The sequence below is a fragment of the Mercenaria mercenaria genome, chromosome 7 (genome assembly GCF_021730395.1).
Source record: "Mercenaria mercenaria strain notata chromosome 7, MADL_Memer_1, whole genome shotgun sequence".
NCBI classification, from domain to species: Eukaryota; Metazoa; Mollusca; class Bivalvia; order Venerida; family Veneridae; genus Mercenaria; species Mercenaria mercenaria.
The window spans coordinates 3,693,927-3,817,498 of NC_069367.1; the positions used below are offsets into that span (position 1 = coordinate 3,693,927).

Genomic DNA, 123,572 nt, shown 5'->3' on the forward strand with positions numbered 1-123,572 from the left:
TGTTCTACCGTACCGTGTTACTATTATGTGAACATGGGACCGATATTCTTCACTTTAAAATGTTTAAATAAAAGATTTTGAAAGAGGCAAATGTAGGTAAGGAAGATCATTTAATATATAATGTATTCATCCACTGATATATTCAGATTTATATTGAACTTAGCATATATTAATATCCACTGCTTTTTATACCGCTTTTTCTCAATATATCGTAATGTTACCATTTATCATTTGAAAATTACCATTTGACAGCTGATTTGTTTATATAAGCATTTTGGAATTAGTATTCGGCATGGCGTTTTCGTATTATGTAATTGGCAATCAGCCTGGTGCACTGGCCTTCTAAACAAAAGCATGCTTGTACTGCTGCTTGACGTTCTAAAAGAAATTTTTGGCAAATGCAAGGTTATTATCAGCAAAAAGCAGGTTAACTGATGAAGAGACGAAAAGCGACACAGTGAATATCAAACACTAACAATCACAGATTCACATATGTTTCGTCAATTATTCATATGTTAAGAACGGACGTAATCATTAAAGAAAGAAACATGAGTAAATTTTGAAAGTTGATATTTTAGTCAGGATAGAAATGTCAAGAGCTTGCCTTTTCATTACGTACGCAGAAAGCAACATCGTGTATGCATCGAATAATAACTACGTACTACGTTAACCAACGCAGTTTCTTCAAGTCATATGTTTGTCTCGCCATTGTTTAAACAAGCAAACCTTGCATATCCGATGAGAAAAGTCGTAAATAAGTTAAATTTTGCGTATGGCTTAAAAAACACTTAAAATATACGTACGATCTATTGCCTCGTACAATGCACTTGTGAAATAAATACACAATAACGACTGTTTTTATTGTGATCTGGTGCGAAATAGAGAACGATAACGAAAACATTATCGGAAAAGTCGATTATGTCTTTATTGGTAATTCAGGGTTTTCTTTATAATCAATACGATTCAAAAGTAGTACAACCATTTTGTCACGGATAATGGTTTCTCTACCCGATTCCCCTTTTCTCAGTTGTAACATTTAACATGTTATTGTTACAAATAACGTGCGAGAATAGTACACACGGGGTAAAGTTGAATAAGACAAGGAAATAACACAATATTTTAAAGTTTTAAAACTCGAAAAATACAATTATAATAATCGAAAGGGTTGCAGGGGTTAGGGTAACAAAATACAAGTTTTATGAATTTTCAAAACTTTCATATTGCACAGACCGCATAGATATGGCGCGAGAATTTTTGAAAAAAAAGATGGCCATGTTATGTGATTATTATATAGAACTATATCAGATGCTTATTCTGTAAGTCGAGCTGTAAATTTTGTTCGAGGAAACAAATGTTGCTCACTTAGTTACATTCAAGATACAAGTTATATTGGGCTGTTTAAAGTGTGTGTAGCCAGAAACCACAACTTCTTTTTATTATTTACAGTTTAGTTTAATGAAAATTATATCCCAAAAATATGATTTTATCGTTTAATAGAACTATTTTTGAGTACTTTGTCTATTTTGTGAATGAGTATGTATGGTAAAATCATTATCAAGACGCCTCATTCAGACATTCTCAGATCATACATATTTCCATGAAAATTATATTCACTGACTTATAAAGACTTTCAGAGACGTGTTTGTTGTAATGTGGCGGGGTTGGTAATCTCCCACAAAAAAATTACTCATTGGATCCCAAATCACCAATACTCACTAAGCAGTGTGAACCTTTTACATAAAGCAAACTCAGTTTTGCTAAATAATTGTGTCTAGAATTAATTTAAAATGCAGAATTTGTCTTGGAAAATTCCTCGGAGAAATAACCCGTAACCCCAACGCTGTCCCTACCAAGGTTTGATATGAGCCGTGCCATGAGAAAACCAACATAGTGGGTTTGCGACCAGCATGGATCCAGACCAGCCTGCGCATCCGCGCAGTCTGGTCAGGATCCATGCTGTTCGCTTTTAAAGCCTATTGGAACTGGAGAAACTGTTAGCGAACAGCATGGATCCTGGCCAGACTGCGCGGATGCGCAGGCTGGTCTGGATCCATGCTGGTCGCAAACCCACTATGTTGGTTTTCTCATGGCACGGCTCAGATTATGTAATATTCAACCTGATTTGCTCAGACTTTTTAATTCGAAATAGTTTAAAATACATCTGTTTCAAATTTTCTCAGGGAGGTCACACAAATCCAAATCTATTCCTGCATGTACTTATCCAGGACCCCCATCCTTACGTGTACTTCATTATCCAGTCTAGTAGTGTGTACTTTTTAACCTGATTGCACAGATACTTCGTCTAACATGGTATAAAATGCAGCAATTTGTATTGTAGAAGTTGAAAAATTCAACTTCACATATGCCACAATTCTCATGCATCTGGATCTGGGCTGGAGCCATTACCTATGTATCTTTATTATAAATGACAATTACCATCGTCAATATTTGAGATTGTGGGCCCTTATTGCCCCGTGCGCCCTCTCCATCCCTTAAACCTGCCCTAAAAATTCTAACTCAGTGTTTATCAGGCTGTGTCTAAGACCCCAAAGACCCACCTAATTCAGCTGTTGTGAGCATTGTTTTCAAAAAGAAATTCGAAGGAGGATCCCCTAACCCCATCCCATTTTCAATAGATGAGGCAACCCCCTCCATTTACCTCGTATCATGAAATACGCACAGCTACGCCAATGTATATTAATACGTTTCCGTACGAAACCAAATTGTCAGAAGATATATTTCCTGAAACATAGCCAAATTCCATCAAACGAGCTGGGGAGAAATTGTTTATAACCGGTTACCAGGCAACGATATTCTCTGATAAGCAGGATAACTAGTTGTTCAGGTACATGTGTTCAGGTTCGTGTATGGTTTATGACTGTAATGCTGACAAATAAAAAAATTGCAAATAAATCTGAATACCGGTACGTCAGACTAAATTAAAAACTTAAGACAGCGTAATATCAATATTTTCTATGAACTGGAGAAACTGTAAATAATGTATTTAACTCAAAAATTTGAAAGTATGCAATGCATCACGCTTTTGTACAAGAAACATGCCATAAGTAAAAGTTGTCGGTGGGTACTTGTCACACCGCCCACCGACAACTGACTTGTTGTCCGTTGGCTCTGATAAAAATGGATCTATTGCTTTAAAGGTTGATAAGGTTTATCTTCTGTTCATGACTTTAGTTGTTTTACTGAATGCAGTTAGGTGCTAACAACGCTTGGTTTCTTGATAAAGGTCGTCTTGAATGTCAATCAAAAACATTAATTCATTCTTTTTATCAGGAACAGTGTATCGACATTTGAAGTCGTATTTTCTCTTCCATTTTGGGAAAATCTCTAAAACCATTAAAAACTGCATTTGTAATTTAAAAAAAAAAAGAAGAAATCTTTAATAAAGCAATTTGACACATGTGAAAATCTCAAGTGTTCTCAAGAACAGCTTATTTAAAAAAGAATTTAGGGGCGTGTGTGTGTGTGTGTGTGTGTGCGCGTGTGTGTGCGCGTGTGTGTGTGTGCGTGTGTGTGTGGCGGTGGGGGCGACTAAAGGGGAAGGTGGGAATTTTGTGTGGTCACGGGGTACTAAGGAAAATAGCTGAATTTATGCAATTTATAAAGAAGAATTAGTAGTTGATATATGATGTAAAACATCATAATCTTTATTCTTCATTAGCATATGCATGTAAATTATTTTTGTTATATGAAATATATTACAAAATTATATATTAAAGTGTTATGTTATTTCTTATTGACATGTTTAATGCTAAATGATGCTTTTGGGCTTGTTTCAAAACTTTTTTTGGAACTTCTTTCCACATACTTCAAATAATACAAAAGCAATCTTTGAGGTATAAAATGCAGGCTCAGTAATCTCAGATCCCCTGTCTAATTCCAGTTTGTTTAGTTCTGCCCATTGTTTTCTCCTTTAGGGCAACCCCACTATTTTAACTGTGGACCATACTCTTTTATGCTTTTCAGGGAATACACGCTAGTTTGTAATTGAAGGATTATATTTGCATCGTCGTATTCACACATCTGTGGATGTCTCTAAATTGCTTTTTTGTACTTGTAGCGTGTGTAAATGTTGAGGTCTGCTCAACCCGGGGCTAGATGCACAACCCGGAGCTAGAGGGCGCGGACGATAGGATCCATTTCCACTACGGTCCATGAACAGGCTCAATCAAACCGAGTCTGCACCAATTTCGTTTTCGTAGTGTTGAGCGGCCTCTGGAGTTTTCTATTTTTTCCATTTTACAAAAAAAAAAAAAAAGAAAAAAGAAATAAAAATAGTGTATGCAACCTGTATTTCACACTTCCTCACGTCATACTATTTCAGATCCCCGGAGATAACTGTTAGTTCAAAATGTCATATGACAAGACTGATTCTACATGAAAGTTACTATATCTCCATTAACCAAATAATAACAACAAGCTAGACTATTCAAATCGTGGGAACCCAATCCACGGGACAAGAGTCAATCAAAATATTTACATGAAGATGGAGATCCCCAAATAGCAGTTTGAATTAAATATAACATTCTAATAAAACCAGGGTTATTCTCAGATGAGTAATTTGGTAGCAGGGTACACTTAGATGCGCTTCCCTTATGAGCAGAATCAGGGCGGCCATTTTATAAATTGCGTGCATGTTTTGTGCTTTTAATTAATGGCAAGATCAGGATTCTCATACAAGAATAAAGAAAGTTATCAAAACGAAAGGTTTACACCATCCATGAAAAATAGCATGCCAAATCATCAATTTTGCACTTTTTGAACAGCCTGCAATGATCCCGCTGCAAGAACAATGCCCAGTTTTATTGCATTTCTCAATTTAATAGCCCTTACTGAACGTCAGGATATAAACGGAATGGGGGCCCATCTTGTTCGTTTTTACACAAAATAGCGAAAATTTTCCTGAGTATCACTCAGTAAGCACAGAACCCTTCCGTGATTTGAATTTGTCCGCGAAAAGGTGGGCACCGTGTAAAATATGGAGTGGAGTGGTGGAGTGGAGTCTGGAGTCGATTTTGGAGTCAAATTTGGAGTCGCTTTTGGAGTCATTTTTGGAGTCAAATTTGGAGTGGAGTCAATTTTGGAGTCTAATTTAAAGTCAAAATTTAATAAAATCTAAACATTCATTAAAAGATCCTACGTTTATATGTCACCTCCAAATAATTATCTACATACAATATTTCACACTTACATTTACTAGTAAACTGTTGAATCATGGGCTCAATATCACACTCCTCTAGAAATAACAATAACAGTTACTGATGTTTCTCAAATGACCCTTATCAGATTGGTAAGAATAACTTGTCATTACATTGGATAGTTAATTACAACAAATCACTCTCTACTTTATGACAGATTTCTACAATTCCGCTGATGAAGGTACTGGTACAGCACCTCAGCATGATATTTCATTCTTATCAGGACTTGACCCCTAGTTCCTTCATGGTTTGTTATTTATGATGTTGGGCCAGATGTTGCCTGAAGATTACTCAGAGAGAATTGATAAACATTTCAAACTTGAAATGTTAAATAATGAGAAAGTATTGTTTTAAAATTTTAAAATGAATCAGGAAAATGAAAACAAGAAAAAAACTTAGGTAATTAAATATTGAGTCAATATTGGGTTCTCGCCAGGCTATTATCGCCTGTCGCGTGCGACATGCCTTCAGACTTTGAGTTGTATAGTCGACATCCCTTATTTCCCCCGTCATCCCTTAACTGCCGAAGCGACATGTCATAAAATCATCCCAATAAACACCCCGATTAATTCGATAGTGTATTCGAAAAGCTTCCACGTGCTACCCGATAGTTTAGGTAAAGCGATGCCAGTTAAGATAACCGATAAACCAATGACAGCTTCCTATATGTGGAACGTGTGACGTAAATTTCATCGTAGCTCCGCCTTTAAATCCTTTGACAGGCGGGCATCTTGTGATGTGTACATGAAAGTGACTGTTTTCGCAAGTTTTAAGATTATACATGTTATTAGATATAATGACAGATGATTCAACAATTATCCGTCCGAATGTTTTTCGCAATCAAGGAAAGACATTGTAAGGAATTAAGACAAAAATTGTGCAACACGGTAAAATGCTTTTGAACAATTATCGCCGTAATATTAATGTTTTTCACATGTATGAAATGTGTTTTCTCGGGCGGAATATCGAAAAGACAATGCAAGAATTAATGTTTTCTGTCGTCACTTTCAAAATAGAACTTGTAGAGAAAAGTTTGAAATACCCTCCGTGCATTATTTCAACACGAACGGACACTTTGGTAGAACCACCGACCTTCCGTAAGCCAGCTGGATGGCTTCCTCACATGAAGAACCTCGCATGAAGAATTCAACGCCCCGAGTGAGGCTCAAACCCACATCGATGAGGGGCAAGTGATTTGAAGCCATCGACCTTAACCACTCGGCCACGGAGGCCCCGGTCACAATTTCAGAATCCCTCCCAGCCACGCCAAATGGCCATTGATCCAAAATGGAAACCAGCGTTTCCCTGGATGACAGTCTCAGATTGTGTTGTTTTACATGTATGTACAACAAACAGTTGACATTTTCAAAAACTTAAAATGGAAAAGTTTTCAGCAAATAAACTCCGCAGAAATAGAAGACATAAACTTTAAAATACAAATAGATCTGTGTGCAGTGCTAAAATTGTGTTGTTTTATGTACAATAAATAGTAAATGAACATTTTTAGCAACTTAAAATTGATGGACTTTTAATTGTCATTCAGCAAATAACTCCATAGGATTTTTATGACCTGATATCTTTTCTTGTTGTACATGTAAATGATGCTTATTAATCACTGAAAATACCACTATGTTTTTCACTCTGAAATGCACCAGAGTGCACCAAAATGAGTTGTAGTAACACAAAATTTTCTGGGGTGACCCCCATACCCCGCATGCGGGAGGGGACACCCCTCCCGCATCCACCCCTTTGCTCGTCAAAAAATATCCTTCTGCAACATGCCTTCAGAAAATCCTGGCTAGAACCCTGATCAGTCAATGACTATCTACTACAGACGGCATAATACTAGTATAATAAGACACATAATAAGACATGATAATACTTGATGAAATTAATGAAGGATAGAATACTGTGTGTTATGCATATGTTTATAATAGACAATATATTACTATAATACAATTCACAAAAAAAGTACATTTGCACTGGTCTGGTTCTTGAATCATCTTTTCATTCCATACAAAATTTGCTTTCAAACCATATTCGAGTAAGACAAATTGTTAAAGAACTATATGAATGCTGATCAACTTCATGCCTGTGCAGGCCATTCTCGCATACAAGAGCTCTACCACGGTTCTAGGGTACCATGTTGAACATCAGATGAATGAGAATAGTGCAGGCTGATCTAGTTCTATGCAAATGCAGTAAACTATGTAGGTTTTCTTATGGTGTGGCTCAACTATGAATAAAGACAAAACATCTGCATTTTTTAAGATTTGCATTTTGTAAAGTTTAAGTTCAGACTGTTAAATAGTAAACAGGTAAATAGGTCTGCCATGACCAGTCATGGTCTTTGCTGGTCAATATTCCAAATTTGTAAATGATACCTATATTAAACAGGACCTTATTCATAGTACGCAGGGGTCATGTTGGGGGTACGGGGGTATCCTCCCCAAGAATTTTTTTTTTAATGAGAACAGCAAATGGTGCATTTTGGGTATATTTGAAGTAAATACAGCGAACGTAAACCTTGTTCTTTTTTTTTGTTTTGCTTTTAATAAATTTCATACAAAATGTATTATTTTAGTAGACATACAGGCAGGTGAAACAATATGCAGCAGGTCTGCAAGTAGACTAAAGAGACATTTTTATTACAGATATTTTTCAGTACATTCAATAGGATCAAGCCAAAGTTCACCCTAAAACAGAGCAAATCACATAATCCCTTTTCTATACAAACTGACCGATCATTTGAACAAAGTAAATGGTCAAATCTCTAAAAACATTGGTTTAAAAACGCAGGCTTTTGTTGTAACTTTAAAATAAATCAACAAAGACATATTGAGGGGCGATATCGAAAAATGTTCTAAGTGTTTATATAGAATTATTGCTATTACGTTCCCTTTCACGTTAAGCCTGCAATAACCCTCGGTTGTTTTCAGTAGTTTGGAAACTTCTATCCATTATTTAATGGTTTGATCAAATTTCTACAGACATTCTTATGAAAACAATGCTAAAGACCGAACAAGATTTGTAGAGAGGCTGATATCTTTGAATTCTTTCTTCGTGAAATAAATGCTACTTGAAATTATAATATCCGAAGTGTTTCTGTGACTTTAATACCCTTGGTAAACCGTGATATTACCAATAATGACATGACCATTGTCTTAAAACACAGACTCTAACAGAAATTTTATAACTAGAAAAACCGTGATGAAAACAGTTATAACCAGTGTTGTTGTGTTTTTCTTCGACCATAAAATTAAGGAATTCCATTCCTAAATTCACCACAAAAATGACAATGATAATTAATATAGACAATAATAATTAATATAGACCAAACACTTCAGTAACATTAAGTATCAATGAGACTCCATTCACAAAATCCTTTAACATTAAAAAAAATCCTGCTTGAGAGGCCGCATAAAATTAGAGACCATTTGTCTTAAGGCCCATTTTATCAATCAAGACTGTTTCATTATGAGATAATTACATATATTTAGTGACTACAGGCCTGAGAGAAATTACACCATGACTCCAATCAAAAATAGCTCCAAAAAAGACTGTACTCAAAATTGACTCCCAAAAAATGAGACTCCACTCCAAATTTGACTCCAAAATCAACTCCAAATATGACTCTAAAATCAACTCCAAAACTGACTCCAAAAAAGACTCCACTCCAAAAAAGACTCCAAATTTGACTCCAAAAAAGACTCCACTCCAAATTTGACTCCAGAATTGACTCCAAAATCGACTCCAGACTCCACTCCACAACTCCACTCCACGACTCCACTCCATATTTTACACGGTGCCGAAAAGGTGTCATACAAAGCTACCAGCAGTTAGTTTTCCAATTGACATCAGAATTCACGCCATAAGTTCAGTACAGATGTGATATAAGAAAAAAAAATGAATTTTGCAATTCAACCTACTTAGTAACAATAAGATATATCAAGTGTGCTTGAAGCGAATAAGAGTAGTTCACGGAACCTCATACAAAAGTCTTTAGCAACAATTAAATTGTTCAAGTGTGCTTACTTGAAGTGGATAAGAACAGTTCATAGTCGTATATAGTCTCTTTTCTGCAAAAGCTATACTCATATTTATTAAAGAGATTCTCCTTCGAAGAACGGTTTTGATAGTAAATAAAATGTATAAGAAAATACTTGTCAAACATAGAATGCAAGCAAGCAAAAACCAGAGAGGTAATGGAACTTGCAACATCCCTCAGATCGTCCCCAACATTGACATTTATAGCAGATATTAGCAGAATAGTTTGCTGTTCTTAAACTGTTGGAAACAAACAGAATTTAAGAAAAGCCTCATTTACAAATGATTTACATGCGACCCTAGCAAAGTTTCAAACACAGTGCTCTTTAGGACAGTCATTTGGCGATAAAATGGGATAGTTTTCAATATGTGGGCCACTGGAGCTATTTTCAAACTTTAGTTCAAACTTCGACCAATTTTCACCATATAAACGATTTAATTTGCAGACTGAAAATGTCACACGATAAAAACTATGTATATGTAATACATTCGCTCACTTTTTTCCTGATATTTCTCAAAATTATATTCTCAATCTTTTATCGCACTATTATTAATGTGAAATGTAAAATTTAACTATCACCTGCCCCCAAAAGCTACGACTTCTACGCTCCTGAGAAGTGTAAGGAAAAATATAAATGTTGAAGTGCGCAGTTTCATCATGTGATCAACGTTACGATATTTAAACTGTGAATGCTTAAGAAACTGACTATGGTGGGCATTGTTTTCCAAATTTCAATAACTGTAGTGATATTGATAATTGTTGGTTCTCTACCATTTATAATGATATAGTTTATCTAGATAAGATCATACAAGTGTTTTCAACTCTTAGAAATACCACTTCAAACTGCATACAGTAATTATACGTGTTTTAGTTCCGCTTGCCCAGTAGAAAGAACACAAGAATTTGAAAAGACAGGCCGCAAGTTTGACCTCCGTTTGCGGTGTGTGCTCTATATGACGACTTGACAACAGACAAATTGTCAAAAGTAAATTATCTTTTACATCTAATTCATTTTAGGAAGCTGTTTGCGAGTTGATACCGGTGCAGAATCCAGAAAAACTAGTTAGGAGTGTCCTTCGGTGCATTACTTAAAACCTTTGGGAAAAAGATAGTTAACCTAATTATCACATACTGCTTTTAATAACTATTTTACCCTATAAACGCTATATTACAACTATCCAATTCTAAGCCTATGACATTGTATTTATACATAATTGAGGATACACACATATATCAAGACAAATTAAAATATGAGTGACTCAATGCAGACCTGGAGCGCCTGTATAGATTACAGACTGCGGTATATACCGGTTTCAAGCAATGTGAATGAAAAGTTTCTTACCTTTAAGCCTAAGATCAGTCTGCAAGTCCGTGTAGGCTGATCATGGTCTGCACTATTCGCCATTTAGTCAGTAATTTTTCAGTAAACTCACCTTCGAATAAATGGTATTGCCTAAATTGAATAATGGACCAGTCCATTTTAGAAATTCAGCAGGGTAAGGGTTAAATATATATATTTCGTAATTATGGTGATATTAAACCTAACCTTTAGTCAATATGTATAATACATATTTTACACTAAATGCGTGCGGACATGCAAAAATTTGCGTATATTTTGCCGTGCGCTCCAATTGATAATCACTTCCGGACATGCGCAGAAGACCGCTCCTGCTCTGTAATGAGTAACATCGTTAAAGAAAATATACATGTTTCCATAACGCGGTACTAATATCATGCTGAAACCCTATAACACGCATACGCCAAATGACTTCAAGTTAACGCGTAGTGATGTCATTTTTTTCTTGCCACCAAAAAATAGCGATACAAAGATATTATCTTCTGTTTTAGATTAGGGGCATATTAGAATCAAAATAAGGTACAGCAATACTGCGTTTTTCATATTAATACACAAACATCGGTAATACGTCTGCACCCTCGTGAAATTATTCAATGGACGTATAACCTCTTTTTTCGTGTAGATCTACCAGTAATGTTAAAACACGATTTTCTCTACATAATTCTTAAACAGCGCTGCACAAAACATTGTCATTGTAACAATCTGTTCCTCTTTAATAAATATTAAAGATAAGAACCAATTTCAAATGTAGATTTCAACGAAAGATCATGTTTGTATTAAGTGATACAGAATATACTACCAGAAAAAAAGCTATCGAAGATTTTTGTTCGTTTTTCTTGAATACTGGATATATCTTACGGTGAAGTAAGGCCGTTTCTAAGTTTTCACGGTTTTAGTTCGTTAGTTAATTAAAACCAAGCACAGAAATAAACAAAAACAATATATCGGTCACATCTTTGGTGATATTATGTTTAATTCTTCGACCAAACACAATCATACAATTATTTTTATTTGTACTATACATAAGTGGTCGTAGGATTCCGATGCGGACAGAGTCGCTTGATTAATTATTACAAGGTTGTCGGTAAGACCAAGGAAATACATTTTACTCTTTGCTTGAGTGCATTTCATACCTTCAACTGATGTTGAACATTGCCCTTTTATGTTTGTGTATGCAAGGCAATTTTCTAGCCGTGGAAAGCCAAAATCTAAGTGTTAGAAATATTTCACCAAATAAAAATCAAATATAACAGCTTAAACGACATGACTGATTTGATTTTTGTCCTTATTCATATCCAGTATGCAATAAAATCTGTAAAAAAATCCTTTGGAAGCAAAAAATACAACCAAAAAGAATAATAGCAGTCTCGGTTTGATTGAGTCTGTTAATGAGAGGTAAGAATAGTTTGTCGCTGTTTCCTGATTATTTTCCACTGCATTAGACCGATTGTATGATCAGCATAAATTTAGTATATAATTCAAAGGCGAGAGTTTCGTAAAACACGATCGCCAGTTTCTCTCATTGATTAAATGGCACTTTCTTTCATCCGTACATTAAGCTGCTAAGTGTTATATAATACATAACATCGCGCAGTTGAAGTCACTCTCACGATAAGATTCTGAACACTCGGCACAAGCTTTTAGCAGTCATGGATGTTAAACAAATCAGATCAGTGTTATTATGCGTTACTTGCATATTCCTCATGCCAGGAAATGCAATTGAATTTAGTACTGACGTTTTATATGAAATATTTTCTAGAAGAATGGATGATGTTATGCTTGAACATAAACTACTTAGGCTCGAGTTTGACGAGGCAGTGCGCAATATGGGAAATCAGGCTGACAGGATAACGAATATAGAAGATGCCACCAACAAGATTGAAAAGCAGGCTGACAAAATGGCCAATTTCGAAGAAGCTATCGCCAAGATTGAAGAACAAGCTATCAAAATATCCAGTGTAGAAGAAACCGCCAAACGAATGGAAAAGCAGGCTGACAAAACGGCCAGTTTCGAAGAAGCCATCAACAAGATTGAAGAACAAGCTGTCAAAATATCCAGTTTAGAAGAAACCACAAAGACGTTGGAAATGAAGGCTGACAAAATATCCAATTTAGAGGCAGCCCTCAACAAGTTTGAGGAACAAGGTGACAAAATAGCAAACTTAGAAGAATCAACCGAACGGATAGAAAAGCAGACTGAAAGGATAACGAGTTTGGAAGAAGCCATCAACAAGATTAAAGAACAAGCTGACAAAATTGTGCATTTAGAAGAAGTCACAAAAAAGATGGAAAAGCAGGTTGACAGAATTACGAAATTAGAGGACTGCGTTAAGAAGATCGAAAACAAGAATAAGGAAGTAACGTATATTGAAAATGCGGTGCAACATCTTAACAACAAAATAGAAGAACTAAAAAATAATACTTTGAACAATGAAAAAGCTATTTCTAATGTGACACGTCTAGTAACGGAAAATGACATGAAAGCCATTAAGGCATCGGAATCGTCTATAAATGCGATAAAAGACAACGTTACGAAGCAGTCTGTTGCGGTTCGGAAGTTTGTATCCGCAGAGAAAATGTTTTTACGTGAAATAAAAAAGTCGCTTCACAAGAAATTTTCAAATTTTACAAACGAGGTGACATTGCGACTGTCAACATTGAATGCGTCAGTAGAATCGCAAGTTTCCTCATTCAAAACAATTTTAAACGTTTCTGAAAAAACTGTAAGTGTTGCTCTGAATGACTACTCTATTTATATGAATGATACTTTTTCAAACTTTAATCAAGAAATTTTAACGTTTGTCAACGAAACTGAGCGCAAACTTGAAACGCTTCAAGATGAAATTGACAAAAAATCCACCCATCACAATAAAACATTGAACAAAGCTGATAGAGAAATTCAGCAGCTGAAAACAAGAACTGAGAACGTGGAAACAGGACAAGGTAAACATATTTAAGAGGTTTTCATTTTATATATCAAATACCGCACAAAATATAGTTTGTCTAACAGTATGAATTGGCAAGGCTTGAACGCGGGTCAGTTATTTTATAGGGTTTCGGCCTATGCATATTGTAAATATATTCAATATACTAAAGTAAAAAATATCCGTCCGCATGTTAATACTTAAACATTAGTGTCTTTCATTCCAGACGGTGTATGTCTTATTCTTAAGTTATGAATAATCATTTTGAAATAAATTTCATTTTCTAGAAACGCTTAAAGAGACAACGGCCATTCACACGAAGACTTTGAATACAAATAATGGTACCATTCAGCAGCTGAAAGCAAGAATTGGGAACGTTCAATCAAGACAAGGTAAAGGCGTATTAATATTTCATTTTTAAGTAAAATACCACATGACAAACGTATTTTTATTTAACAGCATGAATAGTGGGTCGTTTGATTACTACTTCGAATATGGTTAAAGATTTCGGCCTTTCCACATGGTAAGCTTAGCCAATATACGAAAGTTAAATTATCCGTCCGTTTGTTATTGCACAAACATCACTGTCTTTCATTTCAAACGGTTAGCCTTACTTAATGTAATTCTTTTTGAAGTATTAATTAACTACTGTGAAATTTTTTTGTTTGTTTTGTTTTAGAAACGCTTCAAGAGAAAGTAGATGAAATATCGATCCATCACACGAACACTTTGAAAACAACTAATGGTGAAATTCAGCAACTAGAAACAAGAATGATGAACGTTGAAACAAGGCAAGGTAAAGACGTTTTAGAATCTATCATATTTACAAAAAATACCGCCGCACAAAAATGCTTTATTCAACAGTATGAATTGGCAAGTATTGAACCTTATAAGCTTTTGGCCTCTGCATATTCTAAATATTTCAAATATACTACAGTAAAAAAAAAATTCAAGAGGAAGTAGATAAAATATCGGACCATCATACAAAACGTTTGAAAACAACTAATGGTGAAATACAGCAACTAGAAATTGTGAATGTTGGAACAAGGCAAGGTATAGTCGTACTTGTGTCTTTCATTTTACATAAAATACCGCCGCACAAAAATGCTTTATTTAACAGTATGAATTGGAAAGGTTTGAACGCGGGCCTGTTACTTTATAAGGTCTCTGCCTCTACATATTCTGAATATATCTAATATACTAAAATGAAAAATACCCGTCCACTTCTCAATATTTAAAAAATTATAGTCTTTCATTCCAAAAGGTTTAATTCTTCTTTATGCATGATATAATTTTCATATGCATATGTTGTTTATTTTTATTAAATATTGACATAATTGTTTAAGATTTAAATGAATTATTAGTTATCACAAAATTATACAGCTTGTCATTTCAAATGGCTAGCCTTACTTAAAAAGGTTCTTGTTTAAACGGTTTAATAATGAACTATTAATCTCTATTGTAATATCAGAAGGACTACCATAATGTCCATCCCTTATTTAATTACAGAAGGACTAACCTGTTGCTATACTCCTATTTTAATTACAGCAGGACTACCTTTAAGTTAATGATATACTCCTTAGTTAATTGCAGAAGGACAAACTTAATGCTCTACCCCTATTTTAATTACAGAAGGACTAAATTATTGCTCTACCCCTATTTAAATTATACCAGGACTACCGTAATAGCCTATCTCTATTGTAATTACAGAAGGACAACCGTAATGCTCTACCTCTTATTTAATTACAGAAGAGCTAACTTAATGCTCTACCCCTATTTCAATTACAGAAGGATTGCCTTGATAGCCTATCTCTATTGTAATTACAGAAGGTCTACCTTAATGCTCTACCCCTATTTTAATTACAGAAGGACTACCTTAATAGCCTAATTCTATTGTAATTACAGAAGGACTAACTTAATGCTCTACCCCTATTTTAATTACAGAAAGACTACTTAATAGTCTATCTTTATTGTAATTACAGAAGGTCTACCTTAAATCTCTACCCCTATTTTAATTACAGAAGGACTATCTTAATGCTCCGCCCATATTTTAATTACAGAAGGACTTCTTTAATGCTCTACCGCTATTTTAATTACAGAAGGACTAAATTATTGCTCTACCCCTATTTAAATTACACCAGGACTACCGTAATAGCCTATCTCTATTGTAATTACAAAAGGACAACCGTAATGCTCTACCCCTATTTCAATTACAGAAGGACTGCCTTGATAGCCTATCTCTATTGTAACGACAGAAAATCTACCTTAATGCTCTACCCCTATTTTAATTACAGAGGGACTACCTTAATAGCCTAATTCTATTGTAATTACGGAAGGACTAACTTAATGCTCTACCCCTATTTCAATTACAGAAGGACTGCCTTGATAGCCTATCTCTATTGTAATTACAGAAGGTCTACCTTAATGCTCTACCCCTATTTCAATTACAGGGGGACTGCCTTGATAGCCTATCTCTATTGTAATTACAGAAGGTCTACCTTAATGCTCTACCCCTATTTCAATTACAGGGGGACTGCCTTGATAGCATATCTCTATTGTAATTACAGAAGGTCTACCTTAATGCTCTACCCCTATTTCAATTACAGGGGGACTGCCTTGATAGCCTATCTCTATTGTAATTACAGAAGGTCTACCTTAATGCTCTACCCCTATTTCAATTACAGGGGGACTGCCTTGACAGCCTAATTCTATTTTAATTACAGAAGGTCTACCTTAATGCTCTACCCCTATTTCAATTACAGGGGGACTGCCTTGATAGCCTATCTCTATTGTAATTACAGAAGGTCTACCTTAATGCTCTACCCCTATTGTTATTACAGAAGGACTACCTTAATGCTCTACCCCTATTTTAATTACAGAAGGACTTCCTTAATGCTCTACCCCTATTTTAATTACAGAAGGACTTACTTAATGCTCTACTGCTATTTTAATTACAGAAGGACTAAATTATTGCTCTACCCCGATTTAAATTACACCAGGACTACCGTAATAGCCTATCTCTATTGAAATTTGTAATTACAGAAGGACAGCTGTAATGTTCTACTTCTTAATTAATTACAGAAGGGCTAAATTAATGCTCTAGCCCTATTTCAATTACAGAAGGACTGCCTTGATAGCCTATCTCTATTGTAATTACAGAAGGTCTACCTTAATGCTCTACCCCTATTTTAATTACAGAAGGACTACCTTAATAGCCTAATTCTTTTGTAATTACAGAAGGACTAACTTAATGCTCTACCCCTATTTTAATTACAGAAAGACTACCTTTATGCTCTACCCCTATTTTAATTACAGAAGGATTGCCTTGATAGCCTATCTCTATTGTAATTACAGAAGGTCTACCTTAATGCTCTACCCCTATTTCAATTACAGAAGGACTGCCTTGATAGCCTATCTCTATTGTAATTACAGAAGGTCTACCTTAATGCTCTACCCCTATTTCAATTACAGAAGGACTGCCTTGATAGCCTAATTCTTTTGTAATTACAGAAGGACTAACTTAATGCTCTACCCCTATTTTAATTACAGAAGGACTACCTTAATGCTCTACCCCTATTTTAATTACAGAAGGACTGCCTTGATAGCCTATCTCTATTGTAATTACAGAAGGTCTACCTTAATGCTCTACCCCTATTTTAATTACAGAAGGACTGCCTTGATAGCCTATCTCTATTGTAATTACAGAAGGTCTACCTTAATGCTCTACCCCTATTTCAATTACAGAAGGACTGCCTTGATAGCCTATCTCTACTGTAATTACAGAAGGTCTACCTTAATGCTCCACCCCTATTTTTAATCACAGAAGGAATACCTTAATGCTCTACCTTTTATTGATCCCCGCAACGAGTGGTGGGGTTATGGGAATGGTCTCCGTCCGTCCTTCCGGCTTCCGTCCTTCCGTCTTTCGTCCTTCAGTAACATTTTCTGTCTGTTCTGTATCTCCTAAACCCCTTGAAGGATTATCATGAAAACTTGGGTCAAATGATCATCTCATCAAGACGATATGCAGAACCCATGATGGCTTAAGGTCAAGGTCACAACTCAAGGTAAAATGTTTGAGCCTTACATTTTGTGTCCGCCCTGTATCTCCTAAACCCCTAGAAAGATAATAATGAAACTTGGGTCAAATATTTACTTCATCAAGACAATGTGAAAAACTTATGAGTCAGCCAAGTCGGCTCAAGGCCAAGGTCACAACTCAAGGTAAAATATTTGAGACTTACATTTTGTGTCCGCCCTGTATCTCCTAAACCCCTTGAAAGATAATAATGAAACTTGGGTCAAATATTTACCTCATCAAGACAATGTGCAGAATTTATGAGTCAGTCATGTCATCTCAAGGTCAAGGTCACAACTTAAGGTAAAAGATTCCAGCCTTCCGTTTCGTGTCCGCTCTGTATCTCCTAAACCCCTTGAAGGATAATAATGAAACTTGGATCAAATGATAGCCTCATCAAGACGTTGTGCCGAACATATGAGTCAGCCGTGTCTGCTTAAGGTCAAGGTCACAACTCAAAGTCAAAGGTTTGAGCCTTCCGTTTCGTGCCCGCTCTGTATCTCCTAAACCACTTGAAGGATAATCATGAAACTTGGATCAAATGATCACCTCAACAAGACAATACGCAGAGTCAACTATGGTGGCTCAAGGAGACAGCCATGGTTGCTCATTGTCAAAGTCACAACTCAATGTCAAATGTTTGAGATACTATTCATAAGAGCGGCGGTAGATGTAGCTGTCTTTTAGACTGCCTTTAATTACAGAATGATTATTTGACGTCCTATCGTCATGACGTCATACTTCATATCATACATTTTTCTACTCACTGCTAAATCAAAACTGAGCTAATTTGCTCTTAGAGGTTAAAAGAGGTTTTGAGACCCTGCACATTAGTCAGTACGACTTTTTATCTTATTTACGTTAAATGCTCAGATGAGTTATTGTGATCGCTCGGTCTGTCAACATATAGCTTGTGTATGCAGTAGAGCCTGTATTTATTCAATTGATCTTCATGAAATTAAGTCAGAGTGATTGTCATGGTAAAATCAAGGTCAAATTTGAATATGGGTAATTCGGGGTCAAATACAAGGTCGATAGGTCAAAATAAAGAAAAGACTCGTGTACGTAATAGGGACTTATTTTACGCTGGATATTCATAAAATTTAATCAAAATGGTTGCCTTGATGAAATGAAGATAACATTAGAATATTGTTAATCAGAGGTCAAAAAGTAGTTCGCTAGATCAAATCAAAGAAAAACCTTATGTATGCAACAGGAACTGCATTTTACGATGGATCTTCATGAAATTTCATCAAAATGTTTGTTTGGATGAAATCTAGGTCAAGATTAAATGTGGGTCATCTGGGTTCAGAACCAGATCACACGGTCAGATATAAAGAAAAACCTTGTGGATGCAATAGTGGCTGCATTTTACTCTTGATATTCATGTTTTTTTATTTTTGATCAGAATGCTTGTCTTGATGAATCATCTGGGGTCAAAAACTTTGTCCCCCAGTAAAATTTAAGAAAATCTTCCCGAATGCAAAAGGGGCTACATTTTAAGCAGGATGTTCATGAAATTTGATCAAAATGTTTGCTTTCATAAAATCTAGGCCAAGCTTAAATATTGGTCATGTTTGTACCAAAACTAGGTCGCCTGGTTAAATAAAAAATAATCTTGTGTATGCAATAGACGCTGCAGTTTTCACTTGATATTTGTAAAATTTGATCAGAATGTTTTTTCCCGAAGAAATCTAGGTCGAGTTCGAATAAAGATCATTTAGGATCAAGAACTAGGTCACCCATATAAATCAAAGAAAATCCTTTTGAATGCAATAGGGGCCACATTTTAGGCTGGATGTTCTTGAAATATGGTGAAAATGTTTGCTTTGATGAAATTTCAGTCAGATTCAAATATGGGTCATGATGGGTCAAAAATTAGGTGACCTGTTCATATCAAAGAATAACCTTGTGTATCTAGTAAGGGCTGCATTTTTCAGTAGATCTTCATGAAATTTGAGCAGAATGTTTGTCCTGATCAAAACTAGGTCGAGTTTAGATACAAGTCATGTAAGGTCAAAAACTAGTTCACCTAGTTAAATCAAAGAAATACCTTGCCTAGTATGCAAAAGGGGTCGCATCTAAAGAAGGATTTTCATTAAATTTGATCAAAATGTTTCTTTTTATGCAATCTAAGGCGTGTTCAAATACGGGTCATCCTGGATAAAAAAACTAGGTCACCCAATCATATAAACGAAATGACTTGTGTATTATTAAGGGCAGCATTTTAGACTGAATATTCATTAATTTTTTTGTATTTGTCTGGGGCAAATATATGTCAGGTTTAAATATAGGTCATTTGGGTAAAAAAAACTAGGTCACTGGGTCAAGACAACGAAATATTCTGTGTAACCGTATGGGGATACACTTAAGACTGGATATTCATGTTAACTGATCCTGCCGATTGTTTTGATGAAATCTAGCTCAGATTAAAATATGGATCATCTTAGGTTCAAAAATAGGTCAACCAGTCAAATCAAAGAAGTACCTCGTTCTAGCTGTTCACAGGTGAGCGACCTAGGACCATTTGGTTCTCTTTTTTTTAAATGTTGTTTACAACCATTTCCAAGAGGTCCTGGAATTATTCGTATGTAATGGAACAGAAGTAGAGTGTTGTGACAATCGTAAGGATAAAAGATATTGGTCAAACATATTTAATCGAAGATGCATAGATAGGTTATTTCCTGTGTCTTTATATAGCAAGTAACGGGAGTCGTGTTAGAAATAATATCATTCTTGCCAAAAGTTATAACTAACGTAAGTGAACAAGATCTATGTTTCATAGTTTTTGAAACGTTATGAGAGAAAACGGATAAAGAATCGAAACATCTTCAAAACATAACAATGTAGCTAATGATGATTGATATGTTAATGAATTATTGTCATAACATTCATCACATGTAAAGAAATTTTATAATTTGTCCACCATTTTCTTAACTATACTTGTTTTAAATTTAACTCATAGTTGATCATGGATGCAGCCTTTTCCGTGCGTTTATGACGTTATTTATACACTGATGGGTGACATAATTTGCAAATATCATTTTAAACAGACTCATTTTTAAGATTTCTTCGCACCTAAGGTTTTCCTCCTGACCACCATCAAAGCTTGAAAGTCGCTATATGACCTTTAATTGTGTCGGTGCGACGTTTAACCCGACAAAATCAATAATTGAAAGATTTCTTCAGTTAAAGCATGATGATTACCTTCGTTCTAATAGGTTATGGTAGAAAATTATCCTACAGAATTACGGACAAATCGCTATTTTGTATTATGTCGACAAGTTTAGATTTAGCTTAAAAATATTTTAATTTTGCACTAGAGTATTAATCTTGTTCAAAGTAATGAGTCTCTAAATGATAGATGAAGTCTTGGAGACTGTGTACTAATGTGGCTCAAAATGCACGCGTTGGATATTAAATGCGTATGGCTGTAAAAGGGTTTCCTTACTTACACTCAATGTTGTTGTATTCTCTGCCATTTGGAGTCCACCCATACTTTAGTTGGCTTGTACATTATCACAACGGTGTGAGTTTGCATTATGAAAGTAGCAGGAGTACCAGTAGTTAACTGTTGGTAGTAGGTGAAATTAAATGCTGTTATTGTTGCTACTTCCGGTAGTTACAGCGGTTATAAATGCTTCTAATGCCAGAAATTAACAGTAGGTAATACAAACTAGACTAGAAGCTATAGCCCTTGATTGCTGTCACGAAAACCTTACATGAAGTCGGTCAAAATGGGAAGAATCATCCTTTTAGAGGCTGTTTCTGGAATGTTTCACATATTCAGCCTAGAACCTACTGTCCCCAAAGCTCCGCCCAAGAACTAGGGTTTGGGGTAGAACCGGCTGGCCGTTGCAGAGGGTTGTTCCACACTAGGCACGGGTTGTGGAAGCTTGTTTTGGAGGAACCCAAATCAAGGGCTGAGGTGGAGGTACTCTTCATGTCTTACAGCCGTAGTTAGGATGGCCTTATGGACCGGAGTTTGAGGTCGGACCGGGAGATCGATGTAAAGGGTAACGGTCTATGAGGGGCCAGTATGGTGTTTATCCCTAAAAACTCCAATATACTTGACACTGTGACGTAAATTTTGTCTGAGGCTGTTTTCGGATTTTTTCACTTTTTCAGTTTGTACCGCCCCCCCCCCCCCCCCCCCCCACACACACACCACCACCTCTAGTTCTACTGCAAGCAAAGTTTTAGGTCGGACCGGATGGTCGTTGAAAACAGGGTAGTCTTCCACAAGGCCCATAAAGACCCTGAGTTTAGGGGCAGACCGGACTGCCGTTGTCAAAAGTTGTGATCTATGAGGAGCCAGCACTGCGGCTGTCCAAGAAAAAAACTATTGTTTACACGTGATGCGCCTCAGAAATGTCTCCCTTGCGATTTATCAAAACATTAGACATTAGTTGACTGGCATTGTGTGTTTGCGTGCAATGCCAGCTTCATCTACTTGTCGTCAATAAAAATTAGCTGTGCGGTTTCCACTAATTCCTGTTTCACTGATTTGCTTATTTCAAAATTAAAAGGTAGATATTCAGTTTAGACATTGATAAAGTAACTTTCATCAAACATCGTATTCTATGATTTCAAAGACATATTATGACTGTTGGAAATTACAGTTTTGGCCAGTAAGCTATTGCCTCACTATTTGCCTACATGATGTTATCTTGTTTAATTTTCAGTTAATTCGGAGACGCCTTTCAATAAAATCATCTAGTAATCATAGTCGTAAACCGCTGTAATTTCCGGCAGTTGAAGTCGTTAACTGCTGTTCTTGCAAAAGTTTCAACTGCTGGCAACTATAGCAGGTAACTGCTGGCAATAGTAGCCTTTAACTGATGTAACTGTTGGCAATAGTACCAACTACCGGCTAAAGTAGCCGTTAACTACTGTTCCTGCTCGCAACAGTAGCAGTTAACAGCAACTCCTAGGAAAAGTAGTCATTAATTGCTGTAATTGCTGGCAGTTATAGTCTTTTACTGCTGTTACATTTGGCAATAATTTCAACTACTGGTCGTTAGCTGTTGTAACTGCAGCTAACTGCTCTTGCTGCTGGCAATAGTAGCAACTGCTGACAATTATAGCAATAAATTGCTGTAACTGCTAGCCCTAGTAGCATCAGTAGAAATAGTAGAGGTAAACTGTTGTAATTACCGGCAATAGTAGCCGTTAACTGTTGTAACAGCTGGGAATAGAAGCATTGGACTGCTATAACCGTTGGCAGTAGTAGCCGTTAACTGTTGTAACAGCTGGGAATAGAAGCATTGGACTGCTATAACCGCTGGCAGTAGTAGCCGTTAACCGCTGTAACAGCTGGGAATAGAAGCATTGGACTGCTATAACCATTGGCAGTAGTAGCCGTTAACTGTTGTAACAGCTGGGAATAGAAGCATTGGACTGCTATAACCGCTGGCAGTAGTAGCCGTTAACTGCTGTAACAGCTGGGAATAGAAGCATTGGACTGCTATAACCGCTGGCAGTAGTAGCCGTTAACTGTTGTAACAGCTGGGAATAGAAGCATTGGACTGCTATAACCGCTGGCAATAGTAGCCGTTAACTGTTGTAACAGCTGGGAATAGAAGCATTGGACTGCTATAACCGCTGGCAGTAGTAGCCGTTAACTGTTGTAACAGCTGGGGATAGAAGCATTGGACTGCTATAACCGCTGGCAGTAGTACCCGTTAACTGTTGTAACAGCTGGGGATAGAAGCATTGGACTGCTATACCGCTGGCAGTAGTAGCCGTTAACCGCTGTAACAGCTGGGGATAGAAGCATTGGACTGCTATAACCGCTGGCAATAGTAGCCGTTAACTGTTGTAACAGCTGGGAATAGAAGCATTGGACTGCTATAACCGCTGGCAATAGTAGCCGTTAACTGTTGTAACAGCTGGGAATAGAAGCATTGGACTGCTATAACCGCTGGCAGTAGTACCCGTTAACTGTTGTAACAGCTGGGAATAGAAGCATTGACTGCTATAACCGCTGGCAGTAGTACCCGTTAACCGTTGTAACAGCTGGGAATAGAAGCATTGGACTGCTATAACCGTTGGCAGTAGTAGCCGTTAACTGTTGTAACAGCTGGGAATAGAAGCATTGGACTGCTATAACCGCTGGCAGTAGTAGCCGTTAACTGCTGTAACAGCTGGGAATAGAAGCATTGGACTGCTATAACCGTTGGCAGTAGTAGCCGTTAACTGTTGTAACAGCTGGGGATAGAAGCATTGGACTGCTATAACCGTTGGCAGTAGTAGCCGTTAACTGCTGTAACAGCTGGGAATAGAAGCATTGGACTGCTATAACCGCTGGCAGTAGTAGCCTTAAATGTTGTAACAGCTGGGATAGAAGCATTGAACTGCTATAACCGCTGGCAAGTAGTAGCCGTTAACGTTGTAACAGCTGGGAATAGAAGCATTTGACTGCTATAACCGCTGGCAATAGTAGCCGTTAACCGTTGTAACACTGGGAATAGAAGCATTGGACTGCTATAACCGCTGGCAATAGTAGCCGTTAACTGTTGTAACAGCTGGGAATAGAAGCATTGGACTGCTATAACCGCTGGCAATAGTAGCCGTTAACTGTTGTAACAGCTGGGAATAGAAGCATTGGACTGCTATAACCGCTGGCAATAGTAGCCGTTAACTGTTGTAACAGCTGGGGATAGAAGCATTGGACTGCTATAACCGCTGGCAGTAGTAGCCGTTAACTGTTGTAACAGCTGGGAATAGAAGCATTGGACTGCTATAACCGTTGGCAGTAGTGGCCGTTAACTGTTGTAACAGCTGGGAATAGAAGCATTGGACTGCTATAACCGCTGGCAGTAGTAGCCGTTAACTGTTGTAACAACTGGGAATAGAAGCATTGGACTGCTATAACCGCTGGCAATAGTAGCCGTTAACTGTTGTAACAGCTGGGAATAGAAGCATTGGACTGCTATAACCGCTGGCAGTAGTAGCCGTTAACTGCTGTAACTGATGGCAATAGTAGCACTTACCTATTATAACTGCTCAATATAGCCGATCAACACAAAGTATGCATGCGCAATTCAAAGTCCATCTGTAATCAATTCATATAATAACCTATTGTCAACAATTATAATCAGTTCTTCTAATGTAATATTTTGAAAGTAAAAACAAATATTTAAAAAGGCGTTGCTATTACAAATTCGAACCTATTACTATGCGTTTGTGCGGCGGGCCGCTTGCTTCTGTCGCTTAGTTAGCACTCATAGTTTCAAAGTGTCATCGCGCGGAAGATCGAAAATTGAAGACAATCCGAGTAACACATCAAATTGAAGCGTAATAATTCTTGTAAAACTGATAGTTTAATGCGAAGAAGGGTTAGTGTTAACTGCGTGATGATTTTAAAGTACTTATATCTTGTATGATAAACAGCAATAAACCTGTTAAACTAGTTAAAGAACAGAACTGTTTAACTTCGCGAAATGTCAATGGACAAAACCAAACAACACAATGAGACAAAATAGTGCACATTTTGATTGTTATTACACCGTAAAAATGCATTTGATGAAGTTTGTATATTATCCCACTAGCACCAAACAAGAAAGAAAATGCCTCTGTACATGTTATACCCTACCCCTAGGTATTCTTTAAGAACCATGCTCATGAACGGGAAAATATACTAGCCCATTTCAATCGCGCATTTCATACCTAAAACACACAGTCCGGTAAATGTCTACTATGAATATTGAACAAGCTTCCATTGTGTAAATGTCACATTTCTTCAATATTTTTATCTGAGAACATTAACGCTTAGTTTATAGCTTTTTCAACGTTACACAAAAAAACTATGTTGAACTTCCCCAGTGAAGTTCCAGTCTAGATTACAAAACCATTCCGATTGGCTGATGTGAAAATGTATGTCAGTCGTTAACATCAAGACGATGTGCATATTTCATGAGCCAGCCATGTCAGTTCAAGGTCAAGGTCACAGCTCAGGGTCAAAGGTTTACCCTTGCACCATCCATATAAACATGTTGGGAGATTTAGCTGTCTTTCAGACAGCCTTATGTTTTGTGATAGCAAGCCTTTATATTTTTTTGTTTGTTTGTTTGCTTGTAACTGCCAACTTCCTTTCATAAATCAGAGGTGGAGGACTAATGATGTCAGACACAATATCGTTTATCAAAAAGTCACGGAGAATATACGCCCCACCCGAAGATCGAACTCACGACCCCGCGATTCGTTGATCAACGCTCTACCTACTGAGCTAAGCGGGCTGGCTTATAAATGATAGATAACTTTATTACTTTCATATAGCTACAAAACCCATGATGACATACAATTTACATAATACAAGATAAAGCAAAACATTTGTGAACATTTTACAATGTATTTTTTAGATTGAAATTTGAAATTCTGTTCCGGAGAAAGTCAGAAATCAGAAATAACTACGAGAAAATTCTGTCCTCTGACATTTTTTTACTACTGATAAAATGCGTGATCAAAAATGTTTTTGTTGTTGTTATTGTTTTCACTAAATACTGAACTTTGTTTGTTTTGTTTTGGTTTTAACGCCGTTTTTCAACAGTATTTCAGTCATGTAACGGCGGGCAGTTAACCTAACCAGTGTTCCTGGATTCTGTACCAGTACAAACCTGTTCTCCGCAAGTAACTGCCAACTTCCCCACAGAGGTGGAGTACTGATGATTTCAGACACAATGTCGTTTATCAAATAGTCACGGAGAACATACGCCCCGCCCGAGGATCGAACTCGCGACCCCGCGATCCGTAGACCAACGCTCTTACCTACTGAGCTAAGCGGGCGGGCTAAATACTGAACTAGTTTCCAACATGTACTGCAAAATAATAATGCATTTAGCCTACGACTGTAAACTATTAAAATTGATTTGACACTCTTGGTTATAAACACTCCTAGATATTTCTGACATTATCAAAATTATTTAGTCTAATATCTTTTGAAAATGATTTTATAATTTATTGTTCCTTTTAAAATATACCGGTATTACAATATTTTTGAAATATCAAAGTAAGATATTTATGTAAGTTTATTTCACAGAAAAAAATGAAATATAATTTCACTGGTACAGAAATGGATAATATTTGATAAGACAGAACATCGAAAACACAAGAATTGAAAAGAAAACTAATTTTTTATACATAGAATCAAAATATATTCACTCGTGAACGCCTAAACATACATTTTCAATATTGTATTTATTTTCACGCGGTGATATATACACTGATCAGTCAAATATTTTCTGTCCATTTTTTTTGCGCTAAAACTATTCTGTTCAAGAGATATTTCCTATTGGTTCTGTCTCAAAAAGATAAATATGCTCTAGATTATTCAACACAATAAGAATTTTATAGTATTATTTTTCACACTTATGTCTGTAATGTACAAACATATTTGAATGAATTTTGAAATGAAAACAAAAAATATAAAAACTGTCATTAAATAGACAAATGCATCTCAGTACATATGATATACATGTAGCATTTTAATGTTTACATACATGTCATCATATTTACATGATATTAATGTCATCTTTTGTTTTTAAATATATAAATATACAATATGTTAGTCTTTACAATTTAATATTTCTATTTATACAGGAAAAAGAGCGGCTTTCACAGTAGATGGTGCCTCTAGACAAAGTAATGGAATATTAAAATTCTCGACAGTGCGCCTGAACGAAGGATCCGTCTATGATACAACAACAGGAAAGTTCACGAGTCCGTATGCAGGAATATATGGTTTTACAGCGAGTATCATTGAACTTGGTATTGGTGATAATCGCATAGATTGTCGCGTTAGGAAGAATGGTTACGGTTACGTCGTTATTTATTCTTGGCGGGGTAAAATAGACGGTAGGCGTGCAACAGCCGGCTTGGGAACAGCTACAGCAGCAGTTACACTACATCTAGTGAAAGGTGACAGTGTAGATGTCTGGTGCTCCAGTCGCACTGGAACTGCCCTTTCCTGGTCGTCATTTACTGGCTTTCTTATCAATCCAGATCCATAAGCTTATCATATTATCATATAAATTTATACATAGAAACACAATAACTGCATGTAGAGGGATTACAATTAGTGTTATTATTATATGGGGTTCATATTTAATAATTCCAGTAAAGTTTCATCTTAAACTTGAATAAGAAAGCACGTAGCTATTTGATTCATATTAATGGTAATTCAAATTATATTTCATTGAAATAATAAGCTCCTTACAAAACATGCAGTCCAACATTTTATATTCTAAACTCTTTGTTTAAAATCATTTTCATGAATTTATATAAGTTTATTAAAAGAAACGGATGTAAAACACGGGAAGTAACTCTTGTTCGAAAAATGGACGTGTAATAACCTGTAGAGTCGCAAAATGAATGTTTTTGAAAATATCTACAAATTTTTCAGGAAAAAATTATATTAAAAACGTTCGGGACTTGCTGCTTAAATGAGACTGGATTTGTTCAACTTGAATTTATTTCTGGTTTCAAATACATATAATCTAAAACATTTCAATCTAAAATTGATATGCCTTCCAAGTGGAAAACTGCAAAATATGTGAATGAATTAAAAAAAAACACTTTCAATGAAAATAAATTCTTCTTTTGTTTGTATATGATCTGAAGTCGCGTTTCGCCTTACATTGTAAAGCACGTTAGGATTTTATAGGCTCTGATATTAAACTTGTGATCGCATTTTTTCCAGATGAGAATATTATTCAGTTTTGTTTTAATTTGTTGTTTAAATTCATATTGTGTGCAAATGTGAATTAACGTGACGTGCATTACGTCAAAACTTTAACTGCAAAAGTGATGTAAATATTGAAATTGAATGACAACAGTAAGGGAAGATATGGCAGCGGACATACTTTTTTGAAAGCGACAAACTACCAAGCGAATAGATAACCCATTTCGTATTTCGTGTTGTATAAAAAGAAATGGTTATTACAGTCGATTGCTATCAAGTAATAATAATCATCATCATCATCATCTTCAATAATACTGATATGTTCCGTAACATTTACTTTGTTTTGCTAGCTATAACATAATTATACAAACATGAGTCATGAATTCATCTGTTGAATATAGAGCACACTTTTTGTTCAACCCTTCTCATTTAAATCATTCGTCGCAAAAAATTCTTCCCTTGTGTATTTAGCAACCTATATGAACCTTACGAAATGTAATGGCTACAAGATCTGTTTTGGTAGTGAACAAGATTGCACCAGTCAACCAAGAGTGATATCCATTGAACCAGTCAGAATATTTGAATTGTTATTGTTCTTTGTTGTTGTTTTTTCCCCGTTTTCTGCTTTTACTTTTTCAATAATGTGGGGTTTATTTTCCTCTCTATTATCTTTTTTTTTTATTATTTTAGAATTGATGTTCAATGTCTGATATGCCTTATTCCAATCAAGACATAAAATCTGTTATTTTATTTAGTTCACTCTGACATTAACGGACAGATTTCTAATTTTGGTAAAACTTGTGGTCCAGCTTTTTTGTATTAACACACTATTGCAAATTTACCTAATATATTTATATATTGATGTACAGTAGTATTATATTATGTCTTGCTGTTTCGCTGTTGTATATATATCTGTATATTCATGTCTTGATGAACTTTTACTGTAAATACGACCTGTTTGATATTAACATTAAATATAATCAAACTAAAAACATACTAGTAAACATTTTTAGGAAACATGCCTTTAGAATTCTTTCAACTAACTTTACCGGAATCCATATTAAGAAAAAACAAAACAAAGATTATTAATGGGCCAAACTTTCATACTTTAACTAACCAGTGTTTACTTTCTAAATGATAAACTGATAAAAACAGAGAAACTCAGAATATTTTATATACTATTATTTCATTTTATATAAAAATGCCATCAAACGTAAATGCTATTCTAACTCTACCATCTGTATTCCTACTCTACCATCTGTATTCTGACTCTATCATCTGTATTCCTACTTTACCATCTCTATTCCTACTCTACCACCTGTACTCTTACTCTACCGTCTGTACTCCTACCCTACCATCTGTATTCAAAACCTACAGTCTGTATTCTTACTCTACCATCTCTTTTCTTACTCTACCGTCTCTATTTCTACCCTACCATCTCTATTCCTGCTCTACCATCTGTATTCCTACCCTACCATCTGTATTTCTACAGTGAAATCTGTATTCCTACGCTACCATCTGCATTCTTACTCTACCATCTGTATTTTTTCTTTACCATCTTTATTCATACTCTACCACCTGTATTCCTACTCTATCATCTGTACTCTTACTCTACCGTCTGTATTCCTACCCTACCATCTGTATTCCAAACCTACAGCCTGTATTCTTACTCTACCATCTCTATTCCTACTCTACCGTCTCTATTTCTACCTACCATCTCTATTCCTGCTCTACTATCTGTATTCCTACCTTACCATCTGTATTTCTACTATGCAGTCTGTATTCCTACTCTACCATCTGCATTCTTACTCTACCATCTGCATTTTTTCTTTACCATCTCTATTTCTACTCTACCGTCTGTATTCCTACTCTATCATCTGTATTCCAACCCTACCTTCTGTATTCTTACTTTACCATCTCTATTCCTGCTCTACCGTCTGTATTCCTACTCCACCGTCAGTATTCCAACCCCTACATCTGTATTCTTACTTTACCATCTCTATTCCTACTCTACCGTCCGTATTCCTACTCTACCATCTGTATTCCTACCCTACCATCTGTATTCCTACCCTTCAATCTGTAAACTTACCCTACCATCTGTATTCCAACTCTGCCGTCTGTATTCTTACTCTACCATCTGTATTCGTACCCTATCGTCTGTATTTCTACTCTACAATCTGTATTCCTATACTACCATCTGTATTCCTACTCTAACATCTGTATTCCTACCCAACCACCTGTATTCTTACTCTACCATCTGTATTCCTACCCTAACATCTGTATACATACTCTACCGTCTGTATTCCTACCCTACCATCTGTATACTTACTCTACCATCTGTATTCCAACTTTACCGTCTGTATTCCTTCTCTACCATCTGTATTCCTACTCTACTATCTGAGCCGCGCCATGAGAAAACCAACAGTGGGTTAGCCACCAGCATGGATCCAGACCAGCCTGCGCATCTGCGCAGTCTGGTCATGATCAATGCTGTTCGCTGACAGTTACTCTAATTGCAATAGACTTTGAAAGCGAACAGCATGGATCCTGATCAGACTGCACAGATGCACAGGCTGGTCTGGATCCATGCTGGTCGCAAAGTCACTATGTCAGTTTTCTCATGTCACGGCTCATCTGTATTCTTACTCTACCATCTGTATTCCTATCCTACCATCTGTATTCCTACCCTACCATCTGTATTCCTACTCTACCGTCTGTATTCCTACCCAACCGTCTGTATTCTTACTTTACCATCTGTATTCCAACCCTACCATCTGTATTCTTACTTTACCATCTCTATTCCTGCTCTATCGTCTGTATTCCTACTCCACCATCAGTATTCTTACTCTAACGTTACCATCTGTATTCTTACTTTACCATCTCTATTCCTACTCTACCGTCCGTATTCCTACCTTACCATCTTTATTCCTACTCTACCATCTGTATTCCTACCCTACAATCTGTATTTCTACTCTTACATCTGTATTCTTACTCTGCCATCTGTATTCTTACTCTACCATCTCTATTCCTACTCTACCGTCTGTATTCTTACCCTACCATGTGTATTCCAACTCTACCATCTGTATCCCTACCCTATCATTTGTATTCTTACTCTACCATCTGTATTGAATTTAAGATGAAAACAGAAGTATTTGCGAGTGTTTTGTATATAATTATGAACAAAATGGAGCTTGGTTCTTTACTCAGTCAGACACTTTAAAGTATTTTAAGAGCCTCCTGTCTCAATAATGTTTGTACAAAGCCATTCAAATCTAGTAAAGCTTATATTTCCTGATAATATATATATGATTATATTGGAAATGTTGATTGCTTTTTGTTGTATTTGAGCAAATATACTGTGTATCGTAAATTGGCTTATTTTACATATATCCTTGTAGTTCAGCAAATTGAGCGCTCAGTACATTTGTACTCTCAACCGAAAACGTTATTTGGGAGAGTTGTACGAAATAGTTATAATATACGTTTTCTCAAGCAATGTTGAGTGTTTAGCTTGGCGATGAATATGTCTATCCCGGCTACATGGTCATACGTCTGGTTGGATGTAGTGAGATGCACTCCACATCAACCCCGAAAACCCTGTGACATTTAAAAAGTATTTTGGTGTCCTGCGGGCAATAGATATAAGCAGTGTTCCTGGATCCAATACCAGTACTACTCTGTTCTCAAAAAGTAGCTGTCAACTTGTTCACATGAATAAGAGGTGAATGACAAATGATTTCAGACTTCATTGAGAAAATGCCTCCTGCGCCAGGGACCGAACTAGTATCGATTTATCATGATGATGACAGCTACATATGAGTATCAATTTAATAACTAGTCAATGACTACAATATGTACCTTCAATCCCTAGTGAGATGAAAATAAGTTATTTTCAAATCCAAAATCTATGAACATGCCCCCCCCCCCCACCCAATAAAAGATAAATCCTTAACGTCCGGTTAATTGTATACTTTTATTACTATTACCATGATTGCTTAGGCCTAAAAGAAAATTCTTTGTTTCCGGTAACATGCTCAAAAAAATTAGGGTAGGTAGGTCGGATTTTTTTTATTAAGGGAGACTTTTTGGAATTTATTTTTCTGTCAAAAAATGAATACAAATAAGGGTGTTACGCTTTTACAGTTAGTTGATTTCTAACATCACTGGCCATGTTTAAAGCATAAAAGTGCAGTTTTGCTACTTGGTCATAAAAATCTATTTAGGGTCGTGCCAAAATTTAGGGTAGGTCGGGATGCCGGAAACAAACAATTTTTTTACGCCTTACTACCGTCTTTATAGAGTTTAATCGGTCGTTATTAAACATACTGTAAACATATGATATGAGCCACATCATGAGAAAACCAACAAAGTGGCTCTGCGACCAGCATGGATCCAGACCAACCTGCGCATCCTCGCAGTCTGGTCAGGATCCATGCTGTTCGCTTTCAAAGCCTATTGCAATTAGAGAAACTGTTAGCGGATGTGCAGGCTGGTCTGGATCCATGCTGGTCCCTATGCCACTATGTTAGTTTTCTCGTGGCGCAGCTCATGTGTTTTATATCTCAAAGCAGGTATTTGGATATAGGTAAGCTGGTAGCATTCCGCCGCATATAACTCCGTGATTATTCCATACAAATATGAAGTGCCATTTTCCCACCTGGTAAAGACTTTTTTCAAAGCAGATATAGGCTTCAATGATTCTTCAAGGAATTATGACTTTATGTTTCCAAGCTGGTGTCAAATGAAAGTGAAAGAGCTATTGTTTCCACCACGTGTCTCGGTCACGTGATTATGCTTTCAAATTGCATTATGCATTGGAATTTAAGACAGACCTTCAAGACAAGGGTAATCTCGCAAAAATTGAAAGGCTGGAAATGCTGATATGATCATGCTATTTATTGAATTTGTTACACAAGAAATAGTTTCCGCATTCTAACCACAATGAAGTTAACCTGTGTAATGCTGGACCATTGAGACCATTGAAGATCATGATCAGCCTGCACATCCATGCAGTCAAATCATAATCTGCATAGTTTGCCATTCAGTCAGTATCTTTTTGGTCAGCACCCTTGTAACAGGTATAAAGGTCCACTTCTAGAGGCTTCTGTGATTCTGCCTAATAAATAACACTTAACAAGAGGGTCATGATGACCCTGGATCGCTCACCTGAGTAATATGAGCCACATGTTTCAAATGGCAAACTGATGCTAAAATTTTAAGAAGGTAGATCAGTAGGACACATTCATGGTAACTGAAAGTCAGTTTTAAGAACGGTGTGCAAAACTGTACATGTCATCCAAATTTCAAGAAAGTAGGTCAGTAGGTCAAGGTCACAGTCAAGTGATCCCTAATCACTTGGGGTCATCAGGTAATTATAATTAAACAGTCTAGGAAATATGATCTGATAATTTTTGAAGTATTTTTTCCTATATATCTCATAATTATAACAAGTGACCCCAAGGGCGGGACATCTTTTCACCCCAGGGGCATAATTTGACCTAACTTGTTAGAGATCCACCAGGCAATGCTACATACTAAATATCAAAGGCCTAGGCCTTGAACTTTTAGACAAGAAGATCTTTTCTTCTTATACAAGTCTATTGGCACCCCGAGGGCAGGGCCTCTTTTCACCCTAGGTACATAATTTTGAACACTCAACAAATTTGATAGAGAAACACTAGGAAAGGCAACATACTTAATACCAAAAGCCTAGGCCTTGCATTTTCAGGCAAGAAGATTTTTAAATTTGAACTGGAGACCTCCAGGGCAGGGCCTCTTTCACTCCAGTGGCATAACTTGAACAATTTTGGTACAGGACCACAAGGCAATGCTACATACAAAATATCAAAGGCCTGGGTCTTGTGGTTTTAGACAAGAAGACTTTTAAAGTTTTTTACTATATAAGTCTATGTAAAACTTGTGACCCCCGGGCCAGTGCTTCTTTTCACCCCTGGGACACAATTTGATTGAACAATCCTGATAGAGGACCATAAGATGATATCAAGGCTCTATGCCTTGAGTTTTTGGACAATAAGATGGCAACCGCAGTTCTGCATGGAATTCAATTCTTTGAACAATTTTGAAAGGTGACCACCCAAAAATCATTCCTGTGAAGTTTGGTGTAATTCTGCCTAGTGGTTTTCTAGAAGATTTTTTTAGAAAATGTTGACGGGCGGACGCACACTATGGACAACGGACATCGAGCAGTCACAAAAGCTCACCATGAGCTAAAAACTGGATTCATATCCAAAACAATGCTAATTTATTATTTAAATTTAGGTAGTAAGAGAGGGGGTCTGGCTCTTGAACTCTAGTTCTGTCTGACATCTTACAACATTACGATCAGACAGAAACGGCAGGAGTCAACATATTTCAACTGACTTTCATGCTCAGCAGAGCTAAAGAAAACAACAGAAAAATTCAACACTTAACAATATTTTATTGCAGGTATGAAAATAGTAAAACATAAAAGGACTCTAGTCTAAGACAATCACTCTAATATCATGTATATATTAATGTATATATCCGATTCGCAGAATATAATTTAGAAGACTAAACAATGGCACAAACAACTTTCTAAAATTGATGAGGAAACAGGTTCAAGATTTATACCAAGTTTAATATCATTTAGATGGAAACTGTAAGAGTTAGTTCCTAAGAAAATGTAACTGACAACCCAGGCATTTTGAAAGCACTGACATCCCAGTTATTCAGTTAAAACTATCCAAATCAACGGTAGACAATTACAGCAAAGTTTGTTGTCTAAATGGAAATCTTTGCTTTGTCTGTTCAAACAGTAATTATTATTGATTACACTGTATTTGAAAACCAGTTAAAGATTCTTCTAACATGACCAGATCTGTTTTCCTATAAATGAAGAATGCTGAAACTGTGTGTTGTTACGCAACAAAATCACTTTCTGTATGTCGTAATTATTTCGTCTCAGCGTCAAATGTCATAATTTAAATTATGAGCTGTAAAATAAAACTACACAAAAAAGCAAATATTTGGTTATGTAATCAAAAGTGTACATAATAACCCTTGAAATTATTGTGTTAAAAATGTATTTCAATTGAATAAAATCATTGTTCGGATGTCTATACTATATCACGAGGGTGATATAATTCCTTTAAATCTGAACACTTAAAAAAAATGATTTTACTCAATGACAAATCACTGTTTGAGATATATTGTTTCATTTCATGAAATAAATCTATCAAACAAATGGTTTTATCAGATACTGCAAACTTCTTCATTCTATCATTTACAAAGTAAAAATATCAACACTTTCATATTCAATACAAAATTATTTTCTAAATAAATATCTAAGGTGACTGCAAACAAGTCTGGAAAATTCAAAAATCATTCATTCATGTTATTATTCATCAATATTTAGTTTCTTACGTATATGAAATGCTTTGCTTTCAAATTCAGCATCCAAGCCTACTTCTATCAATCAAGTATGACAAAGCAACAATTTATTCCTTAAACTGTCAAATCAATTGATTTCATGAGCATTAAATGTTGTGCTTTTGACAAAAATGGGTATTATTCTGAGAGAAAACGAATTCGTAGATTTCAAATCTTAAGAAAAAGATTAATATAAAATCTGCGTATTTTTGGGGTTTCATTTCGTGAATTGATTCAACGAAATCAAAAAAAAATAGTACCCCTCGAATATAACACTGCTAAAAATTTTTAATGAACTTCCATCTTTCAATTTGGACAGTACCATTAACAGTTAAAAGAGGTGCTAATCAAAATGATACTGGCTGAATACCCAACAGTGCAGATTATGATCAGACTGCACGGAAGTGTAGGCTGAACATGACCTTCACTGGTCAAAAGGCAAACCAATTGTGCCCAGCATGGTAAGAGTTACTCATTTCACACTAAGTAGAGAATTTTCTCTAGTCATTATTAACGCTTTAATTTAAATGAAACATAAACAAGACCAACTACTAGGCAATATATGTTCTTAGAAAAGTTTCCCCCTCGGGGCTAATTTCTGCAACATGATATAGTCGGATATTTGTTTGTTTAGGTGCAAGATATAAATGAGACGCATCATGGGAAACCCAACATAGTGCATTTGCGATCAGTATGGATCCAGACTAGCCTGCGCATCCACGCAGTCTGGTCAGGATCCATGCTGTTCGCTTTCAAAGCCTATTGCAATTAGAGAAACCGTAAGCAAACAGCATGGATCCTGAGCGGATGCACAGGCTGGTCTGGATCCATACTGATCGCAAATGCACTATGTTAGTTTTCTCATGGTGCGGCTCAAATATGTTTCTTTTAGTGAGCATTAGATGTAGCATATTCATAACACAGCCACGAGTGAAATTTGAAAATCGGGCTCCGAATTTCACGATAAAACTTAACTAATTGCTTAGCTAAGTCTGTTATGTTAATTGCTTGTTTTTGCCCTTTATGAGTCTTCATTGTTGACTTTTTCATCTATATCAGAACCACATATGACTATTTTATAGATAAATTGGTCCTGATGCTCATGTGTGAAAGATATTTTGTTCTTTCATGTACAACCAATAAATTTTCTTTTTTATTTCATGTCTTTTCAATGTTTTAACCAAATTATTTCAATTTTACCCAAGCGATGTCACACGCACTTGGCAAAATCACAAGCAGAACCGTGACGTCATAATGTTAATACAAAACAAATTGAAATAATTCTTCATATCTTATTTTTTAGATCTCTTTTACATTTCAATATACTGTGAAATCATTAATATTCAGGGGAGACTAATTTTCATGGATTTCGTGGTTAAGTCAATCCAGGAAATTTAATCCCATCAAACAAGTAAAATTCCCATTCAATTTATGTTCAAAAGTTGAAATCCAAGAATTCATATCCCCACGAAATTGCCGATTTGATCAAAACCACGAAATTAAATGATTTTACAGTAGTGTGGACCATACCTTTATGTTTTTGTAGGTATTTATAAACTTCTGTTTATAACAATTATCACAATGAAAAATATCAAATGCAAGTTTCATTGGTAAAAAAATATCAAATGGGTAAATTTAGTCAAAACATGAATTAAAACGAGTTTGCTTTACATGCAAGATCAAAATATCTTTCATTCATGAACACTGTATCTTACAAGTACACTTTTGGCTATGCCACTAATGAACCTATTGCATCATGTATTTCAATCTTACACTGAAACAAACAAATATCCTCTATATCTTTATGAATGTACTTTTTGGTGAGAACTTCTGAGTAATTATAATTTATATTCTTTCGGTTTCAAGTGTAGTTCCATTGACAGTGAAAAGTATAAAATGATAATCTCACTGATTGAAACAGTGAACATTTGAAATATATGTCACCATTAAATTTCAATAAATGATCTGAAAAAGAAAACATGAAATAATAAAAGTTCATCCATGGTTAAATCTTAACACTTTAACCTTTTTTCTGCAAAACTTCTAAAATGGACTGGTCTATCAATCAAGTTGGGTAGTACCATTTCTTATGCAAAGGGGTGTTCACTGAAAATTTACTGACTGAATAGCTATCAGTGCAAACCATGTTTAGCCTGCACAGATGTGCAGACTGATTTTGGTCTGCAGTAGTCACAAAGGCAAAAACCACTTGCTGTTAGCAGGCTAAAGGTTAAAGACAGATTCAAAACACTGTAGTTGATTAACATAAAACTTTAACATTTTGTGTGCTCTGTTTTAAACAGATTTTCACCCTTATCATTCTGGACATGATGGATTCTGCCCTTCCGACCAGTGTAGATCATGATCAGCCTGCAGCCTAATTATGATCTACACTTTTCGCCATTCAGTCAGTATTGTTTTGGTAAGTACCCCTTTTATTAGTTAATGGTAGTGATAAAATTGCAAGATAAACATTTCCATTGTAGAAATTGAGCAGGGTGAGGGTTAATTACTCTTCAAGTAATTTTAAAACTGATGTACCAGTAAATCATTATAATGGCAAATTTACACACCACAAAGAAACACAGAGAAAATCATAATACGAACAAATACATATAAAATATTTCACAGTTTAATGCCCAAATGTTCTATCTGCTTAAAATATAATGCTAGTTACAGAGTAATACCGGTAACAACTCTTTGATCAACAAAATCCTAACAGAGATTTCCATGAATTTCAGCTTTATTTTGCCAGATCCAGACATTACTTATACCTTATTTACAAGATCTCTAACTTAATCTAAGGGTGGTAGTAAGATTTTCTTAATTCTTAATTTATTAATTAAAGATCTTTAAAAATGTTGATTATATGTCCAAAATTGTAAATTTCACTTGCAATATTCTGGACTTTTTTTCTGCAAAATTTATAAAAGTAAATAGAAATGCTGCTTTCATGCTTACTAAAACATCCTGATATTTGTATAACAATCTGTTGTTAAATAAAGTCAAATTTGAAATTTTACAGATATAAAAGCCTGAATTCCAAAATGGCTGACTGAATACCCTAACAAAATCGTTTTCTGGTTATAGATTATTATAAAAATCTCACAAAGTTACAATTTTATATATTTTCCACCAATAAAATGTATGGGTCTGTGAGCTTACTTCTGAGACTTTTAATGTTTCCAAGTGTATAACATACAAATTAATGAATAAATAATTTCCGAATCTCCATCTTCCACTAATTTCTACAGTTTGTGACTAAGCTAAAATTTTCTATATTGATTTTGTAACAGAAAAATATAAAACTCATTTTGCACTTACATAAAACAAAGTAGTCTGTATTTTGTGTAAAAGTGAATTACCATATATAAGAATTATCTAAAAATATAGGAATTCATCTAACTTAATTAAAAAATTCTTTCCATAAATTCAAAAAGATAAATTTTGTCAATTTAAAAGGCTAACATCTTGGTTAGTCCAGAAAATACCCAGGGCTCATATTCATGAACGATTAAAGTCTGAATCTTTAACTGTTAACTGTTACCTAAATTTCTAAAATGGACTGGTCCATCATTCAATTTGGGCAATAGCATTTATGGCTGGAAGGGGTATTCGCTAAAAATTCACTGACTGAATAGCAGACAGTGCAGAACGTGATCAGTCTGCACAGCCATGCAGGTAGATCTTGGTCTAAACTGGTCGCAAAGGCAGAATCAGTCGCCGCCAGTAGGCTAAAAATTAATTAAAAATGAAAATTTTTATATTGCTAAAGCTTTGTCAAATATAAATAGACTGCAAGGAATCTTCTTGATGGTTTGAAATAATTTAAGCAGCTTCAGACAAAGTTATGGCAAAGTAAATATTTTCTTTATTTCTATATTTAATCAGCAATTCTAAATCCATGTCAATGCAAACAATATTTAAACGTTGATGACCACAGGTCCTCAGCAAGTCCTGAGAATCCCCAAACCTTAATAAAAGTATATAAAACTTCCATTTTTAGGGAATTAAAAACTAACCTATACACTTGCATTAGAACAGGTTTCAACAAGAGCTGTCAGACAGCACACTCGAAAAGTAACAGAGATATCTGACTTTATCAAAACCTTTGTACCAAAAAAAATTTCACACTGGCAGGCATGCAATAACTCTACTTTTTCTTCGAAAAAACGAACTAAAAATCATTTCCATTCCACACAAGAGAGCTTTAAAAAGTTTTATCTTAACAAGAATACATTCAGTTATTTGATCCTTTTCTTACAACTATATAAGGGACCCGTCAGTCTTAAGAGAACAGTAAAGACATTAACCCTTAGCCTGCTAAATTTCTAAAATGGACTGTTCCATCATTCAGTTTGGGCAATACCATTTATTATTCTAAGGGGTGTTCACTGAAAATTTACTAACTGAATAGCGAACAGTGCAGACCATGATCAGACTGCACGGATGTGCAGGCTGATCTTGGTCTGCACTGGTCGCAAAGGCTGAAATATTCGCCGCCAGCAGGCTAAAGGTTAAATAAGTTTATATGCATACATAAATTAAAAAAAAAAAAAAACTACATGTAATCATCAAAAACCTCTTAAAACGTGTAGACAACTTTATGCATCTGCAACTTCTTTAACTTTTCTATTTTTCCTAAGGGAATACTCTTCCGATGTCCCCTTAAATCGAAGCACACTTAGATTCAATTTCGCTTCCAACTCGAACTGTTTCTGTAGTTCCAATGCAAGCAATCTGTCTTTTTCTTCCTGATCTAACTCTTTTTCGTCCTGATCCGACTCTTCATCTGACCGAGGTTCATCTACACTATTATTATTTAGGTTACAAAAGAAGTCATGCATAGTTCGTACAGCTTTAGGTTTCTGCGTAACACAACCACTCTTAGCTAGTTTCCTAGATTTCACAGGTTGTTTTGGTTTTTTAAGACCTACTTTTCTTCTAAGTATTTCATCCTCATCTCTATTTTTAGTTCTGGACTTTTTCTTCGGAGATGAAGAACAAGAGTCTGATGAAGATAACTTTCGTTTTGTTGTGTTTTTTGAAAAGCTAAAATCATCACTGCCATTATTAGACTCGTTTTCTTCTGTTTTATCATAATTCCTAACCATAACTGAACTTTCATATACAAAATCTGGATCTTTGTACATTCTATGATTTCGTCTAGACCTTGGGCTATAGTTGCTAGCTGCACCATTTGCTAGATATTCATCCAATGCTGATGTACCCGTTATTCTTACTGGCTTTTTCTCGAGCAGTTTTTTCTCACCATCAACCTCATCAAGTCTTTTACTCACTATATCGTCGCTGTTCCCATCTTCGTCAATACAGAGAGGGTCAGTTTTCTTCATCCAGTTCATCAACGACGGCTGAGGTCCCTCTGCTGTGTAACGTACCTTTGACTTTTTTGCTGCCCGGTTCCGAGACAATTTTGATGACCTTTTCCTGGCACTTTCACTTAGTTGTACAGGTGTTACTCTTTCAATTTTTACTGGAGAAAAGCTGCCAGTCGATCCTAGCCAGTCATTTTCGGCCAAGTCCGGCTCTAATGGAATTATCAATTTCCTTGAAGGATGGGAATCATGCGTAGTTGAAGGCGAGTTCGAAATATCTTTAAGTTCAACACTGCGGCTACTAAGATGGGAGAACGTGAGTTGATTTCCTGCTGCTGACTTTTTCTTCTCTGGATTAAGATTCTCATCAGGGGAGGTAACCACTCCTGTACTTGTTGATTTGCTCATTCTCTCAACCTTCAATGGAAAAAAAATCATATCTGCAAATGAGGCAATACTTAAATTTGATGAAGTCAACTTATAACAAAATTTCTATTCAATATTAGATGTAAAGGTTTGCAAACTTCCCAAAACTGCTTGACATATTGTTTGAACTTACAGTTAGCAAAACTAACAATGTTTGTGTGACCAAATGGAAAGTTGTCTGACCAATATTTTCTTGCTTTTGAAGAAGTTATTCAAAATATAGTGATATCATTCTATTAATAGTATTTTTTGGGCTGAACATTGGCCTTATCCCCTCTCAATGTTTTTCCTATATTTCTGAAAAGACATTCCCCTAAAAAGCATCTTTTTTTGTTTACATTTCAAAACTAAGACTGTTAGAACACAATTATTATGAACAGGATAGCAATAAAACACATGACAATAATCTTTTTAGTAAGTTTCCTGTGGAGTGTAACATATCTATGACAAATTTTGTTTGTTTTGGGTTTAACGCCATTTTTCAACAGTATTTCAGTCATGTAACGGCGGGCAGTTAACCTAACCAGTGTTCCTGGATTATGTACCAGTACAAACCTGTTCTCCGCAAGGAACTGCCAACTTCCCCACATAAATCAGAGGTGGAGGACTCATGATTTCAGACTCAATGTTGTTTATCTAATAGTCACGGAGGGCCATATATCGCCGAAAAGTAATAAAAGAGGTAAAGATAAAGTGTATCAAAACACTACATAAGTATTATTCTAAGCATAAAGAGGGCATAACTCGTAAAATATTGGTGCAAGAGCTATGCACCTGATGTCATATCATGGTGGGTGATGATGTGAAACAACTAATTAAAGTTTGAATTAAATGCATTTCGTAATAACAGAGAAAATGCATCAAAATTAACCTTAAATTCTATGTTAAAGGGGGGAATAATTCATCAAAAACTGGTGCAAGAGTTATACACCTTGTGTCATATGATGTGGGTGATAAGGTTGAAAAAAACAATTAAATTTGAATCAAATCCATTTAGTAATAACTGAGATAGAGTAAAAGTGTATCAAAACTTCAACATGAAATTCTAAGTAAAAAGTTGGGGTGAAGGGGGGGGGGGGGGGGTAACTCATGAAATATTGATGCAAGAGTTATGGCCATTTTGCCATGATGTGACTGATGATGTTGAACAACATTTTAAGTTTTAATCAAATCCATTACGTAATAACTGAGATATAGTGAAGGTGCATCAAAACTTTAATCTGAAATTCTAAGTAAATGTGGGGATGATTCATTAAATATTGGAAATTTTGACTGTTACACTATTCCTATGGTCTAAATACCATCAGGTAAGCTCTTAATTCTCCATACACTACACAGTGAATAGATTTCATCATTTCATCTGTCTTACCTGTACAAGTAAATTTTATTTATTTTGTTGGGTTTAACGTCACACTGACACAAATATAGGTCATATGGCGACTTTCCAGCTTTGACACTGCAGGAAGACTCCAAGTGCCCCTCCACACATTATTTCATCATGAGCAGACACCTGGGTACAACAACTGACCTTCCGTAAGACAACTGGATGGCTATCTCACATGTAGGATTCAACGCCTCGAGTGAGGCTCGAACCCACAGCGATGAGGGGCAAGTGATTTGAAGTCAGTGACCTTAACCACTCAGCCACCGATGCCCCTTTCATCACTGTCAGTTAAGTCCCTAAGTTTTAATAAATTGAAACAACGTAACTACTCAGCTTCAAGTGTATAATAAATTCTACCTGATCTTTCCTTTCATCCGCTAACTGACTCAACCGTCTCTGCATCACCGGACTCCCTGCATCTATATCTGACATGTTGGTCTCCACAGGGGAGGTAAATCCTGATCCACTCAAATTCCGCGGAGTGGTCCGTATCAGTTTCGGCTCGACGACCTTGCCACTGGGAAGACGACGGGGTGGAGTAAGAGGACAGGAACGTATAGGTCGAAAATGATTCAGTTCTTGAGATATACTATCAATGCTGTGAGAACTGATGCTCCTCAAGAATGGATCTTGCTCTGAAAACAAGAGCAGAATGATAATATATTGCAATTAACATAAAAGATCTTAGAACTCAACAAGGTAAGACTGCATATGCAGTGATCTCTGTGGTGGAAAATTTACAAATTCAGGAAAATCCAAGATTATAGTCATCAATGAAGGTTGTGCTCAACTCTTTGAATTTCAAGACAGGTTTAACAAAGGGTTGCTGTCCTCAAGCACATATAAAACCTATGACCCATTTACTTAAGAATATGTATGCCAAATTTAAAGCTCTACATGGTGAGGCAGTGAAGCCAGAATTAAGATGTATATTGAGTTGACTACAACTAGAACTATCACTTCAGGTAATAAATATCCCTAGACACCACACTGATACAGGAAAAGTTAAATGTTGTGATCATGATGTTTGACCTTCAAATTTGACCTTGACCTTAGGCATAGTGACCTGGGGTGTGTTTCATGCATATCGCCTGAATGAGGTAAATTCTAATTCTTGCTAGTGGTTTAGAAAATATGCTCACATGAATTTTGCTGTTTGATAATGACTTCTAAGTGTGACCTTCACCTTGGATTTACTGATCTGGGTCATGTGCTAAGCACATTGTATTGATGGGGTAAACGCTTGAAGAAAATATTCCAAGTGGATTAGAATATAAATTAGAGTAAACTAGAACTGTCACAGGAGTGACTCATACCCCCACCATACGGTCTTGTCACAGAAGAATGGCAACCATAAGGAATCTTAAAAATACTTTGGAGTACTTCATCCTGGGCTTCCACATATATGTAATACTAGTATAATACTAGTATAGTAATACAAGTAAATATATTAAATCTCTAATATTAGAGATACACTAAAAGTGAATACAAAAAAGGGTCTTACCGACCCATGTTACCACAGAAAAATGTTTTTACTTTCTACATAGGACTTATAATAAAAAAGTTAGAAAAATACCTAAAATACTGAAAATCTAAAAATAGGATTTCTAAAAATAGACTAACTCCTGGAATTTAAGGGGAAGAAACTCAGTACAAAAGTTAAAAAAAGGTTACTTCCCTTTGGCTCTAAGCCAATCAGAATGAGATATAGTGAAAATACATCAAAATTAACCTTAAATTCTAGGTAAAAGGGGAAACAATTCAAGAAAAATTAGTGTCAGAGTTATGCACCTTGTGTCACATGATGTGGGTGATGAGGTGGAACATCTATTTTAAGTCTGGATCAAATCCATTCAGTAGTAACTGAGATATAGTGAAAATACATCAAAATTTACCTTAAATTCTAAGTAAAAAGGGCATAATTCATGAAAAATTGGTGTCAGAGTTATGCACCTTGTGTCACATGATGTGGGTGATGAGGTGGAACATCTATTTTAAGTTTGAATCAAATCCATTTTGTAATAATTGAGATATAGTGAAAATACATCAAAATCAACCTTAAATTTAAAGTAAAAGGGGACATAATTCATAAAAAATTTATGTCAGAGTTAAGCACCTTATGTCACATCATCTGGGTGATGAGGTGGAACAACTATTTTAAGTTTGAATCAAATCCATTTAGTAATAACTGAGATATAGTGAAAATACAACAAAATTAACCTTAAATTCTAAGTAAAAGGGGACATAATTCATGAAAACTTGGTGTCAGAGTTATGCACCTTGTGTCACATGATGTGAGCACATGATGTGGGTGATGAGGTGGAACATCTATTTTAAGTTTGAATCAAATCCATTTAGTAATAACTGAGATATAGTGAAAATACAACAAAATTAACCTTAAATTCTAAGTAAAAGGGGACATAATTCATGAAAACTTGGTGTCAAGAGTTATGCACCTTGTGTCACATGATGTGGGTGATAAGGTGGAACATGTATTTTAAGTTTGAATCAAATCCATTTGGTAATAACTGAGATAATAGATTTCGGGACGCGACGGGACGGGACGCGACAAAACTGCCTCCTATATACCCCCCTCAAACATGTTTGGTGGGGGTATAATTAGAATAATAATGGAGCAGACACATGATTAAGATTTTTGACCTTTTGCCTCCGAGTGTGAACTTGACCTTTGACCTTGTGAACTGGGTTGTATACTTTGCATATCATCTAGATGAGGCAATTTTTATGAAAATCTTCCTTGCCATTAAGAAAATATGGAGTGGACACACATTACTGATAACTCTGTTAAAGCATCAATATACAACAAACTTAGTATTTAAGGAATTTTTCATAAACTTTACACTTGCTCATCAGCTAGCTAAAACAAGTATTATAATTATCATAATACATTCAAGGGCACTTTGCATACAAAGGCAGCCATTCGGGGCCCTAAATTCATCTTCTACTAGTACAGACAACTGACCAGAATGGCAGAATGAGAAAAATCCCCCGAGCAGAGACAGCAAGAAATCTTATCAAATACAGGCATGTCTGGTTAACTTAGCCTAGCTCTTTTAAAACAGTCTGTATTAAGCATACAGTACATATAAAGCCATCTTTCCTGGGTATTGGCCTCTTAGTTAGGTGGGAGACACTCCAGAGCATCTCAGAAATTTCTGGTGCCTACGCCAGAATATGAACCCCCTACGTATGGACTGACCGTCAAGCCCGTTACAACTGGACCAGCAGAGCAGGTATTTTGAACAAGTAATAACAATACAAAAGTATTTTCTTCAGTATTTAAAGTTTTCCTTGCATACTCCTAAAAATAATGTGTATCAGGGCTAGAAATGTAGTTCTAAATTCTGTACAATGCCTGTAAAATATGTAAAAAAATCCCCATCCTCTTGCTCAATCTGACCAAAACAGACAAACAACTACTCCCTTTGTTTTTGTCACCAGTAAATAAAAATCTTTAACAAGAGCTGTCTGATGACAGCGCGCTCGACTATTCGAAGAATTGATTGAAGAATGGGGTCAAAATATTTCCACGGATATTCAGACAAAAGAAATAAATAAATTAGACAAACAATGTTCCTGTATTACTTTGATTTCGATAAGTCTTGCACTAAATGGCAATATATGAGCCAATTTCAAAGTCCAAAAAGGGCCATAATTCAGCCAAAATAGTTATGTACTCTTGCCTACAGATGGAAATCATAATGATAAACAAGTGTTCAAAGTTTAAAAGCCATATGTCAAATAGTTTTGACAAAACATGGACTTGTATGAAAACAGAACCAATTTCAAAGTCGAAAAAGGGCCATAATTCAGCCAAAATAGATTACAGAGTTATGTTCTCTTTCCTACAGATAGAGACTATTATACTAAACAAGTGATAAAAGTTTAAAAGCCATATGTCAAACACTTTACAAAAAATATGAACTGGTACGAAAAACTTAACCAAGATTTTTAAGTCAAAAGGGGCCATAATTCAGCCAAAATCTTTGATGGAGTTATGTACTCTTGCCTATAACTGAACATGGTGATGGTAAACAGGTGTTGAAAGTTTCAAAGCTTTATCTCAAAAGACTTTGTCAAAATATGAACTGGTACGAAATATTAACCCAGATTTCTAAGTCAAAAAGGGCCATAATTCAGCCAAAATCCTTGATGGAGTTATGTGCTCTTGCGTATAACTGGACATGGTGATGGTAAACAAGTGTTGAAAGTTTCAAAGCTTTATCTCAAAAGACTTTGTCTAAATATGAACTGGTACGAAAAACTTAACCAAGATTTCTAAGTCGAAAGGGGCCATAATTCAGCCAAAATCCCTGATGGACTTACGTACTCTTGCCTATAACTGGCCATGGTGATGGTAAACAAGTGTTGAAAGTTTCAAAGCTTTATCTCAAAAGACTTTGTCTAAATATGAACTGGTACGAAAAACTTAACCAAGATTTCTAAGTTGAAAGGGGCCATAATTCAGCCAAAGTTCCTGATGGAGTTATGTACTCTTGCCTATAACTGGCCATGGTGATGGTAAACAAGTGTTGAAAGTTTCAAAGCTTTATCTTAAAAGACTTTGTCAAAATATGAACTGGTACGAAAAATTTAACCATGATTTCTAAGTCAAAAGGGGCCATAATTCAGCCAAAATCCTTGATGGAGTTATGTGCTCTTGCCTATAACTGGCCATAATGATGGTAAACAAGTGTTGAAAGTTTCAAAGCTTTATCTCAAAAGACTTTGTCAAAATGTGGACTGGTACGAAAAACTTAACCAAGGTGTGACGCCGACGCCGACACCGACGCCGTGGTGAGTAGGATAGCTCTACTTATTCTTCGAATAGTCGAGCTAAAAATGAATATTTTAAGGAAAATCTGATGAAACATTTTTCAACTGATAGATATTCATCTTTAAACAGAAAAGTTTGGAAATAATATATCTGATGCCCCCCGTGGCATCCTTCTAGATACAAAGAAACTGAAGTCCAAAACGAGGCCAAGGTCAAGGTCAAACTGAGGTCAGGTGATGTCTGAAGATGAGGAATGGTCATTAGCATTAGTATCAAGTCATTCTAGTTAGGGGTATTGATGGTAGACGAAACAGTCCCATTTGGTTAACCGCATACAGACGGACGAACGAACGAATGGATGGACAGAACAATCATTATATGCCTCCCGCATCAGTAGACGCCAGGGGCATAAAAAGACCAAAGTAATTTTAACTGCCTTAGTTAAATTGAGCAGGCTGTATTTGGTCTGGGAACGATCTTGCCTATATTCCTTCCAGTACGTATATTTTGTTTCTTTGTTTCACTATGAGGTGACCCTGCTATGCTGACCAGATTACCGTACCTGTATTTTGCTCTTTATTTCACTATGAGGTGACCCTGCTATGCTGACCAGATTACCGTACCTGTATTTTGCTCTTTTATTTCACTATCAGGTGAGCTTTCTACGATGACCAGATTACCGTACCTATATTTTGCTCCTTTATTTCACTATGAGGTGAGCTTGCTATGCTGACCAGATTACCGTACCTATATTTTGCTCCTTTATTTCACTATGATGTGAGCTTGCTATGCTGACCAGATTACCGTACCTATATTTTGCTCCTTTATTTCACTATGAGGTTAGCTTGCTATGCTGACCAGATTACCGTACCTATATTTTGCTCCTTTATTTCACTATGAGGTGAGCTTGCTATGCTGACCAGATTACCGTACCTATATTTTGCTCCTTTATTTCACTATGAGGTGAGCTTGCTATGCTGACCAGATTACCGTACCTATATTTTGCTCCTTTATTTCACTATGAGGTGAGCTTGCTATGCTGACCAGATTACCGTACCTATATTTTGCTCCTTTATTTCACTATGAGGTGACCCTGCTATGCTGACCAGATTACCGTACCTATATTTTGCTCCTTTATTTCACTATGAGGTGAGCTTGCTATGCTGACCAGATTACTGTACCTATATTCTGCTCCTTTATTTCACTATGAGGTGAGCTTGCTATGCTGACCAGATTACCATACTTGTATTTTGCTCCTTTATTTCACTATGAGGTGAGCCTGCTATACTGACCAGATTACCATACTTGTATTTTGCTCCTTTATTTCACTATGAGGTGACCCTGCTATGCTGACCAGATATGTACCTATATTTTGCTCCTTTATTTCACTATGAGGTGAGCTTGCTATGCTGACCAGATTACTGTACCTATATTCTGCTCTTTATTTCACTATGAGGTGAGCTTGCTATGCTGACCAGATTACCGTACCTATATTTTGCTCCTTTATTTCATTATGAGGTGAGCTTGCTATGCTGACAGATTTACCTTTTTTTCATGGTACTTGCTATATCTCGTTTCTGCTCTTTATTTCACTATGAGGTGAGCTTGCTATGCTGATCAGATTACCGTACCTATATTTTGCTCCTTTATTTCATTATGAGGTGAGCTTGCTATGCTGACCAGATTACCATACTTGTATTTTGCTCCTTTATTTCACTATGAGGTGACCCTGCTATGCTGACCAGATTACTGTACCTATATTTTGCTCCTTTATTTCACTATGAGGTGAGCTTGCTATGCTGACCAGATTACTGTACCTATATTCTGCTCTTTATTTCACTATGAGGTGAGCTTGCTATGCTGACCAGATTACCGTACCTATATTTTGCTCCTTTATTTCATTATGAGGTGAGCTTGCTATGCTGATCAGATTACCGTACCTATATTCTGCGCTTTATTTCACTATGAGGTGAGCTTGCTATGCTGATCAGATTACCGTACCTATATTTTGCTCCTTTATTTCATTATGAGGTGAGCTTGCTATGCTGATCAGATTACCGTACCTATATTCTGCTCTTTATTTCACTATGAGGTGAGCTTGCTATGCTGACCAGATTACCGTACCTATATTCTGCTCTTTATTTCACTATGAGGTGAGCTTGCTATGCTGACCAGATTACCGTACCTATATTCTGCTCTTTATTTCACTATGAGGTGACCCTGCTATGCTGACCAGATTACTGTACCTATTTCTGCTCTTTATTTCACTATGAGGTGAGCTTGCTATGCTGACCAGATTACCGTACCTATATTTTGCTCTTTATTTCACTATGAGGTGAGCTTGCTATGCTGACCAGATTACCGTACCTATATTTTGCTCCTTTATTTCATTATGAGGTGAGCTTGCTATGCTGACCAGATTACCGTACCTATATTTTGCTCTTTATTTCACTATGAGGTGAGCTTGCTATGCTGACCAGATTACCGTACCTATATTCTGCTCTTTATTTCACTACGAGGTGAGCTTGCTATGCTGACCAGATTACCGTACCTATATTTTTCTCCTTTATTTCACTATGAGGAGGGCTTGCTATGCTGACCAGATTACCGTACCTATATTTTGCTCCTTTATTTCACTATGAGGTGAGCTTGCTATGCTGACCAGATTACCGTACCTATATTTTGCTCCTTTATTTCACTATGAGGTGAGCTTGCTATGCTGATCAGATTACCGTACCTATATTTTGCTCTTTATTTCACTATGAGGTGAGCTTGCTAAGCTGATCAGATTACCGTACCTATATTTTGCTCTTTATTTCACTATGAGGTGAGCTTGCTATGCTGACCAGATTACCGTACCTATATTTTGCTCTTTTATTTCACTATGAGGTGAGCTTTCTATGCTGATCAAGTTACTGTTACTGCTCTCATCATCTACAAGGTTGATGCACACTTCCTTGGACATCTGGTCCAGGATTTCACTCTTGTGTAGGCTGGCTGAGCTCATTGTATTTGTTAGGGTAGGGGATGCTGTAGCTTTAGTACCTACAAATGAAGTTCATAATACTTTCAGTTTTGGTAGAGCATAGACGTAAATAACATGAGATTTGTAAGACAAAGGCTATGAGTATAACTACTAAATTAACCCTTAGCCTGCTAAATTTCTAAAATGGACTGTTCCGTCATTCAGTTTGGGCAAAACCATTTATTATTCGAAGGGGTGTTCACTGAAAATTTACTAACTGAATAGCGAACAGTGCAGACCATGATCAGCCTGCACAGATGTGCAGGCTGATCTTGGTCTGCACTGGTCGCAAAGGCAAAACCAATCGCCGCCAGCAGGCTAAGGGTTAAGAATTTATGTTTATTTCATACATGTGTGACATATAACCACACCTTAAGTCATCCTAATTGGTATCATGACAGGGCTCAAATATTCATTTTTTTTTTTTTTTTACAAAACTATCATTTAAGCATAAAATGTTAAAAAAAAATATTTTAGTCTCAAATCAATTTTGTTTCACTATATTATATTCTAGCATAAAACTGCTGTTCTTGTCTTTTTTCGGGGGTGTTTTAACAGGAAAGAAAATGTATTAACAGAGAGATTCTCTCACATGCTGTTAAAACACCATTTTATCTACCATACACGTTCCATTGCAAAGCGTAAACGTTTTACGGCCCCAAAACAGACAATTCAAAAGGAAATGCTGTCAATTTGAAAAAGAACAACTCAGACATATTTGAGAATTTCATGGAATTCCAATGAGGCTGAGGGACAAAATATTCATTTATTAGTTTTATGTGTTTTATGCTAGAATTGTGTCAGTGCATGTTCATTTGACCCGAACCATGAGAAAACCAACATAGTGCATTTGTGACCTGCATGGATCAAGACAAGCCTGCGCATCAGCGCAGTCTGGCCAAGATCCATACTGTTCACTTTCAAAGCCTATTGTAGTTAGATAAACCATTAGCAAACAGCATGGACCCTGACCAGACTTCGAGGATGCGCAGGCTGGTCTGGATCCAAACTGGTCGCAAATGCACTATGTTGGTTTTCTCATGGCATGATATAGCATCTTCAGAATCTCTCTAGATATGTTGGTACCCTTGCCCTAACGTGTCAACCAATCTAACAGGATTCGGCAGATGTTATAAACACGAAAAAACATGCGTTATCCCTACATAAATGCTGTTTGTGCTACACTCAATGAAAAAAATATAGAATCACATATTTTAAAAACATATTTTTTCTATTTATTAAATATAATATCTGTACCAGTCTGTAATATCTCTGGTATTGCAATTTCCGTTGCTGATGCTGTCTTGGACCTGCAATTTCTCGTAAAAGTCTCTTCCAACTTCTCAATATCTGAAGTAGTTATCAAATTCTTGTCTTTCTTTATTTTCCTCTTTAGGAACGTATCTTCCATTTGCTTAACTTTGTCCCTATCTACACATAGTTTACCAGCCCCACTGCTGATTGGTGTCAAACAAGGGTAAGGATAGGGGCTTCTGGCTGGACTAAGGCATTCTGCATCATCTTCGTCTAATTTACCAAGGAAATTTTCCATTGTGCTTGCTGGCCTTGAGTCTTTAGGATTACTGGCAGCTGACCGTGTCCTTACCTCTGCTTGTGCTTCCGGACTCACAATCTGTAAAATACATTTTAAAGCTTCTTGCCCAACATTTGGATGAAATTTTTCAACTTGCTTTTTTTCTGCAGTGTGGTACAGAATGTATGTGTATGGCACTGAAAAATGGTACAATGACTGGAAATAAAGTGTTAGAAATTGGTAAGATTGCAACAAGAATGCTGATATTCTCCATTATTTCGAAAGTGCTGCATTGGTTTACTTCTTTCTGCACAATAATTTTGGTAATTTACCTTGTAAAAATCGTATGTCAAGAGGTTTATACCATTCTCTTGCACAGTACCCATTTTTGTGAGAAAAAAAATGCTCGTCTAAAATGTGTAAACAAGTCGCTTATAAGTGCAAAGGATATTTTTTTAGACAAACAAGGCAAAAAAAAGTTGATAATGCTAAAGACAATTATCATATTGATGGACTATTACTGACTATATCTTAGGCAGGAACTACCTGTATATTTACCTGCTGGTTATATGTATACATAAATATTTATCATTTGGATGATGACACACTGTGTATTGTGTACTACAAACGGAAACGGCTGCAGATAATATTGATTTTAGGCTAGATGAAGACTTCTTTAGACAAAGTAATACACATCATAAAAAATACATTTTAATTTATGGGGAAAAAAATTCGCCACTTTCTTTTTTTTGTTTGCCATTTGCGAACTTGGCGAAATGTAGGGGAAACACTTCTGTCTAACAGTACCTGTGAGAGTTGTTTTGCAAGTTCCTCATCACGTTCTTGTAGGGTTTTCAATTCCTCTTGTCGTTTCTTTTCCTCCTCTTGTATCTCTTGAATCAGCCTCTCGCTTGCCTCCTGCTCTCGTCTCCTCTCCTCCGCACGCTGTTCTTGCAACTAAAAACATTACAATCCAATTCAATTATCAAATTTAAAAGCCTTGTTTGACATCATTCCATATCTGTGTAATAGGTTCTCTATATAGCCATTTGTATGTTGGCAAACAAGAGAAGTAACTCAAATGTTCAGACACAACAGCTTCTGGTTATGGCCCTTGACAGCAAATGAAAAAGAGCTGTCAAAGGATACATCATTCAACTATTAACCTTTACTCTTAAAATTTCTAAAATAGACTAGTCCATAATTCTATTTGGGCAGTAACGTTTATTATTAGAAGGGGTGTTCACTGAAAATTAACTGACAGAATAGCAAACAGTGCAGTCCATGATCAGCCTGCAGAGATGCTGATCTTGGTCTGCGCTGGTTTCAAAGGCAGAAACACTTGCCACCAGCAGTCTAAAGGTCAAGAAGCTGGACAATGGATAATGAAAGGGAGAAACATGATTTAACATTTTGTGACCCGAACAGTCTTGGAAATAGGATCAGATAATTATTTAAGTATTTTTTCCTATATAACTCGTATAATAACTAAATAACCCTGGGACAGGGTCTCTTTTAACCCCAGGGGCATAATTTGAACAATTTTGGTAGAGGACTACGCAATGCATCATACCAAATAAGATTTTTAAAGATTTTTTTCCAATATAAGTCTATATAATACTTGGGACCGCCAGGGCAGGGCCTCTTTTCACCCCAGGGGTACATTTTGAACAATTTTGGTTGAGAACCATAAGACAATGCTACAAACAAAATATCAAAGGCTTAAGTTTTGTGGTTTCAGACAAGAAGATTTTTAACATTTTTTTCCAATATAAGTCTACATTAAACGTGGGACCCCCGGGACGGGGCCATATTTGACCCTAGGCGGATAATTTGAACAATCTTGGTAGAGGACCACTAGATGATGCTACATACCAAATATCAAAGCCCTATGCCTTGTGGTTTTGTATAAGAAGATTTTCAAAGTTTTCCCTATAGATATGTCTATATAAACCATGTGACCCCCACCCCCAGGTGGGGCCATATTTGACCCTAGGGAAATAATTTGAACAATCTTGATAGAGGACCACTAGATGATGCTACACACCAGATATCAAAGCCCTAGGCCCTAAGGTTTTGGACAAGAAGATTTTTAAAGTTTTTCCTTTTGATTGCCATGGCAACCAGAGTTTGCATGGAATTCAATTCTGTGAACAATTTTGAAAGGGGGCCACCAAAGGATCATTCCTGTGAAGTTTGGTGTAATTCTGCCCAGTGGTTTTCAAGAAGAAGATTTTTTTAGAAAATGTTGACGGACACACGACGACGGACATTGAGCGGTCACAAAAGCTCACTATGAGCCTTTGGCTCAGGTGAGCTTAAAATCAAAATCAGAGTTATCGTTCCCTTACAATGCATGTCAGATCATCACAATGAACAAGTGTGGAAAGTTCCTATCAATTCCCATTAACAGACCTGTACTGAGATACCAGCTAACATAAAAAACTTAACTCAATAGAGGGATACAATTTTTTAAAAATGCAAAACAGAGTAATGGAACATGTACACTGCATGTCAGACTATCACAGTGAATAAGTGTGTGAAGTTTCAATCCATTCCCATTTGTTGGTACTGAGATACTAGTTAACATACAAAAACGTAACCAAATAGGGATGTGACAGTTGAATATTATAGAGCAACAAATTAACTATAATATTTAGTAGAAAGGGGCATAATTCGTACAACTTTGGTGACAAACTTTTGGACTTTGTATATGTATAGTTTCTGTCACTCTCTGATGATGGTATCAATGAGGGCTGATTAACTGAAATTTTTGCGGTAAAAAATCAAGTACCTTTTTCAGTTGCTGCTCATACTCATTCCTGATTTCTCCTGGCTCAGCCAACTTTATTGAAATGTTTAATGCTGAAATACAAACAGAGTTCTACATGTAATCAACTGGTGACATATATTTCAAGAACATAACTCCATGAAACACAATTTTGTAAAATGAATTGACTTAGAAACAAATTATTACATACATCAAAGATTTAGAAATAACAAGCTTTTTTCCCTATGAAACATAGACATCAGATTCTGCAGTTCATGATTCAACTAGAGATGCCTTTGAGAAAAGCGCATGTCTCCCACAACTGCCTAATCATCTAAATAGTAAGTCAGTCTAACTGTCTTTATATACTGTTTACTTAATTCACATGTTCCTGCGCTTTCTTGACACCAAAAGGACGCCTATACTACTAGTAGTATAGGCGCTGGTTTGGGGGCAAAACTGCGAAAGAAATCTGAGTGTTTTTGGTAATTCAAGGGCCATAATTCTGAAGTGCCTGGGTCGATTTGGCTAGTTATCGAACTTGGCCAAGCATTTATTGGCAGACACATTTTGTTGAAGTTTGGTGAAGATTGGATGAGAAATGTTCGACTTAAAGAGTGTGGACAAGCTTTGTGACAGACACACACACACAGACTGGAGTGAAATCAATATGTCTCCCACACCACTGTGTGATGGGAGACATAATAACAGGTCAATAATTGTGTTATATCCCAAGTTTTTAACCTTTACCTACTAAATTTCTAAGATGGACTTGTCCATCATTCAATTTGGGCAATACCATTTTTTTTATACAAAAGATGTTCATGGACAATTTACTGACTGAATAACCAACAGTGCAGACCATATCAGCCTGCTTGGATCTTGGTCTGCACTAGTTGCAAATGGCAGAGAAGGTCCTGATTCAGTTCAAATCTACATGTATTTTTTTATATTTCATAAGTAACTCAGTTATGTTTTTTTTCCTTCTATAATAGGGGACGTTAAAAGGCCTCTTTCCCTCAGAAAATTTCTTTAAATCATGCAGTTTTCCCCCCAAAAAATTGACTTAACATCAGGTTTTTATTCCCCTTTGCCCAAATACCAAGACATTTTTCTCCAAATCACAGGCCTGGTCTTTCCCCTCTTAGCAAATTTGCATCACTTTTGGATAAATGGGGACTGGGCCAGTTAGAAGGGGAAAATCATACTGTAATCACTAATATAGGGGGAAAGGACACTAAAATGGAAGTAATATTTTTCATACACATGTAACACTACAGAATAAAATGAATAAATGTAATTTTAAATCATTTGAACTACAAACCATTCATCTCAGGATCTTCCTCTTCCTCCCCCTCCTGTCTTTTACGTATTTGTTCAGGGAAGTTCTTCTGAATTTCCTCCCATCTCTCATTGTTCACGAGTTTCTTTGTTCTAGCTGCTCGTCTCGCCCAGGTTGATATCCTAGTCCTGAAACAAAGAATTTATAATTTATCATATTATTTATTATTAAACTTTATAGCTACTCGCTAACAGCTGAGGGGTTATTTTTCAACATGTTCAATTCCACCAAGTATGGCACAGAATCATGTCCAGAGTAACCATGTTGTACAAAATTAGGCATAATCTTGCCGACAGCATAATCTTGTACAGCAATCAAGATTGATGCAGGTCAAAATGTACCCAAACCAAAATGTACCCAAAAATAAAGTCAAAATGTACTCATATGAAATCGAAAATAAATGTACCCACTTGTGAAACCCAAGGTTTTTATCAGAAGTCAAAATGATATTTTAATAGTGGGTACATTTTGACTTTTTTGGGGTACATTTTGACCTAACCAAGTGGGTACATTTTGGTATTTTTGGGTACATTCTGACTTCACCATGTGGGTACATTTTCGTTTGGGTACATTTTGACCATAATCCAAGATCAAGATCAGCCGAAATCCACAGTCAAAAATACAACCAAATCTTTTGCTGCAAATCTGCCTACCAACACAGCTTCTTTCCACCCACAGACCCACTGTTAGCCATTATAAACGCCTGCGTCAGCCTACGCTAGATAGAGGGCTTTAAGGCTGTTCTAGGAAATATCAACACATTCTACATTTGTATTTCTAACTATCAGTCTTTGTTCTGTCAGTTTTTTCACAGAAGTCTGATTCTATTCTATTCATTCTATTAATAAGACCCTAGAAGTCTATCTTTAAAAAAAATACCCCCTACATAATTATATAAATATATATATATATAAAATAAACACCAGGAATGAAATGTCAAAAACCCAGGGTCGCCTGAAAATACGAACTGAACACAGGGTGATTGGAATTTAGTGAGTGTGGTGAAGAAATAACATTAAAATACACCTAACACGCTCGACATTGTTCAAATCTGATACACTTTACGAGAGTAATCAGGTATTTTCTGAGGTTTTCAGTGTGTATCTTAATGTTATTTCTTCAGGTGTATTTTAGTTTTATTTCTTCAGCACACAGCTGTTTTTCCCCCACACGTCTATTGTTTGCATGGAATCACCTTGATGTTGATATTGAAAGAGAAAGAATATTTCTGGGAATTCTTGTCTGGTTCCCGCGTACATAAATAGAGTACCATCCACAGTTAGTCAGAACAACGTATCCAATGATAGCACGTGTTCTTAGAATTGGCGTGACGTTGTAAGGGGCTTCCACTGTTTCTATTTCAAGGACCGATCAAGAAAGCACTTACTAAAATATAGTCCGACAACAATTTCTGGGATTCCATGTTACAATAATGTTGAAGGTAAGTGTTTTGTTCAAATTTTAGCAGAATACCAGAGTACTTTCTTCTTATTTTATCATATTGACCTGCATTTTTTATCGGACACTCGTTCTTGTGAACTGGATATATCGCAGCAGACCAGATCAATATTTACTGGACATGTCCGATGGCATTCACGACCCCTGTGCATTCATAAAATGACAGAAAGGTAAGTTTATGCTTTAAACAGTCAGGGCTGTAATTGTTTTAAGTTTAAGTTATGTAACCTATTTCAGTTACCTTTTCAACATAATTCAAGCATTTTATAACCTGTATTAGTTATAAAATATAGTTAAATAATAGGTAAGTTATTCAAAAAAGTCTTTTGCTGTTCTCACAAAGTGACCTTTAAAGGGAAATATGTAGCAAACTGTGGTTAATCCAATTCACTTTGAGTCTGATCATGACCTGATAAGCATAATGGGATCTTAATAGTTTTATAGATTTATGCATAAAACTTATCAGCCTTGCTCCAAAAATTTTACTGCATAGCTGGAAAGATAAAAAGTTCAAGGATTCAGGAAATAAATTATAATTGCATTAGTCTCATTCAAAATGAGGAATTGGCACAGAAGGGCTTTGTAATACTTTATGATAACTGAAACAAGTTATGAAAGTATAAACAATAACTCAATGAGTTATTAACTGCCGTAACTTGTAACAGTTACACCCCTGACTGTTAATGTCGACACAAAGTTATTATCAAGAGATGTAATCATTGCAAGTACTATGTACATGTACCAGAAAATGTTCCCAGCAGATTTATATTGGGGATTTCCATGCTATGAAACATCCTATTATTTGGACTACTCATTCACACATAATTAAAATTTGGCAGTGGCTTCGATTACGGTACCGTAACCCTAGCCTCCGATTCTAGGATTATGGAAGTTCCGTATTCCTAGACAACCCTATTACAGAAGTATTTAAGAGGCATGCCGCATCATATATATGTTAAGACATGCATGAATGATGTTGTAAACTTACTTATTTCACTTAAAAAATGAGAAAACGAAATGCAAAAACGTAATACTATACAGGTGTTGATTACACGGAAATCTAAAGTGACAGGCAAAATCAAATAAAATTTAAACTGTATAGATTATTTATAAATCCTGTTGAGCTTTTATTAAGAATATAATTCTTCGTTTGTCTGCCATTAAAAAAAAAAAAAATTTGTATGGTTTTGGAAAGAAAACCATATGTATACATGTGTTGATTTTGCCTGTTTCTATGCGGAAAACTCAAGTGACATGCAAAATCAACTGAAAAAGTATAATTTAAAGTATATAATTTTTTTTTAATCTAACCAAAGAGCTATGAAAATATTTTATACTTCTTTGATCTAACTTTGACCCTCATATTTCTATAGTATGTCCATGCGATGCCATTTATGTATCGTACTCAAAATGGCTGATCAACGGTCGGTGTAAACACCCCAGGACACCCAGGGATACCTTTATTTTTATAGAAAGCTTTGAATTTAATTGTTTTTATTGCAGCTTTATCATATTAAGCAATAAATTGAGCATGAATATAGGTGTATCATAAGTAGCAAACTCATAACACGAACCCCGGGACGCCCGATTCTTCTTCGCGATTACAGTGATAAACTGCATACACCGGTACACCTTAAGAAAGCTTGCAAATACTTATTTTGTTATTTAGATGTACTTATTTCTGAAATAAATAAAGCATAAATTTAAGACTATTATAAGTAGGCTATACTGCTCATAAAGCATACCCTGCCACTATTACTCCGGGATGCCTGTTTCGTCACTACAGTGTTTTTTTCCACAAGTTTGGGAATGGAATCGGGGCCTTTACAATTGGGAAAAATGCGTCGTAAAACACCCAAATTGGAATTTTATGTTTCAGATTTAATGAACTAACAATACATTTTAGGAAAGTTTTATGGTAAAAAATAGTATAGTTATCATATTCATTCATAAAAAATATAAAAACAAGAAATGTCTACAAGCAAATACAATGTATTCACAGCATGTCCATTCACGCACTGCAGTACGTGAATCACGTACAAAATATCAAATGCACGCATAAAAATCACTTGTTGGGGGTACATGCACGCAGAGATTCGGAACTCCAGTCCAGCTGCAAAATCGCTGTTTATTTCATCGCGCACTTGCCAATTGTTTGGTATGGTCTAAAACGCACATCCGGTCCTCGAACGTTATAATTTCGTTTCCATCACCAAATTCTCGGCGTAATTGTCAGCTGTATACAGCAGTTTGGTAAATGTTTTAGTCGAACGTCACACGGGTCGTGTGCAAAAAAGGAATGGATACAAAACGCAAAAAAGGCATTTTAGCTTTAATAAACTCAGCAAAAGGTTAACAGTATTTTATTTTTCGATATTTAACTGCAATTTTGATACACATTGCATATCTGTAATAGTTTGGGCATTTATTATTGATGGACGAATTTTACCAGTCTTCAGTTGACTGTATGTTATTTCGGACGAATCGTGTTCCGTTCACGAAATTGGGAATACATGAACCTTGCTGAAAACTTATTTATATTTAGTATGATATAGGGAGGGGTCTTTTGATTCAGAATTTCCTATCTTAACTTTGGAAAAACATTTTACATTTTCTAAAATTATCTCATCTGTTATACCCCACCCACGAGAGTTCTGTATGAAAAAAAAAAAAAAAAAAAAAAAAAAACAACAAAAAAACATGTAATATACAAATTTCAGTAGTTAAATAGAAAATGTTCAGATCTGCCATGTAGTGTACCCCCAAATTTTGAAGTGTACCCCTATTTTGCAAAAGCAGGGGGTACATGTACCCTCAACTTTAAAAATGAGTGGGCATGCTGATTCATCTCTCATTGAGCTTGCAATACAACAGATATGACTGTATCTTGTGTTACATTATAGCTTAGATCGTTACCTGAATCAGTCGTCACTGATGCTATTGTTAGTTTTTTCTTTATTTTTACTTTCGGTTTTAAACTGACTAGACATAGCTGTTGTAGGTGAAATAATTTGAGTGGTTAACAAATCTGTAGTTGAAATGTTTGTCTGACAAACAAAACATCAATTTTGGCGTACTTTTAGCGTCACTTTTATTGATTTTCTATGTATATAATACTTACAATTGTAGACGGTATGTTTACGACCAGCAGATGCTTGCATTATCATGCCTTTCAATGACGTGGCTTAAGGGGAAATAACTACAACTGATTGTTTACAAAACAAAAACCATTTACACAAACACCAACATAATGTATTTCGGAACCTACTTTTCGTGTCATGTTGTTAAAATTTGCAGGCATTTTTTTCAACTTTCAATTGGGATTTTTGAAGGTAAAATTGGGAAAAAAACATACTATTAATATAGCTTCTCATTGGGACTGGGGCCGAACTTCAGCCCCAAATTGACCCGGAAAAAAAAACATTGCACTATTATGCAATATGCGATTCTCGGATGAATCAGGCGTCCCGGGGTTCGTATTATGAGTCTGCTACTTAGGATAAACCTATATTCACGCTCAATTTAATAATAAATATGGAAAACATGCAACAAAAACAGTTAAATTTAAAGCTTTCTATGAAAATAAAGGTATCCCAGGGTGTTCGATAATTCGAAATGATAGGACAGGCATGAGAAAACGCTATTTTAAGCGAAATAAGTAAGTTTACAACATCATTCATTCATGTCTTAACATATATTTGATGTCTCTTAATACTTCCGTAATCCTAGCCTATCTTCACACGGTTGTCTAGGAATACGGAACATCCGTAATCCTATACCTTGATCTGCGGGCTGTAATATTATCTGTGCTATCCTGGCCCCTCTTGTGAAAAATCTTCGGTGTAAATCTCAAAACTAGAATCAGAGGCTAGGATTACGGTACCTTAATCATAGCCACTGACTTAAAATTTTCTGTCATCTCAATGTAGAATTAATTCCTAGAGCTAAGAAGAGATACAAGTGCATATTCCATGACATGTCTTTACACATATAAAACCGTAAGAGAAATATTCAGGGCGGTAAAATTATTTCATACCTGCACATCGGGCAACAAAAGTTGGCCTCTTCGACGTTCTGTTTGAAACAAGACAAGCAAAGCTCGTGCTCACATGGCATCGTGACGGGCTGGATAAAAATATACAAACATATTGGACAAATATTGTCCTCTAACTTCATTTTTCATCAGATTTTTTTTTAATTAATCAGTTTTGTTGACTTTTTAAAACCGGAAGTTAGCAATGACGCGCAATTAATTCAGCCAAAGATAAAATAATACCACACTGATAGGGGCGCTGATAATTAACTACACAAAAGAATTTATAAACAATCTCCCATCTGACATTCCCTTTTCCGTCCAATCCTTGAACAGTTTAATACTTTCTGTAAAGTTAATTTTCATAAAAACTGTTTCTCCGTGGCTAATGGACTTTACCTTAAAGCTCATCTATTACGAAGGAAACGTATCTTGTGCCTGTCTCTTTAATTATAACAGTTTATTCGATGGACAAACTACTTGGTTTTCAGAGGCAATTCAGTAACTTAGGTAACAATATGTCAGTACAAAGCTATAAAGATTTACTTTAACTGAGGTGACTCGTTTAGCTTTGTTCAATGTGAGACATTTAAAAATGGAACAAAATAACTATTTTCTTAGCCTAATGTCCGAATATTTTTACATATTAAACTGATCTGGGGTAAACTATTAAAAGAACTTTCTATCTTTGTGTATAATTCGAACCTAAATTCATGATAAAGTGGGGCAAATGTTCGCAATATTCAGCAGCAGAACCCATGTTTTTAGAGAAAAAAAATGATATGAATATGAAATGTTATATAAGGTCTGGTCTCATCAGACTTTGCATGTCCAGTCTGTAGAACAATGACATACATTTCGATAGAAAGCAAAATTTGTAATAATGAGATTTGAAGTTAAATCATACACATGTAAATATTGGTCAAAGTAAGAAGTCCATTGTTGTCACGTGACTCTTGATACTATCATGCAAAAGAACGGTGTAGGACAGAAACATGTGGTGCACATTTTTCAGGTATGGTACATTTGTATCACTGGCGTAGAGGCCATGATCCAGGTATAGACCTCACAGCAAAGTGTTTACCGTGTATGAAATTTAAAAATGGTTGTGTAGTTACAAGGAAACTCGACATACCTATGTTGCACTGTAACGTAATTTTTAATCTATTTGTTTTAGGCACATCGTCGCTGCCTGTACGTTTGCTACTCCCAATAATTTGTAGTCTCTGTATTTCTATTTTTGGAGGGTTTTCTGCAATTTACCTAATTGAAAGGTTTTCTAGAGCATCATGTATATGATTGTAAGATGCAACAATATTTATATCTGTTTAAATACTATTGACAGTTATGTTTCTTTATTCGGACAGAAATACTATTAAATCCCACGGCTCAGTATTAAAGGAAAGGCTCCACCAACAAGATGTCAATCATTGCATATTCAAAAACCATTCAGACGTTCTCCAGTTTTTGACAATTTTTCCAAATAACTCAAATAATAATGAAAATTATCAATACATTTTGCCTCACCAATTTTCTAAGTTCTAATCTATTTAAAAATATTAAGTTAAAGGTGCACAAAAATATATCATGGCAGTTATTCTGATTGCAAAGTACAAGAATTTGAAAATTTGACAGTTGAAATTTGAAACCTGAACTCTGACATTCGTCATGTAGTAAAGCAGAGCAGTCAGCAGGAAAATGTAAACAGAGAGGTCATGTCAGGTAAAAAGGCACTTGTTGTACTCAATAGTGGTTTATAACACTGGCTACATGCTGACAATTTTGCAGTTCCAGTGATATTCTAAAGTAAGTATAAATTTTGTAATCTATTCTTATTCAGATTTGATACTTAATTCCTATTAATGTTTACAGTGAGTGAGTGTGGTATTTTTAACATTTCACAAGTCTAGATCAAAGACTATCAACACTTCAAATCTCTAAATGTAATCAAGTTAAATAATATACATGTATATGTCTATATATACCAATAAAACCCACAAGATATCTCATTATAGTAAGTCCTGAAAGTGGTTCTTGTGTTCCTTTGTTTGTTCATTTTGTCCTCTTGTGTAGGCTTTGTGTGTGTGCGCGTGTATGTGTGTGTGTTCCTTTGTTCGTTTTGTCCTCGTGTGTTGGCATTGTGTGTGTGTGCACGTGTGTGTGTATGTGTGTGTGTGCACGTGTATGTGTATGTGTGTGTGTTTGTGGTGTGCACGTCTGCGTGCTGTAGGTTTCGTTTTGGGGAGGCTGCGATTTTGGTACGTGGCATTCCCTGTTTGATATTTGTCTAAGACTTTGTTTTTTATACACGACAACTAGAATCCTTCAAATTCAAGTCATGATGATTAAATAGTGCCAGTGTAGAATTCAATGAGTTTTAGAGTGACACAATTCACTTTTTATATCTTCCATTTTTTCTTCCAAATCAACTAAATTCTATCGGTAAATTATAAATACTACCCTTGACCTTTTGCACATGAGTAGCTGATCAAGAGGGACCAAACATGCTACTGCTATCTTTTATCAGGATCAGTCAGCTGAGTCTACCTGGATGGAACAAACTGACCGTTTCTTGACCTCACTCACATTCACGTAATATTTTTAAAGGAAGCTCCTCCTACAATATGGTTGTAAGGCCTACATCAGACTGGCCGTCATATGGGAAATGTATGAATGAAAAAATCTATGATTTTTATTCAGTTTCAGCATGTGAAAATAAGATAGTCAAGATATGCAACATCTGGGATTATGTAACTGCAAATGGGGTCTCTGGGAAAATTTGACTGGCATGTTAATACTTTCACTTATATGCCAGTTGTGATGATATTATCTTTGGGAAAATTATCAAATATAATTGTTATAATATTAAACCGTAATTTGGCTGTTTGGAGTAGACAAGTTTAATAAGACTGTTTTAAATAATCCAATAGGTTTTATTAATACAGGATGTGTTCATATAATTTTTATATCCTTTTTACAAGTGAACCAGGAAATGTGAAGGTGTTGATAATACTTTACTGCAGCCAAGTTTGAGTTTACAACTTTTTACCAAAGTTACTGCATTACTTGATTCATCCTAGTTTAAGATATTGAATGAAGTATTGACTGTGTAAAATAATATAGTTTTACTTTACCAGAAGCAAAAGAGGAAAGAAAATGAATATATAGACGTTTCAAAATGTTTTACGTGAAAAAATAGCTCAAACATAGAAAGGGTGCCTGCATTAGTTTCCTTACATTGTCAATGAATGCACTGTTCAATACATATTTTATATTGTTTAAACTTTAACTGAACATTTTCGTCAGTCTGATACATATTTGAAAACAAAAATCATACGAGATGTTTAGTATATTCAATTAATGCTACTTTGTTGTGTAGGTGTCCATCGTTTTTCTAGTTAACTTGGCAAAATTAAATGGGGAAGAAACGTTAAGAGTTTCTGTTGCTGTCTATGTTAATCTGAGACATACTTATTCGAATGGTAAACGTTTATGCTGGTTCGATAAAAATAACACACAAAGAACTTGTAACTCTTGCTAAATGACAAATGCCAAAAGTGAAGAAAAGAATCAGCTGCAGCCTGGATAGCAGTGTGAAAATAATTTGTTATGTATACTAGTACTTTAATTTTCCCCGATCTCAACTATAAGATAGACAAAATGGAAACTTCACAGGTCGCTCAACACGACAAAAACGAAAATGTTGCAGGCTCATTTCTCAACATTTAAACATGATACAAGTAGAAAAAATAGAGACATCCGAAGATGTGTTCTTACGGCGGTGCACATGGAACCTCCAATGATACCCTGGAGTGTAACCCCATGAAAAGCGGCGTATGGTCAAGTACTTACTTGAATTATAAGTGATGTTATCATAGCCATTGCAAAGAAGAAGAAAATCCATTGGTGTGAATGTAGGTAACATATAAGTATACTGCGTAAACACGTCGTTTTATAATCATTGTTGATTTTGCATATCTGTAAAATATTTAGCAATTCTAAATGGTTTATATTGAAAATAGTTCAACAAAAAGGAGTGTGTGGGGTGGGGGTGGAGCTAAGGTATTACTTATTGACAGTACAACTAGCTACAACGATCTCAATAAGAATAGATTGAGAGAAAACATAAACATTCATTGATTTAATCTAAGATGTCAGTTAAATTGTTTTTAAGACAAAGTTCAACATTACTTTTCAGAAAACATCAGTTCCTTAAAATTGGTTGCATAAGTCAACAAATAAACATGATAACTAAATATTCGGATGAAATGTTGGTACCTTTTGATATGTTACTACTATTTGATAGCCCGCGAGGTCGTGTTAGATCCCCGGGCGGGGCGTATGTTCTCCGTAATGATTCAATTAAAGACATTGTGTCTGATATCATTCGTCCTCCACCTCTGATTCAAGTTGGGTAGTTGGCAGTTTCTTGCGGAAAACACTTTGTAGGTTAACTGCCCGCCATTACATAACTGAAATACTCTTGAAAAACGGCGTTAAACCCAAACCAGGCAAACAAAAATCATATTGATATCTCTATTTCCTACAAATATTTTCATTGTTTACTTTTTGCAGTTTTCATTATTTTTTCTAATTTAGATTTATATGTTTGTGTTATCATATATGTAAGCAGAGAATTAGCAGAATAAAATAGCTCCTATAGTGGAAGTATAAATTATATATGACAAATGATGGAGTTATGTATTTATCTAATGTTTGTATAACTCATGAATTTCCTGAATAAGAGGTAAATAAATAATTTTATATCGGATTATTCAATACAAGAGTGTTTGCTGAAGGGATAATTTGCGATCAAACTGTGCACTGCGTTCGTTTACTTGATAATAACCCGTTAATACAGTAATTATGCATGGTCTGGAATAATCAGTACATATATATCAGATATCCGGAATTTATTATTATGTTACTATTAAAATCCTGCCATGGTCTCTGAACTCTCATCTAACCCTATGTGGTCCAATGCAGTAGAATTCATAAATTAAACGAGTCTTACCTTGAAGTTGAAGTTCAAATATTATTCTATTGCTATTGGACCATAGGGTGTGATACCCTCATATATTAAATAATACACTCTTATTATGACAGAATTTTATTTTGATATACTCTGAAAAGCTGCTTGGTCACCTGATAAGATTACGTGTTCATCTCATTAAACCCAGTAGCGGTAGATTAATTTATGAACTTCAACTTTCAAGGTAAGTCTAGTTTAATTTATTAATTAGATCCTTCGGAATAACAAGTAAACAGTATGAGTATTCTTCTTCGTTTTCTTCTTCTTCCTGTGACGCGCAGAGCCCCATAAAAGCAGGCATGCTAGCACCGTTGTTTCTATTTACATTAGCATGGGAGGGTCCGCAAGTGCAATTAAAAACAGGTTTACCTGGGTGGTTCCAATACTCCCGCTTTCATAGCTTTGGGTATTGTATAATCACCCCTTGGATATGGTGCCTGCTTTTTAATTTTGTCTTTCGGCAGTTTCTCTGATATGCAGGCTCCATAACCTCAGATCCCCTTTCTAAATACCACTTTGTTTAGTTCTGCCCATTGTTTTCTCGTTTAGGGCATACTCATTATTTTAACTGGGGACCATACGCCGATTTTCATGGAATTACACGCCAGTGTATCATTGAAGGTTACATATGCATTAATACATCTGCGGGTGTTTCTAAATAGATTTTTGTACTTGTGGCATGTGTAAATGTTGAGTTCTGCTCAACCCGGGGCTAGAGGGCGTGGACGGTAGCATGCATTTCTACTACCGTCCATGAACAGGCTCAATCAAACCGAGCCTGCAACATTTTCGTTTTTGTCGTGTTGAGCGACCTGTGAAGTTTCCACTTTTTCTATTTTAAAATATTCAGCACTTAATTATGCAAGGGCTGCCGCAATCAAAGCCTTCAACGTATCCAAGGTTAGTGCTGTGACAATGCAGTTTGGCAGCTGCTTTCATATGCCCATATGACGATGGTGGAAGGGAAGAATTATTCATTCATAACCTGTGTTCTGCAGTTTTGTGGAATGAGCCTCATTGAGTGACCACGGGTGGACGCTCCTTGTGGGTGTAATTGAGGCGTTTTGTCAATGGCAACTAGGTCATTAACAATCCTATATAACATGACTGCCTTTGCCTGCACCCTCCCCTGTTTAAGACTCTCCCAACCGAGTATGTCGAACATTGCGGTGACGCTGCTTTTACGACCCAGAAACGAATATGTCAGCTCTTTTGCATCCCTTCGACCTTAGTAATGTTGACTTGGGTGCGAGGGTCCCAGACAGTGGAGGCGTACGTACGCCACTTGTGGTCTCACAAGTGTTTTAACACTAGCATGCCTCTTTGGTGGATCTTGTGTAAGATGATAGGTTATGACTCAAGAATGCAGAGGTGTTAAAATTGTTATCCTTCTTTGTGATCAAGTCTACGTTGCATTCTATGACTTGGACTGCTTTTGTTGGTTCTCTTGTTTGATATGCGAAGGACTTCACATTTAAGATAAGATAAGATAAATTCTATTTTAAGTAGGCAAGACAGAATTCCATCAGCCAGTCTCTCTTCCATTGAAGTCTGTTGAGATCCTTCCGGAGGAGGTTAGTCTGGCTACCGACTAGATAATCCTATTTTTTTAGAAAAAATATTTCTGTGATTTATTTTGATTTCATCAGTCTTGGCTTTGATTATCTAGTCTGGTAAAATCTGGCCAGAGCTTGTGACCGATATATCAAGATAAATCGTTAGCTGACCGAGTACAAGTATGGCACACTGCAATAAATATTTCCTGTGGATAGAGATCTTAATCAGCGTTTAGTGTACAGGTAGCCAGCACATGTCTGCATGGGCTGAGATTCAATACTGGGTACTGTTTAATCTGGCCAAAGAGCTATAAAAATGTTTTATACTTCTTTGATCTGACTATTTAATCATTCACACACACACACACACACAAAATCAGAAAGGTCTTTAATTATAATTATGCTAAAACTATAATACCTAAATGAAAACAAAGTACATAGTCTTCTTATTGGTTGGATTGATAAATATGTATGAATTATTTAGAATTGCATTACGTTACTTTGATCCTAGTAAGTCTTATATATGTAATAGCACAGTGCATAATAAGATAAGAAGTCAATTACCGTTCCATAAACAACAGATTGACCCACATGTTAGAACATAAATAAGTAAGTATCCTCAGCAGCAAGAATTGCATTGCCAATAGTACACAAATATTTGTTTGAAAGAATGATATTCAAGAATGATATTAAACAAATACTGAATGATGTTAAACAGATTGAACATTAGTCTGGCTACCGACTAGATATAATCCTGGTTTTTAAGAAAAGAAATAATTCTGGTATATGTTCTGACTTCATCAGTCTTGGCTCTGATTACCGTATGTTTTGAGAAGAAAAGAGACATCATTTTGAATAGGACAAGTATATACGTGCTGGGGAAAATATTTCATGATGGACCTGTGAATTCTTTACTTGTGGGTGAAACAAGACTCATAAGTGTAAATACGACTAGCTTCTACTGATTATAAAACATACCGTACGATTTGTTGTGAGTTAACTGTTGTTGTACTTTTAGTAGTTCAACCACCACCCTTGTTTAAAAGCAACATTTAAAAAACACGTTTTTTTCATCCTCAAGTAATAAGTAAGTAGACTCGCCCAGTTTAATCAATCTAGACGCATACATAGAGCGCTTACTCCACCCGATTTACATTCGGAACATTTTCACGCGTTTCGGGCTTTATCGTATGTTTAACATGGGATTTTTGAACCGTCCAAAGATGTTGGAAATGTTTGTCTCATTGTTTATTTTTTTTTTAATAAAAATGTTACTGCTTTCATTTTCTACCACTTTTTTCCCACCCTTGCCTGAAAAAACAGTAATGAGTTTGTACACTGTTCAGACAATTGTGCTCTGTTGAAATTTAACCAAACACAAGTTTACCTGCTTAAACAGAAAGCGTGATATGTCACCATGCGCGGATCCAGGGGGGGGGGGCCGGGGGTCCGGGGGTCCGGACCCCCTCTGGAAAATCTTTAAAAAAGGAAAGAAGACAAGAAGGAAAGAAAATGTTTTTCGAAAAAGGCAACATTAGGACTGCATGTAAAGTATATGCGGCTGCTGCTACATACGACCCCGACATAATTCATATTATTTATCTAAAAGAAACTAAGAATTTTACCTTCAAGAAAGCTTGATTTTATCATTTTTCCCAAATTTAACAGGTTAGTCCATAAAACGGCCCCAGAATGCAAAAAATGAAGTGCTAAATTTCAAAATTTCCATGGTGGCTTGGGGGGGGGGGGGGAGCAGGGGATCGGACCCCCTCTGAGAAAATTGGCTGTGTCCGTGCATGGTCACTATACCTGTCCAGTACTGGACATTATGGTAAACGCTTCTTTCCTGCACAAATGACAGTTTCGCAACTTCTGTCCGGTTTGTACAAATTTCTGGCCGCGATAAACCATTTGACTTGTACAAAATTTGAATAGCAAAACATACGGTCTGAACACAGACCAGACGAGGTCATGCAGACACGGTATTTTACGGATTTGCCCGGGATTTAGAAAGTCAAGCATTCAAAAAACCAAGTGTGCACCGGACAAGGTGGCAGGGGAGCGGTTTCGTAGTTTGGCCCCGTCGATTTTCTGTATAAACAGGACAGGGTAGATATAAAGGCATATCTATCTTACTGGTTATTTATCATTATTAATTCTTTAATATATCTGGGGAATGAGGAACGGTTAATGATTCTACATGGCGGGTGTTTTAAAATTCCTAGCTCCGTACTTCCGGTTGAGGCTAAAACATAAACATCAGAACAAAACGTCGGCCAGACGCTCGGCTGTCATCCATCCACTTTTTTTCAAGTGAAAATTAGGGAAATAAAGTGGTGGTTGGGAGACACATTCCACACCATCTGGGTATGCATCTATGTTCGCACTATACATATATGCTACGAAACTGGATTTAAAAATATAAAATGGATGAATGGCAGAGTTCAACGTGAGGCCCGGTTAGGCTAATTTTGGTCTATAAAATTTGGGTGATTTGGCCAATTTTCACTACATCTGGCATGGAAAGCGACATGTGCATAGGATCGGAGAGTCGTCTTTATGTAGTCTATAGTATCTGCAATGGTCCATAGTAGTTTCAAAGAAAAATAAGCAAAAACGAGATTTCTATGGATATTTCAACACTGGTACCCACACGTCAATGTGGAATTCGCAAATCTGCACTCCCCTGCCACCAAAGTAGAACCTAAATCAAGCGCACTGGTGCAGAGTTCAGAACATGTTCTCCTTGCACCTTTTTCCCAGGTGATGCATGAGGAAAACAACAATTACTTATTTATTCTCGGAAAGGGAAGTGCGCCGAAGAAGAACGGCGGAATCTACAAGACAACAACAATATGGCTGACAATGGCAGGAAGGTGAAAATGAAACTGCGTATTTTAAGTTTTACAGCACTATATGTTTCTTATATATAAAGATTAATTATTTACTAACTACAGTGATATTATTTAGACATAGTTACATTATTGTTAGCTCTCCTTTTGATGGTTTGATTATTTTACAAATATTTTCTGAATGAACAGAGCAGAACATTGTTCCAAATTCACTTGATTCACTGGGGTAGAACACTATTCCGGAATTCTGATCCGAACTAGAAATCAAGCGCGCCCCTTGATTATGCAACGAGTTTGGTTTCTTAAGAAATTTTGCTTGCTCGTCTTGTTTATTTCATTTTAGGCCCTTCATTTTATTCAGAAATAATAACTTAGAATGCAAATTTGATATTTGAATTCAACATGTCCTTCACGTTTTTGCTTAGGTTATCCCGAAATGCTTCGAAATTTCATCTTAGTCAACAAACGCTTATTACATCTCATTAGCGGAGCTGAGACACTGAATCGAGCGCGCATTTCAAAACGTTATATAAAAATGGAAAAAAGGCATGGAATACAGGAAGTTTGTCAGCGCGGGGCTCTTATAGTATTTGAAGGTGTTGACAGAAGTGGTAAAACTACACAGTGTAATCTTCTTGAGGAACGTCTCAATCGTGATAGTGGAAATGTGAAGCTGCTGAAGTTTCCAGGTAGTCCAACAAATTTGGCGTGATCCTAGGAAATTTTGAGCTTTCTTTCTTATTGATGGGGGCTTAAAGATTTAGTCTTGTCCATCCATGCATCTGTCAGAAAAAAAGTTTGTGACGTGTCTGTATATAAATTGATGAAACCTTGCATGCATGAGTCTTTATGAGTTTATCACGATATGAAATTGCACACCACCTATTTCTAGACTTATGACACTTAAATAGTTAAAAATCCACATTTTCACCTTGTGACGCTTCTATAGTCCAACTTATTTGACGCGATCAAGATAACTTCTTTGTATGGGCAATATCCCCATCAAACACTCGAAAGACCATTGAAAATACTTAAATAGTTGAAGCAATTTCCGATGAAATTTTTATCGCTGCCAATGCTTAACATGCTATAGGTCTAAATGCCGATTATTTCTTGAATTGGCCATAAATTCAAATAAAACTTGCATGTATCGAAAGGGGATTCTATTCCTCATTGATTTACATAAAAGTTATCAATCCAAAATTACGCATTTTTTTAAACCTATGTATGTGCTGTACACGATATACGTTTACCGTGTATACACGCCAAATGCGCAAGCGATAAAACCAATAACTTTACATGACTGTGTACTGTGATTCATCCTCCATTATTTTGGTCCTTCAGTGTTTTGACCTTGAGATTGTTAGTCACAAATATAAAACAATCTGAACGTCGAATTATTTTGATTAACACTTCTAGCACGAGTCTTTATCATGATATGAACTAGCACGCCTCCTATTTTTCGTCTGGCTCCACTCCCTATTTCCAGAGTTATGGCCCCAGAAATAGTCAAAAATGCACATTTCCACCTTGTGACACGCCTAGCTCAAACTAGATGCCCACGGGCAACATGTCAAGCCCTCCAACTGTCAAAAGGACTAAGAGTTACACATGACAACCCTGTCTCATTGATGTAAACGTTTATGCCAAATAAAAAATGATTGCAAAAAGTTACAATATAAGTTATTTATAGTAACAACAAAGGGAAGTAAATCTTTAAAAAATCTAAGTCCACACAAAAATCCTTACCAGTAGAGATAGATCAAAATCCACCTCAAAATTGGATGTAACATGCATATTGTACTACAGAAAGGTGGTCATGATTTTTCCCTACGACCAGTGAGTAATAAAAAAGTTACAATATACCCCGGTAAGCTATTTAAAGTAACGACAAAGGGAAATAATTCTAGGTTCTTGCACATGACACTCCGTCTCATGATGGTGAACAGTTGTGCCAAGTCACATCAAAATCCCTCCATGCATGAAAAAGAAATGCTCCGGACAAAGTCGTTTTTTGTATCTGACCCTTGACCTCTAAGTGTGACCTTGACCTTAGACTTAGGGTCCAGGTTGTTGTGCATGACACTCCGTCACATGCTTGTGAACATTTGTGCCAAGTTACATTAAAATCCCTCCATGCATGAAGAAGAACCAGTATGATATTTAAGTATAAACAACCCATTTTCTGGTATGTACATGTGCCTTTATATGAACATAGGACTTGAATATCAAAAGATGTTTTATAAACTTGAAAAAATCACGTGCTGAATGTCCAAGTGTTGTATTTGAGGAACTTTGTCTCCTCTTGTAGACGTTTATCCCTCCTACTTCTGTAGGTAAGAATTGCCGACATTTCTATCTTTAAGACAGTGACATATTTTGGCATTTTTTAACATGACTTTGTGTGCAGTTTTCTAGTGTGTTAACACCTGTATTAAAAATGTGGCATAACTTTGAGACATAAAACATTGATGAATATGGACACGGGTCTGCATGAAACTTGGTCAGAATATTTCTTTATAAAGTTCTAAATCAAGTTGAAAGTTTAATTTGGAATTTGGATGTCTTCAGATATACTGTAAATTGGTATGATAATGATGATAATTATGTTTCCAGATAGAACAACTGTAATAGGAGAGATGATAAATGATTACCTTGGTTGCAAGAAAGATGTTGAAGACCATGCAGTCCATTTGCTCTTCTCCGCAAACAGATGGGAAAGGGTGTAAGTATTACAGATGAAACAATAGATGGAAAAGGGTGTAAGAATTCCAGGTGAAACAACAGATGGAAAAGGGTGTAAGAATTCCCGGTGAAGCAACAGATGGAAAAGGGTGTAAGAATTCCCGGTGAAGCAACAGATGGAAAAGGGTGTAAGTAGTCCAGGTGAAACAACAGATGGAAAAGGGTGTACTTATTCCTGGTGAAACAATAGATGGGAAGGTTGTAAGTATTCCAGGAGAAACAACAGATAGGAAGGGTGTTCATATTCCAGGTGAAACAACAGATGGAAAAGGATGTTGTAAGTATTCCAGGTGAAACAATAGATGGGAAGGGTGTAAGTATTCCAGGAGAAACAACAGATGGAAAAGGATGTTGTAAGTATTCCAGGTGAAACAATAGATGGGAAGGGTGTACATATTCCAGGTGAAACAACAGATGGAAAAGGATGTTGTAAGTATTCCAGGTGAAACAATAGATGGGAAGGGTGTAAGTATTCCAGGTGAAACAATAGATGGGAAAGGGTGTAAGTATTCCAGGTGAAGCAGCAGATGGGAAAGGGTGTAAGTATTCCAGGTGAAGCAACAGATGGGAAAGGGTGTAAATATTCCAGGTGAAGCAACAGATGGGAAGGGTGTAAGTATTCCAGGTGAAGCAACAGATGGGAAAGGGTGTAAATATTCCAGATGGAACAACAGATGGGAAAGGGTGTAAATATTCCAGGTCAAGCAACAGATGGGAAGGGTGTAAGTATTCCAGGTGAAGCAACAGATGGGAAAGGGTGTAAGTATTCCAGGCGAAGCAACAGATGGGAAAGGGTGTAAATATTCCAGATGGAACAACAGATGGGAAAGGGTGTAAATATTCCAGGTTGAACAATAGATAGTTAAGGGTGTAAGCATTCCAGGTTGAACAATAGATAGTTAAGGGTGTAAGCATTCCAGGTGAAGCAACAGATGGGAAAGGGTGTAAGTATTCCAGGTGAAGCAACAGATGGGAAAGGGTGTAAGTATTCCAGGTGAAGCAGCAGATGGGAAAGGGTGTAAGTTTTCCAGGTGAAGCAGCAGATGGGAAAGGATGTAAGTATTCCAGGTTGAACAACAGATAGTTAAGGGTGTAAGCATTCCAGGTGAAGCAACAGACAGTTAAGGGTGTAAGCATTCCAGGTGAAGCAACAGATAGTTAAGGGTGTAAGTATTCCAGGTGAAGCAACAGATAGTTAAGGGTGTAAGCATTCCAGGTGAAACAACAGATAGTTAAGGGTGTAAGCATTCCAGGTGAAGCAACAGATAGTTAAGGGTGTAAGTATTCCAGATTGAACAACAGATGGGAAATGGTGTAAGTATTCCAGGTGAAGCAACAGATAGTTAAGGGTGTAAGTATTCCAGGTGAAGCAACAGATAGTTAAGGGTGTAAGTATTCCAGGTGAAACAACAGATAGTTAAGGGTGTAAGCATTCCAGGTGAAGCAACAGATAGTTAAGGGTGTAAGTATTCCAGATTGAACAACAGATGGGAAATGGTGTAAGTATTCCAGGTGAAGCAACACATGTACAGGAAACGGAATAGTGAACACTGCAGACCATGTAAAATATATCTGAAAAAAAATCCACTAAGGCCTACAAAATGATATCCTGCATCTGACGCCACTGCTTACCTGTAAAACTATATTACTGTTGATGTAAGATATATGTTTGTAGATAATTAATTGATGTAAAAAATATCGCGATATGTATCTCGGTATGATACATGTCTCATTACAGGCGAAACTAATTTAGTGTGCTACATTTGTCAGACCTTATGTAATTACGTAATAACCGGTTTTTGATTAAATTTTATTATATTTTAAATTTATATATTGTTAGCTCATCTGATTTTTTTTTAAAAATGAGTTATTGTCATCACTTGATTGGTACCAACATTGCCTGGTTAATTTTTAGCTCATCTGATTTTTTGAAAAAAAATGATGAGTTATTGTCATCACTTGAGCGGTTGTCGGCGTCGGCGTTGCCTGGTTAAGTTTTATGTTTAGGTCAGCTTTTCTCCTAAACTATCAAAGCTATTGCTTTGAAACTTGGAATACTTATTCCCCATCATAAGCTGACCCTGTATAGCAAGAAACATAACTCCATCTTGCTTTTTGCAAGATTTATTGCCCCTTTTGTACTTAGAAAATATCAGATTTCTTGGTTAAGTTTTATGTTTAGGTCAACTTTTCTCCTAAACTATTAAAGCTATTGCTTTGAAACTTGGAATACTTGTTCACCATCATAAGCAGACCCTGTACATCAAGAAACATAACTCCACCTTGCTTTTTGCAAGATTTATTGCCCCTTTTGGACTTAGAAAATCAGTTTTCTTGGTTAAGTTTTATGTTTAGGTCAGCTTTTATCCTAAACTATCAAAGCTATTGCTTTAAAACTTGCAACACTTGTTCACCATCATAAGTTGACCCTGTACAGCAAGAAACATAACTCCGTCCTGCTTTTTGCAAGATTTATGGCCCCTTTTGGACTTAGAAAATATCAGATTTCTTGGTTAAGTTTTATGTTTAGGTCAACTTTTTCTCTTAAACTATCAAAGCTATTGCTTTGAAACTTGCAACACTTGTTCACCATCATAAGCTGACCCTGTACAGCAAGCAACATAACTCCATCCTACTTTTTGCAATAATTATTGCCCCTTTTGGACTTAGAAAATCATTTTCTTGGTTGAGTATTATGTTTAAGTCAACTTTTCTCATAAACTATCAAAGCTATTGCTTTAAAACTTTCAACAGTTTTTCACCATCATAAGTGGACACTGTACATCAAGAAACATAACTCTATCCTGCTTTTTGCAAGAATGATGGCCCTTTTTAGACTTAGAAAATCATGGGTAGGACAATATTTCTATTACACAAAAAAAATCAGATGAGCGTCAGCACCCGCAAGGCGGTGCTCTTGTTATGTTTAGATCAGCTTTTCTCCTAAGCTGTCAAAGGTATTGCTTTGAAACTTGCAACACTTGTTCACCATCAATAGCTGACCTTGTACATTAAGAAACATAACTCTGTCCTGCTTTTTGCAAGAATAATTGCCCCTTTTGGACTTGAAAAATCAGATTTATTGGTTAAGTTTTATGTTTAGGTCAGCTTTTCTCATAAACTGTCTAAGCTATTGATTTAAAACTTGCAACACTTGTTCACCATCATAAGCTGACCCTGTACAGCAAGAAACGTAACTCTGTCCTGCTTTTTGCAAGAATTATGGCCCCTTTTGGACTTAGAAACTATCAGATTTATTGGTTAAGTTATATGTTTAGGTAAACTTTTCTCCTAACCTATCAAAGCTATTGCTTTGAAACTTGCAACTTTCGTTCATCAACATAAGCTGACTCTGTACATCAAGAAACATAACTCCATCCTGCTTTTTGCAAAAAATTATGGCCCTTTTTGAACTTAGAAAATCATGGGTAGGACAGTTTTTCTATTATACACAAAAAAATCAGATGAGCGTCAGCACCCGCAAGGCAGTGCTCTTGTTTTAACTTTGTAATATTTTTATCCTCTGCCGATGAAATCGGGAGGGGGATATTGAAATGGCTTGCGCCCATCCGTCCGCAGCCATTTCTCAGTAACTAGCAGGTAAAATTTCATGAAACTTGAACTAAACATGGACCAACATACTGCGATAATGCCCGTCAAGATTTTTTTTTTTTATTGCATTGGTCAATTTCCCTTAGACTTATTGCCCTTGATTTAATGAAAAATGTCCATCCGCAGCCATTTCTCAGTAACTAGCTGGTAGAATTTCATTAAACTTGAAATAAACATGAACCAACATACTGCGATGATGCTCATCAAGTTTTTTTTGGATTGGTCAATTTTCCTTGGAGTTATTGCCCTTTAATTGTTTAAAAATCCACAGATATGTGCATAACAAACAAAACCATGTGGTAGAATTTCATTAAACTTCTTTCATTCTTTTCCCTGAAAATTTACTATAAACATGTGAAGTTGTGTACACACACCTGGTCACAACCTTGCCTTTGTCACCCCCCCCCCCCCCCCCCCCCCCCCCCCCCCAACCTCCCAAAAAAAAAAGAATTTTCTTTTTAGCTTGACTATTTGAAGAATAGGGGAGCTATCCTACTCGCCATGGTGTCGGCTTGAGCGTCACACAAGTGTTGAAGTTTGCATACCACCCCAAATATTTTCAAAGTCCATTGAGATATTGCTTTGATATTTTGTATACTTGTATGCCATCATGACCCCAGTCTGTAAAAAGGAGCAGGCAACTCTTTCAAGCATTTTGACTGAATTCTCGCCCCTTTTCGACTTAGAATAAATGTTAGTTTGTGTACCACCCCAAATATTTTCAAAGTCCATTGAGATATTGCTTTGATATTTTGCATACTTGTTTACCATCATGACCCCAGTCTGTAAAAAGGAGGAGGCATCTCTATCAAGAATTTTGACTGAATTATGGCCCCTTTTCGACTTAGAATATGTTTATTGTAATGTTATAGTTTTACTCAAAGCTAATATACTATCAAGCACTGAGAATAGTCGGGCACGCTGTCCACTGACAGCTCTTGTTATTATTATTTTTCAAATCTTAAATGAATATTTATCAACATGCAATGTTGTACCATTCCCCCACCTCACTTCTCCACCCAGTCATCCAGTCAACTCATGTCTACTAGCCGATCATGCAGCCCACCTCCCACACACACACACTCCATTTTTATACGCCTGAAGAGACGTATTATGTTATGGTCCCATGTCCGTCCATCCGTCCGTTAGCAATTTCGCGTCCGCTCTGTAACTCTTGAACCCCTTGAAGGATTTCAAAGAAACTTGACACAAATGTTCACTACACCAAGACGACATGCAGAGCGCATATTTTGGATGTGTCATTTCAAGGTCAAGGCCACACTTGGGGGTCAAAGGTCATATGAGTGTGTTTCGTGTCAGCTCTGTAACTCTTGAACTGCATGAAGGATTTCAAAGAAACTTGGCACAAATGTTCACCACACTGAGACGATGTGCAGAGTGCTTGTTTCGGATGACTAGCTTTCAGGTCAAGGTCACCCTTAGGAGTGAAAGGTCATATGGGTGTGTTTTGTGTATGCTCTGTTACTCTTGAACTGCTTGAATGATTTCAAAGAAACTTGGCACAAATGTTCACCACAGTGAGACGACGTGCAGAGAAATGTTGATTTCTTTATGATCTCAGGCTAATGATGTTAAAATGTTAATTTCTTTATTGTTTCAGGCCATTGGTGTTTAAATTGTTGATTTCTTTATGGTCTCAGGCCAGTGATGTAAGAATTGTTGATCTGGTTATGGTTCAGGGCAATGATGTTAGAAATGTTGATTTGTTTATGCAGGCTTTCAAGTGGCTCTAAAATTCCTAAAATATCCTAATTTTTTGATGCCTCCCGAAAATTCCTAAAAGAATACCCAGAAAGGGCCAAATTCCTAAAAAAAAAAAGCTCAACTATTCAAAAAATAGTCTAGCTATTCTACACACCCTGGCGTCGGCGTCACACCTTGGTTAAGTTTTTGCATGCAAGTACATACACTTACCATTTAAAGGCATATAGCTTGGGTCAAGTTCCATAACTCTGACATGTATTTTGAGCAAATTATGCCCCCTTTTGGACTCTCCAAAACTAATGCAGATAATGAATTGAAACTTCACATGTGTCTTCGGGGTTATAAAACTAGTTGATAGCAGCAAGTCCCATAACTCTGACCTTCGTTTTGGCCAAATTATGCCCTCTTTTGGACTTAGAAAATTCTGGTTAGTTTTGCGTGCAAGTACATACAGCTAGTATTACTAAAAGGCATATAGATTTGAAACTTATTTTTTCTTTTTCTAGGTCAATTACCAACCTTACTTGGTCAAGTCCCATAACTCTGACATGTACTTTGGGAAAATTATGCCCCCTTTTGGACTTAGAAAATTCTGGTTAAGTTTTTACATGCAAATTACTATCTCCAAAAGTAATGCAGATATTGAATTGAAACTTCACGTGTCTTCGGGGTTATAAAACTACATGATAGCAGCAAGTCCCATAACTGATTTGCATTTTGGTCAAGTTATGTCCCTATTTGAACTTAAAACTCGTTTGATATTTAACATTTTCAGTAATATTTTCCTGCTTCTGGGACAATATTTCAAATAGTCGAGCTTGGCTGTCTTATGGACAGCTCTTGTTTAAATTATCCCTATTTTTTTTGTAATTTCTGTCTGAACTTAAATTTGTTTTGCACAAAGTCGTGCATGATTAATATTATAATGAACCAATTAATTCATTAAGATTCATTTACAGAGGATGATTCTGTGCTCCCCCCCCACCCCCCCATCCGTCCTAAATTAAGAGGAATAACCCTTTAGTACCTCAACATTTAGACAAAAAAAATACACCAGTGGCCCCCATTTCATACCTGTATATCAAAAGCTTTCAGGGGGAGAGCCTGCTCTTCCAAACACGGATAAAAAAGGCTTTACTCCCATACCTACCCCTCTTGGTGCTATGTACCTCACCAGTGACAACCTGGGTCTGGTAATGATTAAAAGCAACAATATATATGGTCAATGGGCGGGCTCGACATGTTGTGGACATTTAGTCCTAATTTCTCCCTTACTTTTGGCAAAAATAGCCGTAATTTTAGCCCTACCAGTAATTTTTTGCAAAATAGTGTTTGAAAGCCTGTTTATGGTTTCAGGCCAATGATATTAGAATTGTTGATTTGTTTATGGTTTCAGGGCAATGATGTTAGAATTGTTGATTTCTCTATGGTTTCAGGGCAGTGATGTTAGAATTGTTGATTTCTTTATGGTTTCAGGCCAATGATGTTAGAATTGTAGAATTGTTTATGGTTTCAGGCCAATGATGTTAGAATTGTTGAACAAAGGTACCACATTGATTGTTGACAGATATGCATATTCTGGTGTGGCATTTACAGCAGCTAAACCGGTAATTACCTTTTACAGTAATCACAAGTTTCTATTAAAGATATCCAATGCCAATCTTTCATGTATAAAAATATTTGATGTCAGATGTTGAAAATCCTCCTCAAATGTATTTAATTTTACTGTTATTTATACGTATATAAATTAATTGTTTATATAGAATGACATGCAGTAACAGTTGATTACATGTATTTAAAAACTTTCCATTTTCAGTGTTAGTACACATATGTGACATTTATACGGTGTTTAGCATCACATGTATCAAGTGTATGCTATTTAAACTTAATGCATTACTGTTAATTAATAGATAGATAACGTCGCAATTGTTCAATCTGGTGAATTTAATGGCTGGGAATCTGATTTTAATGTTAAATGCCACAAAATAAGTGCAATTTATAATATTATCTTGTTTACAAAAGAAAAGAAAATATGATGTAAATATAAGAAATGAAATTTTTTTTCCAGTGTTCATGAACAATGAATGATAGAATAAAATTGGCAAATTAAACATGAATCGCACTATGGATTTGCTGTTCCTGTTCTTTCGTTCATTTTACATGAAACACTGAAAAATGTCATTTCATTTCTTAAGTATTAGTGAAGATAAAAACCATCCCAAATATTGAAATATTGTCTACCATATATTTTTTTTTTTTAAGAATGTCCTGAATAAACACAAATATTTTGTTTTAGGGTTTCAATATAGACTGGTGTAAGCAGCCCGACATTGGTCTTCCGCGACCGGATACTGTACTGTACCTTACATTGAGTAGCGAGGCAGCGGCTAAACGAGGAGGGTTTGGTGAAGAAAGATACGAACAAACGGATTTCCAGAAAACTGTGGCAGGCAATTTTGAACTGCTGAAAGATAAAAGCTGGCAGGTTTGTTATGACATGCTTTGAATATTCATGAATATTCAGAACTCGTTAATATTCATGAGGGGACTAATTTTGAACAGTAACTTTAAAACTATTGAAGGAAATTCAATATAACTTGATACAATAATATGAAATAACAAAAATGTATAAGAACAATGGCTCTTTCTTGAATGATAATAGAATAAATCTCCCAGATTTAAAATAAAAAGGGTACAGTGAGTAGAGATTAATAGAACACCAAGTATTATTTATTCCTATCATAACATTTCAGTGGGGAGGGGTGGAAGAGGTATGAATCACCTTAAAGGCACTTTAAAGGATGGAATAAGATTTATATTCTCCCCAGTCCAAGCCAGATGTTGTCAAATACATATGTCAGTAGTTTTGATAATCATAGCATGTAAGTGTAATGAATTAAATCATTTCAAATGTTGATTGTACATAATAGCAGTCATGGTTTAATTGAGTCTGTTCATGGGAGGTAATGAAATACGCAACACCCCTCGCGTCCCACTAGCACCAGCCTGGGTGGAATTATGTGTCCAACCACACAGTGGTGTGGGAGACATATTGATTTACTCCAGTCTGTCTGTCTGTCACAAAGCTTGTCCGCACTCTAAGTCAAACCCTTTTCATCCGATCTTCACCAGACTTGAACAAAATGTATTTGACCGTAAGACCTCGGCCAAGTTTGATAAATAGCCAAATCCGCCGAGGCACTTTTGAATTATGGCCCTTGAATTACTGATTGAGTCCAATCGTCCAAGCCGTCTAATTGGGTCCATTTAGAGAAACTAGACATTTTTCATAGGGGCAGTTGTGGGAGACATGCGCTTTTCTCAAAAGCATCTCTAGTTCGATTATAGTAAAAATGAGTACTCCATGATCCCAAAGGACTAGAAAATATAACAACACAGTCCAAGTACGGGGAGACTTTTAACAGTCGCCACACGGCACTTAAAGACTACTGTTATTATAGGTTATAAAATCTGTGAAAAGATCCTTCAGAAGCATAGAACGCAACCAAACAACATGATAGCAGACGGTTTGGTTGATTCTGTTCATTGGAGGTGAGGAAATCACCATATTTCATCAATTTGCATAAATTATAGAAATTTTAATGAGCTAATTATTTTCGTGTTTCAGGTGATAGATGCTGACAAATCAGTTGATGATCTTCATAGAGAATTGCTGGACATTTGTAGTAAGACAATTCAAGATGTAGGAGACAAACCAATATATAAATTATGGACAGAGGGAAAATATGTACTCTGATGAAAAACTTTGAGAAAAATATATTTAGTGTTAGTAAAGTACAGGAAAGGTTACCAAGAGTATTCATATATATCATGTAATGTGATCATTGAATATGACTGAATTATTTTTCAGAGGATGTAGACATTTCTGAATGTGTTAAACTTAATTTTTGTGTCCGAGTCTAATTTGATTCTGACAATCAGTTGCTCAAGGCAGATAAACTACATTAGGAATAGTGATTGTGTATTGTTCCACTATTTCATACATAATTTATTCGTTTTTATTCCCTTCATGTGCATTATAAGTTAGGATAACTTTTAAGGTGTACGCTAGAGTCCGTATATGAGATGGGCGAAATTTTACCCAACTATAGAATTTCTTCAAACTTTAGATAAAGAAGGTCAATTGTCTAAGAAACAAAAATATGCAATTATAGTCATAGGTCACTAGTAAAAAAAAAAATGAAGAATTGAAAAAGAGTTATCTGCCCTTGAAAATGGCCTTTCTCCCCAAAAATAGATGACAATTAGAGATGATGTGCAGAGTGCATGAACCACTGGCGCCAGATCAGAAAGAAAATGCCTCTGTACATGTTATACCCTACCCCTAGGTATTCTATAAGAACCATGGTCGTGAACGGGAAAATATACTAACCCATTTCAATCGCGTATTTCATACCTAAAACACGCAGTTCAGTAAATGTGTACTATTGATATTAAACAAGTGGTAATTTATCTTCCGTTGTGTACCGGTCACATTGTCTCAATATTTCATATTGCAGAGATGCTCCATATATTTTATGACCATGGTTCTTATAGAATACCTAGGGGTAGGGTATAACATGTACAGAGGCATTTTCTTTCTGATCTGGCGCCAGTGGCATGAACCAGGGTGGTAGTTCAAAGGTCTAGGTCAAATCTGCTCATCATATTTTGTGTCCAGAGCATAACATAAAAAATAAAGGTATTGACTTGAAAACTTTGAAGTTTAGACAGGTAGTTTTGAGACAATGTGCAGACTGCAACAGTCTACATTACTGCCCCCATCCATCCCCATCCCCCCACCCCATCAAAAAAAAAAAATGAAATTTATTAATTTTTTGCCTTTTAGTATCCTGTCACCACTGCACACGCACCCTACTCCCAGCACACTTGATTATAACTCAGTTTTATAATGAGGACACTGGATTCCAAACATACTACATGTACTACTGTTAGAAAATTTATCATATCAGTTTCTATTAGGATAGTTCTGCATGTTTGATATACTGGAAGTGATGGCTTAACGTCATTTTTCTGGAAAACCTAGAATAAAGCCTGGATTCTACGTACCGAAATGAAAATCATTTTATGAATTAATGGAAACCTGTGAGTACATTTATTGCAATGGGACTGTTGCTATATTTCTTAAGTCAAAATATGATGTTAAAACACATGACCCATTCAAAATAATGTCTTAAAAATTAGAGTGAAATGTCCAGTTCGCATTAATTATTGTCAGATATCTCAAAATTAAGCACATGGACTTATACATTATATTTCTCCAAATTGTAGGCCACATATTTTTTTATAACTATGAGAAGTTCCATCAAAATCTACTTTGTAGAAAAATTTCTATTTGCGAAAATGTTATGTAAGATTTTGCCATAGACTCTCATTATAAAATTTTGTGCGAGGTCAAAATCAGTCTAGCAAAAAATCAAGCACGCGACCGTATCTATTTTATTTGCTGAATTTTCTAGGTACATGTATATTCAGAAGTTTTGAAAAATCAGAGTTTAATCAAATTCTACATTGTAGAAAATGTTTTTATCCAAACGTGCAGAACTACCTTAACATATTTTGGTTTCATGGGTCATTGTAATAAATCTAAAACTTTGAAAATATCGAGAGCTGTTCTATTTCATCTCCTTGGTTACAGTAAAGCATACAAAGTCATATCTCAGTAACTTTACACAATGCTTCCCAAGTCACCAAACCTTTTTTGACATAAAAAGTTTGGTTAAAGTAGCTGAAAGCAAACATCAAGTTGTATCTTGGTTACACCTGTATAGCATTGAAACTTCACAAACTGCTTCCCAGACATGAAGTCTACGGAAATACCTAAGTAAGATAACTTTTGGTTGAATTCGGTGTAAACGTTCAATTTGAAAATTCAGTTAAAAGTTTTGTAATAAACTACTAAGCTATATCTTAGGAACTGACCTCCGTGGCCGAGTGGTTAAGGTCGCTGACTTCAAATCACTTTCCCCTCATCGATGTGGGTTTGAGCCTTACTCGGTGCGTTGAATTCTTCATGTGAGGAAGCCATCCAGCTGGCTTATGGAAGGTCGGTGGTTCTACCCAGGTGCCCGCTCGTGATGAAGTAATACACGGAGGGGCACTTGGGGTCTTCCTCCACCATTAAAGCTGGAAAGTCGCCATATGACGTATCATGTGCCGGTGCGACGTTAAATCCAACCAAAAAAAAAAAGTATCTTAGGAACAAATGAATGTATCAGATTGAAACTTCTTACTATGTCTCTTCGCGATCGAATTTTTTTTTGTTTTGCTTAACAAAGTTAGATAATTATTGATTGATGTGGATAAGAATTATCAACCTTTCTTTAGTTTTGAAATTAGATAAAATTTAACACACAACTATCAGGCAGTACCTCAGTTACAATTGTTTCAGTTTGTTATGGATTGAAACTTCTTACAATCCTTATTAGTCATCAAACCTACTGAAAAATATGTTAGATAATTCTTGGTTGAATTTCTCGAAAATCACAGCCTTTATGTACTAAGAAATTTCAAAGTTCTGCATGCAATTATCTCAGTTACAGCTGTATGTGTAGGATTTAAACTATACACAATGCTTCCCAGTGATAATTTTTTTTGCATTTCCAAGTTAGGTAACTCTTGATGTATTTAGATAAGAATTATTGCCCTTTTTTCATTAGAAATCAGGGTTAATGTTCTGCTTGCAACTACCAAGCTATCTCAGTTATATCGGTTTATTATGGATTCACTAAATACTTCCTAGTCATCAGTTCTACAAAAAAATAAACCAAAGTTAGATAACTCCTAAATTTAATGTTCATGTACGGTCACTTTCTTTTAAAAACATAATCTTCGGCAGGTGACAATATTTTGTTTACCAACTAACAATAACAAAACTTATTAATGATACCTTCATAGGTGTGAAAAACAATTATCTGTGTATTTATATTTTGTGTATTTGCTATAAAAGTTCAAAATATCTTAACCCTTACCTTGCTAAATTTCTATAATGAACTTGTCCATCATTCAGTTTGGACAGTACCATTAACTGTTAAAAGGGGTGCATACCAAAAAATTATTGACTGAATGGCGAACAGTGCAGACCATGATCAGCCTGCACGGATGTGCAGGCTGATCTTGGTCTGCACTGGTCACAAAGGCAAAACCAATCGCCGCCAGCAGGCTAAGGGTTAATATAAGAGGGAGAAATTAATTGATATTTTGTTGAATAGGTGGCTTTTCATAAAACTACATTTTTGTGGAGTATTAAAAAGACATATATTCTTATTAATTATCAGATATTGATATTCGCATAGTGCATGTTCCATGATTTATAAGGGCTGGTCTATTTATATCTCCGGGATAAGAGAAACATTCTTTTTCATTATAAAGTATCATTTTAAGTGATGTTTTTCTGTTGAAATGATTCAGTTTTGATATATAACAGAAATATAAATTGCAGATTTTGAAAAAAGAAAAACTTAAAAGACATTGAACATAATATGGACAGATGAAATAAATATGAGACTCGGTATAAATATATACAGTCACCCTCTCAGAAATTAGTGGAAAATCCTCTGAAAACCGTAATCCTCTGAAAAACAGACTTTTGACTTGGTCTGTGCAGGGTTCGGTTTCCAGAGTTTTTACTGTAATGCATGAGAATAGTAATCCTCCAAACTATTCAGATCAAATATATAGAGGATATTTGTTTGTTTTGATAAATATGGAATATATCTCACTGAGAAGTGAGAAAATTTCAAATACTTCGAGGTGAGGTATATTCTATATTCACGAAAAAACAAACAAATTTTCTTTTTATTTTATGCTCAATTACGTTGAGATGTGCATTTTGCAACTATTTTAATCTCAGCGCGGGAAACAGACGCGCGTAAACAGACATGACGTCAGACGTGCTGTGACGTTATAAAGACGCATGCAACATAAAGTTCCATTTTGTTTTATTTTTTGCTGCATAACGGTATGAAATTCTCTTTAAGTAAAATAATTTGAATCGAGAAATATACTATAAAGAACAAAATGCGGCTACAATTTTTATCCTGTTTTAAGCAAATAATTTAAAATTCATACACAATGTAATGAGGGGGTGGAGCTATATCTCTCACAGTGTGAAAATATAGATTTCATATTTTCACAGTGTGAGTGATGAAATATGAATATATTTAACTGCTAGAATACAGTATTTCATTAGTTAGCATAAAATAAATGAGTGATAGTTAATTCATGATACCTGATTACCTGGTTATGGTGGTGAAATATTTTTCAAGTTGGAGTGTACACAGAAAACTAAACAGTAATGCAGTCGGGTACACTTTTTGGCAAATAAGTTTTATGAATATATCTTTTCTGGTTTAATGAATTTAAGTTATTTAACCAACTGTGAACCAGCCAATTTTGAAAAATTAGCAAAAAAACAATTATGCAGAGATTTCAAAGCTCTACACAGTAAACTGTAGTCCGGCAGTTGTTCTGATATTTTTATTGCTTAATGTGAATTTTTATTTAACACTTACCTGAACAACTTCTCAGTGCAGATTTTGTTTGTGTTTTTGTACAGATTTAGACATTATGCAACAGACTAGCATCTGTAATATTTTTTCAACACTTGTGCACTTTAGATATGTAGGAATATACGAGGTTTCTGGGAATAATATAAATTATTTCTTTAAAATAATTTCATTTATTTCTTGAGAAATAAGTTTGTTAGTTGCTAAGGAATCGGGATTAATCGGCCTTTATCATTCAGTTGAACTGGTTCTCGTTTTATCAATACAGTACTGATGTGCATGTTCAGCGAGTCGAGAACACAGCCAGTTGTTCAATATAAAAGCAAAAAGCCCGTGCAGATTTCTCACATTGCATCTGAAAGGGCGAATAGACCGTTATTATAAACTGACTGACAGATTTCTCACTGTTCTTCTACACGTCGTTCGGTAAAGATAAACTTGAAGCACATGTAATCTTAAAATTGAGATGCCGCATGAACGTGTTAGACCTAAACGGCAAGGCTGGGAAAGGAAGTACGAAGGTCACAGGCAAGAGCTTTTCATCAGTAAGACGAACAAAATCGTAAACAACAGGAATATCACCATAGGACGAGGGGAGAGAAACAAAAGGCCGGCTGGGAAGAGGTGCGGAATCAGATACCTCCACATGACCTTGGGAGCACGAGGGATCAGTAATGGTGCAAACGTTATTGAAAAGGAAGAAACAGACAGTTGCAAGATGATGCTGGTGGGTGTAATAATAATATTATTGATTTATAAGTATTTTACATGGTTCGGGTATTTCACAAGACTATGTCATTGTTAGAGGTAAAAATTCAAGGAGAGTGTGGCGATGTAAGTATATAGGTCATTTATAGTAGCTCGTCTGTATGGCCAGCAGGTCTAATATTGAACAAAAGGTTACAGTCTGTGGCAAGATGCGCAAATCAAATCATACCTTCAGTAAGCCTTACCAGTGTCTTATTGGCGGCACATCTGCATTTCTCCCTTGAGCAGATTTTCAGAGATGAATATATCAATCTGGCGTTATTGGTCAAAGGGGGCATTTTAGTTATCAAAACGTTTTTAGTAAGAAAGACATTTTAAATTGTCTACCGACAGTCAGATTATAAACACCCAGGCAAGATTAATTCTATATGCAGTGGTCTAAAGCGTTCATTATTTATGCGTCGATATATCTAAGTTCAGAAAATGCTTTGTTACATGTACAAGTTTTAGCATGGCGTGTGCACGGTGGGCAGTTTCGGTTGCGTCGGGCAATATCGCCCGCATCCTGGTCCTAAAACATAATAGACTTGTGGCGGCGATGTATGCAGGTTACGACGCGGCGGAAACGGTTCGGGCGAGTACACGTCACTGCACGTGCAATTACTTCATTAATATTCAAATTTCTCATATGTAGCACATACTTCGCTCCACATTCGGGAGTGTCCTGTAGTCAGTATAACCTTTCAGTAAAGTATCAAAACTCAAATCCCGGGATAATTTGCAAGTAGAGCATTTCAGAGACCTTTTACGGGTCAAGATTTGGGTCGCGCCCGGAGATCAAATGAAATTTCGTCCCAAGAGCTCCAATACTTAAATCAATCTAAGCTCTTTAAAAAAAAAAAAATCGATATAGTTAACTTAGCAAATTCGCCGGTCAAAGTAGGCTATATCGACCCAGAATAACAGCTGTCAAATTTCTAAAATAAGTCAAGATCTAGGTCAAGTGACTTGACATAAAAAAAAACAAAAAAAAAAACGCAAACGCATACCGTTTAGTACGTTTAATAGTCTTCTCTGCTAACACAGACACTGGACTGACACAGAACGTTTTATTTTGATACAGCACTTCCTTTTGGGGAATCGATAACATTGCGAAATTTACTAGGATTTAAAGATGCGCCACAAAATACCTGTATTCTTTTGTATTTCCATGACGGTAATTTTACATGATTTGCATGAAAAGATTGAAATATACAAGTATTTAGTAACAAGTTGACGGTGACATAGATTAGGCCAAGGCAAGGTGTTTAATGTCTTAACACTTTATTTAATTAATGTAACAATATGTACAGAAATTAGTGTATTAAGTTAAACTTGATTTCGAACACATTTGGTTTCTTCAGTGTAAAGTAGTCATTCTATGCTATGTTCTTAAAACTATGATGATAAGAGATTGATTGAATAAGTTTGCAGATGAAGCTATAAACTCATTTATTTTAGGAAAGGCCTTAATTATCCATCATAGCTGTATATTACCTGTAATTTAAGAATGATTTTCATGAAGTTTTCTTGGTTAAAAAAAAAAAAAAAAAAAAAGGTTACTAGGTCAGGTCGTGGTGGCCATTTAAGAATTCTGTGTTGAAATCATACATGAATCCGGGCAAACAACAGAACTATCTAGACGATTTTATTGGTGGTGGTTTTACGACACAAACTCGTTATACGGGCGGCTTTAAATGTATTTAAGAATTTGATAGCAGCTGGCAGACAAAAAAACGAAGGCACTAATGATTTTGGGGTTCAGAGCTTGATTTGTAGGCCTATAGATGGTGGTCCGAATTCTGACCACTACACTTCAGAAAGTAAATTAAAAAAATATAGGAAGTCTGTTTATTTAAAAGCCAAAAAAAACCAAAAAAAAAACCCATCGATTGTTTCACAGAATAATTTTTTCTTTAGGACTACATATGTGTGTAGACTGTTTCGTCTCTGCTTCATCCGACTCATTCTGTTGGCTTAGCAAGCCTATTACAACATAAGGGTTGAGATTTGTTTAAATTTAACAATGTTACTAGGATTCTTGCGATATTACAATCTGTATACCCGTTTTTTAGGACTATTTTTGGATTCCCAAACAGGGCGAACAGTTGTTTTTTTTTTTTTTGTTTTTTTTTTTTTTGTTTTTTTTCGGTAAATGTTTAGGGTGAATGTTTTGAATAAAGGTCATTGGTGTCACGCAAAGTTGCCGGACACGTGTCATAAATACGGCATAACTTCCGATAGAATTGTTCTAGAACTATTATATTATTCCCCATTTATCTAGGGTACCGGCCTGTCGAATGAAGAAATCAAATTCAGTGGCGATATATGTCTGGTGCCTTCATTTAAATATTTTATTCAAAACCAATCACGTGCCTGGTCGTTTTAATGGCATTTGAGATGCCCTGCTTCGCCTTCGGATTGAAAAATTTAAGACATTCTTTATTTAGAACAAAGACGTATAAAGTACACATTTTATTTTTATAGTTTTTTTTTGTTTAGAACTGGTCGGAAATCTCTACCGATTCTCTGATAATGTGTAGCACTGCTTTTAAAAGCATTTGAAATATTCCGTCAATTATAACCGGTAAAAGTATAGCCTATACTTAGTGAATACGTCACTTTATTCATGACGTATGGTTTAGTGTAAGAGTTCTCAACACACTTTATCATAGTTTAACGTTGCCGATTTATCATTTGCATTATTTTCACTAGTATATGAGTGTGTTTTTTCGTTGTTATTAATAAGTAATCTATTACAGGGTTGTCATACAGAATCAAATCCACTTTTGCGGCGGTAGATATATACCTATTTTATTACAGATTTATTATAACTACAAATAAAGTTTGTTTACAGTTGTTTTCACATCGGCCTACTTTGGCAGGCCGCTTATTCAGATTAAGTGTATTGGTGGCTTCAAGCGTCGGCCGGGTCCGGTATTTAGGGAACAGGCTGACCTGACTTTTACGGACAGTATTTGGTTATACGTTTAATAAATTCTAAGACAAATCAGAAAGAGCATCTTATTTTGTTGAAAATACAAAAAGAAACCAGTCTAGTTTGCCCATAGTTCAACTAATTTAACACGATTCTAGGAAATATTAAGATCCTCTTTTTCTTATGGGCAATATCCCCACCCGAGTCAAACATTCGAAAGACCATTTGAAATAGTTTAAGCAATTTCAAAAAAAAAAAAAAAATGTTCATTGCTACCGACGCTTTACATGCTAGAGGTTTAAAATTATGCAAATTATTTCACGATTTGGACACGAATTCAACTTAAACTTGTATGTGTCAAAAGTTGATTGATTTAGGTAAGAATATTAAGTAATATCTAAAATTACGAATTTACTGGTGATTTGAAACTATGTATGTACTTTACACGATTGACGTTTACCGTGTTTTCACGCAAAATGTGCAAGAGATAAAACAGACTTTTCATGACTATCCCCTTCAAAGTTTTAACGTCACAAATAGCCAAACATCGAATTACTTTGTTAAGGCCTATTTTGCCCAAGAATTTTACGGTTTAACCAAATCACATTATATTTTGTTATGCCACAGCAACCTTTTTCCGGTAAAATGGGGTTCTAGATTTATGCTATTGGAGATAAGTGCATCAATACACTAAGTTTGTCCTGTACGTACTGTTCCGTCAGTTTCCGTTCAGGCAGGGTTACAGACTAATCAAAATTGTCCCTTAATTAAGGCTTCTATTAGGTTTGGCAGACGGATGAACTGCCCATTCGTGTTAGAAATATTACAGTATTTTTCGGTAGCACCGCGTGATATTTTCGACTCGAGTGATCGGCTGGCCGTGTGGATTGAATGTTTACCTATATTTTATGCATACGCTATAATTTCGTTCGCGCGGATTCATTGCATTTTGCTTGAGATTTGTCTCGGCTACAGAGATGCTTAATAGAAACTTGTAAATGTCGAATTTTTCTTTGTGTTGATTTTTGGGGGATAAATTTTTGCAAAATTTTTTGTGGCGGAAAAAATCAATAAATCGAGAGGAGACGGGACGCCTGGTGCTTATTAAACAGCTTTCTAGCACTGAGTGTTTGGCGGTAGCCCTTGACTTGCTTCGTGGCATCGTTTTGGTGCGGAGCCGTGGTTAGCTGAGGTCTACTGTCATACATTCGGGTGTGGTCCGTGTGCTGGGTGCCGTCTGCGGTTTTTAGGGGTCATCGCATCGCGTGTTGTCTCATGCTTGCGCCTGGTCTCCTCTCGCTTGAAGATAGAGCGGCCAAAACATGCCAGCTTAACTTTTCAATGTTTTCTCAGATCTGTTGATGCATTTACCTTAGCAGATGTAGAATATATTAATTTAGAAATCAAGAACTTCAAGTCATTTGTTCGTCATAATGTGTTATATGATCTTAAAATATTTAACAGTATAACAATGAGGAAAATAAAAGACATAGAATGGTACATGTTCTTATTTTATTTCGAGTAATATGAAATAATATAAATTATTTCTTTAAAATAATTTCATTTATTTCTTGAGAAATAAGTTTGTTAGTTGCTAAGGAATCGGGATTAATCGGCCTTTATCATTCAGTTGAACTGGTTCTCGTTTTATCAATACAGTACTGATGTGCATGTTCAGCGAGTCGAGAACACAGCCAGTTGTTCAATATAAAAGCAAAAAGCCCGTGCAGATTTCTCACATTGCATCTGAAAGGGCGAATAGACCGTTATTATAACTGACTGACAGATTTCTCACTGTTCTTCTACACGTCGTTCGGTAAAGATAAACTTACCCTCCCGCCACACCCCTATAGTTGCTAATGTAGTAATTTTTATGGTTACCTTAGTTTTTGGTTAAAGACCTGACATTCAGGAGAAATTTGTATCAGATTTGCTGCTTTTTGTATTATACTTTCAGGGTACAGATTTCTTATATGCATTTACTGAAGCTGTCAGTGAGCTGGTAGTGCAACACTGTGAAGTCTCCGATATCCCAATTATAATCATACTCAAAGAAGTTACGAATGAATGTTCTGTTATAGAAGCCAAGTCGAAGGAACTTCAAAGTACCGTAGATACTTCCTGGAAATGAACTTTTGGATCGTTCCCGATTTATGGAATTCAGGTGTATTGTGTTCATAAATAACAGCATTCGTTGGAATGTTTTAACTGGAACTGTGTGCTTTTTTAGGATATCGGAAATTGAATTAATGTTTAAGATATTCTCTTTAAAAAGAATATATAGGAAAAGAAATTACATGAACTTGTGTATTACATTAGCTTAGTTATTTTCATTTATATCTTAGCTTATTTATATATGATAAGGCTCACTGACAGTTATTTCTGTTAAGTAACTTTTATGAATCTGTAATTACAGTGTATACCTTAAATGTTAGGATTGTCGCTCAAATAATGTTGAATAGGGGATCAGGCGAGATACCGAGTTAATTAGATTGCTAAACAATAACCGGTTGGGTGTTTTTTCATTGTTTTGTGGCGATTTATACGGTAGACGCTGAACTAGAGATATACCTATGCGTTTGGTGTGGTGAATTTTATTCGGAACAGTTCAGTGTAATTAGCGTTGTCGTCTTTCAGTTATGGACATGGTCCGCTCAGCTTTGTGAAACTATGTATGCCTTTATCGGAGCCTATCACAAAGACATTGTTGTCTTAAACAGTACACCAAAGGTTGTTCATTGCAAAAGATGCACTTTGCTATTTAAGGTTGTTTGACCTGAAGTTGCTTCGGGTCACTAGGATTTCGTCCTTATAGTACTGGCGAATCCTAGATTGCATTGCGTTGCGTTGCTTGCTTGTAAAGTGGTTGTAGTGTACCACTATAGGCTCTGGTGATGCCTAGGTTGCTTTGCCTTTTGCGTAGTGAAGCTTCTGTAGTGAATAACTACAGTATTAGTGAAGCATATGTTGTGTTGCGTTTTTGCTAAATGAAAACACTTCGTCTGTGGTGCATCACTGGCGATGCCTAGATTGTTTTGCGAAAAGAAGTGTCTGTAATGCATCACTATGGTACTGGTGAGCTCAGGTTGCATTCCGTTGTCCGTAGTGCTTCACTGTAGCGTTGGTGATGCCTATGTTGCGTTGTTTCTTGCGATATGAAGTGTCTGTAATGCATCACAATGGTACTGGTGAGGCCCTGGTTGCATTCCGTTGTCTGTCCGTTGTCTGTAATGCTTCACTATAAAGTTGGTATGTTGCGTTGCGTCTTGCAAGGTGAAGTGTCTGGAGTGCATCAGTTGGTGTTTTGTGTGGTAGGCCCAGTAAGTCCGTTTTTTAGTTTTACTGGCTGAAGCATTGGGCTGTCTCATAAATATTTAACGCGTGCCGTTTTCGTGGACAATAATGCCAATATTGTCGTTCTTGTTTTTAGCACAGACATATATTAAACAGCTTTCTAGCACTGAGTGTTTGGCGGTAGCCCTTGACTTGCTTCGTGGCATCGTTTTGGTGCGGAGCCGTGGTTAGCTGAGGTCTACTGTCATACATTCGGGTGTGGTCCGTGTGCTGGGTGCCGTCTGCGGTTTTTAGGGGTCATCGCATCGCGTGTTGTCTCATGCTTGCGCCTGGTCTCCTCTCGCTTGAAGATAGAGCGGCCAAAAACATGCCAACTTAACTTTTCAATGTTTTCTCAGATCTGTTGATGCATTTACCTTAGCAGATGTAGAATATATTAATTTAGAAATCAAGAACTTCAAGTCATTTGTTCGTCATAATGTGTTATATGATCTTAAAATATTTAACAGTATAACAATGAGGAAAATAAAAGACATAGAATGGTACATGTTCTTATTTTATTTCGAGTAATATGAAATAATTATGATAGTAACTAGTTGTATTTGTATAAATTGTATCTATTTATATCAGATATGTACTAATAAGGGATGAAATAGTATTGTATAGATGTTAATTAATTAAAACTAAAAGGTTACATCACACTAAATGTTCTTTTTATTCTAGAACTCAATTGATAAATACCAATGACAACAATGGCATGTGATAGTTCAAATTTGTATTGCTAATTGTTGCATTGCCACATGTAAATAATTCAATCAAGTTTGCTTAAGTATATCCAGGATTCTTATTGAAATTATGAATGGCGGATTTGGTCATGAGGGACATTATAAACGTCATCAGATGACACTAATGATGTTTGTTCAAACCATAGATTATAAGTATGGAAAGACATACATATAGGAGCGACCAAGAACGAACCTTACAAGAACCCTGGGAAGTCCCTCACTATGGAAGGGGATATCCGCCACTTCACACATTATAGTAGTTGATATTTCAATATGCCAATTCATTTCCCATGTTGCTGTTTAGAAATGCATTATCCCTATTTATTATGTAAATTGTGATATTTTAATTATAATATTACTTTTAATGCTGTAACCAATGGAAATTAAAATGATTCTTATAATTCAGTCATAAGAATTCATATGCAGATATTTTGATAATAATTAAGCATTCAATTTGCTAACTATGCCGTCAATATGTAAATCGTTGAGACAAAAATTAATTTAAAGGACTTTATAATTATGCAATCTGTTTTAATTGTTATTTAGAGCATTTTTGCTAACTTTGTCATTTTAAGTATGCTTAAAATGGCATTGATAAACTTCTTATTCCTATTTTCAATTTTATTCTGAATGACATTCGAGTCATTTCGATTGTATGTTGTCAAGCAAAATTCGTTTCTTTGCGCTAAAATGGACCCTTTTAAGTAAAGGGGAATAACTGGTAAAACAGTAAAATATAATAAACACTCCCCGAACCGGTGTCGACAATATTCTAAGCCCGCCTGCAACCGTTCAATTCTGAAATAAAGCTTAGGTAATTCTTAACATTTAAAATTTTAATGATGACCCCTGGTATCAAAATACACAGTAGTAACAAAGAAGCAGTCAAAGCTCAAACGGGTCAATGTTGATGTCTATTTTTTTTTACTTAGAAAGTGAACCCAGTCCCGTAGTAGGACTACAAAACGGTTGGCCTAAACCCGACCCCTAACCCTGACCTTTAAAAAATCAAACGCACAAAAATGAGGAAGCCGAAAAATCAAAGTACCCAGAATAATGCACTCTTATATTTTCACTTTTCACCATCTCGTTTTTCAGCTCTTAGACTACCAATTTAAATCATAAATAATCTGTAGGGCTTAAAATGATGAACGCGCCCAGGCAAAATCCTGCAGGGGTTACGCAGTCGATATGGAAAAGATCAAGGTCAAATTTGAACAATTTTCCTCTCACTCCTAGGGTCCGGTTGTCGGATATGTCTCTGATATCGATTTTTAGCTCCACTATTTGGAGAAAAGGAGGGCTATACTACTTGTGTCGGCGTCGGCGTGACCCTTCTTGGTTAAAGTTTTTCGGCAACCTTTGTTTTTCTGTCATATCTTTGTAACTATTGCTTATATCTTACTGTAACTTCACATAAACATTGTCCAGTATACAAACAATGTATGTGTAGGGGCTGAGCCCATTATACCCAAGGTCAAGGTCACCAAGCTGTTATACTTAGGTTATTTTTAAGGTTAAAGTTTTTCGGCAACCTTTGTTTTTCTGTCATATCTTTGTTACTATTGCTTATATCTTACTGTAACTTCACATAAACATTGTCCAGTATACAAACATTATATGTATATGGGCTGAGCCCATTATACCCAAGGTCAAGGTCACCAAGCTGTTATACTTAGGTTATTTTTAAGGTTAAATTTTTTTCGGCAACCTTTTTTTTCCTGTCATATCTTTGTTACTTGCTTATATCTTACTGTAACTTCACATAAACATTGTCCAGTATACAATCAAAGTATGTATAGGGGCTGAGCCCATTATACCCAAGGTCAAGGTCACCAAGGTCTTATACTTAGGTGATTTTTACGGTTAAAGTTTTTTCGGCAACCTTTGTTTTTCTGTTGTATCTTTGTTGCTATTGCTTATATCTTACTGTAACTTCACATAAACATTGTCCAGTATACAAACAAAGTATGTGTAGGGGCTGAGCCCATTATACCCAAGGTCAAGGTCACCAAGCTGTTATACTTAGATAATTTTTAAGGTAAAAGTTTTTTGGCAACCTTTGTTTTTCTGTCATATCTTTGTTACTATTGCTTATATCTTACTGTAACGTTACATAAACATTGTTCAGCATACAAACAAAGCATGTATAGAGGCTGGGTCCATTATACCCAAGGTCAAGGTCACCAAGTTCTTATACTTAGGTTATTTTTAAGGTTAAAGTTTTTCGGCAGCCTTTGTTTTTCTGTCATATCTTTGTTACTTTTGCTTATATCATACTGTAAGTTCACATGCACATTGTCCAGCATACAAACAAACTATGTATAGGGGCTGGGCCCATTATACTCAAGGTCAAGGTCACCAAGGAGTTATACTTTGAATTATTTTCATGTTAATTTTTTTCGAAAGCTTTGTTTATAGACATATCTTTGGTACTTTAAAAGACAATGACTTGAAATTAAAAGTATTTGTTTATAATTATCTGCATGTATGGCATGTATGGCTACATACCGCATAACTCTAATTGCGTTTTTGACAGAATTATGCCCCTTTTGTACTATACCTTTTTTGCAGTCTTCGCTTTCTGGATACTACTTTAATGCAATATAAGATAAAGACTTGAAACTTAAAATGTATCTTTGTCATCATCATCTGCTTGTGTGGTAACAATCCCCATAACTCTGATTTGTATTTTTGACCGAATTATGCCCCTTTTATACTTAATTTTTTTTTACAAACTTCGTTTTCTGGACATAACTTTGGTACTATATAAGATAATGACTTGAAACTCAAAATATATATTTATCATCATCATCTGTGGTAACAATCTCAATAACTGTAATGTGTGTTCTTGACAGAATTATGCCCCTTGGTGTATCTTCCTTTTAAAGTAGAGGTCTCTTATTCAGACATATGAGCCGTGCCATGGGAAAACCAACATAGTGGGTATGCGACCAGCATGGATCCAGACCAGCCTGCGCAGTATGGTCAGGATCCATGCTGTTCGCTAACAGTTTCTCCAATTCCAATAGGCTTTAAAAGCGAACAGCATGGATCCTGATCCGCGCAGGCTGGTCTGGATCCATGCTGGTCGCAAACCCACTATGTTGGTTTTCTCATGGCACGGCTCAATTATATTCATTTTACTGTCAAATCCCCGAATAGTGGAGCGCGCTGTCTTACGGACAGCTCTTGTTGTAATCGAAATTAAAGTGTCAAAACCTGTATTTTTCTCGTAGGGGTTGACACTTTTGGCTAGATATTACTGAAAACTACACAATAAAAGACATTCAGAACCCCTTGGCTTGGTCAGACCGGTCTCTAGAAGGGTTCGGGCCCGGGCCTGAGATCAGTTTTATTACAAATGTCATTTTCAATCAAATATTACGACAAAAGTGCTAAAGGTATCTTAATAAAAGTTATGTGTATTTGTAAAACTTTCCAATAACTATTTCATAAAAGTAAAGCACAAGATTTAAACCCGATCCTAAGGGTTGCCCGGGCTCGAATATGTGTGCGAGGTCCAAACGTAAAAAGAAACACGTAAATATACCTAATTTATCTAAAACAAATATATTCAACAACTAATGTAACACGATTTGGTTTATATCTATTATTTCTATCGAAATGAATAGATTCAGGTAAGTTTTGTCAGTCTGTACGATCTGTAGACTTGCTATGGGGACCGTATAACGGTAATTTTTGTCGCATTTTTTCGAAACTTTCATCATTTTCATTTTATTATAAAAACGTTAGGTACAAGATATCAAATTGAAATTTCTTTTAATAAGTAGTAGGAACTATCATTTAAACAAATATGAAAATCATTTTTCCCCGACGGACACACCGTCGGGAACATTTGCTGAGCTTTTGCATTTTTGGCTTGTAAAAAATAAATAGCCATAAAATATGGAAAACATGCTTATATAATTTATTCATTTTGCGTTAATAACTGCAAATAAAAATTTAAAAATTATTTTTAAAAAAAAGTAATATCTTAAAGGTTGTAACAAAACAAATCTGTTTGTCCGTCTGTATGTAATTTAGGATAAAAGCTGTATTTCCGTGTTTTTCATTAACTTCAAAATTTAATTATTGTCGAATGTTCCAAACACAAGATATTTTAATGAAATAACTTTTATAAATTCAATCTAAACATTGTCTAGAAAGATACGTAATTTGTATATGTTTACCATTGAACTGTCTCAAAATGTACAATTTTTCGTGAATACATGCATACTTCATATGAGCCGTGCCATGAGAAAACCAACATAGTGGGTATGCGACCAGCATGGATCCAGACCAGCCTGCGCATCCGCGCAGTCTGGTCAGGCTCCATGCTGTTCGCTTTTAAAGCCTATTGGAATTGGAGAAACTATTAGCGAACAGCATGGATCCTGACCAGACTGCGCTAATGCGCAGGCTGGTCTGGGTCCATGCTGGTCGCATACCCACTATGTTGGTTTTCCCATGGCACGGCTCATATATTAAATTTTGGGATGCACCTTATCGGAAGAGTCATATCTTCATAACCTAAAGCCATTTGTCCGATTTTAGAAAACGATACCTTTTTGCAAAGGGCCAGCCAAAAGCCACAGGAAACGGGCCAAATATGAACTTTTCAGAGCAGTTAAGGCAGTCCAGTGACCCCATTTGAGCAATTCTCACGGCTCTCCAGTTCGGCCCAGCTTAGTCTTGGCCTGCACCATATTTCATAAGACAAATTTGGTCACATTCTGAGACCTGTCCTGAGCCCTGATGGTATCAAATGTAAGTTATCTGAATGTAAAGCTTAGATATCTACCAACATAACCATACATGGTAGAGGTAGGTACCCGGGATGTACAGACTCGAACAAAAGTCAGAATCTAGTCAGAACTTAGGTACACGAACATCGTGTTACTTTGTAGCCAGGACCCTTACCTAGTCGACGATGCATAAAACTGGTACATGTTTTGGCGAAATGGAATTCAGCTGTTTCAAAGCCATCCAGACATGGTAAAAAGCCGTATTTTCTATGTTGGAGGCATACTAGTATTTGAAGCCATATATGACATGCCCTGACCTCTAGGGCTATCATAGGTACTAAAACAGGGTATCAATCGATAGCCAGGACTTACACCTATACAACCATGTAGGATATATGTATATTTCTTAGGCATAATGGCTCAAATCCGGTCGAAAATCTCTTATGGTCAAAATACGAAGCTAGAAGACCATGATTGTATAATGCATGTATATATCATGGTCATAGGCATCCATAACTGCACATCAATGTATGATAAAGCCTTTCAAACATGGTCAAAATTGACATTTCTTAAATTCGAACACTTCCTGGTGACCTTAAATGGCCTGCCTCGACCCTTATGGGTACGTCAGATACTCAAACTTGGTCTCATTCGATAGCCAGGACTCGTAACTGTATAACCATGCCTATGATTTATGTATATTTCTTTGGCATAGGGGTCAAACCGGGTCGACAATCTTTTAGAAATGGTCGAATACATAGCCTTATTTAACTGCACCAGGAAGGTCTAATACGTATCAGTTGTCCCAGACTGCACCACGGCTGTAGGTATAGTGTTGGTTAACCTGAATATTTCACTGTCGATTACGGCAGCCCTGTGTCTTTGCAGTAGTGCACAGTTTTTCTGTTTAGAACAAATCTCCTTTAATATAAGGGGCTATTTATTTTTAACTTTGTTGTCCACTTGTTCAATAAAACGTGTGCACACAAGCTCATGTTTCTCCCCCACCCCCTGTATGGAGTCGTTGTAGGTGTGGTACTGAAAACTCTCAAAAGAGGTCCTGGTTTGTTTTTTGTTTTTTTTTTTGGTGGATACAGACAAAATTTAACCACTACACACCCCGGACAAAATCCCACGTGCTCGATTTGAGCAAAGCGGACAAATCCTTTTTCTTCTTTTTTTTTTCAATCAAATCTAAATTTTCACTTCATTCCGTTTAGAATCGATAATTATTATCTTAAAATTCAAGATAAATGTTCATTCGTTGAGACTACAACATGTTACATATGCTCATATCAAATCTCGCAGCAAGCATGTCATTTAGATAACAAGCATAAGTTACACACTTGAACTTGCATTTCTTGGTAATGCTCATCATTATGGTCCTTCAACGCATTTGATATCTTGACAAAATATGTTACATTAGATTAATGTATAACTGTCAGTCTGTTACTAACGTGATTTTTAAACTATTAATCTTTTTTCATTTTAAAACTCATTGGAGATTTTCGGCGTGAAGACAGTTATCTCAAATGAACACATCGTGTCGTCTTTGGTATACACCTGTCCACATACTTTGGGTTTACCACACATCTGCTGGTCCGTCTGTGCTAATTACCTTACAATCAACAACTACAACATAATTACTGATAAGCTGAACATGGGAGTAGAATTGACAAGTTTCCGAGTTTATTATTAAATTTTCAGTATGTACATAGCATAAACATGAGATTCACATTCTAATAAATAACAATAATAATAAAGACACATGATCAATAGAGGACAACTCTTATTCAAAAAAGTGAAGGAATCATAATTAAGGTTGTATTCAAAATCGATACAGTAATTTATTACATTTTATCAAATTCAGTAATTAAGATCCAACATTTGGTTCTAATTTTAGTGCCTCGTTACCTATTCTTAGGAATATCAGAAATGATAATAAATAGGGTCTAGCACTTTAAACTAAACCATACTAAGAACATTCTTTGTCACATTACTGGATATTTTATTTGACTAGATCTAGTGTGACTTTTATGCATGTTGGTCGAGCTCTGAATTGTTGAGTAGTCGCATTGGTGGGACCAGAGACAACAACTCGAAAAATAAATATTTGAGCCGCGCCATGAGAAAACCAACATAGTGCGTTTGCGACCAACATGGATCCAGATCATCCCGCGCAGTCTGGTCAGGATCCATGCTGTTCGCTTTCAAAGCCTATTGAGAAACTGTTAGCGAACAGCATAGATTCTGACCAGACTGCGCGGTACTCTTGAATAAAATCATTGTCGTTTAGATGCGTATTATTATATCACGAGGACGCATCTGAACGACAAACAATTATTTATTCAGCGACAAATCACTAAATGAGATATATTATTTCTTAAGCAAGATATCGTTCAACACTTCCGTCAAAGAATTGTGCACTAAAATGTGTTCTGTATCTTTTAGCAAAATGTCGTTCAACACTTCTGTCCAAAAAAAAATGTTCACTAAAAAGTGTCTTCAATATATCTCTAGAGCTGTCATCTATATCATCCTACACAACCTCTTGCGTACCTTGTACGAGTGCGTACCGAGTTTAGTACATTGTATGTATTCTGCATAAAAATACAAAATATTTCTAATGGATTGATAATATCTGACGCACATTCCTGCTGGAAGAATTCTGTTGACAGTTTACTATGCAGCACAATTGAATTTATATCAAACTTGAGTCGGTATGTAAGTAACAATAAAACATAGAAAAAATTTGAACGGCCGAAATATAAATTGTCTGTCGCCGGTTTTGACTATCTTGGCACATGTAAGCTTTGCACCTTGTACCACTTCATTTCAACTTCATTTCACATACGCCCATCTTAATATACCAACATGAGATACATACTTTTGGGCATTTTATTGTGTCTTGGAGTTTCTGGTTTGTTGCCTCTTATTTTATTATTAATTTTGAATTAATATGAAAAAATAGTATTTTCATTTGCAAATAAGCAAAAAAAAAAAAAAAAAAAAACAACAACAACAGCAACTAAACGTAGAAGTACATGAAATCTAACCGCAAAATAGTTTTCATGCCGACTTAAAAATACAATAGATGTACAATGAACATTGAACATTAAAACAAATGATTACATGCAATGTTATAATTTTCTATTTATGTTATAAGCATATGAGGAATATGGAGACTATCAAGAATATGGAAATTATGGAGAAAAAGTTTGTGAAGTCGATGTATTAAGACATTCAAGACATGAAGTTGACAACGAATTTTGCGAGCATGGATGTTGCGGAGATCCTGTGCATCATGACAGGAGATGTTGCGATTCCGGAGGAGGAAATACAAATACAAATACAAATACGTGAGCCATTTTACTTCTATTTTCAGTACTCTATATAAAAAAATAAAGGCCTAGGTGGATTAGGAAGAAAAAAAAACCTTTCTAAAGAGAAGAAATCACGTTTTTGTTCTATAATCTGCATTAAAATGGATTTCGGCTCAATGATTGTCCTCGAATTCACATTTAACAGTCCGATACTTTCTACAAATTCCCCAGTATTTGTTTTTGTTTCTTTATTTTTGGCGTGGATGGGCGGGGTAGGGATTGGGGGGGAGGGGGGGCACATAGAAACCCATATTTGCATTAAGAAACCTTGATGTTGTTCCGGTTTGTTATCATCGTATAATGGCTCAAAAAGTGTTTTAGATATGATATGTTTTTACAGATTTATTTATAACCAGCAAAACAGCAGTCCGTAAATTCCGTGTGGCGCCCATTACATGGATTCAGGGTTGTTATATTTTCTGGTCCTTTGAGGGCATGAGCGGTGTTGCTCTTTTCACTACTTGTCGTAAACCCTCAATCAAACCGAGTCTGCTATCCAAATGATCTTTTTTTTTATAGATTTTATCATTTTATTTCCTATGCTAACATGCCGGTTCTAAAATGCTTTAGTTTTTGTAGTTGCTCTTTAATCCTTAGCCTGCTGGTGGCAATTGATTCTGCCTTTGCGACCAGTGCAGACCAAAATCAGCCTGCACATCCGTGCAGTCTGATCATGGTCTGCACTGTTCGCCATTCAGTCAGTATTTTTTGGTAAGCACCCCTTTTAACAGTTAATGGTACTGTCCAAATTGAAAGATGGACCAGTCCATTTTAAAAATTTAGCAGGCTAAGGGTTAAAGATAATATTTGCATGTATACCAATGTCTCGGTTGAACAAAAATCTAAAATGTGAAGTTTGACGCCACGACCAGTTCAGTGTATGAATCTGTATTTTTTTTAGGAATGTAAACTTTAATCTTGGAATGTACCTAGGAGTAGGAGGTGGTAGTACCGGATTTCTTATTATGATATGCATCTGTTGTTATTGCTATAAAAAGGTGAGAATATTTCGAACTTACGTGCAATAATTTACACGAAAGTAGTCCATGAGCATTCATTTTCAAATATTTCAACCGAGTTGTATGTCCACTGAATCGGGTGAGTATTTTTCACAGGTGAAAGTAACTAGGATACAATATTGGTCCATGAGCCATATACTCTAATATATATTACAAAATGATTGTTTTCTAAGACACGAATGCCGTAAAGTCATTTTGTTGTTGTTGTTTTTCCGCCCTGTGACAATGACAGAGCCATTAGCAAGGTCAAAACAGCATTTTGACACGAACATTGCTTCCAGGTTCGCAATATCTTTTTGGCGTAGCTGTATAACACAGATTTTGACCTATAATCTATAGTAATCGAGACACGGGACAACTGCACGCTGAAAGATAGCCTATTTTTACTAATTCTTAAATGGTAATGAAAATCAGAAGCCACATATTAAATGGACGATATTTAGTAGTTTTGTTACCCAGACTAAAATGATTTTTGTAAATTTAGTCTTTAGTACTTGAATTTATCATCGCAGAAGGAATAGAAAGTAATCTTTTTTCCCCGTTGCGTACCTCGCTTACAGATGAACGAGTTGTGGCTAGTTGTAACTTCGAGTCAGTGTACGTGGTTTCGCACTCCCGGGAAATTCATGTTCTTCGTGAAAATAAAGCAGAACGTTTAACAATTCTTTGTTATTATTTCACGAAACTGAGTTATCCCCTACATAATTTGACACCAGAGGTCGTTCCTCACTGGAGTCTCGCTCTGGTAAATGCAGACGAAAACGATAACAACACCAGTGGAGGCCAGTAGGCCAGCTGAAAAATCTTAAATTTCAAAAAAAATATTGACTCTGCAAAAAAACAATAATGTGCAGATTAAATTGAAAAATCACCATTCCATCATATACCTTTAGGACACCGGAATCTCGCCAGGCATATGTATGTTTTTGACAACAGAAAATGGCGCCACTCGACCTCAAGCTATTTTTGGAAGTGAAGAAAATGAAAGAAGATATGCTAAACTTGAAAACGAAAGGTCGCCTTTGCATTGGCCGATAGTCAGGTGTCACGCGCAGTGGTCAACCCGTCAAGATGATGCACGTGGACTTCTTCTTTTTTTGATGGGTATATAATGACACGTTCAGACAACATAAAAAAGACCTTTTGAACGAAGTTCCAAAAATCTCTATACTCTTGCTCCGTTACGTACCCCTGTTGTAAATTTTGTGTTAATTCCAAGTTCAAATATGTTTTCGCAGACAAAAAGCTGACATGTCGTGCTAAAGCCCAGGTATTTTAAAAATTGCTAAAAAGGGATGAAAATTGACCCCCTCCCCCACCAAAAAAAATGTATACGTGAATACATTTAGACGGAATTTCGAGTGACCCCTGACTATAGACCAATGCAAATGCGACTAGTTTTCAAGTTTAGCGTTTTTACTTTCATTTTCTTTACTTCCGGAAAAAGCTGAAGTCTGACATTATTTTCTGCGTTGTCAAAACATAAATATGTTTGCCATGACTGCATAAAGATGTAGGATTTGTAAACCTTGGTGTTTGTTTTCGACATTTTTAACACGATTTACGAAAACAGACGTTTGAGACAAAAATAGTTATAAATAGAAATCTATATGCATTTTAGGAAATCTATAGATGCATATCCAATTTTTTTTGACTGCATATCCTGTTTATTTTTCATATTTCCATGCACAGAAAGTTCGTATATCTACGCCATTCAACTGTCTTTAAACTTTAAAATGTATATGGCTCATGGACCCATTATAAAAACATATTAATGTATTAAGTAGTTACTTTAAAAAAATCTTTAGAAAGTTGCAATACTACAGGTGTTGTTCTCCACTAAGTGGTGTGGTATGTGTCGTGAATAGTTTTGTTTCATTTATAAACAAGAAATATCTTTAAAAATGATGGTCGGCGAATTGTAATAAGGAAAGAAGTTTATGAATTTTTGATCTAACATTCATCTTTCATCTAACATTTTTCAAATTGCAAAACTAAACACCGCACTTTAACAATTTAAATGGTTCTCTTTTAATTTTTCGCAACGGTTTCGTAGGGTTGCAATTTTGTTTCGTTTATCCTTAGACGAATAATTACAGCAGTAGTTTAATGAAGATTCTTGAAGCCGTTCATGAGAAGAGGTCATTAAACGTGTTTATATTTTTAGCTAAATTGGTCCCTATCCCCATTTGTAACAAAATAGCAGGAGACCTTACGATATTGTTACACATCGAGTTTGATAAAAATCCATTACATTTTAGTGGTTAATGCGAAGAAAGGCATATCTACTTTTAGCTATAGTGGACCCTAATAATGCCCAAGTTCCTATATAAATAAATTTGGAAGAGGACCTTATAATGATGCTCCAGATCAAGTATGACAAAGATCCACCAAGCTGTTCATGAGACGCTGTATAAAGGCATTTCTAGTTTTAGCTCTAGCAGCCCCTAAAAGGGGTCAAATGTCCCAGCTGAACAAAGTTGGCTGCGGGCCTAATAAAGATGCTACAAATCAAGTTTGATTACAATACATGAGAAAAAATCAATTAAAGGATTTTTTTATTTATTATTTTTATTTATTTCTAAAATAGGCCAACTGATCCCGCTTTAACAAATGCATATTCGCTATTCATGAATCTTTGGACAATGACGTCACACCTATAAAAAAAGTGAAGGTCAAGCAAAACATACAATTGTAATTATTTCAATATTTCTGTTTCATAAGCAAAGTTTGACCGTAGTCATATCACATAGATAAACTGTATGCAGCGTACCTTCATTTCAGTGTAATGAGATTCAGTCATTATATAGCATATATATATAATAAAACAGATTTCAACTGAGTTCAATATTTGCATACCATACTAAAGAAAAATATTCATATATAATAAATCAGTTAAATAATTTATAACAAATATATCAAAGCAAACAAGTATTCATTTTAATATGCAATCTAAATAAGTCACAAAAGCAAGAAACCTTTTCATATACAGATGACAATTGTAACAAGGAAAATCTTTTAAAAAGCACTTCTCTACATAAAAGACTCTTATCACACCCTTATTCATGTGATACGCAGACCGTATTCAGCTCTTTCTTTAATTTGATATATGTTGATATTTGAACAGGTTTTTATCATATTTATTAAACTTACTTATCATTTTGAAATATATCAATATTCTTGCTAAATATACTGAGCCAAAGTTAGCTTTAAAACTGTGAACAGCGTCGTTTAGGATAAACGCTTTGTCTACATTTCACTCAGCGTAGCACAATCAACAGAGTGAAAGAAATTGACACTCTCGTCCAATCAGGCAGAGTGTTTAATCTCCATTTTGATAAATTATCTATAATGCGTTATCAAGTAGTTTGATTTGCAAACTGAAGTCACGTGGCATAGGTAACGAAAACGAATTTAGACGGCGTTCGCCGAAAAAGTTGAGCCATAAAGTTTTTGCATACTAATAAATCGAGAAAAATGATATAATAAACTAAAAGCATGCAGTACCACGTATATTGTACCGTCACGTTCCGAGTGAATTATGTTATAATAATCATCAGTGATCTCATTGCCTTGCAATACAAATGAACTTCAAACGAAAATAAATTTAAATCTGGCGAGATTTTTAATTAAAAAAACAAATTATGTGACTTTTTGTGCAACTTCCATACGTTATCAAAAAAAATCTGGAAGTTAAAGAAATGCCGACAAGATTTTTGAAATATGTTACAAAAAATAGCAAGAGTTGCGTTGGAAAAGCTTTCAAAAGCACTTCAGTTTTTATATTTTCGATTCATTTTTGTGTATAGGTAAATCGCATTAATAAGGCCGACACGACGAACACCAGTTTAAGTTGGTCATAGCGTGCAATTTAGGCCGTATTATCAACTTGGAGGTGCAAGATATCCTGTGTATATGAAGATTATCGCAATTCATGTTTGCCAAACTTAGATAAAGATGCAACTGAATTAAAACTTGTCACTTTAAACGACCTGAGTTTCTTTTCAATAGAAAGATATGATAATGTAAGCAGTCTTAGTAAAATAGTTTATCTGAAGAAAATAGTTCAGCATTTCAAAGTTTTTGTCAAAAGAGCTCCGTCCCTGGCGGCCATTTTTTGACCAGTCGCAAGGGTTAAATATTCTTAGTTCTAAAGTTATCTGAAACATAACTGCTGAATTCCTTTAAACGTGGGGCTGCAAATTAAAAGGAAGTTTTCACAGTTTTCCATATAGATACGATTTTCTGGGAAAACCCTCGTATATAAGAAAACTAGTTGCAAACCCTGCTGGTCATGTTTAAAATAGGTTCAGTGATTGAGTTCTGCTCAACCCATGGCTAAAAAGCGTAGACGGTAACCTGCATTTTCCGTTACCGTCCACGAACAGACTCTATCAAACCGAGCTGGCAACAGTGTTGGTCGACCGGTGGGTTTCCATTTTTTTTTCCTGTTTTCTTACGCCTTTTAAGGTTTCCAGTTGAAGGGTCCATGCAGTTAGGTACCTTTCTCCATTTAGTAGAGATGTTGGGAAAACGCTTTTTTTTGTAATATTTCGGTTAAATGTGATATTTTCCAAAGTAATTGCAGTTATAGATGGTATACTATTTAAACAGTCATATTACAAAGTTTCGTTTATTTTGCACTATTTATATCATTTTTTATAACAAAAAATCTTGTTTTTTTGTCGATTATGTTTATGCAACAAGGGTTCTACAAGCCCATGGAGTTTGGACCATTGCTGAATTTAAACCGTGATTTGCGAATCATTTTTACCTAGAATATATTTATGAAATATTATATTAATTTCACAGACTGTTATAATTACTGATATGGTCAATTTATATTAGCCTTGTGTTCTTTTTATTATCCGAAACAGCCATCAAAGCCCTGAACTCTCTGATATTTACTCATTGTGGAGTTAGACCCAACGTTGCATACGTAAAATGCCATTTTTAACTCTTAAACAGAAGAATACGCTGCTGGGGGATTTAATCAGGTGCGGAAGGCTCTTTTTTACGTAACAAATGCCCTCACTTCATTTTGACCAAAAATGGAGATAGGTACATTTTTGCACGGACCACATCGATTATACGGAAACTGGCAAATCGGAATAATTTGAGGATTCTTTCTAAAAGGTCAATTTTTGACTATAACACCAAAGTTATTTGGTAGATGATGTTTAATAAAAATTACGAAACGGTCGTCTACTCTGGCATTGTGTAACAGATTAGCGTATTTATCAAAGTGTGTCTGAACAGTTTGTCTCCATAAGTCTGCGTATTCCGCGGATACGCGAGACTTGGAATTGTCCACGCGAAGGAATAAAAATGTTCGCCAAGGTGCTTGTTGTTCTCAGTAACTTAATTATAACACCATTATTTTTTTCAGGTCTGCAAGTGAATGGCTATGTGATCGGCCGGACGACTCGTGTTTACACAACATGTTTGATATTAACTATAAAAATATTTTTGGAACCTTTGCATCGACATTATGAGATAATGTTTCATATAGTATTTTAGTGCTACGTACTAATTGAACATGTCGTTATACATATACTGTATGACACAGTTAAATATATTATTAATAAGATACTTTTAGTAATATGTAAATGTTTTTGTGGAGATTAAATAAAAATAAATGTATAAAGGAAATAGTACTCATTATTCGCTTTTCTACATTTAAGAAATAGTATATTGTGAAATCATTAATATTCGTGGGGGACTAATTTTCGTGGATTTCGTGGTTGAGTCAACCCACGAAATTTAATCCCAACGAACAAGTAAAATTCCCACTCATTTTATATTCAAAAAATGAAATCCACGAATTCATATCCCCATGAAATTGCCGTTTTGACCAAAACCACGAAATTTCATGCCCACGAAATTAAATGATTTTACAGTATCCCATTTTGTGATTTGTCGTTGAATAAATTCAATGTTTGGAGTTCAGATGCCGGAAGGAATTATAACATGCGGGCGCAGTGTAGGTGTTTGGTTTGAAGGCAAAGGAAGCATCTGGCTGAATTTACATTTAAAATATCTTCAGGCATCTTTTATTTTCTTTTGTACTGTTTGTGTGAGACCTCAGAAATATACAAGGTCGGGAGATTTACAATACAAATGTACATGTATTTCATTTTTCAATTTTTTGAGGGCTCTGTCACGCCTTATCTTATGGTTATATGTATTATGGTTAAGATTGCATCATCAATATACATTGTAGACCCTAGGACCAAGTGTTGGACGTCGATGGAGGTGATTGACATCAAATGATCCGAACAGCTCTCTACCAGGTGAGCTGAAAGTAAATAGGATATACAAGTTTACCATAGGGAAGCAAGATCATATTTGATTTTATCAAAAATTATATTGAAAGAAAGTACAAATATTGCAGATTACTTCAATAACTTAATAAATATTGTCAGATAATGCTTTTGATGTCATTTGACTAGTTAAAGAATTTTCCCTTCTATATTTCAATGGGCGTAAATTGACCGATAATGGCTAATCGATACACTCGATAAGCCGTTTTCAAGGGAGAAAAATTCGCCAATAAGCCAGCAAATTGGCTTAGATTTCTGGGTATGGCATACCATAACATCTATATAAATATAAAATGACCATCTTGTAAAATTTTGGTTGCAATGTCTGTTTTATACTGCCAAAAATACCAGGTAAGTATTTACGCTAGTTATTTAACATAAATCCAACAACAAATTAAATCTGTTACCTCTTTCAGTAGAGTAAATACGACAATAAGACATTGACCTGGTCAATCTATTAGGATTCGATGTGTGAATTCATTGCATATAATTATCAAGAAAAAAACTATATACAAATGTCCCGTCGTCTGTAACAAGATGTGTAACTCATTAAAAAGCATGTACCGTCAGTCATGTGTCTTAAACTATCGATAGCATCATCAAAAGCACTATCTTGGGGACAGCAACTGATAAGAAAATGTTGGACTTAAAAATCATCATTCCCATGATCACAATGACCTTGATGCTATATTGACCATACGTACTGACAATGACCTCACACAGGTACTGACCAAAGTTTACCGAAACGCATTAAGAACGCACACCTAACTCGACTCCAAAAAGTTGAAGTTTTAAGCAAAAGTTAATCATTTTTTGCAGGCTTAGGACTAGCAGCCAAAGAGCATGCGTAAATTTAATGTAGAAGAAATTAAAAATCACGTGGTCACAGAATAACAAAACTTAAATATAGGCCACACCAAATTAATTTCTTGGTCATCGGAATTATCCCCAAAAAATAGGAGCGAGCGAGCGAAATAAAAATAAAAACATATTTTTTTGGATTTCACCTACTTTTGGAGCGGGCGAGAAGCGATCTGCAGAGAAAAAAAACCTTGTCACAAGAATCAACAAGCACTGTCAAAACATACCAAAAAGGTTTGGAAATAGATAAAAGAACCAAATATCCTTAAATATTATGGATATAATGACACTTTCCCAAAATTACATGGCAGCCACTCAACACCTTACTCCAATATATCTATCTGTATGTTTATTGGGACAGGCTATATTGTAATTTTATGTCTCTGGCTTTACGTAACTTTTGGAATAAGTAAATGTGCGGATGTCAAATGCTTGAACCCTTAATAAACTCAAAAGCATGTATTTTACAAAAGTCAGATTGTATTTTACAAACACATGCATATAGTTCCATTGCCCTTACCATAATTTTCCTAAAATGCACAAGCAGACTACACAGCAGACTTGTTCAATTTTTATCACATGATTTTACCCATTTTCGGTCTCCGGGTAATTTATGCATATCATGGATTGATGGACTGAGGGAAAGTATTAAAGAGAACTTAATTCTTTCCGTCTATACAAAAAGTTGAAATTCACTCGAAACCAATATAATTTTGATTGGCATTTTAGAATGGACAAATCATGTGTGGATATTCAGAAACTGTATTTGATAGGAGTCTTTTTTACGCCTGAGACCCTACTACCTTCTTGTTGAATAGCTAACAGGATAATGTGTAATCACAACAAATCATTCTGATGATAGAATCGTATGAGTATTTCAAGCATTGCGGCAAAACTTTTTTTCTTATCACCAATTATTATTTGAGGTCACTGTTTTAAATAATGAGATGTTGGGTCATCTTGAGAAGAAAAAAACTTGCGAAAAGTCTTCCTAATGACCGTTCCCAGATTTATTTATTTATCTGTCTTATCGGCTGTCAATTTTGCATACTGGTGCAGTTGTTGAAACAAATACAGAGGTTAAAACATGGGCCCCTGGTGTTTTAATGGACAATTATGATTAAAAGTATTAAATTTTATGAATCCCATCACTACACTGTGAAAAAAGGCCCGCTCTGAAATTTTGAAATCAGTTTGAAAAATTTTGAAGCCAGCGGAAACTGATTTTCAAGAAGAAAAAAAATTGATTTTGAAAAAAAAAATGAAGAGGGAAATTCGTTGACCAAGTAATCAATTTGGTGTGGTCATACTAGCTTTTATTGAATACGCAGAGCAGATAGCGACAGTGAAATATTTCTAACTCTGTCCTTAATTTTCCTGTTAAACAAAGAATAAAATTGTATTATCTAAGAAAATATATATCCCAAAACGATTTGTTCTTGAACAAAATCATCGTACAGAAGTGTACTCCAGCTACCGCAAAATCTCCAAGACATCTACTGACCTCTTAAACAATTAAGGTCATCTGGGGACCACAGACAACAATCCTATGAAGTTTGACCAATGGAGACCCAAGCGTTCTCCAGTTACTGGCCAGATCTCAATTTCAGGATCGTTTGTTTGTTTGTTTGTTTTGGGTTTAACGCCGTTTTTCAACAGTATTTCAGTCATGTAACGGCGGGCAGTTAACCTAACCAGTGTTCCTGGATTCTGTACCAGTACAAACCTGTTCTCCGCCAGTAACTGCCAACTTCCCCACATGAATCAGAGGTGGAGGACTAATGACATCAGACACAATGTCTTCATCAAATAGTCAAGGAGAACATACGTCCCGCCCGAGCATCGAACTCACGACCCCGAGATCCGTAGACCAACGCTCTTACCTATTGAGCTAAGCGGGTGGGCAATTTCATGATCGAGATCTCAGTGACCTTGCCCTACTATCTCCGAAAACAACTGGGGACAACTACTTACTGCAAGACAATTATTAACCACAAAGTGTATGAACGGATGATCAGATTAACCAACCCTTACAATGTTAAATTGCTATGATGAACTTGTCCATTTTTCAATTTGGTCAGAGCCATTAATGTTAAAAACTGGTGCTTACCAAAAAGGTACTGGCTAAATGGAGAACAATGCAGTTCATAATCAGACAGCACAGTTGTTCATGTTCTACACTGGTTGCAGAGGCAGAATCAATCGTGTCCAGCATGATAAGGGCTGGCATGAGCAGAACAATTCTTCAAATGGTGTCAGAGAAGGGAAAAGGGGGGCTGAAGATAATGAACAAGAGCTGTCACAGGAGACAGCGTGCTCGACTATTTCGATGCTGGATAGTGAAACTGGGCACATCTGAGGAAACTAGAGCTGTCACTGGAGTGTTTAATGACTCCAATTGTGGATGAAGATATTGCACAATAGCCTGAGTCCATGTCAAAAATAATCAACTTTAAAGTAATAAGAGAGGTAAAGATAAAATGTATCAAAACACTATATAAGTATATCCTAAGCAAAAAGGGGCATAATTCATTAAATATTGGTGCCAGGGTTGTGCAGCTTGTGTCATATAGTGTAGGTGATGATGTTGAACAACTATTTTAAGTTTGAATCAAATCCATTCAGTAATAACAGAGACAGAGTGAAAGTGCATCAAAATTTTAACCTAAAATTCTAAGTAAAAAGGGGAAATAATTCATGAAAAATTGGTCCCAGAGTTATGCACCTTGCATCATATGATAAGGGTAATGATGTTGAACAATTGTTTAAGTTTGAATCAGATCCATTCAGTAATAACAGAGATAGAGTGAAAGTGCATAAAACTTTAACCTGAAATTCTAAGTAAAAAGGGGGAATAATTCTTGAAAAAATGTGCCAGAGTTATGCATCTTGTGTCATATGATGTGGGTGATGATGCTGAACAACTATTTTAAGTTTGAATCAAATCCATTCAGTAATAACAGAGGTAGAGTGAAAGTGCACCAAAACTTTAACCTGAAATTCTAAGTAAAAAGTCGAGCTAAAAATAAAACACATTTCTAAAGTCTTATACATTTTATTATCATTGATATTTGTATTATACATTTTTAACAACAGATATAGTGTAAAAATAAACAGATCCATTCCTTATGTATGAAATGTAGTTAACCCTTACCCTGCTAAACCTCTATAATGAACTTGTCACTCTTCCAATTTGGACAATACCATTAACTGTTAAAAGGGGTGTTTACCAAAAATATACTGACTGAACAGAGAACAGTGCAGATCATGATCTACACTGGTCTCAAAGGCAGAATCAATAGTGTTCAGCATGGTAAGGGTTAACTTGTATGCAGTAATAATAACATTATAATTCTTAAGAAATCTGTACAGCTTCCCTGTATTAAAATAGAATCTCACACTCTACAAAACGTTTTTATCACACAGATAATGTATTCCTATAAAATTCAAAATTAACAAAGCATTCAACCAAATGTGTCTGAAAGGGGTTAATATACATGGCAAAGTCTGCAAGAATATATTGAATATCATCTCGCAGCTACAGATTTACCTCCCTTTGGGGCCTATTGTATTTAACACCCACCTGCTGGCTTTTACCGGGTTTAAGTCCCCCAGGGAAGGAAGTATGTTATAATTACCTTTCTTAGTTTACTGATGTGGTTAACACCACATTTTTTGTCCCCAAAAACTCAAATAATATTTCAAAGGGCTTCTACATTAAATTTCGCAAAATTTATTTCTCTTTTTATAAAATAAAAAAAATTTTTTTATGGGGGCCAAATGGGGAAGGTTTTTTTTTTCTATGTATTTTAACCAATTTTTTTTTTTTTTATATAAAAATACGCTGAAACCACTTTTTTTTTTGGGCAGGCTACATGATCTAAAAGGTTAAAAAGCAGAATAATCGTGTCCCCATTAAAAGGGTTTAAATCCAGAATTGTAAATGATTCATTAAGGTTTTTATACCAAAGTCAGAAGTTAAATCCCCCCCTCACAAGGAGGCCAAAACAACGGGTTCATTTTTAAAGTAACAAGGGCCCAAAAACCCCCAAATAAACCATGAATTATTGTTGTACACAATTGATACTTAAAAACCTTATCTATTTATCCACATTATTCCTAATCAAAGTACCCCATTTTAATTGTTCAAATACCCCGATCAAATCCCACAGTATTATCTCCCCTGAGCTAAAAAAACACTGCGTCACAAAATCATGTACCATGAAAACTTGAAAAATATTCAAAAATCTATCTTTTCTTTTCCCACATTAGCTCAAAAAAAAAAAAAAAAATCGAAAATCAAAAACTAAAATCTAAATCATAACCTGATAGAAACGTTGTGTTGGAAAAAATCTTTCTTAAGGGGGTCCACACTTTGGGGGACTTTGGGCCCGGTTGAAAAAAAATTAAGAATATTACCCAATATATACCCCTTTTTTTTGAAAGCACAAATTTTATGCCCAAAAAAAATGAAGTAAAAAAAAGTAAAAATTAAGGGATGCTTTTAATGCCCAAAAGAAATGAACACCCTTTCCTTATTCAAAGAGCCTGGGGATGGGGGAAAACAACAAGGGGACGAAAACCAGCATGGATCCAGCCACCCGCGCTCCGCGCGTCTGGTCAGGATCCATGTGTTCACTAAAAGTTTTTTCCCCAATTTCCAATAGGTTTACAACGAACAGCATGGGGCCTGACCCGACTGCGCGGTTTCGCGCGTCTGGGTCCATGCTGGTGCATACCCCATTTGGGTTTTCAGCACGGGTCAAATATTGGTCTAACTTCCTAGGATTTACTGCCATGTCCATTTTTACTCACCTACAAGACATTTTTTTTCCCCTTACAAACAACCTAAAATTTTTAGTCTAATAAGCGAGTCAAGTTTTATGCAAGAGTCTGCAAAATACTACTGATTTTGAAGTAATAAAACAAACCAGACTTACAGGAGAATCATCTTATAGATGGGTAAATACGTGTATATTTTTCATGCATATTATGCACTGCACCTATAAAATAACACTGTTCCTTGTTTATTTTTCTACTGTTAAAACACACATACATATTAATTATGATCTAGACTATACAATTTCTAGGACTGTTATATAGCCTAATTTGATTTTTCATGTTTAATGTTATTTATGCAAATAAATAAAACGAGAGTATAAATAATATCTAACAGCAACAGTGAAATTGTCAAACTTTGATAAAGAAAAATACATTTCATTATGTTTTAATAGTCAGTTTACAAGTAATCACCTTATTCATAAACTACCAGTTCACAAGTAATACAAACATCTCATAAACAACCAAACATTCAAAATTAAGCACACTTTCTGCTTATTTCCTTATTATCTAGTAATTTTCAGACTTTTTTACAAAACCTAACTAATTATAACAAATGAATGTTCTCATGATGACAAAGGAGTTTTGTATAATTTTATGGAAAACCAGGTATACCAGTATAAGAGGGCAGCCTTGTGATTGGTCAATTTTAAAAGCTATTTCAAAACAAAGAGCTATAAAAATAAATAGATCGGCAACTTGAAAGGCATACAGAGCAAATCTCTCCAAAATAACGTGACAACTAAATAAGATCTCGTTTACTGGAAGTGACGCGTTTTCCACGCGCCATTTTGTATGCAAAAGAAGGACATGGTCAATTATTTATCAGTACTTAATTATCACCGTATGACCACGCTTCTTTTGATGGTAAGAAATGTGTATTTTGTGTCTTAAGACTATTTCACTATAAACTAATGTTGTTTTAGAAGCTAACATGGATTTCAGATGTAAGTTTAAAGGTACAAATTGTACGCTTCACTAAGATAACGCCGATTCACACTCTGACACGAAATTACAGCCAGTTGCCATTCTGTGTATTTTATAGTTCTTTGTTCAAAATCAACCAATCAGATCGCAGGATTTTGGAGACTGGTCTTAAAATTGTTTGATAACCATAGGCCCTGTGCATTAACTTGATACCAGCTCTAAAAAGTGTAGGTACATGTAAATATGTAATTTCAATGAACATTCAATAAATACGGTATTCAATAACTTTCTGCATAACACATTAATTGATAAGAAAATTTAGTAAGAAATCGTATCTCCCAGTTTAAAACACATATTCATTTGCATAGGACCAATCACAGACATTACTGGTACCCCAATCTGACAAGAATAATGGGCCTTTAATACAGTAATAGTACAGATTACAAAACAAGAAATTTGTTTCGAGAGCTATCGATATACAAATCTGATTAAAACTGGTGGAACAGACTGACAGAAACAATACTGTATAATATACCAAATTAACAAAATGGAATGATTTTCTTAACAAACAGAATGAAAGAATAAACAATGGAATAAAGATTAACAAATACGACAACGGTCTTAGTGATCATATTCGAAACTGATTCATACCAGTAAACCAAGTTGAGATAAGTTTGCCAAAGTCTTATTTGAGAAGAAATTATAAAATCATGATCTTCCAAATAAGAGATTAGCTTCATGGCCTGCTGTACAGAAAGGTTCTCTAGCAATGACACTGGTTACCATATTTACTCGTCTATAAGACTATGTTTTTCTCCTTAAAAATCAGACCTTATGTGTTGCCTCGTCTAATAAGCGAGTCAATGTCATTGACCCTAAGTATTTATAAACAAGTCTGCAAAATACTGTCAATTTAGAAGTATTTAAAGGACCCCATCTTATAGTTGGATTAATACAGTAAGTAAAACAAAATCTAGATTAGACAAAGGGAAATAAACCAGGGATATAATCTATATTAGTAATATTCCTGAAGTTTTGTGCCTTTATTCAAATAAAAAAGGCAATCAAAATGAGCCATAACAATTGGGCAAAAATGCTTTACTTTAAGACCAAAACAACTAAATCAAAATTCTCTCTTAAAAATGCTATCATTCTGGATCCTTGTATTTATATTTATGTGCATGTCAGAAATTTAATTCAGTTATATAAAAAATCCTGATTTTAAAAAAGATTTTTGAGCACTGCTGTGGGAAAACCAATGTTACAGCTTCTGCACATCCGTGCAATATGATCTGGATCAAAACTGTTTATCAGCTGCATAAAAGTACTGAAATTGATCAAGGAATAGTACAGATGTGGGAAAAAAACAAACGGTATAGCATTGAACTGGATCCTTCCTGGTCACCAAGTCCCAATGTTAGTTTTCGCACAGTGGCACTCAATTAAAGTAGAAGTCAGACAGGTGCTAGGTGAATTCATTTCATTAGTAATTTCATCAACAGTTTTACCAACACCATTAAACTATTGTTCTGAACTGACTATTTCTACGATACAGATTAGGGTTACTTGCAGTTGAATCAAAAGAATTAAATGTTTTGGCCTTAAAGTAAATAACTGTTACACAACTTTTACCGGGCAAAATAATGTATTCAAGATTCCTTTTTAAGATTGTCAATCTCCAGTATTTCTGCTAAACAAATCTTTTCTTTTAACATAAAATTTATGTTAAATGAGGTCAACATGTTTTTTAAAATTCAACTCGAAAAAAAAAAATTTTAGACTTTTTAGTTTTCAGTTTAAAACCTATGAGTAAAAAAACTAAAGTATATGTGCCGTGCCAGAAAAACCAAAACATAGTGGCTTTCAAACTTTAACCTGAAATTCTAATAAAAAGTCGAGCTAAAAAATAAAAAATTTCTAAGTCTTATCATTTTTTTATCTTTGATTTTGTATTATTTTTTTTTAACAACAGATATAGTGTAAAAATAAACAGATCCATTCCTTTGTAGAAATGTTTTTAACCCTTCCCCTGTAAATTTTAATGAACTGTCACTTTCCAATTTGGAAAAACCCCATTAACTGTTAAAAGGGGGTTTACCAAAAATAATGATGAACAGGGAACAGTGCAGACATGTTTACACTGGTCTCAAGGCAGAATCAATGTGTTCCATGGTAAGGGTTAACTTGATGAGAAATAATAACATTTTAATTTTAAGAATCTGTACAGCCCCTGTATTAAAATAAATCTCCCCCTCTACAAAACGTTTTTTTCACACGATAATGTTTTCCCTTAAAAAATTCAAAATTAAAAAAGCTTTAAACCCCAAATGTGTCTAAAAAGGGGTTAAAATACATGGCAAAGTCTGAAAAGAATATATTGAATTCACTCGCGCTACAGTTTACCTCCCTTTGGCCTTTTGTATTAACACCACCTGCTGGCTTTATGGTTATAGTCCCCCCCTAGGGAAAGGGAAAAGTATGTTATTTTTTCCATTCTTTAGCTTACCTGAGTGGTTAACACCTACATTTATATGTCCCTACAACTCAAAAAATATTTCAGAAGGGGATGTTCAGTTAATTTTCCTAAATTTATTTCCCCTTTTTATAACTATAAAAAAATAATTTTTTACTAGGGCCAAAATGTGGAAGGTATTTTTTTCTAGTATTTTGCCCCAATGTTTTTTTTTTTTATAGAATAATATGTCTAAAAATCACGTAGTGAGCTGAATGATCTAACAGGTTGCAAAAAGAGAATAAATCGTGTCCAGATTATAAGGGTAACCATGAACTTGAAAAATGATTCAGTTAAGAGATTTATACCAAAGTCTAAGAATTAAAAATCCTCCTCCCAAAAGGAGGCTCAAAAAAACTGGTTCATTTTTAAAGTAAAAAGGAAGCTTACAAAAAATGAGGAAATTTACATAGAATTTTTATCAACATGTTGTAACTTCAGATACTTTAAACAACTTCATCTATTTATACCACATATTCCTAACAAATCCCCATTTGAAGTTTTTAAATACACAGATCAAACTCCCAGCGTCATTATCCCCCCTAGAGCAAAATTAATCACTGCTGTCACAAATTCTGTGACCAAAAAATCGTTGAAAAGATTTAAATATCAATCTTATTTTTACCTACATTACCAAAAAAAAAAAAAAAACTCGAAATAATTCAAAAACAAAAAGTCTAACTCATAATCCTGATAGAAACGTTTGTGTTAAAAAAATCTTTTTTTTAAAGGGGGGATCCCACCCTTAGGAAAAGGGACTCTTGGGAAAAAAAAATTACACGAATATTATCTCCATCTTTTACCCATTTTTGTGAAAGCAAAAAATTTATGCCCAAAAAGAAAAATGTGTCCAGAAAAACTTAAAAAGTAAAGCTTTTGCACTGCTTAATGCTTCAAAAGAAATGACCACCCTTTCCTTATTCAAAGGGCCCGTCCCATGGAAAAAACCAACATGTGGGTTCGACCACATGGTCCAGACCAGCCTGCGCTCCGCGCAGCGGTCAGGATCCATGCTGTTCCTAACAGTTTCCCCAAATTCCAAAGGCTTTAAAAGGGACAGCATGGACCCTGCCCAGACTGGGGGATGCGCGGGGCTGGTCTGGATCCAGCGGTGCATACCCACTTTTGTTGGTTTTCTCAGGGCCCGGGCTCAAATTGGTCAGAACCCCTGGGATTTCACGCCATGTACCAATTTCTCCCTCAAACTTTTTTTTTCCTCCTTAAAACAGACCAAAAATTTTTAGTCTTGCGAGTAAAAATTTTTGCAGAGTTGCAAAATTACTGATTTTAAAGGGAATAAAAAACCCAGACTTACGGGGAAATCACTTATAGAGGGAAAAAAGGTAGTATTTTTCTTTCAATATATGCACTGCCCTATAAAAAACCTGTTCCTTTGTTTATTTTTCTACTGTTAAACAACATAAAATTTTAAATTATGACTGACATAAATTTTTGGACGTTATATAGCCTAATTTGATTTTCATTTTTTAATGTTTTTATGCAAATAAATAAAAGAGGATAAATAATATTAACAGCAACAGTGAAATTGAAAACTTTGATAAAGAAAAATACATTTCTTAGTTTTAATATCATTTTAAAAGTAATCCCTTATTCATAAACTACCAGTTCACAAGAAATCAAAACATCTATAAACAACCAAACATTCAAATTAACCCACACTTTCTGCTTATTTCCTTATTTAGTAATTTTCAGACTTTTTAAAAAACCTAATAATTAAAAAAATGAATGTTCTCATTACAAAGGAGTTTTGTTTTTTTTAGGGAAAACCAGGTATACCAGTAAAAGGGGCAGCCTTGTGATTGGTAAATTTTTAAAAGCTATTTCAAAACAAAGAGCTATAAAAATAAATAGATCGGCAATTTGAAAGGCATAAGGCAAATCTCCCAAAATAAGTAAAACAAAAAAGATCTCGTTTACTGGAAGTGACGCTTTTTTTCCAGCGCCATTTTGATGCAAAAGAAGGACATGGTCATTTATTTATCATATTTTATTATCACCGATGCCCACGCTTTTTTGTGGTAAGAAATGTGTATTTTGGTCTTAAGACTTTTTTTTTTCACTAAAACTAATGTTGTTTAGAAGCAACATGGATTTCAGATGTAAGTTTTAAAGGTCAAATTGTAGCTTCATAAGATAACCCCGATTACACTCTGACACAAAATTCACCCATTGCCATTCGTGTATTTTATATTTCTTTTTTCAAAATAACCAATCAGATCGCGGTTTTTTGGAGACTGGTCTTAAAATTGTTTGTAACCATGGGCCCTGTGATTAATTTGGGCCCTCAAAAAAAGTGGGTAATGAAATATGTAATTTCAAGAACTTTCAAAAAATACGGTATTCAATAACTTTCTGCATAAACTTAATTGAAAAGAAAATTTAAAAAGAAATCGATCCCCCATTTTAAAAAACACAATTCATTTGCATGGCCAAATCACAGACATTATGGTCCCCCAATCTGACAAGAAAAAGGGGCCTTTAATACATAATAGTACAGATTTACAAAACAAAAAAATTTGTTTCGAGAGTATCAAAATTTAAAAATTTCTGATTAAAATGGTGGAACGCTGCGAAAATACGTAAAATTTCCCCAAATTTAACAAAAGGGAATGATTTTTTAAAAAACAAAAAAATGAAAGAAAAAACAAGGGAATAAAGATAAAAATAGACAACGGTCTTAGTGTTCATATTAAAAAAGATTCATCCAGAAACCCCCATTTGAGTAAGTTTGAAAAAGTCTTTTTGAAAAGAAATTAAAAATCTGATTTCCCAATAAGAATTAGCTTCATGGCCTGCTGTACAGAAGGTTTTCTTAGCAATGCACGGGTTTACCATATTTACTGTTATAAGACTTTTTTTTTCCCCTTAAAAATCAGTTTTATTGTTGCCTCTCTAAAAGCGAGTCAATTCATTGCCCTAGTTTTAAAAAACGTCTGCAAAAACTGTAAATTTTAGAAGTATTTAAAGGCCCCATCTTATAGTTGGAAAATACAGTAAGAAAAACAAAATTAGATAAAAAAGGGGAAATAAACCGGGATAAAATCTTATAGTAAATTTCCTAAAGTTTTGTGCCTTTATTAAATAAAAAGGCAATCAAAATGAGCCATAACAATTGGGCAAAAATGCTTTACTTTAAGACCAAAACAACTAAATCAAAATTCTCTCTTAAAAATGCTATCATTCTGGATCCTTGTATTTATATTTATGTGCATGTCAGAAATTTAATTCAGTTATATAAAAAATCCTGATTTTAAAAAAGATTTTTGAGCACTGCTGTGGGAAAACCAATGTTACAGCTTCTGCAC

At 35.6% G+C, this 123,572-nt stretch overlaps 4 protein-coding genes across 4 annotated transcripts; 3 read left to right on the forward strand and 1 right to left on the reverse strand.

The window, feature by feature from the left end:
- The first annotated feature begins 12,212 nt into the window (after positions 1-12,212).
- Positions 12,213-31,674, forward strand: LOC128558397 (rho-associated protein kinase 2-like). The gene is made up of 4 exons (XM_053547385.1): positions 12,213-13,564; positions 13,833-13,937; positions 14,225-14,341; positions 27,224-31,674. Exons 1-4 carry the CDS (start codon positions 12,271-12,273, stop codon positions 27,631-27,633), a joined length of 1,926 nt encoding a protein of 641 aa, XP_053403360.1. The 5' UTR covers positions 12,213-12,270; the 3' UTR covers positions 27,634-31,674.
- Positions 31,675-34,723: 3,049 nt separating this feature from the next.
- LOC123556108 (E3 ubiquitin-protein ligase rnf168-like) lies at positions 34,724-62,019 on the reverse strand. The gene is made up of 8 exons (XM_053547386.1): positions 61,824-62,019; positions 56,312-56,457; positions 55,012-55,082; positions 53,025-53,174; positions 51,941-52,316; positions 50,518-50,703; positions 43,218-43,495; positions 34,724-41,467 (listed from the first exon to the last, which is right to left on the reverse strand). The coding sequence occupies exons 1-8, from the start codon at positions 61,961-61,963 to the stop codon at positions 40,319-40,321; spliced, it is 2,496 nt and encodes an 831-aa protein (XP_053403361.1). The 5' UTR covers positions 61,964-62,019; the 3' UTR covers positions 34,724-40,318.
- A 9,487-nt stretch (positions 62,020-71,506) lies between these two features.
- On the forward strand, positions 71,507-85,896 carry LOC123555121 (thymidylate kinase-like). Its single transcript, XM_045345728.2, has 5 exons — positions 71,507-71,949; positions 73,877-73,985; positions 80,859-80,949; positions 81,639-81,827; positions 82,971-85,896. The coding sequence occupies exons 1-5, from the start codon at positions 71,697-71,699 to the stop codon at positions 83,097-83,099; spliced, it is 771 nt and encodes a 256-aa protein (XP_045201663.2). The 5' UTR covers positions 71,507-71,696; the 3' UTR covers positions 83,100-85,896.
- A 17,298-nt stretch (positions 85,897-103,194) lies between these two features.
- LOC123555687 (uncharacterized) lies at positions 103,195-110,689 on the forward strand. Its single transcript, XM_053547387.1, has 4 exons — positions 103,195-103,302; positions 103,549-103,741; positions 104,667-104,763; positions 110,174-110,689. Exons 1-4 carry the CDS (start codon positions 103,257-103,259, stop codon positions 110,183-110,185), a joined length of 348 nt encoding a protein of 115 aa, XP_053403362.1. The 5' UTR covers positions 103,195-103,256; the 3' UTR covers positions 110,186-110,689.
- The last annotated feature ends 12,883 nt before the right edge of the window (positions 110,690-123,572 follow it).

Excerpts from the sequence above, each read along its gene's own strand:
- LOC128558397 (XM_053547385.1), top strand. The coding sequence starts at position 12,271 with ATGGATGTTAAACAAATCAGATCAGTGTTATTATGCGTTACTTGCATA. Across the intron at positions 13,565-13,832 it reads GAACGTGGAAACAGGACAAG|AAACGCTTAAAGAGACAACG; the intron begins GTAAACATATTT and ends TTCATTTTCTAG. Across the intron at positions 13,938-14,224 it reads GAACGTTCAATCAAGACAAG|AAACGCTTCAAGAGAAAGTA; the intron begins GTAAAGGCGTAT and ends GTTTTGTTTTAG.
- LOC123556108 (XM_053547386.1), bottom strand. The coding sequence starts at position 61,963 with ATGAAGTTAGAGGACAATATTTGTCCAATATGTTTGTATATTTTTATC. Across the intron at positions 55,083-56,311 it reads GGAAGATCCTGAGATGAATG|CATTAAACATTTCAATAAAG; the intron begins GTTTGTAGTTCA and ends TTTGTATTTCAG. Across the intron at positions 43,496-50,517 it reads AATAAAAGAGCAAAATATAG|AGCAAGATCCATTCTTGAGG; the intron begins GTACGGTAATCT and ends TCTTGTTTTCAG.
- LOC123555121 (XM_045345728.2), top strand. The coding sequence starts at position 71,697 with ATGCTTCGAAATTTCATCTTAGTCAACAAACGCTTATTACATCTCATT. Across the intron at positions 80,950-81,638 it reads CATTTACAGCAGCTAAACCG|GGTTTCAATATAGACTGGTG; the intron begins GTAATTACCTTT and ends ATTTTGTTTTAG. Across the intron at positions 81,828-82,970 it reads TGAAAGATAAAAGCTGGCAG|GTGATAGATGCTGACAAATC; the intron begins GTTTGTTATGAC and ends TTCGTGTTTCAG.
- LOC123555687 (XM_053547387.1), top strand. The coding sequence starts at position 103,257 with ATGAGATACATACTTTTGGGCATTTTATTGTGTCTTGGAGTTTCTG. Across the intron at positions 103,303-103,548 it reads ATTGTGTCTTGGAGTTTCTG|CATATGAGGAATATGGAGAC; the intron begins GTTTGTTGCCTC and ends TTATGTTATAAG. Across the intron at positions 103,742-104,666 it reads ACAAATACAAATACAAATAC|GAATGTAAACTTTAATCTTG; the intron begins GTGAGCCATTTT and ends TATTTTTTTTAG.